The sequence below is a fragment of the Prunus avium genome, chromosome 1 (genome assembly GCF_965620075.1).
Source record: "Prunus avium chromosome 1, drPruAviu1.hap1.1, whole genome shotgun sequence".
Lineage (NCBI taxonomy): Eukaryota > Viridiplantae > Streptophyta > Magnoliopsida > Rosales > Rosaceae > Prunus > Prunus avium.
In genome coordinates this window covers 2454405-2586527 of record NC_142284.1, presented here as the reverse complement: position 1 = coordinate 2586527, position 132123 = coordinate 2454405, and the positions used below count along the sequence as shown (strand labels likewise).

General features: G+C 36.9%; 12 protein-coding genes, 1 non-coding gene and 4 pseudogenes across 20 annotated transcripts in view; 5 read left to right on the top strand and 12 right to left on the bottom strand.

The window, feature by feature from the left end:
- Positions 1–5698: 5698 nt before the first annotated feature.
- Positions 5699–8906, top strand: LOC110751280 (plant/protein (DUF668)). Of its 2 annotated transcripts, none has more exons than XM_021951732.2 (2): positions 5699–8119; positions 8450–8906. In XM_021951732.2, exon 1 carries the CDS (start codon positions 6163–6165, stop codon positions 7960–7962), a length of 1800 nt encoding a protein of 599 aa, XP_021807424.1. In that variant the 5' UTR covers positions 5699–6162; the 3' UTR covers positions 7963–8119; positions 8450–8906. The 2 variants fall into 2 exon arrangements, with proteins under 2 accessions (XP_021807424.1, XP_021807416.1); XM_021951724.2 differs by having other exon boundaries at positions 8438–8906.
- A 2607-nt stretch (positions 8907–11513) lies between these two features.
- LOC110751297 (bet1-like SNARE 1-1) lies at positions 11514–15791 on the top strand. Its single transcript, XM_021951743.2, has 6 exons — positions 11514–11740; positions 13024–13171; positions 14109–14165; positions 14264–14323; positions 14438–14523; positions 15447–15791. Exons 1-6 carry the CDS (start codon positions 11718–11720, stop codon positions 15472–15474), a joined length of 402 nt encoding a protein of 133 aa, XP_021807435.1. The 5' UTR covers positions 11514–11717; the 3' UTR covers positions 15475–15791.
- A 5162-nt stretch (positions 15792–20953) lies between these two features.
- LOC110751325 (AT-hook motif nuclear-localized protein 20 pseudogene) lies at positions 20954–23150 on the top strand (annotated as a pseudogene).
- An 11096-nt stretch (positions 23151–34246) lies between these two features.
- ETR2 (Signal transduction histidine kinase, hybrid-type, ethylene sensor) lies at positions 34247–38791 on the bottom strand. Its single transcript, XM_021951712.2, has 3 exons — positions 38115–38791; positions 35922–37783; positions 34247–35145 (listed from the first exon to the last, which is right to left on the bottom strand). The coding sequence occupies exons 2-3, from the start codon at positions 37668–37670 to the stop codon at positions 34600–34602; spliced, it is 2295 nt and encodes a 764-aa protein (XP_021807404.1). The 5' UTR covers positions 37671–37783; positions 38115–38791; the 3' UTR covers positions 34247–34599.
- An 8631-nt stretch (positions 38792–47422) lies between these two features.
- LOC110751568 (zinc finger protein GIS-like) lies at positions 47423–48287 on the bottom strand. The gene has a single exon (XM_021952059.2). It carries the CDS (start codon positions 48149–48151, stop codon positions 47570–47572), a length of 582 nt encoding a protein of 193 aa, XP_021807751.2. The 5' UTR covers positions 48152–48287; the 3' UTR covers positions 47423–47569.
- Positions 48288–53935: 5648 nt separating this feature from the next.
- On the bottom strand, positions 53936–59320 carry LOC148297141 (uncharacterized). The gene is made up of 2 exons (XM_088247066.1): positions 57842–59320; positions 53936–57760 (listed from the first exon to the last, which is right to left on the bottom strand). Exons 1-2 carry the CDS (start codon positions 59318–59320, stop codon positions 53936–53938), a joined length of 5304 nt encoding a protein of 1767 aa, XP_088103192.1.
- Positions 58716–58822, top strand: LOC148297142 (small nucleolar RNA R71). The gene has a single exon (XR_015833261.1). It is a non-coding gene; the product is annotated as a small nucleolar RNA R71 (small nucleolar RNA).
- Positions 59321–63710: 4390 nt separating the features above from the next.
- SUP (C2H2 and C2HC zinc fingers superfamily protein) lies at positions 63711–64551 on the bottom strand. The gene has a single exon (XM_021952054.2). It carries the CDS (start codon positions 64502–64504, stop codon positions 63794–63796), a length of 711 nt encoding a protein of 236 aa, XP_021807746.2. The 5' UTR covers positions 64505–64551; the 3' UTR covers positions 63711–63793.
- An 8037-nt stretch (positions 64552–72588) lies between these two features.
- LOC110773370 (uncharacterized) lies at positions 72589–74645 on the top strand. Its single transcript, XM_088247060.1, has 4 exons — positions 72589–72621; positions 73337–73414; positions 73935–74399; positions 74472–74645. Exons 1-4 carry the CDS (start codon positions 72589–72591, stop codon positions 74643–74645), a joined length of 750 nt encoding a protein of 249 aa, XP_088103186.1.
- A 2254-nt stretch (positions 74646–76899) lies between these two features.
- On the bottom strand, positions 76900–78926 carry LOC110751496 (serine/threonine-protein kinase BLUS1 pseudogene; annotated as a pseudogene).
- A 1151-nt stretch (positions 78927–80077) lies between these two features.
- Positions 80078–84599, bottom strand: LOC110751481 (quillaic acid 3-O-glycosyltransferase CSL1-like). 3 transcript variants are annotated; one of them, XM_021951957.2, is made up of 8 exons: positions 83918–84599; positions 83557–83652; positions 82858–82992; positions 82397–82609; positions 82138–82237; positions 81747–81919; positions 81302–81655; positions 80078–80748 (listed from the first exon to the last, which is right to left on the bottom strand). In XM_021951957.2, exons 1-8 carry the CDS (start codon positions 84524–84526, stop codon positions 80203–80205), a joined length of 2226 nt encoding a protein of 741 aa, XP_021807649.2. In that variant the 5' UTR covers positions 84527–84599; the 3' UTR covers positions 80078–80202. The 3 variants fall into 3 exon arrangements, with proteins under 3 accessions (XP_021807649.2, XP_021807655.2, XP_088107898.1); XM_021951963.2 differs by lacking the exon at positions 82858–82992; XM_088251772.1 differs by lacking the exons at positions 82397–82609; positions 82858–82992.
- A 14706-nt stretch (positions 84600–99305) lies between these two features.
- Positions 99306–102093, bottom strand: LOC110751224 (serine/threonine-protein kinase BLUS1 pseudogene; annotated as a pseudogene).
- A 755-nt stretch (positions 102094–102848) lies between these two features.
- Positions 102849–110527, bottom strand: LOC148297140 (quillaic acid 3-O-glycosyltransferase CSL1-like). 2 transcript variants are annotated; one of them, XM_088246679.1, is made up of 9 exons: positions 110018–110527; positions 106542–106720; positions 106237–106365; positions 105686–105820; positions 105233–105445; positions 104972–105071; positions 104415–104593; positions 103970–104323; positions 102849–103480 (listed from the first exon to the last, which is right to left on the bottom strand). In XM_088246679.1, exons 1-9 carry the CDS (start codon positions 110445–110447, stop codon positions 102935–102937), a joined length of 2265 nt encoding a protein of 754 aa, XP_088102805.1. In that variant the 5' UTR covers positions 110448–110527; the 3' UTR covers positions 102849–102934. The 2 variants fall into 2 exon arrangements, with proteins under 2 accessions (XP_088102805.1, XP_088102806.1); XM_088246680.1 differs by having other exon boundaries at positions 106237–106332; positions 110018–110524.
- A 2881-nt stretch (positions 110528–113408) lies between these two features.
- LOC110751307 (serine/threonine-protein kinase BLUS1 pseudogene) lies at positions 113409–115539 on the bottom strand (annotated as a pseudogene).
- Positions 115540–116893: 1354 nt separating this feature from the next.
- LOC110751508 (quillaic acid 3-O-glycosyltransferase CSL1-like) lies at positions 116894–121282 on the bottom strand. The gene is made up of 8 exons (XM_021951999.2): positions 120604–121282; positions 120384–120479; positions 119836–119970; positions 119341–119553; positions 119062–119161; positions 118525–118697; positions 118083–118433; positions 116894–117560 (listed from the first exon to the last, which is right to left on the bottom strand). Exons 1-8 carry the CDS (start codon positions 121210–121212, stop codon positions 117015–117017), a joined length of 2223 nt encoding a protein of 740 aa, XP_021807691.2. The 5' UTR covers positions 121213–121282; the 3' UTR covers positions 116894–117014.
- Positions 121283–122605: 1323 nt separating this feature from the next.
- LOC110751528 (FHA domain-containing protein At4g14490) lies at positions 122606–125207 on the bottom strand. Its single transcript, XM_021952006.2, has 2 exons — positions 123851–125207; positions 122606–122952 (listed from the first exon to the last, which is right to left on the bottom strand). Exon 1 carries the CDS (start codon positions 125132–125134, stop codon positions 123890–123892), a length of 1245 nt encoding a protein of 414 aa, XP_021807698.2. The 5' UTR covers positions 125135–125207; the 3' UTR covers positions 122606–122952; positions 123851–123889.
- Positions 125208–125678: 471 nt separating this feature from the next.
- Positions 125679–132123, bottom strand: part of LOC110751537 (uncharacterized) — an 8555-nt gene continuing 2110 nt past the window's right edge. The window contains exons 3-9 of one of the 4 annotated variants that reach the window (XR_002525865.2): positions 130943–131012; positions 130336–130595; positions 129811–129924; positions 129013–129064; positions 127164–127716; positions 126371–126472; positions 125679–126269 (exon numbers count right to left, since the gene is read on the bottom strand). Coding sequence is in view for 2 of the 4 variants with exons in the window: in XM_021952017.2 (XP_021807709.1) it covers positions 127211–127716; positions 129013–129064; positions 129811–129924; positions 130336–130595; positions 130943–131012 (1002 nt within the window). In the remaining 2 variants the exon portion in view is untranslated. The remainder of the gene's footprint in view (positions 126270–126370; positions 126473–127163; positions 127717–129012; positions 129065–129810; positions 129925–130335; positions 130596–130942; positions 131013–132123) is intronic. The other 3 variants (XR_002525866.2, XM_021952017.2, XM_021952025.2) reach the window with 3 other exon arrangements.

The window sequence follows — 132123 nt, the reverse complement described above, 5'->3', positions numbered from 1 at the left end:
CGTATCAAGTCATTCTTCTTCGAATGTTTTACATTCACGAGTTATGTGTTTAGTAACCAAGTTGACCAACAGTTACAATCATCTACATCCCTTCCAATGTAACAAAAAAGGAATCTTGTTTATCGTGAGTTAGGGCACACGAGTGATGTGTTTGGTAACAAAGTTGACCAATCATTATAGTCATATAACAAAAAAGAAGAAGTCTTATTTGTTTTGAATTAGTACTAGATCGTACATGAATTAGTCTCCACTAATTTGAGTTATTTTGCAATACCTTGAACTTGAATCCATTTTGATGTTTTCTTATATTGTTTGGTTCACCACTTTAGACCAAACCAAGTTTTGCATAAAATAATAAGAAAGAAATCATAGCGATAATAAAAATTGTTGCAAATTCAGGAACCGTATCACTTGGGATGCAGTCAATCAGTCTATGCGTGTAATTCTCATACCAAAAGAGAAAAAGAAGAATCTTCAAACAACATTGGACTCATCGCGACTTTATAATTCATCATAAAAACAAAACAAAACAAAACAAAACAAAATAATGCTATTATAGGAATGCAAGAACAATAATTTGGGTCAAATGATTTTTGCCTGATTAACAAAAAGGTTATTCAATTTTTATTTATGTTTTTTCATAATCTTTTATTAATAAAAGCATTCTTTAGCACCAACAGGTCTAGCTCAGTAGAAAATTGCAAATAAGAGGTCTTAAGTTGAAATCCCTATGACATCTTAGTTGTGTACGTGTGTGCGAGAAACTCCCCCCTCCCCTAATTTCTCTGTAATTTAGACTATCGCTTGTACTCAAAAAGGGTTTTCTTCATATTTTAATTATGAAAACCATAAATAGGAACTGAGTGGTCATTTTCAACAGTAAAGAAAAGCCACAAAATTGATTCCAAAGCACCTCACATATGAAGAAGCTATACAAGAGTTTTAAATTGAATAGCAACAGGGGCCTATGTGTGAATTTCAAAAAATACATAGTCAAAAGGCAGAAAATATTCGAAGAGAAGGATTCATTGGACCAGATAATAACAGATAGATGGTCAAATATTCCAAGCTTTTCTTGTCTGATTTTATTTGGATTTGTAATGAATGAATAAGTGGAGCTGAGGTGTGTGACTGTGAGTGATGGTGGCCTTGGTCTTCCATTATTATCTTATCTGTTCATATCAGATGACCAGATCAATTCATAACAACAAGACAACAGTTGGTTCATGTTTTTATAAAATAATTAATATTATTTTCTTTTATTTGTAAATTGCAACTCAGTCTGGATTTAGGCCTACACTCGACCCTTTAGCCCAGTTAAGTCTGGATGAGTTGGGCCTTTATCTCTACAACTCATGATTTTTTTTGTTCGTTTATAAGAAGAACTCATGATGTTACACGAAATCTCTTTTTGGATAGACTGTTTGGCAAATCTAGAAGGAAATCCAGGACAGCACAGTCGCTTGGACCTTAGAAACCATGCAAATACAAGAACCCACAAGTTACATTGTAAACCAGAAAACCCACTTTTCCTTTCCACTATTCACTTTTCCTTTCCATCAGTTCAGAGGATTGACCTTTGCAGTTTATTTATATTGCCGTAACTGCAGTTGAAGACGATTTCCCACTAAAACCAAATTCATTTGATTTCTCCTTAACTCTAGTCTCAGTGATACGATATCCTTCCTTCTCCCACTGCAGTTTCCGTGTCTAACGAGAAAGCAGGATGTGTTATGATATTGTAAATAAATTACACTTCAAGAATGTGCATCTTGTGAATTGTCTTTGAACCCTTCAAGAACGCGCGCTAGGCGGGATGTGTTATGATATTGTAAATAAATTAGGCTTCACGTAGTGAGGAATTGAATGACTCTCATAGCCATCAAATAGAGCAAATAGTCCTATAATCACCCATCTTCCTAATCTCTGCAACAGCATCGTCTTCCATAGGTTGTAGGCGGGCGCTAGGCGGCTAGGCGGTTGCTAGGCGGTCAGGCGGCTAGGCGGCTAGGCGGTCGCTAGGCCGCTAGGCGGGTTGGGTCTTTTTCCGGTGCCGAACCCGGAGGACGAAGCAGTGATTGCGAGTGCAAGCTTCGTGTTCGTCTCGAATATATTTAAAGAGTATAGCCGCGCGGCTATACTCTTTAAATATACAATTTTGTCATATTATACGTTGCATTTACAAATAGCTTTGAATCTTTTGACATCTTATTCTTTCTCTTTCCAGAGTCATGCAGAATATCTACTCCTGATGATATTGTTGAACGTTGAATTTCTCTAGCTGAAATATCTGAAGAAGATTTTGGAGCTTCTCCTAATTCAACTTTGGTTTTTGGGTATATTTCTTGGGCCTGCAGGATCAGGTGACTAGTTGAATGTCGCCTATAATGTTGGGCTGCCCCAAACTAGCATATTTGGCCCATGGCCAACCCAAAATTTCCCATATCACAAGGCTATTGGATGGCCCTTTTATTTTTATTCTAAGTTTTTGAACAAAAAATTTTAAATCCAAAACACCTCTTATGTCAAAATTATGAAACTTAAAGAAAACTTTACCCCAATGGGAATTAACCAAATTTCTTAAATTTGTCATCCGTTCATAAATAAAATTAGCTTCACGATGAATATGCTTGAAATTTACTTACTTTATGAACGCAACAAGAAAATAAATGTCTCTCACTATAGTATAGAGTGTAACCTCCAAAAATTCAACAATCGATTTAAAGTCGCTAACATGCCAAAGAATACTTTAACCCAAAGCCAGGATTCTATCTTTTGCATTTATAATTTTTCACTAACTTTTTATCGCATCGTTTAGGGAGGATGACCAAATTTGAGTTGGATTAAATTTAGAGGCAAGACCATCAAATGAAGTTATGCCACGATCCCCTTCTTTATCTTCTTTTCAATAACTTAGACCTTGAGAAAGAAAAAAGAAAAAACATGAAGAAAAGGAGATGAGACAAGTAAGAGATAGGCTTGTGAAACAAGACAAGCATTAAAATGCTCAAAGATTAGAGCTTGATTGATTATTATTATTATTATTATTATTATTATGATGGAGTTGTTTACAGATCAATGATTTCAATAATCAAACCAATGGAGTCAATTGTCAAAAAGCCTAAAGAACCCCAGAAAAAATTATATATATAAAAAAAGTGTCACTAATTAAACACCACCTCCTCCATGAAAGTGACATTTTATAATGTTTATAATATGTAAAGCTTAGTCGTCTAAAAGATGAATCCAAAAAAGTGAGCTGAAGACGTAATTTGTGGGGGCAAAAGTTGAACAGCCTGCTCCTATAAGGATTCCCATCAACAAAGCCACTCCAAACACAAACTTACATGCAAATGGCGCGAAAGCTTTGATCATCTTTTTTTCTTTCTTTCTTTCTTTTTTTTTGTTTGACGTTTCTTTTCGGCAAACCCCACCTTGATTGATTGCCACAGGCACATGGTAACTCCAAGTGTTTGAAGCTAGCTAAATGTATTGCTCACTTTTGCCGTGTCAAATTGGAAGAGCAAATTTGCAAATTGTGTTTTTGTGTGACTCATTCAAACCAAATTGATCACTCCGCATAGGAGGAGGAAGTATTTGACTAGCTGATTAAAAATAGCATTTCTTTTGTTAATTTGTTTTGGACTGATAAAGGCAAAATACGCATGTCTAAAATGATAGGCAAAGCTGGTAAAGAAAAACACACACACACACAAAAGGAAAGGAGTGCCAAGTTGGTCCTCTGATCCTCTAACTTTATGTCTTTTGTCCCCTTTAATTGATGGGCACTTTCTACTCTCATAACCAAGTACTCATTTCCATTGTATGATCTCTTTGATAAAGAACAAAAATATATTCCATTCTAGAACTACTTTGAGAATTTGCTAACAGTCTAACATCAATGTGGTCTCAATTTGGATAAAAACTCGTATATCACGAGAATCTTTCATTTCCCATCTCTTAAAAAAAATAGGACGGAAGTTCTTCTCCTCAATTTGAAGCCATTGGAGAAGGTCTAGAAGCTTAGAGAAAGTGGAAAAAGGCATGTTCCACTGCGCACTAAAAGAGCTGCAGACAGAGGCCACCACATTAAATCACATTTTAGCCACATGTTTGATATCTAATTCTAATTAAGTATAGTAGGAACATGGAGTTTTCTATGTAGCTAGCTGCTAGCTGTTTAATTCTTCTGACATTCATGTGATCTCCATATGAAGGCATTTGCAAAATGTGATGACCCTCCCACATGATTTTATCGTAAGGGCTTAAACATGATATTGAAAAAAGAGAAAACAAAATAATAAAATGGTGTAAATTCAAGTTAAACGTTGTTTTTAAAAAAAGTATCGAGAAATTATAGAGCAGTACTGAATTAGCGGCGAAACTCAAGAATTTGTGCATAGGGTAAAGATGACTTGTTCATTGTTTATTTTTGTTATTATTTGTGATGCGGTGATAATAGCCCTCAAGTCTTAACCTTTTGTAAGTTGTCTGCATAAAAAAAAAAAACAAGTGACCAACTCCCACTAGCTGTGATTAACTTTTGACAAATGCCCTTCATCAGTTTTGTCAAGTTTCATTTCATCCCTAGACGTCTTTTTCCACGATATTATCACCAAAAAAATCTAAGATTGAAAGGGCAAACAGCTTAAACTATTCAAAGATTTTAACAATTCTTACTCACTTTACTTGCTTTTATATTGGGAAAATAAAAAGGCAAAAAGACAAAATGAAAGGAAATGAAACAAGGATTTAGAAAAGAAAGGGAAAATTGTGAGTTGTTAGATGGAGGAGTTCCAACTCATCCACGGGCCATGGCTGTACTTTGTTGAGAGGCCAAGCTCAAGTCTCAATCTGATCAAAAACAGAATTAGAGGAGCAGGTGACACCTAAATCAATTAATTCTAGCTAGCAGCAAAACTTGCAAGCTAAAAAGCAACAAACTTGCAAGCTAAAAGCAGATATGTTTATAAATTATCACCGAAGTATTGGACCCACAACCACCATCCCTTACTTTTTAACCTATTTTTTCATTATAAAGGAGAAACATTTATCTAAAACAAGGATAACATTGTTTTGTTATTTCTACTCAATCAAGATATGTTACGTGTGATAATTTTTCCATTTGATATAATGTAATTGGTCGAGAAGATGTACGTACAAATTGCAAAGCAGTTTGCCTACCATTTTACTATTTTCAGAAAGATATACAGACACCTAACTGAAAACGTATGTGCTTATTCTTATAGATAGGTCTAGTTGTGACCATATTGTTAGGGCAGCTCCCAGTGCTTGGGTCAAATTCTGTTTCTGTGTGTAGAGTATGAACACTTGGATGTGAAGTCAGAGAGACCCCAGTGGTGATTGTGGTTTAGTTGCTTCTTTTTCTAGTTGACCCAAAAGATATCTTCAAGTCAAAACCACTTACCTATTATTGTATTTGTTGTTCCTTAATCAATCAATATGAAACCCAGAAAAGCAAAGCTCCATGTTTGACTTGGATACATTTTATTGAATAAGATTCTCCATTGAAATTTCACATTTTGTTTCGTTGGTATTCAATGAGAAACCAAAAATCTGATAAATTTCACAAGAAGAAGAGAACCTTATTTATCACTACAGTAATTCGAGTACCTACCAGACCCATCATTCATCAGAAAGGAGAGAGAGAGAGAGAGAATATTGATTAAAAAATTCCACAAAAACAAAAGAAACAAACAAATTCAAAAACAACAGAAAGTCAGAGTCAGAACCACTTTGAAATGTTTTGAAAATTTTCAACTACTTTAAATACCAAGCAATTGCAATTTGCAAGCAGAAAAATGAGAGCGTCTCATAAACGCTGCTTCAGAACACACCACCAGTGATTGATTCCCCACTCACCCGCACACACACAAAGAGAAAGACACCATCTTTTTCCCCTCCAATCAATTACGCATTCTTAATCTCTCCCCACGCTGGGAGTTCTCGAGTACCCAAGTGCCAAAACACTCAAATTCCTCACTGCTTCCCCTGTTTCAACTTTCTTGGGCAAAATCTCAGCTGCCAATCAATACCATAGCCCGCACGCTCAAAAGGGTATCTCATATTTGCACTTGAGGTTGAGTTTGTGCAAGGGTTTTAATCCGACCCAGTTGCCGTGAGCTTCAGATCTTTGCAGCAATGGTTGCAGAGCCTTGGATTTTGAAGATGGGTAACCAGGTAAGCTCCAATCTCAAGCATGCTCTTCTTCTTCAACCTTCAAAGAAATCAAACTCCAAAAACCTACCCACCAGCAACAACGCCAAAACCCAGAAGCAGACCATAGGCATTCTCTCTTTTGAAGTAGCTAATGTTATGTCCAAGACTGTGTACCTCCACAAGTCCCTCACAGACTCCGAGATCTCGAAACTCAAAAACGAGATCTTGAAGTCTGAAGGAGTACTGAACTTGGTCTCGTCCGACGCGGCCTATCTTCTCGAGCTTGCAATGGCCGAGAAGCTCGAAGACCTGAACCGGGTCGCTGCGGTTGTGTCCAGGCTTGGAAAAAGGTGTGTTGAGCCTGCTTTGCAGGGTTTTGAGCATGTCTATGCTGACCTTGTTAATGGGGTTATTGATGTGAAGGAGTTGGGGTTTTTGGTGAAGGACATGGAGGGTATGGTTAGGAGGATGGAAAGGTATGTGAACGCTACTTCGAATTTGTACAGTGAAATGGAGGTTTTGAATGAGTTGGAACAGGCCACCAAGAAGTTTCAGCACAATCAACACGAAGAGAGCAAAAGGGCTTTTGAGCAGAAGCTGATTTGGCAGAAGCAAGACGTGAGACACCTCAAGGATGTTTCTCTTTGGAACCAAACGTATGATAAGGTTGTGGAGTTGCTGGCCAGGACAGTTTGTACCATTTATGCTACTATTCGTGCTGTTTTTGGTGACTCTGTTTTGGGCAAGAACCATGTTGGCCTAATTGGCGGAGCTTCACCACCTCCTATGTCTGGTCCGGTTGACGCGAGAAGGGTTTCTCAGGTGGCTTCTGAGCCACTGAAGAGAGTTCTTAGTAGGAAAAACGGGTTGCATTCGGGTCCAGTTGAGAAAGCTATGGTGGTGAAAAAGGGGTCAGCTTTTAAGCCTCAATTTGATTCAAGGAGAGGTGAATTGGGATTGTATCGAGGAGAGGATTTTAATTTTCCGTGTGGAACTAGCCCGGGGAGGATTTTCATGGACTGCCTTAGAGTAAGCAGTTCTGTTAATGATGATGATGATGATGATTATGTTGGTGCTGGTAATTATGAGGAAAGGAGTAGCCAAATTTCTGGTTGCAGTGTTGCAAATGGTGGTTTGAGGAGAGACTATCCGAACCATTCAGGTTGTTTCAGTCGAACCCAGATGGGTGTTCAATCAAAGAGTGGTGGGATGAATGGTGCCAGGTTTGGTCCCAAGAGTAAGTTAATGGTATATGCTCCTCCTTCTACCGTGGGAGGCTCTGCTCTAGCTTTGCATTATGCTAATGTTATAATTGTTGTCGAGAAGTTGCTTCGCTATCCTTATCTAGTGGGTGAGGAAGCTAGGGACGATTTGTATCATATGTTGCCAACCAGTTTAAGGATGTCCCTGAGGACTAATCTCAAGTCCTGTGCTAAGAATTTCTCAATATATGATGCACCTCTTGCGCATGATTGGAAGGAGACTCTTGATGGGATTTTGAGATGGCTTGCCCCACTGGCACATAACATGATCAGATGGCAGAGTGAGCGTAATTTCGAGCAACAGCAGATTGTTACGCGAACAAATGTTCTTCTGCTACAGACATTGTATTTTGCTGATCGAGAAAAGACGGAGGCAGCTATTTGTCAGGTTCTTGTTGGGTTGAATTATATATGCCGTTATGAGCACCAGCAAAATGCATTATTGGATTGTGCAAGTAGTTTTGATTTTGAAGACTGCATGGATTGGCAATTGCAATGCGGAGCTTCTTTTGTTGATTGACTACATTATTGGATTTGAAATCGTGAAGATGGTGATAGGGAATTCTTCTTGATTCCTATTACTTGGGTGAAAACAAAGATGATAGTTAAACAGAATGTGAATATCTCAACTTTTCACACTGAAGGCTTTGATCTTCATTAATGTATTTTGTTGCAAGGTATGGGAAGCTTTGACTTCTGAAGTACATAATTCTAATTATTTATTAAAAAAAGGTATCCTTCTTTCGTGTAGAATTGTACATGTGTTCTTGTAAAGTTCGAAGTTTTTTCTTAGTGAAGTCTGTTCATCTTTTTGCAATTCATAATGTTATTCTGGCTAATGTTAATCTCTTAATCAGTAATGGTTCACTCTGGTCACGACTGTTAGTTTCTGATTAAGTCATGACCTCTAATCTGATGTTGTTGTCCACAAATACACACATACTAACAAAGATATTCTTAGATATATTTATCCTATTCTCATTTGGTTATGCTAGATCATGTGCTAGGTGCCAAACTACGAAAGAGATGAACTAAAAGTGTTAAATGCTTGAGAACAACTGTGAGCTGAAAGTGGGAGCCGCATTAGGGAGAAAGGAAATTTCCTATCAAATCCGAAACGGTGCTTCTGCAAAGCAGTGTGGCATGTCCTTATGGAAAACCTGCGATTACTGAAGGTGCCTAGTTGCATTCCAAAGAAAGCGTGAAGGTGTCATTGGGTCCTAAGGTTCAAGTATCTTTTGCACACTAGCTAATGGTTTTATTGTTACTATGAGGGTGCAAGCTGTAATAACTCAATAAGCTGCCGGTTAAATTGTTTGAGGGATTGTGTCTATGTTGTCATCTTAGACGTCCTATAAGGAGGAAGTCATTTCATGTTGTCTGATGCACGGCTCACTTGGAATTTAAACTAATCTGGCTCCTCTTACATGTCATCAATATACAATTTTAATCATATTTCACTGATGCATCTCTTTCATGGTGGTCTGGTTTTTTAGTTTTATAGTTTTACAGTTCACATTTACATGGAGTTAATCTGTTTTGGTATCTGTTGTTTTTAACTGAATGTTAGATTTTGAACATTGTCATTGCATTTCTAAAGATTCAACAGGAACAGTATAATAATTTTTACTGTTCCATTGACACACTAAAAACTGACAGTTTATTTACCAGGGCTGAAGACCCTTCTATTTTGATGCCCTGAGATTCCAGATTCCATATAATGCAGAAGTGTTTTTCATGCATTAAAAATCTACCCTGCTTGGTAAATTCTGCAAATAGTTGTTCACCTCTCTCTTTCTGGAATGGTTTCGGGTTAAAATGGGCAGCGTCCAACTGCACTGCTTCTCTCTTCTCGTTTCATAATTGGACTCTGCGATGAGCTTCTCTTTTGCAAATTTGGATAAATCATTATCTATCAATAACCAGAAGAAAAGAAATAGAAATAGTTACAATGGTGAAGGATTGTGTCAGCCTTTAAAACAATCAATGTGTATTTACAGCTCTATCCAGCGAGGAGTTGCTTGCTGGCAATGTAATGTGGCATTATACTGGTGATAGGAGGAGGTGGAGGAGGGCACTGACTGGGGTATTGAAAGAGCCTTTAATATTATTAATGTGGCTTTTGACTTTTGACTTTTGACAATGACATCATTACGTCATACTATGTTTGGTAGTAGCAGTAATGAAAAATTAGAAGGAGAAGTAGTAAATCATAAATGGAGGATGGAGAGGAAGTGTGTTACGATCACAAGGCTAAAGTGCAACTAATAAAAACATCACAGTCTTTCTACATAATTCCTTGAATTTTTTCTTTTCTTTTTAAAACGAAGGATTCTAAATGCTTAGGAAATTTTAGCTTTTATTTTCCTTCAAAGATCAGTGAGTATAAATGCTCTATCGTTGAAGATATAAGCTTTAAAAAGACCCACATTTTTATAGGATGGCTACTGCAAGAAGAACTTGCAATAATTAATGTAGAGACTATCAATGAGAGCAAGGGACTTATAGTTCAAGTTAGTGGCAAATTTATGATTTGAAAGTCGACTGGTCAAAACTTACGTACTAAACTCGACGGTACAAGTGAAGTTCAATAATAAACATAAAAAGATACAAGGGGACGTAATGAGTGTTATCCTCAAATGCATGTTTATACATATATAAAAGCTTAACAAAAATCACAAGTAAATGCAATGCAATACAAAACAACACTATTTAAATATAACATTTTACCATGCGAGCAGCTTTGAAGTCTTAAATTCTTAAATTATTGATATTATTAGTAAATTCTCTTTCATATATGTTAAGTACATATTCGCAAACTCTCTTTCATACATGTTTTAGGTATCCTGGAAAATCAACAACCAAAAAACAAACAGATATTAGCTTTAAAACAAAGAATTTGAATTAAAATTTTCACATATGTTAAGTACAACCCATTAACACACTAAGAGCATCCACAGTTGGGGGGGGGGGGTGTAAATTCGGGGGTGTAAAGCCACTTTTACATCCCCTTTACACCTCCGGGGGGTGTAAATATGTTTTCTGCTCCAGTGGGGGGGTGTAAATTCGGGGGTGTAGCCGTGGGTCCCAGCCTTTTATGTTGACTTTTCTTCATTTTTCTTCTCTTTTCTCGGGTGGATCCCGCCTGCAAGAGATGTAAAAATGAATGTAAATATACATTTTATTTTACATCCCCATGGTGGTGATGTATATTTACATCAATTTACATCTCACCATTGGAGACCATTCCGGTGACTCGGGGTGTATATTTAACATACAAAACTTAAAAACTTATGAAAATAATTGACAACCGAACCCCGTAACACAAGAACTAAATAACCCAACCCATTAACACAACAAACTCATAACCCAACCCATTAATAGGCATCAAACTTAACGATAAAGAGAAAATAAGAGACAAAAGATGAAGGAAAAAAAGAAAAAACCTAGACTCCAAACTTGAGACACAGGTAGAAATAAGATTTCCACCTTGCCTACAATACGATACCACCCACAGAGAGGCGGAGTGAGAGAGAGGAAGAGGCATTCAATTTTTTGGGTTATTTGCTGGCATCGGATAAATTTTTTTGGGTTACTTAGATTACCTTTTTTTAAATCCTTTCAGCTACCCTGCCTCTCTATGGACAAAGTCACAAAGAGTAACTAGGAGAAAAGAATATGTTGATGGCTGGCTGGGCAGCTAGAGATAGGGTTTCCTTTTCTTTTTTGGTTGGGGTAACATATCTACCTTTTTTTTATAGAAAATTTTCTGCCGGGCAGCTGCCTAGCCAAAAACAGGCTAGATCCGTCACTGATTCAAGTGGTTAAGAGCAGTTTACCCATGCCTTCGAGTTCAAATTGCCTCTCCCCAAGTATCATTTGTGTAAAGAAAACAAAACAAATACAAAAAGAAAAAGAAGTAAAAAAAAGGGTGGCCCGTAATTAATTTTGAAGCCTGCACCCGAAGTATTGTTGGGCCTAAAAAGCAAAGACTTGGACCATTGAGCCTATTGGCGGCAAGCCCAGCCAGTGGCACCACGTGGAAAACCATCAACTGCCTTTCGTTTCCGTTCAATTCAATTCCTCCATCACCTCTCCTTCATTTTCCTTTCCCTCATTTTCCTTTCCCACATTTTCTCAGCAACCAAACGGAGCATCAACCATTTGAAAGTTTAACTCTTGCACTCTTCAACTTCATTAGCAGATTCAATTTCCTCCTCCTAATTCAAACTCTTACAAGCGCAAAACGACGCCGAATCTGCCAATATTGAAAGCATGAAACCAATGAGCTACAGAAGGTTCGTTTCTATAAATGCAAATTTATTACATCTCTTCTGCATATAACAAGATCTTGCTTTTAAGAAATTTCAGGAAATTTTTATTTTTATCTAGACGCAATTTGAGTATTGATATCGAGATTGATTAGTTAGATCTTATAATTAGCATTGAGTACGAGCTCCATCTGCGACTATCCGAAGCCTTAATCTTGGTAAATTTTACTAATGTAGGTTATTTTCTTGATGAGAGTAAACAAATTTTGGATATAGTAAGGGAAATTTAGCGTTCATTTTTCTTACAAGTTTAGAATAGAGCAATGCTACTTTATTTTCTCAAGAGAAAGTACCAAGGAAAATGCTTTTCACGGATTTTGTTTAGAATTGCTAATGTAGGTGATGAATGGTCTTGGATTAGTTCAGCTAAATGTTTATATGGCATTGAGTTATAGTCTGGATTAGTTAAAATGAAACCTGTAAGAAAGGGGACAAGGTGTTGATTTGTATGATGGTGCAAAACCGGTTGAATTTTTGAAAGTTTTAAGTTGCGGCCATAATTCAAGAGGCCGATCCCTTAGATTTGTGTTATTTTTGTGAGAATACACAATTAACTGTACTTTGACTGTTCGGTTTGGATTTAGGCATATAAACTGGTGGTACTTGCTTCAAGCATTCATAGTTTAAAAATACTACAAAGTCCATGTTTCTTCTGTTTTGTCGTAGCATAGTACTATTATGTGTATATTCAACTTGTTTTCTAGTTCTTTTTTAACAAGAAGCTTTGTTCCTTGCAAAACCATGCCACAAATCTGAAAGACTTAGAGAAGGATGTGTGATCTCAATTGCATTACCCAATCAGTAAGGGCTGCATGTATTTATACTTCATTCAAGATTACATCAGGGAACTGAAATCCCTATTTACAAGGCTATTTGAAATTCAAACAATACAACAGAAACAACACACTTAGATTTACACGGAATGAAATATTTAAAAGAGTCTTAACCAAAACTAACTCTTGGTGGATAACAAGTTGACTTGATCACAAACTCTTGAAACCGTAGGCAGAGTAGGACTTGGTCTAACAATTGCTACCACAATTTTGAACTTCATTTTCCATGTCACTTTTGAGTTTTAGTTCAAGGCACTGGTGTCAACCCCAATTATGTTGTAGTTTTGAACCAATATGCATTGTAAAATAATTTGACATAGTAAGTACTAATTTATTTAGGAGTAGTAGGTTTCCCAGGTGAGAACAGTATTTACACTAACTTTGTCTCATACTTGAATATGTTCACTCTTTTTGTAGGGAGCACCGTTCCTCCAAATCAGCTCTTTTAGATGGTCTCGAGGAAGGTGGTCTTAGGGCCTCCTCCTCATACTCCCATGACATTAATGAGCATGACAATGACAAAGCCGTGCAAAGTTTACAAGACAGAGTTGTTTTTCTGAAGAGAGTGAGTTCCATATAAGAAGATCTCTTTACTGGCCATTCTATTGTTGATTTCAACCTTCTTTTCATAAATACCTTAACATGCTTTATATGTTATTAATGAATATCACTTTCTACAACATTGTAAATTTGATATGTACCCTGTTCTTTTAGACAGTGGATATATATGCTGTAGCCATTGCATGGCAGATGTTTAGGAATTGATTTGACTGTATCTATTTAGGAGTGGAAGTAGACCATTCATCATTACAGACTTTTCTTCAAATGTTATAACTAGAATCCTACAAACATCGTTGCCTGATGCATAAGCATGAGATGGTTCAGGGGAATCTGGCCTGTATTGCCTTTGCTGTCATGGTCCTCAAGATGAACTCAGGTCAATCTTTAGGCCATCCAGTGTATAAGATTTGTCAGTTATGTTTTGTCAACGCCATTATTAGCTACAATAATGTTTATGAATGCATTCGGGTTATGATATGCTCGATTATTAACATCATTGGATAAATTTCTGTGATGCATAGAGTATCATTGAATAATTGTACAGGAACAGTCCCCAGAAGAGGTGCAGTGTGTTCAATTACATTACGTACAGACACAGCTTGCCTATTTACCATTGATAAGTCTAGATGCACCTGATCACACGTTTTTAAACTCCTGCAAACCTATACATACCTTCAACAATGTCGTCATATACTGTCATTAGTGTTATACAATATGTGTTCTTGCACGCATGGATAGTACACAACTCTGATGCTAGAAAGAAACTGTTCCTCTTGATGTTATTGATTTATATATTAGTGCAGATAGTAAAGAGACGGGCTGGAGTTTGATCAATGTTTAAATCTTACAAAATGAAAATGTTGTACTTGCCTAGACAAAGGATTTAAAATAAATAAGTAAATACAGGAAAGAACGGAAAATGATCTGCGTTTTATTTACAGTTAACAGGTGATATACATGAAGAGGTGGAGAGTCATAATCGTTTGCTTGACCGAATGGTATGCTTGTACAGTTTTTAGACCCTCCTTATTAAATTCATTATTTAAAAAACTATTGTATATATGTTTTAACTTTTTTGAGTATACTGCAAAACCAGGGCAATCACATGGATGCATCAAGGGGTATATTGTTTGGAACAATGGATCGGTTTAAGATGGTACCCAAACTAGATCTCCTATACTAACTTTTTCCATCTTCATCTCTCTCTCTCCTTTTTATATTTTCTCATTTATGGGAGATTAGCTGAGAGATGAAGTTGTTTGCGATGTAGGTATTTGAGAAAAAATCAAGTCGGAGAATGTGTAGACTTGTGGCATATTTTGTGGTTTCCTTCTTAATCATATACGTTCTCTTTAGGTAAAAGTTCAGTATGGTATATGCTCTCTTATTGCAATATTAATGCATCTTATTAAGCAGGCAAGGATATCTTGGTTTTGAACATTATGCGTTGTATTCTGATAGAGAGGCTTATGCTTTTGACTGATGGACAAATTGATCACAGGAAAAGAGAGATCAAAAGTATGTGAGTGGGAAGGTGGGGTTGGTGAGATGGAGATAGTTAAGATGCATATGTGGAAAGTGGGAGTGGATGTCTGTCATTATGAATTAATTAAGATAGATTTGGGAATGATGGTAACAATTCAAAGAGAGGGGGTGGCAACATTCAAAGAGGAAAATAGAAAAAGGAACTAGTGATGGTTGGATCATGTGCAAGGAAGATCTAAGGTCACGCTGAAATGAAAAAAGGAAAACGGAACAGTACATTCAAGCTAATGGGCAAAAAAAGAGTGAATGGAGACTAAAAATAACATTGGCTGAAGTAGGAGTAGGACCCCAGCTGCTAAGAAATAGGATTCATGTAATCCACCCAAAGAAAAAAATGTATGGGATTCAAATTGTGGTATGGATTGTTAAATTATCTCTTTCATTCTGCAACCCATAGTCGTCAATTCCACAAAGTTCCCGATATTAAATTAGAGGCCTACATTGTAAGAATTTTTGGCTTCTACACAAGAATCCTTAAAACTGAACAGCCCCCCTCTCATTCTCCTATTCTTTCTTTTGTTTTTCGGTTGGGCGTGGGTTTTCAACCGTTCACCAGTGTTTCAGACTTTTCTATGTTGATGGGTCTTTTGCCATTTTAGACTTCATTAGCAATTTTCTATGTTGGCCCATTCAGGGTAGTTTGTTATTTTGATCAATAAATGATGGTATACGTTTGCAGTCTTGATTGCTTAATCAAATTGGGTGGCTGATGTTGGTTTGCTTCTTGTTTGCAGGATTCGCAGAATCTTTATGCATAGCTGAACCAGAATTATAGAAAGCTTCTGTCCCAATTTTTTTTATCAAAAGAAAAATGTTGGCCCATATGCAGTAACATCATCGGTGCAAATGCATCTCACTCAAACGGCGTGACAGCATGTGAAAAAGATTTCAGAGCTGATCAGCAGAAGGAAATATTTTTTATTTCTCAATATAGAGATATTATGCCTGAAAGGATTGGGCAGCAGCTGGAGGTGAGCTGCTTGTTGAATTGTACAATAACACATACTGAACATTTGTTTCTTGTTTTACATTTTTAAAAACCTTACACTTTGCTCTTTCTAATGCATGGCTTTCTGTCTCATGGCATCTTTCGATTAAAGCATCATGCAAACTGATCATAAGAAGAAACCATGCCAGCATTCATACATACCAGCCTAGGTACATACATACATACATACGTTCATGCATATGCATACATACTCTTGAATGCAGCTTGCTACATAAGTGGAAGTGTTTATTGTGGGGGCACAAACACAATGGCATGGCCTTACCTGGCTAAAAAGCAGCATTGCCTTGTTACAGGAAAGTATTAGAATCCAGTTTGTTGGTTAGGGTGGGCATTTTATACTCTAGTCAATGTTATCATATAGTACAAACTATTTTAGGCTGATGGTGATGGGTAATTTGCCTCTGTATCAAACTGAGCCAACTCTCAAACTTCATGATATTTTTAGTCAAAGAAACTAATTTTAGATGGGAAAATTTTGAATTCTAGATGGACAAAGTTTTGAAGCAGCTTTGTGATTTTCCTGAGACTGTAGTCTGTTGCAAAACTTATCATATCTTTTGTACAAGCAAAATTTGGGGAGGGGGGGAATCGAGGACCTTGGAGACGAAAGTAAATGCTCTTAACCAATTGAGCTGCAAGAGTTGTCATATTTGAATGGCAGGTGAGCCATATTTGGGTTAGGGTTATTTTATTAGATAATCAGGGAAGTAAATTGTAGGCTTGATGGCAAGTCAACTTGGGTGCCTATGAAGCGTCATCCTTGTAAATTTGGAACTCCAAACAACTACTTTGGACCTTGGTGGCCGGCATGTTATTCTAATCAAAATAAGACTTCTCTCAGCAATGCAATTTGCAGCTCAACTAGAACAAGCAAGTTCCTTGTGGTAACCTTAGACTTTGCCCAATTTGGACCCAAACATTTTCTAATGTCCAAGTGGGGATGACTGGTGTGATGTGAAATTACAAATCAGCTCATTATTTCTTCCAATAAAGGGGATTGGGTATAGGGCCATAGGAGATTACGTATTTGACCCAAATGAAGGAGCTAATAAGGTGGTGATGTCCTTCTTGGCCCCCCAATGATGAGAGTGCATATCCATAAAATAGCTATATATATTTTGTAGGGTATGTGGGACTTAATTAAGTTTGTTTTTGTTTTTGTTTTTGTCAATGGCTTAATCTAGTTTAACAAATGAAACCTGCCGACACTCGACATCAATTTGCTTAAACCGGGAAAATAATCAAAGATCAATGTAAAAATCGCAGCGGGAGATGGAATTTACCCAGATACTATTGGCCTCTTCACACCACAGAATTAACATTTAGGCCACCGAAGTCTTTATTGGCAATGTGAAATGAAGAAGAGGCGTGGTAAATTAAGCCCACAAAGTCACTAATCAAAGAAAGTTGGTAAAAAAGAATTTGCTAAGTAAGTCACTAATATCCAAAAAGAAGGTTGTTAATGAAATTCCGACGAAGCTGCTTTTGAATTTCACAAGATTTTGCATAGCCGATAGCTACGGACTTTTTCAATCCCTTGTCGATGTTGATCAATAATAAAATTTTGTCATACATGTTTAGACAGGTCTTTGTTTTTGTTTTTGAATATAAGCGACAATCTAAACCCTAAGGGGGAGAGGGGTTTTTCACACAGTAGTGTCATGGGAGTGCGAGCTTGAAATCATTTGTCTGCAAATCAAGACTATTTTTCACTGAACTTGATTCCGTTGGCTTGATTTGTTTTTTAAAGTAAGGAAATAGTAGCATAAGACTAATTCTTAATCTCTTGTAACACTGGAGCTACAAGACGCAACTTTGATTTCCAAAGTTGAACCATCATTTACAAATAATTATAATTTATAAAGAGATGACGAAATGTGTTGCGGTGGCTTTGGAAAAATTGTCAATGTACGAAACATCCTTTGGTTTTGTTGAAGATGTAAGCAACATAATGGTCCATCAACCATTCATTTGAGGCATGTGTCTGCTTACTGTTTTAACAAAATTCAATGAACATATATCTATAAATGCATCGTGTAAAACATGCTCTTGGCTATTGCTGCATGTCACACTCATACATATTATGAATTTATTTTAATAAAATTAACCAGAAAATTAAAAAATAATGGTAACCATGAAATATCAACCTCTATATGTTTTAGTGCTCATAGATGATGTTTGAACAATCTCTGAACTGAGCTTTCTAGTATATATCATATATGGGACTTGCAGATTCGGGGCCATCTTGTGGGCAGTATATATATATATATATGCTGCCAAAGCTTTGGGAAAATCCATATGACTCCAATATATGTCATTGTAATGAAAGTTAAAGTGCACCTTGGATGCTCCACCATGTATATTTCATTTCTTTTTGTTGTTGGATATCCTTGTCATCAAACCAAAGTTACTATGTATTGGGTTGTGTTTTATATGCTAGATTGCCTCAAATAATAAGATCTAACAAATTTACTTAAAAAATTAACAATACAATAAATTATTATGATATGTGTGTCTGATTAATGAATACAATTATCGCTTTTTTTTTCTTTCTAAAAAATAATACAATAGATTAACATTTTTCTTCTTCTTCCAAATCTGGATTACACAAAATCTAACTTTGCAGCATGTCAGATTCCACCTTCTTCTTTAATAAATATAAATGGATAATGTCACACACTTTAATTAAAGATCTTTGCAACTATCTGAATTAAACATATTTAAACAAGAAATTATATCAAAATTATAGGGGTAGGCTAAATCCTTAAACAGTTAGCTGATTACAATATTGGATGCAAATTTTCGGCTCTAAATTTCTATCACCAGATCACAATGCTGAATGTGTGTAAACAAAACATGCACTAGAAGACATGCCAATTCCTTACTTTTCTCTTCTGAACACTCTACCTCTCTGTCCCCTTCTTCCCCTCTGCTCCAAAACTTCCTCCTCCAACAGTACTATCAACAATTATTGCTTTTCTAAAGCCACAGCTTAGGATTGTTTCTGAATATAAAACTTCAACTTGCGCTCATCTACATCTAATCTTTCCAAAATTTCAGCCAATAATGCTGTAATCATTGGTCGGTCTTATGATTCATTTTTAAATTTTGTTATTATGTCAAATCTATGATTCTAAATTACCATCAACTCATTAATTAATTACTTGTTTATTTAATTGAACCTCACTGCTTCCAACCTGTTCGCACTTACTTCTAGAACATGACCATCACCGCAACTATTTCTGCCACCATAATTAGAAAGTGCATCACTAGTATTTATTTTGATGGTCCTAAATCGGCATCCGAGGAGATAATATATGGCAAAAGCTAATAGGTTATTTGTTGATAGGGCAAAAATCCTCAGACATTGCATCTCCTTGAAAAAGTAAAGAAATACAACTATGGAAGACCATTGTGATCTCTTCAAATGTGTGATTGCGTACTCCGTCAATCATGTTTTTCTAATCAAACATGAAAATTTTACCATTCTAGTGAGTAGCAATCTTATCTTAATTGTGACAATAACAATGATTTATCTACTTATTATAGTTAGAAATGCATTGTACTATACCATATGATATTATCAAATTCGTTTTCTCATCTCATTGATATGAGATGAGAAAACATAATAAGTACCTGCAAATCTCTTGGATTTGATCCTTGTCAATCCTTTATTGGGCAATTTTGCATTGATATAAAGGTTTGAACGTAGTACGTTTGAGTTTACCTACTTGCTTTACGTCGTCACAATTGACCCAACTGTACGGATGAGTTTTCAATAGAACCTTATAGAATTCCATTTTATTTTTCAAAAAAGAAAACAGTGTCCTTATTATTTTACATTTCCCTCTCTTTAAGAAAAGAAATCATGGGAAGATTCCATTTTAGGCAACAAAAGACTGTAGGTTAAAACCCAAAATGAGAAACTGCAAAACCTATTAAAAGGGGGGCCAAGGCAGGTGGCAGTAGTGAGTGGTAGTAGCCAGAGCAAACACCACTCAATGTTACTGAGGAGAAATCTAATCTTAATTGTGATTATGACAATGATTTATCTACTTATTATAGTTAAAAATTAAAAATGCATTTTACTAAAACATATAATGTTATCGACTCCAAGCAATTATTGAAAAACTCTCTCTAGAGAGAGAAAACGCTAAAGAGATAAAAGTTTCAGCCATAACCCCCTTTCGGGTTCCGTGGCCTCCATCCCTCCTTCCCTCCTTCCTTACCCTCCCAAACCTTCCCCTCCCTTCTCCACCTCTGCTCTCACCCATCCCCTACAACCCCTTCCTCTTGACTGATCATTTTGGTGGCTGCTTGGCTATATTGGTGACGACATATGGTGACAAATTGGCTTTTATTTACTCATTTTGTGTGCAATTAGTTGTAATAAGTGCATCAGCTCTTTTTGAGTTTGTTGTGTGTTTGTACTTGTATTTTCTACTTGTTAGAGTTAAAAAGGTTGGAGTTGTAGTTTGGTACTGAGGTATATGTTTGGTTTTTCCAGCGACTCTTTTGTCAAAATTTCTTAGGCCTTGTGTGGCTATGAGTCTACACCTTGTGCATTTGATGTTGCTGGTGGACTCCTTCGTATTTGGATTAACCCCATGTGATTACCGTGCTTCCATATTTGTATTAACCTTATGTGGTTATATGTATTTATATTGGTATTTGTGACAGACGGCTTGTATGCTTGAATTATGAATGCAATCTATCACATTTCTCTTAAAAAACACATAATATTATCATATTCGTTTTCTGAGGGATTGATATGATATGAGAAAACATAGCAACTTGCAAGTCTCTAGGATTGGATCCTTGCCAAACGTTCATCAGGTAATTTTGTGTTCATAAAGGTTTAAACTAATTAGTACGTTAGAGTTTACCCACTTGCTTTATTTCGTCATAATTGAACCAACTGTACGGATGAGTTTTTAATAGAACCCTTATAGAATTTCATTTTATTTTTTCCAAAAACAAAACAGTGCCCTTATTATTTTACATTTCCCTGTCTTTTAGAAAAGAAATCACGGGTAGATTTCCATTTTAGGCAAAAACAGAATGTAGGTTAAGACCCAAAATAAGAAAAAACTGCAAAACCAGAAAAGGGACCGAGGCAGGTGGCAATAGTAAGTATTAGTAGATAGAGCAAACACCACCCACACAAGGTCCTCTCACTCTCAGTCCTCTCCAGCTTTTGCTGAATTAGCTCTGTTTATTACACACTACTGTGACGCACACGGACACACACTCACAGACAAAACACACACACTTTGTGTATCTATAGGCTCATATATACATATATGTATATATGTTGTGCCCGAGACAACGACGTGATCCCCACCTCCCACGCGCACGCGACCCCACGAAACCCTAACCTTCCCAAGAGCCTCTCTCCCTCCCTTACAAAAAAGCAGACATCACTAATCTTTTTCTGCTTACTATTTTAGACAGACAGATAGACAGAGAAGAGATATCCAAGAGAAATCAAGAGAGAGATCGAGACAAAGGAAAAAAAAGGGTTAAATCCCCAGCTCCCCAAATCACAACAGAGCTTAGCAGCTTATTAGCTTATTAAACACCAAACCCCAGCCACACAAACACTTAATTGTGTCTTTCCCTTCTTCTTTTTTTTATTTTTAATTATTGTATTTTATATAAATATACTGTCTTTAAGTTTCGTTTCAGTCTTTTTCTTTCTGTACTTGTACTGCCTTGCTTAATTTTAATTAATATTCTCTCTTTCTTGTTTGTGCTTAATTGATTCTATCAATCAAGCTTAAGGGTTTTTGCATCTGTTCCATATTCTCTCCACTAACCTCATCACACTTCCCCCATCGCCTGACGATGATCATCTTTGGGCTACATCTTCATCACCTCTGTAACTCCTAGCTACTGCTCTCTCTCTCTCTCTCCCCCAAACTTCTCTCATCAACTTCCGGCCGCTCTCTCTTTTTTCCTGTGTTGTGTGAGTATATGAGTATTATTAGGTTATAGAAGCTTGCTTTGCTTCTTTTCTTTTTCATCTTCTTCTACCCCTTGATGTGTTGTGCGAGTATATTATGAGCTGTATGCATATACATATGCCTTTGACTTCTTGATCTCAAATTCTCAAACCAAAGAGAACAAGGAAAGAAAAAAAATAAGTAGCTTGTCTTTACATACTCTTCTTGTTAATTTCTCTCTTCCTTGTTACAATTCCTTAAATTTGATCGACAATTGCCACTCTGGCTAACCCCTGGTGGAGTGGTAACTTGGGGCTGCCGGGCATGGACTCGGCAGCCACCAATTCGGCCGCACTCAACAAGCAGCGCGAGCTCGAAATATCCATCAACGAAAACAACAGCGGCAGAAGCAGCGGCGGAGATGAAGACAGAGACCAAGATGAGCCCAAAGAAGGAGCAGTCGAGATTGGATCCCGCAGGCCAAGAGGCCGCCCTCCGGGATCCAAAAACAAGCCCAAACCCCCCATCTTCGTCACCCGGGACAGCCCCAACTCCCTCCGCAGCCACGTCATGGAGGTGGCCGGAGGCGCTGACGTGGCGGAGAGCGTGGCCCAGTTTGCGAGGCGGCGGCAGAGAGGGGTGTGTGTCCTCAGCGGGAGTGGCTCAGTGGCGAATGTAACGCTCAGACAACCTGCGGCGCCTGGAGCTGTTGTGGCACTACAAGGAAGGTTTGAGATTTTGTCTCTGAGTGGTGCCTTCCTGCCCGGGCCCGCCCCTCCCGGATCGACAGGGCTGACGGTGTACTTGGCGGCCGGGAACGGGCAGGTGGTTGGGGGCAGTGTGGTGGGGTCACTTGTGGCAGCAGGGCCAGTGATGGTGGTGGCAGCAACATTTGCAAATGCTACATATGAGAGGCTGCCTCTTGAGGAAGATGAAGAAGGAGGAGGAAGTGGAGGAGGAGGGCATAACAATGGGGGTTCAGGGAATTCTCCAACTGGGGGAGGGAGCAGTGGGGCCCAGTTGGGGAGTGGAGGGCATCAGCATCAGCAGCAGCTGCCTGACCCTTCATCTGGAGGGCTGCCTAATATTTACAGTCATCATCTGCCTCCAAATCTGATCCCAAATGGTGGCCATGGACAGCTTGGCCATGAAGCCTATGCTTGGGCAAGACCACCTTACTGAAACTTGGAGGACAAGATCAAAATTGAAGCCTGTGCTTCCATTTTGTTGTATTGAAATATATAAATCTTAGAAAGGAGTTATAGAGAGAGAGAGAGAGCAAGAGAGGGAGAGATGTGAATTAAGAACACTAGAAGAGAGAAAACTTTGGGTGTCTTCTGGATGTTATAGTATAAAAGCTAGCTAGCTCAACTTCTTCTTTTGAGTTAATTTACTGCCTTTTGATGATCAGTTTGCAATGAAAAAGATAATAATTGATGCAACTCTAATTTTCAATTGGGGTTCTGACCTTTTAATTTAGTTCTGTGCTACTAATTGTTCATGATCTGGTGTATTTCCCCTTCTAGTTATTTCTTGTGTAATTTTCTTGGTGGGGAATTTTGGTTTCAATCTAGTTTTATATTATATCTGTCAATGATTTATAGTTTATTACCTGATATGATGGATTGGACTTGGAAGATATAGTAAATAATTATAGAACTGTGTTTTTTTTGTGGTCAGAATAATTGGAGGGCTTTTGACAAGCTTTAATTTCGGTTTCTGCAGCTAATATTTAATCAACATCTTTTCTGTCTTCAATTCTACACCTCAAGTTTCTCTTCAAATCTGCACCCAACATTCAGGAAAGCTTACCAGAAAAACATGTGACCTAACTTTTGATTCTGTTTTTTTAATGCTCCTTTTTTTAAATAGGATTTATGTCAAATGAATGACAACTAGGGTTAGTCCAACGAACTGAACTTGTATACATACCAGCTTTCCAATTAGTTCTGCAGATAAATTGTGAAAAAAGAGGGGTTTCTGTGGCGGCTAAAAAAATAGAAAAAGATTTTACCTTCTCCATCCGATTTGAAATAAAATAACAATCAAGTAATTTCTCTGTTTCGCCAAGAAGAATTCAATGATCATCTAGGTCTATTTTTGACTTTATCATCAGGGGTTTTTTATAGGTATTTTTTATTTTATTCTACACTTTTTTTTCCCCCAATTTAATGTAACGTGTGGGCAGGGTTTTCTCTGATTTAAAAAATCTGTTCAATTGAATATGCATCTCTTTTCTATTCTGGGGTTTAGCTCCATGTGGTTTCTACGGGAAGGTTTTAACGAGGCCATTATTAACATTCTAATTTTTACCATGTAATGTTCTTAAGGGTTTAATAAAATACCATCTTTTCTAAAAAAGATGAATGAAATGAGCAGCCTAGGAAATCAAAATGTGTGCAAAGTTTGTTTTTTTTCAAGTAAGACAACGTTTGAGTTGAATCATGATTCATACTATCTTTCAGTCCAAAAGGAGATGAATGTTCAAATCAGATACCAGACTCTGCATAAGTTTTTGTATGCTCTTGTAGGGATGAACAATAAATACATATTGAAATGAACTGACTTAAAACATAAAAAAGGGAAATTATTCTTTTTTATTTAATATATATATACTATTACTTTGTTAGAATAATTTTTTGTTCAAATGCAATGACAATTATTCCTTGTAAAATTACTCTAATAGGCTTAATGACTTTTATATAAAAATATCAATTTCTTGAAGACGATGAACTTGTTAGATCCACAATCCAGAAATATCATTAAATCCATGCAATCGGTTAACTTCTTTATCTAACTTTTTAGACGCTAACTTATTAGAATGTGAGTCTTCAATCCAAAATCAATTAGCATTGGGTGGAGAGGGATCACAGTGTTGAACTATTAGACAAGACTTTAATTTTAGAGGTGGCATTCACACTCTCAACATGCCCTCACGTGTTCGGTGTGAATGACGTTAGGCGGGAGATTTAAGCTCTTAAGCTACACTTTCATCTTTCGAGGTGGGATACTCTCAACATCTTAATTTTAATATCTTAATTTTGTGCCTTATATGTGGACAATTTTTATTAGGTGATTTGGCAGCATGTGAATTCGTTGAGCCTACCACATGGATAGTCTGATATCATATAAGAATGTCAAGCATACAACCCAAAACCAATTGGAGAGGCTGAAGATCTTTAAGCTCTTTGTGCTAGACCTCCATCTCCGATACTCTCTCAACGGAATACACCTAGTTTGTTAACTCCCTAATTCCTACATTATTTACAACTAGCTAGTTATGTGACAAATTCCCTTCTCCTTATTAGGAACGAGACCTATGAGTTTCCGATTTGATTGGAAAAATCCTCACCTTATTTAATAACATACAGTTTTAAATCCATACAAAATACAATATTTATGTGGATTACTTTTGAAATTATCTCTAGATTGTTTTAGATATTTGTAGAAGAAATCATACTGCACTTTTTTGTTTGAACGAGTTCATTTAGAATAGAAAAATAATCATTTCCCTTATGGATGGCGGTAAATAAAAATGGGAAAACAAAAAAACATGGTTCTGGAGATCAATTATTAATGCATTGATCAGTCTCTAGCTTCCATGGAATTGAAATAGCAATCTATATCATCAGTCAATTTTTCCAAGTGCCAGCAAGTAGTTGTAAAAAGTTAATCAAAACTTTAAACGTGTTTACAGTTAATTAATCAACCTCTTTAGTGGATTTTCTACCCAACACTCAAAGGATCCTAGAGTAATTAACAACATGGAGGACCCCCTTCACATGGATTCACGTGCCCTAGTTTTAAAAACCACAATATAAAATTATGATCAACATTCAAAATGCTAATTAAAGTCGCAATGTCCATCCATGGGACCCCTTTGCTTCAATAATTACTAGCTCTGTTAATTTAATAATCCTCATCAACACACACATTGATAAAACAAAACATATTTTCTCCCTCCTTTTCTTCTTCCAATTGCCTTTCCTCAGTGTAAGCACATGACCACTTGCAACTGTTTATATCTCTGAGGCTGTGAAAAGCCACAAAAAAAAAAGGGGGGAATCCACTAAGCTTAGATTAATGAATTGTAAACCACCCATTAATTAATCCTTTTTTATATTAAAGTCAGTGAAATTATAAATTAATTAAGCTTAAATTATTGGATGGTGGTGCTGCAACTAGACATCACACAAGAGGAGAAATCGAAACACTTGTTGGCTTGATGATCCTGTCATGGAGTACACGCACGCCAGTCCTTTGGATATCCAATCAAAACTCTGGTTTAACCTAATTCAAACTCATCATCAAGTCCTTTCTCCACAGTGAGGAGGCAACTTTTACAACAAATAAATGAGCAGGTAGGTTGAAATTAATTAACAAAGAAAAACCCCAAGTTTTTACGTAATATTAACGTGGTTTCATATAATTGTTAGGTCATCTTAGATAATCATTTCTGAAAAATAATTCAATTGAAAGTGATTGGTCATATGTGATCAATTGATTGAGAACCAAAAAATAAAAATAAAAATGTATTTATCTTATCCAACAGAACATTTCCAACAAGGCCATCGATTGTACTGATTACTTACTTTCGATGGATATTGTATTCAAAAAATATTTGTAATTAACGAGTTTCGAAACAAAAATATTAGTTTGTTACTAATCATGGAGGTAGCAAAGTATATATTGATGTTCCTAATCATGTTTGTGTTTGATAACCAAATACTACTGCCTTCTTAATGTCCGGGATTGACCACGTGGTGAGGGAAGATGGAGAAAATTGTTTAGGATTGGAATAGGTCAAATTGTCGGTCCTTTATATAATATAGTCAAAAATACAATTCATGAAGCCAATAGAGTCTAGTCCAGTAGAAAAGGGCCTTGATTTGCAAACCAGTGGTCTTAATTTCGAACTCCCATGTCACCTTGATAGTGTGTGTATGTGAAAAAAAAAACCCCTTCCCCAATAACGCTTGTATATATAAAATAAAAAAATAAAAAATAAAAAGAAAGATACAATTATCATTCAGCTCGCAAACCCTATAAAACAAAAGAAAGTGTTACAAACTTACAAAAAAACTTGGGGCCAAAATCTTCTCAAAGTTCCAATATAATTAAAACAGGTTTTTGGCAGATTGGATAGTACAAGAAGACAGGCAGAAAACATCTTATGTATACCATACGGTCACTACGGATCATGGAATTTTCTGCCTTTAGGCTTAAAAAAAAGTAATCACATCAGAATCCTAGGATGGGATTTGTACATGAAAAAGATTTATGCTTGTCCTCTACAAATTGCCTCATTTATATTAATTGTATTTTGATATCATCAGTGACATAAAACATAAGAGCAAAAGAATATTAAACTTTTGGGAATGTCCTTCAATGAGGGAAAAGTAATTCCACTTCCCCCCCCTTCCCCCTCATCATATTTCGAGAAACATTATGAAATTCCTTAGGTGAACTCTCATCAATTAAACAAATCCAACAGCTCTACGTTTAATTAATTATGGTCCCTTAAGTTACAATTTTGGTAATTCAAGAACTAAAGTCCCTTTGTTCCCTAGAGATGACAATTTGATAACGTAAACAAATGCTTCAAGCATTTCCTATGCAACTATGAAAGTTTGTGCTTTAAATTATGCACCTTTTCTGTAATTTAAGAGAAATTATATAATAATACTGCAATGGTCACGTAATAATGGTGGAACCTTGACTATAGACCAGTGGAACCTTGGTCAAAAATACTTTTTATTGCAGGTAATTTCAAGATTTTGACATTTAGCCCACCCCAGCCAGCTCCCATATGGGCAAATTCTTCACTTTTATGGCTGGCTAGTTAAGAAAAGTCGTAGTTTTTAAGTTTTATATCATGTTAATTGCATCGTTCAAGTTCAAAAAAATTAAAATTTAGTTGTTCTTGATTTGACTTAATTTTGTTTTATTGTTTAACAAAATATTAGCCCATCCTTTTGAAATTTTTTAGCTCCACTCTTGCACGTAATATAGCTCATATAAGTGTTATAATACGGGTGAACTAAGTTGAAAATTTTCCATTTTAAAAATCATGTGATCATACTACTGTACTACACTATAAGATAGAAAATTATCATTCTTCCACCAAAAAGAATAAAAATAGGGATTTGTTATAACCCAAGGACTTAAAAGAATTTCATTTTACTTTTACTAAAATTCATGAGTTTATAATTGAAACAAACTATAAAGACTTTGAGCAGTGGTGCAAGAACGCAGCCCAAGAGAGGGATAAACGCACGAGAAGATGGAACAAAGGGATCAAAAGTGAGCAGTGGGCAACAAAAGAAAAAACAAATAAAATAGAAAGTGGGAGAAATTGACAAAATAAACAGAAACAAGGTGGTGGGGTCCACATCCACCTTCTCCATCTCTGGTCTCCAATGGGGCGTCAAAATGGATCGCTTTGACCGGTCTATTCGTTGGGATTATTACACGTGGCACATTTCTCAGCTGTGCCGTCCAAATCCGCGTGTTTGTTTCCATCGCGTCAAACGCGGTACACAGTTTACTGTATGGAATACCGCAGCCAAGTGCAGTGGCACACCAGGCACGAGAGGGCGACTTTCAATAATATATTTATATATAGTTCGAAATTATACATTAATGCGGGTCTACTCTAGTGAAAAGGATATTAATTTGTATACCAGTGATCTCAAGTTCGAAATTATACATATGAAATACTTTCGGTATATTTTTATGTGCACTTTAAATATCTAAATAAAATTCCATTTATTTTCTCATAAGAGAAAACTAGAGATCTGTTTGGATATGACATGTTAATTTTTGCTTGGAATGATTGGGCTAATTTTTGTAAAATGATGTGTAGTGCCTAAAAATTAGTATTAAATTTCTTTTTACCCAAACTTTGCACTAGGCTGGAGCCCACCCTAGCCATAGTGTAGTTCCGCCCTTGTTCATGTTGGAATTCCCATTCTCAATAATTAAAAAAAATAAAAAAAATAAACTTCGTCTACTTTTTATGTATGATTGCATGAAAGAAAGAGTGTAGCAAAGCTTTATTTTGAGTGCATATCTCATATCTAATTGCTAAAAACATATTTTTGCAGCAATTTAAGTTTTGTTTGTTTTAATTTTGCTTTGTCTTTCCTTAATTTTATTTAAAAAAATGACAAGGAAAATAATAAAAAGTATTGGGATAAAATACTAGACTAGGATAGGCTATAAATTTAGACCTAATAAGATAAACATATCCCTCAATGATCGTGACTGATGACAGATCTTCTTACAATCAATTAAATTTTAATAGCTGATTAAGGATAAGTTTTGAATCTGTCGACAAGCAAATAAGGACATAGAATTGGCCCAGTTATCGCCGGCAGAGGATGCGATTTATAATATGTGCCTCGGAACTTAGGTTTGGAGACTTGTGCTTAATAAATTATATATTATTGTAATATGTAATTATATTTTATCCAGCTCTTACTTGAAAATTACATTGTTTATTGGGGAGACCACTGTTTGTCCTTTGCAAACGGATTTTAATTAGTTTATTCTTTATATATCTAAAGGCTAAATATAGATAGTCGTAAAATTTTATATTCTTTCAATATATACCTATAAAGGTTGTAGATAGGGTCTAAACCGGTGGAAAAGGAATTTGATTAATATATCAGTGGTCTTATGTTTGAACCTCACGGCACCTTTGTAATGTGCGTGAGAAACTCTTCTTCCTCTCTTCGTAGTTTGGACAATCGCTTATATTTTATATTTTAAATTTTTTTAGCCTTTTTCTCATTTGATAGGACATAAAAAGAGTACTTGAGTTTTAGCTAGAAATAGGCTGTAGGCTGTCTTGTCGTGATTGGCCCAAAAGCATAGAGTCCTAATTATGGCCCATTTCTCCTTTCGACCAAGATGAACAAGTTAAGGAGACAAAAAGTTTCAGCTCATCCGGTCCAACCAGTAGCTGCTTGCATCCGCCCTTATACGAGTTCTAGCTCCTCAACGGCTCCGGCGGTGCTTGGTAGCACCCGACGGTGACAGTCAAATTATAATGCATGATATGAGTCTGATACATGATCTTTGACTCTCTTGTTGATGAATGCACTGGATGTCATGTGATGATCTAGAATTGTCAAATTCAAGAAACTAAGAAAAATACAGTAAACATGATATTTGCACTCTCAAGTTAGTTAGATTGTATGGTCAGAAGAGGCTGCCCAAGTCCACTCGTACCCATTAAAAAAGCAGGGAGGCTAGAATGAGGAGGTCTTTAATAACCGTTCAATTAAGTGCAGAGTTATTATTGGATTGTTGAATTGAACCCGTCATTATAAATCCTCAACATAACCCCTCATTATAGAGCCCAGGCTCATACTTTTCATACTTTTCATGGCACATTGGGTTTCTTGACTTTTAAGTGCACCAAACAAGATGCACAAACCATGGGATTTTGCAACAGGTAGAAGACCCAAAAACATTCAGTTGTCGATATGGGCCTTCATCTGCTAGCCTCTCATTGATGAATGGTTTTGTTATTCTTGTCATGACTATGGCCAATGGGCCATTTTTAAAATCAAATCTAGTCAAGTCGGGCCTTTCGAAGCTCGCGAAATGTACTTCAAACTGAACCCAATCATGCCCGAGGGGCTTCAGATGAATCCAGATTGAACAGATTATCAAATCCCAACTTTCAAAATTTGTTCATAAAAAATACAAAATAGTCAGTCCAAGTGATAACTGGTTTAGAGATCCAAGTTTCTTCCAAGCAAGCAGGGGCAGCAGAAATCCATGTCAGAAAGGAGCAGGAAGCGTTTTCATCCCATTTTAGAAGCATTAGATACTAATATGACCATATGATTATTATTCTAACCAGCTCAGAAACAGGAGCCGGCCGATTGGTATAGTAATAGCAATTTGCCTTCTTTTTTTTCTTTAAATTATTGCCAACTATCACGTAACAGTAGGAGATAATAATAAAAAGTTTGTCACATTTTTAAGTAAATCAAATCAAAATAGTAGTTTACGAATTACGATGGAATAAGCTCAAGCTCATTTAACGTCTTCTATATATTACTATATAAAAGTTAAGTTGGTGAGTGCATCCGTGTTCGAATTCCTTACCTATCATTTAGATTAGATTAAAATAGAAACATGACAATCTTTAGTTTTTGATGTGCAATAATAAAAGCCAATAGATCATGATGTAATGAAAGATATGAAAATGCATAGAATTAAAAGCAAAGACGTCTTGTAAAAACTTATAAGGAGTTGAATCACATACCTCGTTCCTAATTGATCTTATTCTTAATAGGTTTTGTGTTGAATGCTGACATTTTAATGGTTTCTTTGTTTCTGTTTTTTTAAACAACGCAGATATGAAGACTTGAGCTTCTGGTGAAGGTAAATCAAGTTATAAATAATGCGAGGAATATACTAAATATTTTGTAAAGAAGCAAGTTGCCAAGTTGGTATTGTTTAATTCGAAAGAAGCTGTAGATTTGTTTTTGGTTTGATTCGAAACATCTAGATTCAGTTGATGTAATCCAAGGCCGGCATGAAAAGTCCAACACTTTATCCAAACAACAATTTTCAACATTCAGATCCCCTGGCGAAAACACTATTTCACCAACAGGAGTTGGTCCAAGTGGAAGGGGCTTGGATCCTTTAAACAAGAGGTCCTGGGTTCGATCTTAGGCGCTTACGAATAGAGCAGACTTTGTTGGGAGATGTCCCGCTTTGCGCCCCACAGTACCTCGAGGATTAGTCCCCGCAATCGCCCGGGGGATACCTTGATTTTCACCCAAAAAAATAAACACTATTTCAATGGAACGAATACAACGCCATGTACATGTTTTTAGGCAATATAGAATTTGGACCAACTTCAACTTGCATTATATTATAGAATTCAGACGCAATCATTCTTAAAATAGATCATCTATTTTGACTGACCTCTTGCACTCCTAGAGACAACGTCCACTGCCTAATATATAATCTTGTCAGAAACTCAGAAAATATCAGATTGTCTGGAGCTTTCTAAAGAAAGAAAAAAATGTTCTGACCTAAAGCCCTCTATGCACTTCACCATTCATCATTAGGTCATTTGAACTCAAATAGTAGGGATGTTTCTAATTTATTTTTTTGGTTTTTCAAGGTATCCCCAAGTAGGGCCCAGGCTTAATCCTTCGAGGTATTATCGGGAGCATATTTGGGAACCTCTTCCAAAAAACTTTTCTGCATCCAAAAGGGCTTGAATCCGAGACCACTTGCTTAAGCGACCAAAACCCCTTCCACTTCTGACCAACCTTCATTGGTGGATGTGTCTAATTTCAATTACATTCAAGTGCTCCATGAAAATTATTATGAAGAAAGTAATTGAAGTGTATTAGTAAATGTCGGATGGATTAAAGTGCGTTAAGTCAATATTAAAGATAATTGTCCGTTGTTGATTTGTACGAATTTTATTGAGATTTCAGATACATTAATTGAAAGCTGTGTCAAGTGCATGCATGGTAGGTTATATGGGTTGAATACATAATTGAGAGTAAGATGGCTACGCCTATGACAAAGACTCAATTCCACTTTCCAAGAAATGTATATTTGAAGTTGATAGGCCAAAAGCAAAGGATGACAAAACCAAAGAATTTTTGTGAAGGGATATTAACGTCAACTATTTGGAATATAATCATTGACAAGAAGAAATGGTGGTACGTAGAATTGTTAAAAAATATAAGTCCTGTATTGGAAACTTGACTAAATAAAATACAATATATAATAAATGGTTTCATTACTAATATAACTGAGGTCTTTTGTGACAAAATCTCACACCTACTAGGCTTTGTAGGTGGTTAAGTTGGGGACAATATATGTGTTGTTAGTAGTAGGCTATTGGCCCGTCTCTCTGAATTTAACATGCTATTAGAGCGGGTCAGTTGACTAGGCTCAATTAAACCCAAATCAAACAAAAAACCCCCAAATTGAACTAAAAACCTCCAAATGGGGACAATATCGGTGTGAGAATGTGAAGTCTCACATTGGAAAGTTATAAAACCTAGTAAGGGCTTATAAAGAGTTGGGCTACTCCCCCTCATAGCCAATTGGTTTTGGGGTGAAACCTCAACTTCCTTCATTGTATCAGAGTGGGTTAGCACACGTGTAAAAGACCAACAACAACACGTGCCCCACGTCACCTAATATGTGTTGTCCACGTGCTAGGCTTAAAAATTCACCACACGTGCGGGGGCGTGTAAGAATGTGAAGGTAAAGAATCTCATATTGGAAAGTTAAGAAATCTAGCAAGGCATAAGGAGTTGGGCTACTCCCCCTATTGCCAATTGGATTTGGGATGGAACCTCAACTTCCTTCAAGAATACCCAGAGATGTTTAAGACAGTAAAATGGTCACAATGAGATGCATATTTAACTATAAGGATGGAGCTTTCCTCTACGTGATAGAAGGAGTGAACACAAGAAAGGGGGAAGCCGTGAGCGAGGGGGAGAGAGAGGCGTGAGTTTTGGGTGGGTATTTTGCTACGGTGCAAAATAATATGACATCAAGCTTTTTGAAATATTTTTGACATATTTGTTTCAACTTTCAAATTCATGTAGGATTTGACTACTCGGTTAGAGCAACTTTAACTTTTATATTTTGTCATTTCATGTCCATATGACAATTTGATATATCGGTTAGAGATGTTCTCATTGAGATATTTCCCATATCAAATCAAATTAATAGGCCAATTAAATAGAATTTAATTGACACAATGAAGATGACATAGAAAATATTTCATCTTCCACGTGGCGTCACCTGAGTGGTTGTGGAAAATATGTGTTTCCACAAAACCCAATTGCCAAATTTATTCCACACTAAAATAATATCAAACCCAACTTGTTGGGTGGGGTGTATCTGGAGGGAGGAAGATAAGAAAAGGGGGTCCACTTTGATATGATCGATATTTAAACATAAAGAGTCCATGTACGTACCTGGTTCATGCATGGCTAGCTTTTTTCTTGGAAATAAATAGGTATTCAACAGAGAAAGTCTGCAAAGCTCAACTTGACCCATACGTCTTCCATTTACTTTCTGGCCTCAAAATATCCTATTCCATTTCCGCATGAAATAAAAATAATCCCAGCTTTTCACTTTTCAGATCTCAAATAAGTATTTACAGCTTAAAGAAAGGAAACACTGCATCCTCTCTGACTCTGAGCAACTACTTATTTATGCTCAACTGTCCAATTACCTGTGCCTCGCTGGATCAACAAAAGCAACTCTATTTTATATTAAGGCTCTACTACCGCTTTCTTCAACACGATAATAACGTCCAAACGTCCAAACAATCAATCAACACTGGATTAGCGCTGGCGATAATTCTTGGTAGACAATGTCCTTTTTATATTTCTAAGTGATTACACATTCCATCAAGTAGACTACCACATTTTCTTTGGTCCAAAAAATTAATGAGTATTTATATTGGTTATGATTTCCGTTTCAGGACTTGAATTTCAGACATGTATAATAAAACTATTTTCCAGTGTTGCGAATTAAAGAGAAAACAGTTTTCTGACAATAAAAATTATAGTTTATATTAATTGTGATGTCTTTATTCATGCCTTCAACCAACTGCTAAACCTACAAAGAAATAACTGCTAATTTTGATTGCCAAGTAGTAACTCAACTCTACTCAATTTCTGCAGATAGTTCTTATTGCTCTACAGTATATGATTTTCCAACAAACTTTCCTTTGGAATTTTTGTGTTCTTTTAATATAGAAGGATGTCTTGAAGACAGTTTCCATTACCTGTGATCAAATCTGAAACTATCTATGTAACTATAACAAGCTCAACCGCACAAGAGAGAAAAAGGAGCTGCTAATCTTGTAAACCTGTTTGACTAAGAATGTTATGGAGCTTGCTACTTGAAGCAAATTACAGCTTACGTCATCCCGTTGTTTGCCTGCAGCAAGACTCGTCGTAGCTCATGGGCAATCCCTTGCAACAACACTGGTTTTCGGATAACTCCGTTGATGCCACTCTGCAAACATCGATCCCACACATCTTCATCAGCACTAGCGGTTACGCCAATAATCAATGGCCACGTTCGGCTTCGAAATTTTTTAATTCTCAATGCAACTTCAAAACCATCCAACTCGGGCATGTGAAGATCCAGAAAAACAATTTGGATAGAGGTTCCAGCGGGACCAATAGTAGAAAGGCATTCTAATCCAGATGAAACAGAAGTTACAATGCAGCCTAGCTTCTCAAGCAGTCTCCGCGTCACAGCCCTGTTTACATCATCATCATCAGTTAATAAAACTTGCAAGCCCCTGAAAATAGAATTCGAATGTGGGTGCTCTGATGATTCTCCAGGTTCAGGGATGGCTATTGCAACGGATGGTCGAAGTTGAAACCGAAGAACGAGTGCCATGCTTTGAGCAAATCCTTGAGGGTTAGGAACTGCCCATATATTTCCCTGCATCAACTGCCAATAAAAAGTTATTTAGAAATACTTTAGTTAAAAGTGAAAATATCAAACATGCGACTGACAACTAAGGAACACCAACCAATAGCCCTTCCTCCCATGAAATGTAAAACTAGCAGATATATATAAAGGTCTTGAAAATCTGAACGAAACAATCTATCTCAAAATAATTTAATCATGTATTAATGCCAGTCAAGTAGTGACAATTTGAGAGAAACTATCATGTTTATCTTCGTAACATGGAGACTATACTTGTATGCTAAACCACCATGCTTTGAAACTAAAGTTCTTCACAAAAATATGCTTAAAATGAGCTATTAATAAGATACATCAGCAAACTGATCAATGCCAACACCAACTCCTCCAAGCTAGAGACATGCATATAAAAAAAACCACCTGGTATTCAATCAAGCAGGTAAACTAGATGTATTTCAACAACCAGATATGGCAGCGGGAAATTTTTTTTTCCTTCTATCCAACCTTACCTATCAAAGGGTGAGGTCACTATACATTCTACTGTGATAAAAATAAAGTTAACATCTTAGGTTATCAAGAAAAAGAAAACTGTTATATCCTGCGAGAAACTAGTGCAAAAACTTTCCTCATGCAGATTCTAGCTTCACAAACATCTTTCTGTTTTTTAAGTTTCCTAACATAAAAAGGATGCAGAGTCTAACTCTAAAACTTTTAATGTGTATTCCTTCATTAGTCAAAAGAATCTAACATATGTCCACACACACACAAAAACTCACAAAGACAAAGTTCATCACCCTCACCTGCACTAGCTTTTTGCAAATGGTGAAGCTCAAGCCCTCATCTATTCCCTCACTGGCGTATCTCCTACCAACAAGCTGCACCGCTGGAATAGTGCCCTCTGATTGAGAACCACTATTGGTCAAAGCAATCTCAAATCTAATATATACATCACCATCAGAAAAGTTATGTCTCCAGGCTGCCCACCTTTGATCATTCCTTCCCTGACTTCCATTATCTGAAGCAACCCGAAATACGACCAACCCTCCCCCCTTATATCCATTTAACAGGCTTCCCACCATATGCAAAATCACCTGAAACACCCTTCTTTCATCCCCCATGATATGATCAGGTAAGGACTTCTCGACATCAATTGCAAATCCAAAGCCCTTGTACACACATAAGCATTTGGCAAGGCAAGCTGCTTCCTTTATCAATGCATGTAACCGAAAAGATCTCATCTCCAATGGAAATCTTCCACTATCCTTTGCAGAATTATCCATCACATCATTTATCAAGGTTGATAGGACATTGCTCGTCCTCACCATTGCATCAATAATAACTCGTTGATCATTATTCAAATTCTCATCCTGCATCATTGAAAGCAGTCCCAAAATTGAGTGCATTGGCCTCCTCATCCCATCACTCATTACCTTTTGGAATGAGTTTCTTGCATGGCTTGCCATCATAGCATTCATCTTTGCCTGTTGCAGGGCTCGATTTTGCTCGGCCAACTTCTCCCTCATGAGTTGTGACTCTTCAAGGACTGCAGCATGGGATAAAGCGACGGCCACTTGATCAGCAACTACCTTAATTATCTCAAGGTCCTGGCTGCTCCAAGATCTAGGATGTCCACCAGGGAGGACCAAAACCAATATCGCATAACAAGTCTGGATCAACTCTGGAGTTCCTCCTTTGAAATTGGAAACCCGAAGCATTGGCATCCGAATTGCAGCTACTGGTCCCGGCTCACCTGAGTCACCACTGGCATGAACAAGTGCTGAGTCAGGCCTAAGGATGTTCACCCCATCACTCCCCTTGATATGTACAACATCTGAATCATTTATCGGAATAGAAAAGTTGTACATATGAGAATAATTCCTCCCTTTCAACTCATGGGTCAGGATCATCTCTGTTTTATTTTCATTAGGCATCCAAACTGCACAGTACTGCAAACCCAATGTCTCAGATAGCTCAAAAAGTGTAGTTGACAGAATTGTATGCCTATCAAGCGACTTGCGAATCTCTTGGGTAAGCATCCGAACATGCATTCCAGCTTCTTTCTGTCTCATTATAATTCCAACCTCTCTCCCAAGATCCCGAGTCTTCTTCTTCAACATAAACTCCCTCACTTTCACTTTGAGAAGCAAAGGGATGAGAGTGATGAGTGTTATAGCAGTGGCACAAGAGACCAGAGCAGTAAGAATTTTGAAAACTGTGAGAGCCAGCATAAGCTGGAACGGGTGAGGGCCATAAGTCCAGCCATTGAGTAAATGTGTCAATCCACATAGCACAATGAAGGCAATGAACTCAAAGAGGACCCATTTGAAAGGCACATTTGAGCAGCTGACAAAGTAAAGCAGCTCAATGGGGATGGAAAAGTAGGCCACCGCAATTAAGAAATCGCTCACTCGCTGACATTCTAGTATGCTCTCAATGCTCCACAAGCTGTTATCATCGTCACAATTGCACCGCGGAAAACCGTTATCAGACGCGGAAACACAAACGAGGAGCAACAAAATTGACAGCCCAGATGCTAATGCTTTTAACATTGCATCCAAACAACTGCTTCTTCAATCCATGTATCAGTAAAGACAGATCAACGTTTTAAACTAAATTGGCCTTGGACTACAATCATAAAACCACAACCTCTAATTTCCATTTCCTGTAAACACAATAAAAAAGCACAAACAAAAGCCCCCCCATTAACAACTAGAAGGAATTTTATACAAACAAACGTGAGATCTAACACACAAAAAACTAAATCCTGTCTAAATTTTATACTATGAATTGATGAATGGCACAGTGATTAAGAACACATAATTTTCCTCAATTAGAAGACAATAACCCAGATACAAGGAATGTTATGCCAAAACAGAAACCCATGAAAAGGAAAGAAAATAAACTCAGAAGCAAAGAAACCGTTTTTATAAATATAAGCCCACAAAACCAAAAAATAAAAATAAAGATAAATGCGGGCCAAGTAGAAAACGTACCTGTATCGGCAAGCGTTGCCAAAACCCAGATTCCAATTGAACCACCTACAGATCTTAGCCTTATAGCACATGCAGGAGACTCAAAGCACCTCCCCAGCCTTCAGCAACGACGCAATCTCATAAAAAGACAAACACACAGAGACACCAACATCTCCCGCTGCCCATTTATAGTAATAACAAGCAGCTAGCAGCAGCTACAAGCCTCCTCCCCAACGGAGAAAAAAAACCCAGTGACAAATCCCGATAAAAATTGCAAACCCAAGAAGAAGAAAGATTTTATTTTTTGCAAGTGAAAAAGTTTTAAAAAACCATTAAACCCAGTTTTCTGAAACACTAAACCAGCCACCTCGCGCCGTGTAAACCGCTGGTGGGCACTAAAAACTTGAGCTCGAGAGTTGAGAAGGCGGTGTGTGATTCGGTGGAAAGCACAAAACCAAAAACCAGGTTGCCTTTCTCTCTCTCTGTGTCTCTCTCTCTCTTGTTTTCCCAGTCTTCATTCAGCTCCCTTTATAGCAACAAAGAAAAGAAAAATTAAAAACAAAAACCCGTAAATCTCTTCCTCTCTTTTCTTTATATGTTTTCAAATTTGGACCAAAATAAAATTGAAAAGGGAGGATTTTTTTTTAGACACAGAGAGAGAGAGAGAGAGGGAATATTGTTTGCGCTTTGCGCCGTTGTTTCGTAGGAAGAGCAGGAAAAAAATATTAAAGAAAAAGGAAAGAGAAGGAAAGAGGTGGGCCCACCCTTGTTACATGAAGAGAACTTGGACGCTCTTTGGCACAAAACGTCATCGTCACACCCAAAAACATTTGTATTTTTTTTTCATTTCTATCTCTCCAAAACAAAAACAAAAATCAACCCAAAAAAGAAAAAAAAAAGAAAAAAAAGTCCACGTGGCAGTCATGGAGGCCTGCCTGAACTTAACCAGCTTTCGTTACAAGCGCGTTCTATTCAAACGCATTTTGCATTAATTACAGGGAAAATGTCACTTTTGGTTAATGTGATTTATTATTTTTATCATTAAGGTCCATGTGTTGTTTTCAATTTAAGTAATACAAGAACAGTCTCCAATTCCTGTTAAAATAAAGTAACTTCCGTTACTTGTTGAGGGGCATTTCGGTCCAAAAACAAGAAAGACAGAAAAAAACAGAATGGAAAGAGAAGCCCTCAGCGCAGCGACAGCACCACCCCCACTGGCCCACACGCCAACCTACACACTCGGCCGCATCTTCCCAACCCAGTATAACTCCACCACCTCAATGTGGCTAGGACTACAGATTTTCCAAGTCTTGAGTCCGCATGGTATCTGAAGGATTTATCTCAACGAGAGCAGATGGCCATCCAAACCATTTGTTAGATGAGCTGGAACCCTAGCAGAAACCATGGCAGCAACCACCCACTGGAGAAACCAACTGCCCATTGATAAAGTCGAAAAAATGAGAAGGGATTGAAGATCAAGGTGGTGGAGTTACTGGTTGGGGAGATTTTGGGGGGTAATGGTGTGGCTGAGCTGTGGGGTTCTCTATCTCTCCCTTTTTTTTTATTTCTTTTTTTCCTTTTCTTATTTTTTGACTGAAATGCCCCTCAACAAAATAACGGAAGTTACTCTAATTTGATAGAAACTGGAGATTGTCTTTGAATTGCTTAAAATGAAAACTACAAAGTCAAAAATGATCAAATTGAAACCACATATACCTTAATAATAAAAGTAGTAAACCGCAAAGACCAAAAGTGACATTTCGCCTTAATTATATACCAAATGACCATATAATCTAGTCTGAACCTCTACCCTCTCTCTCCTCTTGCAAGTTTTAACAGATTAGGAATTTTCCAAAAGTTATTGCCTCTTTTAGAAAATGAACTGATTTTTTCACTTATCTTCTATCCACTTACCGTCTTTTTTGATTTTTTAACACTTTAGTAATTACCATTAAAAGAGAGTGTGTGTAAGTGGATAGTGCCGAAATCATAAGGGAGTGTAAGTGAATAAAAAGGGAATGAAAAAATCAGCACCCTTCTGGCAAGCCACCAGTTTTATGTACATTAATTCAACATGAGCTATTTACGTGCAAGCCAAGTTCGGTTTCAACTCTTTGTTTTTTTTAAAAAAAAAACTTTCTGAAGTTTGTGTTTGTATTTGTATGAAAAATCTGGCTTTATGAGAATATCCTGTCTACAACTTGCTAGGAGCTCCATTTGAGACTAAGTTATTTCTTTACAAACAAATAATTATTTTGAATAAACAAAGGGGTTTTATATTATAGCTACCTGACTTAACACACAATAAGGTATTTACAAAGTTAGCAACTTCCAAATCCTAATTAAATAATAGGAAAACATAGAGGTCACATTCGTGCAAGGGGGGAAGAACATAATGCAATAGAAACAATCGATGTTATATTTGTTGTGATGTTACCTCGTTTGGATGTTTACCCAAAATACTATTACTTAATTATTTCAAGATGTCCAAATTTAATGAATAAAAAACATTACAAAATACCAGTGTTGGTTGAACAAGTGATATTGAACTTAGGACGTTAGGTGTAGGAGTAAATGTTTTTAACCACTTGAGTTACAAGTCCCTTGCAACTAAAATGTTTATTATAGTTCGATTTTAGAACTCATATATTTGTATGACACCAATATTTATTTTAAAAAGTGAGTATGGAAAAAAAATCAAAATTAACCCCTAAAATTACTTTTTAAATCCCAAATAAGAAATATGATTAGTAAAGCTAAATATATACATATTTAGTAACTCAAGTGGTTAAGAGTATTTACCCCTACATCTATAAATAAATAAATAAATATATGTATACATATTTACAATGAGACTTATTGTACATATGAGATGGTATGTACTTAAATAAGCTATAACAAACATTACATCAAAACACAACACAATAGTTGGAAAACCCGAACAAGACTTGGAACTCATGATAGCTCGAGGATATTACTCATTTTATCACTTTGCTCATGTCATAAAATGATAAAATAAGGTGAGTTTCATAAGCTCTATATAGGTATAAGAAAATTATTCATTATAACCAATATTCCAACAAAACATATATCTAAAACGCAAAAATACATATCATATACATTCAAGTCAAAAAATTCACATTTTTTGGTCCTAGCCTCCTTGTGTTTTTGAGGCTCCGGCTTTTCTTAGTGCTATGTTAGCTGCTGATGTTCGAGGTGTTGCTAGACCTCATCTAGGTTCTGTTTAGTTTCTTTTTGGTTTGGGGTTTTAGCCCCCACTGTACCAAAACAAAATACATTCACATTTTCAAAGAACAAGATTTGAAGCACTGGTATAATACTACTAGTAATTAAAACCACTAAAGAGTACCTAATATATAAAGTGAAGCTATTTTTTATTCGAAGATAAAAGGTTCATCAAATTCATTTTCTTGGTTAGCCCAACATTGTATTTATGAGCTCTAATTATCAATTTCGGCAACCACCTCAAAATATGATAATCGAGTACACCTCACAAAAATGGGCCCTAACCAAGTTTGGGGTCTTTCACCCTAGGAAGACACAATCCCTACTTACTTAATTTTGTGGACCTAACCTATTCAAAACTCGTTTAATCTTATTAGTGGTATTTCAAAAACTATATCTCTAAGCTCTTGCGGCGAAGGAGGTCATGAATTGGAGTATATTTCAAAAGGGGAAAATGTGTTTGTTGTTATTGTTAATCCAAAACACAAACAAAGAAATAACAACACAAGCAAACCAAGCAGGCAGCTGTAAAGTAAGGTGGTTCTCTTGTTTGGGAGGAGCAAGAAGAAAAGAGAAAATCCATAAATTTGGACCAACATTTGAAACGTGAGGCACATGGTGATTGCCGATGATGAAAGACCCGCACACTTGACGCGCCAACTTGGGATTGCAAATTGCAGTCGCGGGAATCGCAAAGCAAATAAGATACACATATGGACACACCCCGCGCCCGGCCGTGAACTCCGTCAGTTTGGATAGGTGAGAAAAGAATGAGGACGCACGAGGAGTGTGATTGCGCCATCTAGATCCTTTTTTTCTATATTTGGATATGAAAAATACATATTATATATATCACTCTTTCTACCCTTTTTGACCCTCCATTTTGCGTTGAATTACGTGCAACTTATTAAGACGTATTTAATTTAACTTAGTGTTTATGCATTTAATTAAGCACCCCAATCTCTCTAGTCTCTACCATTAGGCATTAATTAATTGGTGGGATATCACAATTCACATGCCACGCTTTGGGCGGGTTTCCGAGTTCCCATAGAGCCTTTCTTTTCTTTGGATTGGACCTAGAGCTATTTTGTTTTCTGTTGAATATCTAGTGTAGCTACCCTTTTTGTCTTTAACTAGTTTGCCCACCTACATGTGTTCCATGGTTTTGATTCAAGATTAATGATTTACAAAATCTTTAAGGACGATGCATAATCAAAAGTTGTGAAAACTTTACTACATCTTGTTTTATTAAAAAATATAAAACAACTAAAGCAAGCCGTGGCGGAACTAGAGTCTATATTATTACGGGAGCCAATAGCTAAAAAAGATACGAAAATAAATACAGATTTCAAGTTTTATATAAAAACTTCAATGAAGTTTATGAGAATTGAAGGGAGCCACAGCCACCTCTCGCCTGTAAGTATTTTACAACTAGAGTTATAAGATTTCGAAAACCTTACTAAATTGAATTGTTAGCTTAAGTTGAACACTCAAACAACAAAAGGCAAGTAATCAATCGTGCCTTTTGTTGAGTGGTACATTGCACTGGGATGGGAATAAAAAACTTGGACCATAACATTGAATGGAAGAATTTGACGCCTAGTCTAATCATATAAGGAAAGGGATTTGGCTCTACCAAGAAATTATAAAAGCCCAAACCAAACCACCATTGTATTGTATGAGAATAGTGACTGGTAAATTTATAAGTTTGGAGATTGACAATGATTTGAATGTTGCGTGAACCACACAAAGTAATAATTGGTTGTCCCCATTATATTATATTCCCGGCCTATCTTATAATAACTGATCACATAATTAACATGTAATAGGAAATTTAAAGTAGCGTTACATACTGCGGTACATGAAACTTTGGGAGTTCCAAAGTCCAAAATTTCAATGATTTTTATTGTTGATGCTGGATTGGTATTCACTAATCATGTAATCTAAAGTGATAGCTGGTGCTCACCTGCTCAAACCAAATATTATTACCCCAAAACTGATATGATTGAGAGAGAGAATTAATGGACACATGGTTTCGTTCCATACATCTTTCCATTTTGGAGTATCATTTTCTCACCGGACAGGACTCTCTCTGTAAGTTATCTGTCTCTTTCAATGCACTAGGGACTTCAAATCCACCCTCCCATTGTTTTTGACTTGCCCCATGGATGGATTCGGTTTTCAATTAAACCACGGTTTAAAGCCAACCATCATTATGAACTTTGATGAATCCAATAGGCTTTGTGTTCCCCCCCCCCACCATGTCTGCTTAAGAGAAGTCAGCTGGAAAATGAATGCACAAGATAAATATTAAATACCAGTTTTTCTCTTTGCGTCTTTCGTATGTAATTTGGAGCAAGGGATAGAGAGAAACAAAATATATACACGCATGTTAATAGTCGCACAAGTCACGTCATTCATTCAATCTATTATGCTCTTTGCAGTATTAATCGTGACACATTCACATTCAGATGTTCAAAGTTATTAGAATGACAGTTTGATCACTTGAAATGGATGTTGCCAAACCCTGGACGACAGTGAGTCAATGCCTCATGGCACAATATGGCATTGCATACTTTTTTGTATCCAGTTGGCGAGCTACTTGGTGCCTCAATGGCAAGAGTTCAAAACCTGTTGGAAGTACTTTGTGAGCGAGGATTAATCACACCCTTCAGGTGTGGGGACACCTCGTGGTATTTATCCAAACAAGAAAAGGAAAAAAAGAACTGGATCCTTGTTCATGTATTGAGATGAGAATCAGATAAAGGACAATAAGTTGTGGTATTTGAAAACTTGGGAATATAGAGAAACTTGGGAAAGCATGTATCAAAGTCATGGGGATGGCAAAATGCTTAATATTATGGGGACATAAGGCATAATTGGGTTGGGAAAGTCAAGATGGCACAAGATCACTTTCTTTTTCTTGCATTCCCATGTGCACTTATAGCTAGATGGTACATGTTTAAGGAAGCTGGTGCTTTTTGGTGGAGGGGTCTCTGCGCAATGCACATGATCATGCAACATCCCATGTGTTACAAATAAAGAGCTCCATACATATCTATGGCCAGTTATTGAGTTTTAGCAATGTTCCTTTGGTTTTAGGCTAATTCTGCACTTACTCTAAGCCTTTTTCTAATTATAGATCTTCTAGTACTAGTGTTGGTTTCATCATATTTTGGTCGTCACTTTCATTTGATAACTATCATTGTTCTACTTAATATGTCTAATGTTTTCGGCGATGTCTTGGAGATCTTTTTTGTCAAGAGACTTATCCCATTACAAAATATAATGCGTTGAGCGTCTCCATCTTTTGTGAATTGATTTTCGATTAAATATTCTAAGTTTGTAAGGCTCTATTTGGTGAGTTAGACTGGATTGTATATATCTAATTAAAATGGATATGAGTTTTAGCCATTATTTGGTGGGCTTAAATGTGTCTCAGACTGAATTTGGGCCTTGAATCCAAGTCCCAAATAATTGGGACTCTGGAATCCAAGCCCATATGTATATACGTGGGTTTTGAATCCAAGTCTTCTCCTACAGAGAGCGTGAACACCTCTTTTCTCTTCTCTGGTTTGACGTCTTCTCTCTTCTCTTCTCTCCTTTCTCTCTTCCCCTGTTTCTCTGTCTTTGGATGTTTTGGTAGTTTGGGACTATTAATCTGATGATTGTATAGCTCACATAAAAGAAAAGAAATGCAACTTTATGTTTTATTGACGTATTGTCCTGACCTGTATGTGATATAGAAACTTCAATGTAGGCTCATTGAAAGTTCATCCTTTAATTTACTCAATCTTTTTGTCGCACAAGGCAAGGGGGGCCATTGAAGAAGTCAAGTTGGCTCAAATGAGGACCTGATTACACTGCTGCAGACAGACACATCCTCTCTTCATGTTGAATTATGGAAAGACTCAAGCTGGGACATTCTTCTTCTTGTTTTGTTTGTATAAGGTATAAACCTAAATAAATTGGTTGGGCCAATCCTTAAAACATACATTAGAGTATTTAGTTGGGCCACATTAGGCCAATCCTTAAATCATAAAACTTGGCCATCGTTAGCACTTCATCATATGGTTATGGTATTGATTTTAACCCAACAAAAGTTTTAGTTTCAATTCGGCCTTCTGAGAAGATGCAGCAAATCACTCAGTTCTATAACATTAATTCATAAAGACCATCTTAACAGCAGACTGTCCCCATTACATACCTAATATGTGACCGATTGAGTAGGGTTAGGACTGAAAATGTTGATTTATGCCCGCCGGACGGGGGTGTTCTTCCTCTAAACTATGTGTTAGACTATGATGACGTGATACATATAATTAGACTTGTCGATATGCAACGGGAGCATTTTGGCATATTGTATCTTAATATATATGTTATAGGGGCATACACATACAAATTTATTAGGCTGGCAAATAAAAAGAAACTATATATAATTGTGAGCTCAATTAGGGTTCTTTGAGAATGAAGACAAAGTATTGGTTGTGATTTCTTTAACCTGTGTGTGCCTAATGACGTATTTTTTATATTGGCAATAGGCCCCAAATGATGTATATATTTGGAAAGTGCCCTAACTCTCCACAGTCTGCTTTCATGATTTTACTAATTAATATGGACCAAACACATACACATGTCTCTTCCTCCTAGAGTCGCATACACAGAGTGGGACATTAATAAGATAGATTAGAACATAAAGTGTGATTTCGACACATGAAAGTGAAGCTTAATTATTATGGTTCATCATGCATGCAAATTGTGATTTACCATTCTTTTTTAGTGTAGCTATTATCTGCTACATCCTCATGAGAGTGATAAAATTATAATTAGATACTAACTCTACTAGTGCAAGTAATGATAGCCTCTCTCTCTCTCTCTCTCTCTCTCTCTCTCTCTCTCTCTCTCTCTCTCTCTCTCTCTCTCTCTTTTATATGTCAAAAATAGAAAGTTGGCAATGGAGAAGCAGAGACAAAAAGATGATTAAAAGGTTAACAACAACAAAAATGTTAGAGTAGAGCACTAGCTATAGAATAGCTAGTTACTTAATTTTATATGCTTAGTATAAAATATAATTATGTTATAGTATATACTTTATAGCACACAACCTTTCTACGAAGCAATGACGGAGCTATTCATAGGCGCCTGAAGTGGCCTTGGTCCCCTCCATCTTCTCACCTCCTTTTACTATTAGAGAGTATAGTAATTAATAGTTATAGATTAATTGCAGAAAAAATTTCATAGTTTAAAACTTGTGGCCCCCCAAACATCAAACTCTACCTCCGCCATTGCTTCGAAGGAAGAATATTAATTAAGCTTGTTGAGAGCTAGGATGAAGTGGAGGCACATGCATGCTAGCTAGGTATCGTCCATAAAAGAGTTTACAGAAAATGAATGAGGGAGATATATATGTATACCACAGTGCGGTACAGAAATTAAGTAAAGGTTGATTCTTTGAGATATAGACGTTCCCCTTTTCTGGTGGCTGTGATTAAAGGTCCATAATGAGTTGTTCAATTTTAATTATGAACCTAATTCGTTGATCTTTTGTCATTATATGTAGGCTGCCAATGGAGATTTCTGCAAAAGCTCACATGTAGTAGAACTCAAAGAGTCAAAGAGTCAAAGAAGGCGTTGACCTTTTCCATGTTTATTATGGGACTGTAAGAAAAGTGCAGACCTTCCTTTTAATTATATCAGTAACTGCTAATATAATGCCATGGAAAAATTGCACAAAGACATATATATTTATTGGTAATCTGATGATCTGTGGCTTTATTCTTACAAGAAAAAGGAGATGTGTGTGCGTGCTACAAGATTTCTGTAAATACCAGAATTTTGAAAGATGCATGTCATATCAAAAGAACAGCCAAGTGAAGAACTTTGTAAACTTAATCTGTAAGTGAAGAACAGAAATATATATGCATGCTATATTGTTAATAAGCTATGGATATTGCACTAATACTTCATTAATTAACAAATTAATCCGTACCGAGGAACCCGATATCTATCGTTCTTTTCTTCTCCTCAATTGTTTTGAAATGGAGACCTACATACTTATATATTATAACCAAACCTAGACAAATTAAGGAAAATACATATAAATTTTTACAGTGCACTTCTTAAATACCTTTTGTGCTTAAGAAAATAGTTCTGATGGAGTAATCTCTCTACCATATGTGTTTCCCTGGTAGTCATAAATCCCTAGGTCAATTAAAGTGTACCCTTACAAATTATCCATGCCCAAGTCGAAGCTCCAAATCCACCTCATCATTACTCCTCACTCCCCTTCTGTACTCATCATCTTCCAAATGGTTGGGGCTGAACCGCAAGCTCAAATTTGCACCCCAGAGTTCTTGGTTCACACCCAAAGACTGATGCCTTGACCCAATTGAATCATCATGATCATAAACATATGGGATTCTAGGGCTGGACCCAGATGGCTGAAAATACATCTGGTAATTCCTCTGATCCACAACCGGATAGTACCCTGAACCTGCCTGGCTTGAAATTGGTGCACTACTAAATTGTTGATGATGATATGTACTCAAAGAGGAGTATTGATCCTCATTTGAGTAGTGGTTTGAATTAAGTGATGAAGTACCTGAGACGAGTTGCTTTGCTTTGGCTCTGTCTTTCCTGTGGATATTCATGTGACCTCCCAGGGCTTGAGCGTTGGTGAAACCCCTCTTGCAAAATGTGCATTCGTAGCTTCGTTTTGCCGTAGTAGAACCCGAATCTTGATCATGATCTTTGACTTGATCCTCATCACTTGATAAACTAGTCTCTGGGCTTCTTGGTCTCCAAGATTCCATGTCGAAAACCCTTGTTATCTTACAAACCAAGATTCCTAATTTTCTTCACTTGGAATCACAAAGCAAAAGAATCTCTCACACACAGTTGGGACACGAGATGAACTGAGAGAAAGAGGGTTGGGTTGAGGGTATTATATATGCAGGGAGGAAATTAATGGAAGTGTGATGGATGCAAACTACAAGACACATTGGCATTTGCTATATATATTGTGGCTTTAAATTAAGGGGAACACAATTTTGGCATTTGTGGGAAGACTTTTTCATGTAGCCGGCTATGAAAATGGTTCCATTTTAATTATTATTTATTTAGTTTTTTGTATTCTTACCATCAAGTTATTTCTGCCGCTAATTTTGGTTTTGTTTCCAGTTGTTATTTGTCATCATCTCTACTCTACAATGTCTACATGTGTGAATGGGGTTTTGCTGCAGCATATATACTTCAATACGAGTAAGCTATATATGGCTACTACTATTAATTAACAGCAGCTGCCGTTTAACTTAATTATTTTCCACATGCTAAATTAATTACATCCTATATGTGGATTAAACGTCAGCCCGTTTTCTTACCCTCTTGTGACTCATTGATAATTGGAAAGAGATTATGTGGTTCATTTGTCAGGTTTTGCTTGGTCTCCAAGACTAACTAGAGTGAGCAAATTAACCCCCTTCTATGGTATTCCCCTTTGTAATTGTTGATTGAAGAAAAGGGATCACAAAAGTCGAACTCTGATTATAAGTGTAAGGATACCTTCACGTTAATTTGTACATTTTATCATGTCAAAGGACTCACAGAAAAAACGCAAGATGAAAAACTGAGAGTGTGTATAGCACTTTTCATGTTCGATTATCCCTTCATTGAATTGATCCAAGCTAATTAAGATCCAACTAAACAACTAGTTATAGTACTCAATTAGGTATAAATTATAATTAGGAGATGATGATGAGAAGTGGGAATTGGGGGGAGCAGTTCAAAAGGAATAAATAGATAGTAACCCTAATAATTAAAAAATTTGAAAATCTCCACCACACCATTTGTCTACTTGTGTTGTGTAGTAGCAGTTATTAGCTGGGGCTTTTTGTATCGGAGACGGCCAAATTAAAACACGTCCTGCTGCGGCATCTTATGGCATTTTACCTTTGACCATGTCTCTAAAATGATATCATCAGTGCTTACTGCTAAGACCACAGAGACGGCTACTTTCTTCCTTCTTGTTTTATAATTAACCCTCCCAAGTCCAAAGAATTATTCATCATCATCATCAAATTAAATGTGCAATTATAATAATTATTAATATTAATAATTGATTACATGCAAACAAATCTTGGACAAATGGAAGATTAAGAGGGCGTCAGTGACAGCAACGTGAGTGCTGTATGTTTAGTGCTTGCACTGCCAATTCAATTCTGATTAGCCATTATAAAATAAAATATGTGAAGTGGGTTTTGCAGATACGATCCAAATTATGTCTGTTTCTTCCTGGAATTGGAATTTCCAATCAATGTATGGTAGGTTCAAAAACTTGGCTACAATATGGGCTAGTAAAACTTGGCTCAACCAACGATTTAGGGTTAAATTTCACTTTTGATCCCTATAATATGTTCGAATTTTCACATTAATCCTTGTATATTTAATTTTTGTTATCTTTTTTGCAATTTAAGAACACGTTCATATTTTCGCCCAATCGCTCAACATAAGTGGCACATGCTTATTGTGTGTGCCTCTACTCTGTCTTGCGCTCGAAGACCTACCCGTAGATTAAATGCAAGTTGGTTACTGAGTTTGAGACTTGATGTGATTCAAAACAAAAGGAGACAAATTTGTAAGTGAGATTTGTTGAAAATGATTGGGATGAGGAAAGAAAGAAACGGGAAAATTAGAGAGTTGGGCCAGTCAAAGAAGGGGACCACAATATTTGGGCCTAAGTACGGGGCCTCTATGTAAACAATCCAATGAATTCTTGTAGAAATGTGTACACATTTGGATTTTCCTATTGCAATATTTCTGAACTTTGTTCTTGTTATATAAATTTCTTTTTTTAAAATAAAACCAAAACCACAATTTCTTGTTATATGCATAGTTCATACATGTGATCTGTTGTGAAATTTATTGCAAGCGCACAATCCGCACAAGTAATACAGTGATAAGTGAAATGTCGTTCCCACGAAGAGTGATTTAATTTACTAAGTACCAATTGTGATTAACCCAAGACTTTATTTGAACAATTGAATGATGAGATTTTGATTGATTAATTAACTAAAACAATGAATAAAAGCAAGCTTAGAAAAATAAAATAGTGAGATTCAAGTTATGAGAGCACTAGAGCTTCCGATTTCACCATAACCAATTCTACCCAATTCCCTTAGCATGTTAATCCTAATTATTCTCCATGTTGACAGTTGATTTTCCCTACTTTATTCGATACTCCATCCCTGGTTATACCAAAAGTATTCTTATTACCAACCCACTCTATCCCTAGTGATGGAATTAAGATAATAAGAACCCATTAAACTCCTTGGAAAATCTGTAAAACAACCACATAAGTCATGACAAACATCCCTGTCTAATCATGTAACTCATGGCATCTATTACAAGAAGCAACCCTAAATTGGATATCCCTATCGTCAATTTAGCATCAAAACAATTAAATGTTGGCCAAACATTCAAAGTATTAAGCATGGTAAAAGATACTCAACATGGAAAAATACTTGGAACTAACATTGACTAAAGTAATTGAGTATTCATGGCTAGGCTACATCGTAGCCCTAGCAAGAAGAAATTAGTTCATGACAACTTTAATAAAAACCATGATAAACAGTGTCATAGGAAAGAAAAAACCAATTGAAGATTTGATCTCTGCACAACAGCAACTCTCGCTTCAGGTCGTCTTCTTTGTCTCTCTAAAACTCTCTCTCCTTTGAGTGTTTTGGCTATGAGTCTGAATGTGTAGGAATGTGATGGTAGATGATGGGGGATCGCGGATGGATAATGGGTAATGGATCCCTCGAACAATGACCTAAACTCTCTATTTATAACACTCCTAGAAATCCTACCTAAGGTATAATTACAATTGGTATAAAAATAGGATTCCTTCTAAAATAAGGTCTTCTTTATTTCTCCTTGTTTGACTTGATAAGACTTGAACCCTCTTGAACTAGGAAATTAATACAACATTCCTTGCAACAAAAGGAATGACTTGGCTTCTTTTTTAATTAAACTCCAATCTTCATCTTCTTGCCCTTTTTTGCCCACTTTCTCCTATTTCACAAATCTCACAAAACCAATTAAAACAACCAATTTAATTCAAGGAAATTAACAAATAAATAAGCAAAGGAGGCATAAAATATATATAAAATATAGGCTTATCAAATACCCCCAAACCTATCTTTTGCTAGTCCTCGAGCAAAACTGAAAATCAAAAATAAATTAAAACAAACAAACTAAACTAAACCACTTTCGCAGGTAATCTCGATGGCACTTAGCATGTGCCACAAGCCTTTAAACCTCTAGGTGTCCCTAGTAGGAGGAGTTGTGTCTCCTGAGGGTTTACCAGTCACGACACCCACAAACGCTCCTTTCAAAACAAATTCATTAAAGCAATACTTCCAACAAACTAATAATAACCAATGAATGCCAATCACAATTCAAAAACTAAAGTTATGCCATTACAAATAAAATGCACCATAGTGTAAAGTGTAAAGCCAATACTCCACGCACTCTAACTTAAAGATAACCACACTCGGCGTGTGTACAAATTCGCCTTGACTCTAGGCCTCACTGGATAACTCTCAATTTTCTCACAGAACCTAGGGTTGCACTCTTACCTCGCATATGTGAATGAAGTTAGGTGAAGAAATCAAAATATAAGACACATATGCATCCAAGATGAATAAAAGGCAATTTCTGAAAATAGATCTCATGGAAAGGAAATCAAATACTAAGAACCACAGATGAAGTACATACCTCCACTTTCGAGTAAGAAGTTCCCAAAGATCCGTTTAGGTCTTTACTATGGTTGTAATGTAAGGCTAGGTTATGGGTTATGAAAGAAAGGATAGGAAATACTAGAACTTGAGACATACCAAGGAATTTATCGTATTATACGGCTTGGCTCTTCAAATTTACTTCATAAAGGCATCCAGGATTTTTTATATGCTTTATTTTTTTCTTTTCCTTTTGCAATAGAATATATTTCTCTTCTTTTCTTTTTTTTTTTTTCTTTTTTTTTTTAAGCACATATTTCCTCGGTACATGCCACATCTTTTTGTTGATGTAGAGCTTAACCTTCATCCTTATCTTCATGTGCTATGGTATATCCCAAGTTATAGGGTATGGCTAAAAATAGGGTAAAAACAAGGTAAAGAAATATTGTGGGTGATGAAAGAAAAGGCTAAGTATTTGGCTTCAAAGGGTTGATGGCACACACAATGGGTAGGACATGAGGCTTTATTTGGTGGTTAGAACATGCATAGCCTAACATCATCTCTCAAGGTCCATCCAACTCAAAAGTAAAAGCATAAGATGATTCATACAAAACAGAGATTAGTTTTTAGTATTCAATTCAAAAGCCTAATTGAGATCAATCTAAATAAGAAAGAATGAAAATAGTGAATAAGAATAATCCCCAAATACTCTCTCAATAAATGGCAATTCGGCTCAAATATCTCACAATGGTAGTCTCCACTATTTCTCCACAATCATCCAAGTATAGCTACCTTGTCCATCAAAAGACTTGAAGCATGGCTAAGTGAAGTGCTCTAATTATGATGCATAAACTTTCATAGCAACGCTCTAGTTAAAGAAATATGATCAAACATCACATAAACATCACTATTAGTAAGAGAAAGTAAAAGCTTTAACAAATTTTTATTTTTTCAAAAGTGAAAGGAACTTTGTGAGTTTGCAAAAAAATTATGCATGAATTTATGAGTCCTAATTGCTTAAGAATAGAGAAATTTCATCAAAAGGAAGAGGACACACCTGGAATAGCTCCTAGAAATCTCTGATTGCAAATGGAATGGATTTGGAATGAAATAAAAAAAATTCTGGAAATTTGACTTTTAGCGACGAAAAATCTGATGAACACCGTCGCAGAAAACCTTTAGCAACGCAAAATCTGATGAACACCGTCGCAGAAAAGTCAATTTGTGACGAAAAATCTTCATATTCTGGGCAGATTGCAGCTAGCCTTTTTTTTTGGTTTTAGGCCCTTTTTTAGCTTCAAATCTTCCTAAAACGTCATGTAAACTACTTGAGACCCCCAAACCTGTTTTAAAACATCATAATAATCATTCTAAACATGTTGGTGGCTTCAAATTTACATGAAAAACATCAACAACAAAAATAGGCAAAAATTTTGTTTTTGACCAAAATAAGAACATAATAACCTCTTTTGCTATTTTCTGGGTTTTAAAGTTATCTAATGATCGAAATAACTTCTGTAACACATCTGGAACATGTTTCAATCATCATGTGGCTTGAACTAATCGAGAAATGTTCTTTAAAACACAAAGTTCCTTTCTTTGGAACACAAAATCTGTTTTTTTCTTTTTCTTTTTCTTTTCGACTCAAAACTCAAACGACAACAAACAACAAAATTCCACACCCCCAAACCTAAACTCAGCATTGTCCTCAATGTTTAAAGTAAATGCATGTAACAATTAGTAAAGGCATAGAAGGATGGAAAATAAAGAGAGAAAAATTAAAAACAAGGAACGAAGGTACCTAGTTGGGTTGCCTCCCAACAAGCGCTTGGTTTATAGTCCTCGGCCTGACTTGCGAGGTCATCACTCTGGATCATGCAAAGTAATGGAAGTCCGTTGTTGATCAAAATTGACTTCCAAGTATGGCTTCAATCGTTGGCCGTTTACTTTGAAAATGGTGCCTTTTTCGTCATGCCTAACTTCAATAACTCCGGAAGGAAACACTTGCAATATTGTAAATGGTCCAGACCAACGCGATTTAAGCTTCCCAGGAAAGAGTCGGAGGCGGGAATTAAATAGTAGAACTTTCTGACCAGCAAAGAAATCCTTCCTTAGAATATGCTTATCATGCCATTTCTTCGTACGCTCCTTGTATATCTTGGCAGTCTCATAAGCTTCATTACGAAACTCATCGATCTCATTCAATTGAAGTGCCCGTTTTTCACCCGCAGCAATTATGTCAAAGTTGAGTGTTTGGAGTGCCCAATATGCCCGATGTTCTAGCTCCACCGGTAAGTGACAAGCTTTCCCAAAAACTAGACGATAAGGAGACATGCCAATTGGCGTTTTGAATGCCGTTCGATAAGCCCATAATGCATCATCCAATTTTAGTGACCAATCCTTTCTTGAAGCACTCACCGTCTTTTCCAGAATTCGTTTTAATTCTCTATTGGAGACTTCAACTTGTCCACTAGTTTGTGGATGATAGGGAGTAGCAACCTTGTGGGTAATACCATATTTAGCTAAAAGAGAATTAAATTGACGATTGCAAAAGTGTGTACCTCCATCACTGATGATGCTACGCGGAGTCCCGAATCTGGTGAAAATATTTTTTCGGAGAAATTTGACAACACTCTTGGCGTCATTGGTAGGAAGAGCGACGGCTTCAACCCATTTTGACACATAATCAACAGCCACCAATATGTACTTGTTCTTCCAAGATTCAGGGAAAGGTCCCATGAAATCTATTCCCCAAACATCAAACAATTCAACCTCTAGAATATTATTCAATGGCATTTGATTTCTGCTAGAAATATTTCCAGTGCGTTGGCATCGATCACAAGCAGCTACAAATGCATAGGCATCTTTGAACAAAGTTGGCCAGAAAAATCCGGATTGTAATACCTTGGCAGCGGTTTTGGATGCACCAAAATGCCCCCCACACGCCAATGTGTGGCAATGCCGCAATATGTCTTCCATCTCTTCCTCAGGCACACATCTCCGTATAACTTGGTCAGGGCAATGTTTCCACAAATACGGATCGTCCCAATAATAATTTTTAACCAAGGAGAAAAATTTCTTCTTCTGATGAAACGATAAATCAACTGGAATGATAGTACTAGCTAAATAATTCACAAAGTCAGCATACCAAGGAGCTGTAGATGATCGAATAGCATATAACTGTTCATCAGGGAACGTCTCCATAATGGGTGTTGCATCATCACTCACCTCTGCCTCACTGACCAGCCGCGAAAGATGGTCAGCTACCACGTTTTCAGACCCCTTTTTGTCTCGAATTTCAAGATCAAATTCCTGGAGCAATAGTACCCAGCGAATTAATCTTGGTTTTGCATCCTTCTTCGAAAGTAAATACTTTAAAGCTGAGTGATCGGTATACACTATCACCTTTGCTCCAATCAAGTAGGATCGAAATTTATCCAAGGAAAAGATTACTGCTAACAATTCTTTCTCCGTGGTGGTATAATTCCGCTGGGCGTCATTCAAAGTACGACTGGCATAATAAATTACATGAAGTAATTTATTTCTTCTTTGACCCAAGACTGCCCCTACCGCATAGTCACTAGCATCACACATAATCTCAAAAGGCAAGTCCCAATCTGGTGCGACGATGATAGGTGCAGAAGTAAGCTTCTCCTTCAAGATATTAAATGCCTCCAAACACTTCATATCAAAATCAAATTCGACATCTTTGAGAAGGAGATTGCATAAGGGCTTAGTGATTTTGGAAAAATCTTTGATAAACCGCCGATAAAATCCAGCATGACCCAAAAAGCTTCGAATCCCCTTTACTGTAGTGGGCGGTGGCAATTTCTCTATGGTATCAATTTTTGCCTTGTCAACCTCTATGCCTTTAGCTGAAATTTTATGCCCCAGGACTATCCCTTCTTGCACCATAAAATGGCACTTCTCCCAATTCAAAACCAAATTGGTTTCTTCACATCTTTTCAAAACTAATGCCAAATTATGTAAACAAGAATCAAAGGATGAGCCAAAAACAGAAAAGTCATCCATGAATACCTCAATGAAGCGCTCCACCATGTCTGAAAAGATGCTCATCATGCAACGTTGAAAGGTCGCGGGGGCATTACATAATCCGAAGGGCATGCGCCTGTATGCAAAAGTACCGAATGGGCATGTGAATGTCGTCTTTTCCTGATCTTCAGGTGCAATCGGAATCTGATTATACCCAGAGTATCCATCTAAAAAACAATAATGTGAATGCCCAGCAAGTCTTTCCAACATCTGATCAATAAAAGGCAAGGGAAAGTGATCTTTTCTTGTCGCTGTGTTCAATTTCCTATAATCTATGCAAACACGCCATCCTGTAGTTGTTCTTGTCGGGATCAACTCATTCTTATCATTTTTCACCACTGTAATACCCCCTTTTTTCGGTACGACTTGAACTGGGCTCACCCAACTGCTATCTGAAATCGGGTAAATTATTCCAGCATCTAATAACTTTAATACCTCAGCTCGCACAACTTCTTTCATATTCGGATTTAATCGGCGCTGATGCTCAACTGACGGTTTAAAATTATCTTCCATTAAAATCCGGTGCATACACATGGAAGGGCTAATTCCCTTAATATCTGCAATAGTCCACCCTATTGCCATTTTATGCTCCCTCAAAACTCGTAGTAATTTCTCTTCTTCTAGTTTACTCAGATTTGAAGCAATAATCACAGGAAGAGTTTCAGAATTACCCAAGTATGCATATCTTAAGTGGGATGGTAGGGGCTTCAATGTGAGGGTTGGTGCAGTAATGACACTGGGTTGTGGCTTGGAGGTTGTGACGCCAAGCTCCTCAAATTCGCGCCACCTTCCAGGAGGGCGTGGTTTCATCGCTTCCAAAAAATACACCATCTCAGAAATTTTTGGATCCTCATGCTCAGTAGCAAAGGAATGCACAAGGCAAGCCTCCAATGGATCACCTGGATTTTCTGCTTTAAATTTCTCAGAGACAGCTTTGTCCACTATATCCACTCGGAAACAAGAGTCTGATTCCACTGGGTACTTTGTTGCTTCAGAGACATTGAAGGTCACCTGCTCATCAGCCACTCGCAAAATTAATAAACCTTTGTCCACATCAATTAATGTCCTCCCGGTTTTTAGGAAGGGGCGGCCCAAAATAATAGGGGTTTCGGCGTCTTCCTCCATGTCCAAAATCAGAAAATCTGCTGGAAAAATAAGCTTATCAACTTTGACTAAAACATCCTCAATTATGCCTCTGGGATATGTTATGGACCTATCCGCCATCTGTAAAGAAACAGTGGTTGGGTTAATTACCCCCAACCCAATATGTTTAGCAACAGAAGAAGGCATTAGATTAATACTAGACCCTAAATCACATAAAGCTTTTTCAAAATAAGTGGTTCCAATAGTGCATGGTATAGTAAAACTCCCTGGATCCTTTAGCTTAGGTGGTAGCTTCCTTTGCAAAATAGCACTGCATTCTTCGGATAATTTCACTCTCTCATGTTCACCCAATTTCCTCTTCTTTGATATAATGTCCTTCATGAATTTGGCATAACTCGGCATTTGCTCCAAAGCATCGGCAAAAGGAATATTTATTTGTAATTTCTTGAAGATATCAAGAAATTTGGAGAATTGTGCATCCATTTTGTTTTTCCGAAGACGTTGTGGGAACGGAATTTGCTGTACATATGGCTTCATAGGGGCAGCAAGTTGAGGTAATTTCTCTACAGTAGCAGGTTCAATTTCTGCAGAAATTTCAGCATGTTGTGCAGCGGGTCCAATGGTGGTAGATGACGACGGCGACGCGCTAGCAATTTCTGATTTCTCTGCAATTTGCTGCTGGATATTCTTTTCTTCATCCAAGTCTACTGCTGTTTTTATTGGCCTCCCATTCCGAAGAGTTATCGCTTTCGCATGTTCTTGGTTTTTCGGATTAATCTCAGTTTGGCTTGGCAAAGCCCCATTTACTCTTCCTGTCAATACATTAGCTAGCTGGCCCATCTGAACCTCCAAATTTCGGATAGAGGCAGCTTGGTTTTGAAGGGTCGTCTCGGTTTTGCTCATAAATTGATTTGTATTGACGGAGAGAGTGTTGACATTTCCAGCAAGTTGAGTAATTATATCCTCCAATCCATGCTTCTTTTCTTGAGGTGTGAAACCAGGTGGTCCCTGTACATTTTGGTTGTTACTCCATGAAAAATTCGGATGGTTCTTCCATCCCGGGTTATAAGTGTTGGAGTAAGGGTTATTCCGTTGTCGGTTAAAATCAGAGACTTGGTTCACTTGTTCAGATGGTGATGTGAATGGACCAGCTCCACACTCATTGCCATGATGAGCTCCTGCACAAAATTCACAACTTAAATTAGTAGACTGAATAGCATTAACATTTAAAGTACCAAGTTGTTTAGATAGAGTAGAAATTTGCGCAGTTAACGCAGATATGGCGTCAATCTCATGAATTCCAGCTTTCTTTGGTGTTGATCTCTCACTAGGCCATTGATAGTTATTAGACGCCATCTCTTCCAGCAAGTTATACGCTTCAGTTTCTGTTTTTCCCATCAAAGCTCCTCCGGCTGCAGCATCAATTGTTGTTTTGCTTGTATTGTTCAAACCATTGTAGAATGCTTGAACTTGCATCCAAGTAGGTAGCGCATGATGTGGGCACTTCCTTAGCATATCCTTGTATCTGTCCCATGCTTCATAAAAAGGCTCCATGTCATTCTGAGCAAATGACATGATGTCATTCCTGAGTTTTGCAGTCTTTGCAGGAGGAAAGAATTTAGCTAAAAATTTCTTGGCCAAGTCGTCCCATGTAGTAATTGAATTAGGTGGTTGAGAATTCAACCATGACTTTGCCTTTTCCTTTAACGAGAAAGGAAAAAGCCTTAAGCGAACAGCATCATTGGAAGCTCCATTGCACTTAAAGGTGTCACATATCTCCAAGAAATTAGATATATGGCTATTAGGGTCTTCTTGAGGTAAACCACAAAAGATGGAGGATTGCTGAATCATTGAAATTATGGCTGGTCTGATTTCAAAATTATTGGCATCAATGGTTGGACGACGAATGCTCGATGGTGATGCCACCACAGATGGGACATCATAGTCTCTTACTGGTTTTGGTTCCTCAGCCATAGTTGATGGCTTTTCCAATATTGTGTCCTTCCCCCGGTTGAGTTTGTGAAGTGTCCGCTCGATCTCTGGGTCTAATGGTATGAGCTTAAGACTCTGCGAACGTCTCCCAAAACTCATGCACTAGGTGAAGTACCTGAAAAACAAAACAAAAACAAAATTCAAATTAAAATCCGAATCAATCTATATCGATATTAATAAAATTGAAAACACTCCCCGGCAGCGGCGCCAAAAACTTGTTGTGAAATTTATTGCAAGCGCACAATCCGCACAAGTAATACAGTGATAAGTGAAATGTCGTTCCCACGAAGAGTGATTTAATTTACTAAGTACCAATTGTGATTAACCCAAGACTTTATTTGAACAATTGAATGATGAGATTTTGATTGATTAATTAACTAAAACAATGAATAAAAGCAAGCTTAGAAAAATAAAATAGTGAGATTCAAGTTATGAGAGCACTAGAGCTTCCGATTTCACCATAACCAATTCTACCCAATTCCCTTAGCATGTTAATCCTAATTATTCTCCATGTTGACAGTTGATTTTCCCTACTTTATTCGATACTCCATCCCTGGTTATACCAAAAGTATTCTTATTACCAACCCACTCTATCCCTAGTGATGGAATTAAGATAATAAGAACCCATTAAACTCCTTGGAAAATCTGTAAAACAACCACATAAGTCATGACAAACATCCCTGTCTAATCATGTAACTCATGGCATCTATTACAAGAAGCAACCCTAAATTGGATATCCCTATCGTCAATTTAGCATCAAAACAATTAAATGTTGGCCAAACATTCAAAGTATTAAGCATGGTAAAAGATACTCAACATGGAAAAATACTTGGAACTAACATTGACTAAAGTAATTGAGTATTCATGGCTAGGCTACATCGTAGCCCTAGCAAGAAGAAATTAGTTCATGACAACTTTAATAAAAACCATGATAAACAGTGTCATAGGAAAGAAAAAACCAATTGAAGATTTGATCTCTGCACAACAGCAACTCTCGCTTCAGGTCGTCTTCTTTGTCTCTCTAAAACTCTCTCTCCTTTGAGTGTTTTGGCTATGAGTCTGAATGTGTAGGAATGTGATGGTAGATGATGGGGGATCGCGGATGGATAATGGGTAATGGATCCCTCGAACAATGACCTAAACTCTCTATTTATAACACTCCTAGAAATCCTACCTAAGGTATAATTACAATTGGTATAAAAATAGGATTCCTTCTAAAATAAGGTCTTCTTTATTTCTCCTTGTTTGACTTGATAAGACTTGAACCCTCTTGAACTAGGAAATTAATACAACATTCCTTGCAACAAAAGGAATGACTTGGCTTCTTTTTTAATTAAACTCCAATCTTCATCTTCTTGCCCTTTTTTGCCCACTTTCTCCTATTTCACAAATCTCACAAAACCAATTAAAACAACCAATTTAATTCAAGGAAATTAACAAATAAATAAGCAAAGGAGGCATAAAATATATATAAAATATAGGCTTATCATGATCATATATATAAATTCTCTTATATGAATGTCTGGATTTAGGTATGGACGTTATTACCGTGTATAGTCCGTAAGGAAAATTAAGATGTTGACCTTAATTCCTTTATGCCATTTCTCTCTTCACTTTCATTAAAACAGCCACCTTTGCAGCTTCTTCATAATCCTATTGGTCTCCCTTTCTTTCTCCGTACTTTCACTATGCTATACATGTGGAGGGCCCCTCTGAGTCTAAATTATTTTCCCTTAGTTTCCTCTGTGGTTTTGCTAGTTAATTATAGGGTTAAGCTACTGCCCTACTCTCTCCTTGATCCTAATTTAGTATAACTCGTTACTCTTTTTCTCTTGCATATAATTAATATATATGGAATCTTAGTGATATTAGGTCTTTGTCATGTGACCCCATAAAAAGGACAGAGTGAGTTAATTAACTCTCATAAGAAGAAATTAAATAATAAAAAACAAGTGATTAAGGTCAGTTTGATACGAAAACTGTCCATAGACGCAAACCTCTTAATGTGATAACAAACAAAACGAAGAAAACAACAATATCATGTCAAAAATTTAGCTTCTTTCCTTTCTCAATGTTTGATATTTGTACATACCCTCCCTCCCACTACTCCTCATCCATAACGCCCTCATTATAGCATTTCCGGGAGCTGAAACCCTTGGCATTATAGCATTTCCGGGAGCTGAAACCCTTGTGATGGGCCAAGGCTGTACACTGCAAGGCCTAGAGAATCTGAGTCTGCAAATTTTGTACTTTGGGCCCAACTAATCGGGTCGGGGTTTTCTTGGGCAAGCAAAGTCTGTAACTTTAGAGAGCTTGAGCTTCAATTCATAGAATGATAACAACATGACGTGATGTTCACATACTAGTAGCTGACGGACTTTAAACTGAGCACAGCATGTAATGAAAATATAAATGAGAATGGGCATGGCTGTCTCTCTTCTTCAGTTATCTTCCATTCACTTGGACCTCAGAGTTATTATTAGGTAGGGCACTCAATGTGACCAATATTCCTTTGTCAACCAACCATCCAGGATTGAGCATAAAGAGAGAAGTAAATTTGGTTCCAATACTTCAAAAGCACAAAATATATCTGAAAATAGTCAGGGCTGTTTGAGACGGCTTTATAGAAATTGATTATGTTAATAAGCTTTTATTAGAAGGACATCGAAATTTATGTTGAAACTCATAAGAACTTCCAAATTGTTCTACACAACATAGTAAAAAACGCTTTTGATTGTCAAAACGCTCTTTTAACCATTCTAGACTTTCAAAAACACTCCCAAACGTACCCTTAGTACGTAGAGTTTACTTTAAAACACTATAACTTATACTATTATGTGAGTCATAATAGTAAAAAGTAAAAATTAAACTTAGTATGACCAAGTAGGACCAACATTCCTTCATCAACCTAAGTCGGGCTCAACATATAAGATAATGTGACTATGATACCGTATTAGATTAGGAGCATTCAACTCAAATTGAATTGACAATAAATGGAGAAGTTCAAAATCTTTTCAAGCACTTATACAAGATTTCCATTCTCTAATGTGGGATAAATACTCTCATGTATATCTACTGGTTTCAAACTAATATCTTTTTGGTTACGAGCATGAGCAATTAATATCTTATTTTTATTTGTTGGGGGTTGGGGGATGTCTTTGTAGCTACGTGGTGTCCTTCCTGACTGATGAGTGCTATGTTTGGCTAAGAGTTTGGGGTGTCTCAGTTCGCTACAATAGTTTGAACTGACCACAAAATTTCATTCCATGTAAGGGAAAAGCCATCATACCATTTGACGCCCTGACATTGTCGGGAACATGCAATCCATCAGGTTTTGGGAAAAGCACCAAATGACCCACCACACCACACCACACCACATACATTTCCATTGACATTGCAAGTCTTTTGTATTTATGCAATCCAAGACATCAATTTCAATATATGATAGCGATCGCTACCATGTTTCAATTCCCATCCCACTTTTTCATTTTCATTTTTTTTTCTTGTTTTTGGCTTTCTATACTATTAGCTATCATCACCCATTTTGTTTTTCTCTTAAAGAAAAAGAAAATTACATCGACAACCCAAGATTGAAAACTTCCCAGAAAAATTTATATAATATTACATGAATCATCATGCATGCATATGTAAACTTCCCAACTCATACAACCTTTCGTTGCATGGAATAGATTATTTGGAGACAAATTAGATGACGGGTTCTATTGTGTATTATTATTAATCTCTCTCTCTCTCTCTCTCTCTCTCTCTCTCTCTCTCTGTGAGGTAACTGGTGTGGAATGTTTCAATGGTTAGATAGCTTGTAAGTGACCTAGGCCGGATATGAAAACCACATATGCTTTTTTTATTACATCCTTCAAAGATTACTTAATAAGAAGAACTACGTTGGTTTTCTTTTAATACTTATAATTATTAGAGCATTATGAGTAGAATAATAATCCCAACATAAAGCTTTCTCCTGAGCCATTTACTTTCTCTTATACAATTAAACCAACTGTACTTCGTATTGTTAATTTGTTAAGTTACAGTTAACCTAACAAGTTCCACAAACCAACAACGAATATAACTAGAAAACACCAGAAAAAAAAAATAGGGGAGAAAAGAAAAAGAAGGTGAGATTCCTGGATCAGACTCTCTCTCTCTGCCCCTTCCCTTTCAAAATGGAAAAAAAGGAAGACATCAGTCAAACTTCATAACTCAGTCATGCATCAAACTACAAACTTCTATAATTAATGTGACTGGCCAGCTGATTTTCCCCGAGCTCTAGGAAGCAAGAAATAAAAAGGATATTCAGTTTTGTTAAGTCCTCATGAAATGATCGATGAAATAATACGCTTAGAATAGAGGATTACATGCCAAATATATATGTTGTGGGAATACGCAGTTTAACAACAACCATTTAGACAACTAATTTAACTAATATTCTCTTACATTGAAGCATTTCCAAAATTAACATTTCTTTTGCCTCTTCATAAGTTGATCTAAACCAACTGAACATACCTTCTTAACTAAAAGGATTTTTGAAAATGTTCATCACTAGCTAGCTAGCGAAAGCTAGGAATATCCTAATCGAAGTTCCAAATCCAAGTCCTCCTTATTTGTGTCACCAAACATACCAATCTCCAAGTCCAACCTAAGAATTTGATGAGGATCGGCTGCCTTCTTCAAAGTCTTTATGCACCCATCTTGATGATCTTCTTGTCCAACCCCACACAAAGATTTTGAACCCTTCAATTTAGTACTTAAATCCGAAGCTTTGAGGTTTAAAGGATGATTAAAAATGGTGCCTCCCACAACCCATTTCATATTTTCGCTTGATGGTACCGAAAATATAGGTGGTGGAGGAGGAGGAGGAGGAAGAGGAGTTGATATCAAAGAGGGTAGTGATAATGAGCTACTAAATGGCGATACCAAAGAAGAGGATGATGATGGTGATGATGTTGATAAGAAATTAGGGTTAGGGTTAGGTTTAAGGTTAAGGTTAAAAATGGTACTAGTGTACTGACCATCTATTGGGGGTGAGTTTTTCAGCCTGGCTCGGTCTTTCCTGTGAACATTCATATGGCCCCCCAAAGCCTGAGCAGATCTAAACTCTCTTTTGCAGAAGCTACACGTGTAAGACCTTGGAGGCCATGATAACCCATTGATGTAGTCTTCTTCACAGCTTTGGCTGCAGTGGATTATTCTTTTGTTGTTCGAATCTCTAATGGCTCTAGTGACAATACCGTGGTCTTTCAAGTTGTTGCTCAACCTGTTCTTCTCCATACGTGTATGCTCTGATTTATCAGCCAGGCTTAACACGATCAAGAAGATCAAGACACAGAAGTCTAGTTAGCTGGCACAAATCATATATATCAAGTTAAAGTTTTAATAACTCAAGAAACTGCTGCTGAATTCAAATGAGCTCAGTTATTTGAAAAGTTTTTAATCACTAGAAATGAAAGTGATGGCGGACTTACAGCAGAGGGGAGGAACGAAGAGATTCGGACCAGCCAATATATGTAGATCAATTGTCTAGAGAAGAGTCCAAGATCGTATTGAAAGAAAAAGTCAAGAAAGAAATTTCTGTCTCTCCAAGCTTTGAGATAGAGGAGAAAATAAAATCTCTCAAAAGTTGTGGAATCATGGAAAGAGAAAGAGATTATATAGATTGAAAAAAGAAAAAGAAAAGTAAAATGAATAAATGGGAGGTGACTGACCTGAGAAAAATGGTGATGATGGAGTATTGGGCTTTGAGTCTCTCTGAGAGAGAGAGAGAGAGAGAGAGAGAGAGAGAGAGAGAGAGAGAGAGAGAGAGAGGAGAGAGACTGAAAATCTGATTGGAGGGTACCCCTGAAAGTGTACCATATGTTTGGTTACTACTTACTATACGTCGAACCAAAGTCTGCCAGGGTTATACCTTTTTGCCAAATCTAGCTCTCAGTGTTTGTGGATGCTATTAATTTGTATCTAACTTTATCATATATATTGGCTTCGGCTTCACCACATGTCTCAATTTCATTGGTCAGCAGCTGGGAAACTTCAATGACTCGACTATTGATAGTACATTAACTTATTACCAAGCAAGCTCTAAAAACTTATTACTCTGAAATTAATATTAATTAATCATCATCATGAGCTCAAATCACCTCATTATTATGCTCGGAAGATACACTATTTCCCAGAAAACCAAATGCCTTTTCCTGTCAAGTAATTTTTGTTGAAATGGACGAGGGTAAAAGTCTGATCTCATTAATTTCACAAGCATATGAATGTTCCTGGTTCTTCTCAGTTATTCATCATTAGTCATTTATGGACTCATACTTGGGTTTGATTTCCATAATTTGCATGCATGCATCATGCATGGTGCGTTTACTGCTAATCATCTCGGCAAATTATAACATAAAGAAATGGAGGTTAGTATTCTCTTTTAAGATAATTCAGTACAAGAAATACTGTTTGATGTTTGTAAACTTCTTCACATGTACACACAATCATATTTTCTAAAACCACATTACAGTTGATAACATTACGTGACAGTATCTATTAACAACTCGTCATAGTAATTAATTAAATTACACTGTGATTAACTAACGATGGTTATGAAATGTGATCATCATCCCTTTAGCATCACTAATAGAATGTTAGGAACTTTATTATAGAGAAGATTTTTTTACCTCAAAATCATCTTCTTCTTGAAAAAAATACTTAGGAAAAAAAAACTTTTTGAAATTTTCCTGTCCCCTTGGTTAATTTTCGTTTTACATGCGCATGTTGCACTTGGAGCTAGCTATATGGTTGGCTGATGACAAGTGGTAGGTTGAGTTGCTAAACTGCTTTACATGTTGTTGCCAGATATTTGTTTTCTTTTCAGTTTAAAATACAATCAAATTTAAGAGAATGCATTGGTTTACACACCCTCAATGCCTCAAAAGAAAAGAAATCTGAGTGTACCCAAATTTCTCCTTTGCATTTTGTGGCAAAAAAGGAGTGAAAGTTTTATCAGAGAACCCACATAGCCAAAAGATCTTACCAAAAATCTGAGATTTAGTGAAAGACCCAATGGCCAATTGAGCGAGTCCATGGAATGCTAAATATGGTTTGTGATTGCCATAAGGTTCTAGAGACTGAGTGACAGGGTTTACACCGCAGTGCACTCTGGTGCCGTCTTCTCCACTCATAGTTTTTTTCTTGCAGCTGCTTGATATTTGGACCAGCCAATCACAACTTTGTGTGGCATTAATTAATGTGATTTTTTGTTGTTGATATATTACCATGTTTATGTTTCAGAATTTAGGGCACGGAGAAAATAGACGAAACATGGACTATATATATAGAGGCCCTCTTTGGGCTTGATTTTCTGTCAGTCACCATAATGCTAATTGGTGAGAATCATTAGGGTTTTCCATTGATTGCTGTCTCATCAGACTTGAAATCCTTGAACCCGTCTCTCTTTGTCTCAGTAAAGGGAAAAACAAAGAAAAAAGACAAAGCTCCCATCACACACACACACACACTCTCTCTATCTGTCAAAGGACTCAAAACTTGTATTATATATAGGAACTTAACAAGATAATTAATTAACTAGGGAGATTCTCTAACAAGGATTTAAGTTAATGATTAGTTACATGTTTCTAATCTCGACTATTGTATTGCATTCATTAGATGTTGGAAGATTTAATATGCGACATACATGCAATAATATTGTTGCTCGTTATATTTACTTGAACACCACTCTCCATACTATATTGCTACTGTAACACTACTTTCCATCTAATATTAAACATTTTAAATGAGTCCTCCCCATCACTTACTGTCTCCTATGTTCAAAACTGAAGTTTAATTTGCATGACATTAAGAAAATGTAAGGAAAACCTGTCTGTGTTGTTACATTGGAAGATGTAATCCAATTTTACAGCAGAAAACAACGTTTTTTAGGGGTCTGCAGGACTCAAGCCGTTTCTAGCAAACCATCATAGTGCTTTGTTTATAAAGACCTCTGTAGGAGTGGATTTTCGATGTGGGGTGTTCACAAAAGGCAAGCCTACAGAGAAATCCATATTTATATTTTTAATGTTGGTGTATATATTAAAAGCGTATAGCCGCACGGCTATACCCTTGAATATGTATCTCTCTTTTTGAATCACTTTGATTAGTAGTTAGGCTTTACTTAGTGAATATTAAAGGAAAAAAAGAAAAAAGAAACAAGAAAGATTGAATTACTATTTATTAAGCAACATAATTCATGAAGTTAATTAAAAATTTTAATACTAATTATTCACTAAATAAATAATAATTAAAATATAATTACTAACTTTACTAGTTAGATAAATCAAATATATTATTTAATTACTAACAATAAAATTTTAAAAAAAATTAATTAACCCAAATATCCTAAGTTTAGATTTATTTTTTTTAAAAGGACCTTTTCCGACAAAATTTCGTCGGGGCAAGTCAACAGACCTTTCCCGACGAAATTTCGTCGGCACAGGTTTATTTGTCGCGAAAAACGTTATCCGACAAAAGTTTGCCGGCATAGGTCTATGCCGACGAAATTTCGTCGGGAAAGGTGTTACGTTTATTTTATTTAAATTTTTAATTTTTGAAATATAAAATTAGTTTCTTTACTCTTTTTTTTTCGCTAACCTCTTTAATTTAATATATGTAATTAAGTAATATCTTATTAACCTTAATATCTCCTATATTTCAACAGAATATATATATATATATATATATATATATATATATATATATATATATATTACTTATTTTTATTTGGGTGCCTTAATTAAAGTTCTCCAAAGCCCAAGAGCCCCAAGGCCCAAGTCTTTGATTAATATAATTATTATTAATCAGCGCCAAATCCAAAGCCGAGCCTATAGCCAAGCTAATTTAATGACAAAAGCATCAAAGTAAGATTAACAGGTGAAAACACTTAAAAATAAAAAATATTAAAAAAAATACCCAAGTGTGCCCTCTCTGTGACTTGAACCCTGGACCCTGAAGTTAATAATTAAAACAAAAACCAGCCCATCTAATATTAAACATTTTAATATTGTTGCTCGTTATATTTACTTGAACACCACTCTCCACACTATATTGCTACTGTAACACTACTTTCCATCTAATATTAAACATTTTAAATGAGTCCTCCCCATCACTTACTGTCTCCTATGTTCAAAACTGAAGTTTAGTTTGCATGACATTAAGAAAATGTAAGGAAAACCTGTCTGTGTTGTTACATTGGAAGATGTAATCCAATTTTACAGCAGAAAACAACGTTTTTTAGGGGTCTGCAGGACTCAAGCCGCTTCTAGCAAACCATCATAGTGCTTTGTTTATAAAGACCTCTGTAGGAGTGGATTTTCGATGTGGGGTGTTCACAAAAGGCAAGCCTACAGAGAAATCCATATTTATATTTTTAATGTTGGTGTATATATTAAAAGCGTATAGCCGCGCGGCTATACCCTTTAATATGTATCTCTCTTTTTGAATCACTTTGATTAGTAGTTAGGCTTTACTTAGTGAATATTAAAGGCAAAAAAGAAAAAAGAAACAAGAAAGATTGAATTACTATTTATTAAGCAACATAATTCATGAAGTTAATTAAAAAATTTAATACTAATTATTCACTAAATAAATAATAATTAAAATATAATTACTAACTTTACTAGTTAGATAAATCAAATATATTATTTAATTACTAACAATAAAATTTTAAAAAAAATTAATTAACCCAAATATCCTAAGTTTAGATTTATTTTTTTTAAAAGGACCTTTCCCGACAAACTTTCGTCGGGGCAGGTCAACAGACCTTTCCCGACGAAATTTCGTCGGCACAGCTTTATTTGTCACGAAAAACGTTATCCGACAACAGTTTGCCGGCATAGGTCTATGCCGACGAAATTTCGTCTGGAAAGGTGTTACGTTTATTTTATTTAAATTTTTAATTTTTGAAATATAAAATTAGTTTCTTTACTCTTTTTTTTTCGCTAACCTCTTTAATTTAATATATGTAATTAAGTAATATCTTATTAGCCTTAATATCTCCTATATTTCAACAGAATATATATATATATATATATATATATATATATATATATATATATTACTTATTTTTATTTGGGTGCCTTAATTAAAGTTCTCCAAAGCCCAAGAGCCCCAAGGCCCAAATCTTTGATTAATATAATTATTATTAATCAGCGTCAAATCCAAAGCCGAGCCTATAGCCAAGCTAATTTAATGACAAAAGCATCAAAGTAAGATTAACAGGTGAAAACACTTAAAAATAAAAAATATTAAAAAAAATACCCAAGTGTGCCCTCTCTGTGACTTGAACCCTGGACCCTGAAGTTAATAATTAAAACAAAAACCAGCCCATCTAATATTAAACATTTTAATATTGTTGCTCGTTATATTTACTTGAACACCACTCTCCACACTATATTGCTACTGTAACACTACTTTGCTACTGTAACACTACTTTCCATCTAATATTAATCATTTTAAATGAGTCCTCCCCATCACTTACTGTCTCCTATGTTCAAAACTGAAGTTTAGTTTGCATGACATTAAGAAAATGTAAGGAAAACCTGTCTGTGTTGTTACATTGGAAGATGTAATCCAATTTTACAGCAGAAAACAACGTTTTTTAGGGGTCTGCAGGACTCAAGCCGCTTCTAGCAAACCATCATAGTGCTTTGTTTATAAAGACCTCTGTAGGAGTGGATTTTCGATGTGGGGTGTTCACAAAAGGCAAGCCTACAGAGAAATCCATATTTATATTTTTAATGTTGGTGTATATATTAAAAGCGTATAGCCGCGCGGCTATACCCTTTAATATGTATCTCTCTTTTTGAATCACTTTGATTAGTAGTTAGGCTTTACTTAGTGAATATTAAAGGAAAAAAAGAAAAAAGAAACAAGAAAGATTGAATTACTATTTATTAAGTAACATAATTCATGAAGTTAATTAAATATTTTAATACTAATTATTCACTAAATAAATAATAATTAAAATTCAACAATCGAGATTAAAAATATGTAACCAATCCTTAACATAAAATATTTATTGAAGAATTTTCTTAATTGACCATTGCAAACCATTTGCAACAATGATGCTTATGCAATAATGATGCTTAACATACACAAATCATACATTTATGAATAATGTTACTCTTACCACATTCTCATACTACCTTATGTGTCAGATGAGGTGGACAATCACATCAATTAAAATTAATTTAACATTTTCTTTCCTTTTATAATTTATTGAACCTTTTTAATTGATGTGACTATCCACATCATCTGTCACATGAGGTGACATGAGAATGTAGTAAGAGCAAGGTATTAAATGTCGATATTATCGGCGATATTATCCCGATAATATCGGATTTTTGGGGGGCCGATATTTTCTCAACAAACCATGGTGTTATCGTCAATATATTAATATTTTTATCGATACTATCCTGATAATATCGGAGACGATAATTTTAACATTTTTATGAATGATTTGGGCAATATATCGCGATATTATCGATAATATCGCGATACGAAACCCAAAAATATTTATATACATGGTTTTTGTGAAAACCATTTTACTCCTTCAACCCCTTAACCACCATATCACTTATGTATTTGTGAAAATATGCTAAAATATTTATATATATACATGGTTTTGTTTTGAATTCTTTTTGCAAGAAATAAATTTTCACATGAGATGAGAATGAATCTTTGACCATTCCTTTTCAAGTTTCTACTTTTGAACAACTCACCACGTTTCAACATTGTTTATGGACAACGTCTAATAACTCCAAATGATTTTGCTTATGGACAACGTCAACCAATCTTGGATCCATATGGGTGGCATGTTAACAATTACATGCAAAACTATTTTGGGGATTTATCATTTGATGACTACTCTTCACAATATACTTACTTTACACATAGAGATGATGAAGATGGTGAAAATTTTGAACCTCATAGGAACTCTATGTGGTACTAAGTCACTCATGTATCTTACCATGCAATGTATAAAGTGTAAAATATTGTAGTAATTCATTATATATAAATGATTATGGTGTGTTTAATCTTCTTTCATTAATTACTACATATTTTCTACACTTACAGTGTTTGCCAGCTCGCTATATAATCAACTTAAATCAGTTAAATCCATCATGCAATGCATTTCCTTCCAATTTTTTTGTGATAAACTAATAGATAATTGACTAAATAAACATCCTGCAAAGTTTCAATAAAAATTTCCAAGTTTTTCTTACAATTTCCGTGGTTTTTATTCAATTTTTATCGATACCGATAATATCCCGATATTTCCATCGACATTTCCGTGTTTTTGGACTTCCGATATTTCCGATACCATCGATATTTTAGACCTTGAGTAAGAGTAACATTACTCTACATTTTTATTGGTTGGTTAATTTGAAAATTATTCGGTTAGTGTTTTTGAGGAAGCAAGAGTGCCTCTCTAATCCAACAAAACATTTTATAAAACTATTTTAGCAAAACACAAAAACCAAAAAAGAAAATGAAAAAGTGTTTTTCGTTAGCTTGTGTCACTCTAACCCACACCAAAAGTAACAATTCTGATAATCTTTTTCAAGTAAAGAATGTGATTTGCAGAAAACGATAAATCGACCTAGCAAGTATGTTTCATATGAAAAAATAAATACATATAGTAATTGAAATTGAAAGAAGAGAAAAGAGTTAACCAAGGTGGTTGGTGTGAGTGGTTCGGCACTCTCATTCCTTAAGAGAGGTCAGGGGTTCGATCCCTGCTCTTGTACGGAGTCACCACTTTGGCCAGCACTTTACCCCTTACGGGCCGACCCGGTGTGAGCGGGGATTAGTCTGGGTTGTGGTTAAGGCTTAAAGGTGTCACCCATAGTTGGGGCCCTTCCAGGACCACCTCGTGGTTCAGACCAAAAAAGAAGAGAAAAGAGTTATTTGGTTTTATGTAGGCTGTACTCCAAAACAATCTGGGCTTACAACGGGCGCTGCTATAATGAGGAGTATGGTGGGTGAGGGGGTTAAGTGAGGGATCTAATCCAACTATTTATAAGGAGTGCTGCTATTTCCACCCACCTGTCCTATTTTCCCACCCACCTTATCTTTAAACTTTTAAAGACAAATTTAACCCTATTGTAAAATGACTTAAAAGGACTTAAGGAAAAAGAAAGAGAAAAAAAGAAAAAGACGTAGACTTCTCAAGTACGTAACCCTATCGTTTGACAAAAAGAAAAAAAAACACAAGAATACGACTCCTTGCTCATGAGAAGGTGAAGAAGGCTTTTCAGTGCTCAGAACTCTATTCATTCAATCAAATTGTTTATGAAGAAGAAAACAACAAGAGAATGGATATTGAAGAGAATGATTTTGGCGAAAAGGTAAGGTAATCCTATTTGAACAGAATTTCTAAGATCTTTAGGATTACTTAAAGCATTGGGAGATGAGTATTTCTTGGACTCTGATTTTTTTTTTCTTAAACAAATTAAAAATTTGAAAACCTGGGGATGAATCAACAATTCTACGATTTGGGCTCTTTACCCACCTTATTGTTAGGTCAATACTTAAACAATTTCTTCACCTTCTCATGCCTTAAAAAATCCTTAGCCAAATTGGTTTTGGCAAGAATGTGGATTTAAGAAGGGCGAGCGAGATAAACAGCTCTGGACCCTTTGACGCAGAGAGAGCTGAGAGGTGAAGGAAGGATGAAGAAGCAAAAGGGTATTTTAATTTTCCAAGTGAGTTTTGAACTCGGTGACAAGATTTCTCTTAATTTTCCAAGCTTTACTGTATTCTATCGTTTTTATTGAAGAACCTATGTTAACTTTTTTCCTAGTGATTTTGATACATTCAAGTATTGACCTAACAATAAGGTGGGTAAAGAGGTTGCTGGGTACGTTCAAAAATTGGGGAGCGTGAGCCAAGTTTTGGTTTCAAGGGCTGGTCATCTTTTGACTGCTGACTAGCCATTGTCATTAAATTTCGTGATGTGAAGTTGCTTCTTTTATCATTTTACTGCTGTATTACTTCTACGATTTGGGCCCTGTTCTAGGGAGATGAATATTCTTACTATTGTTTATTGTTTTCTTTTTTCAGGGAGATGAATATTCTGGTTGCTGGGACGTGGACTTTGAACATATAGTGGATTGTACTAGTGAATTTACCACGAATGAGGTTAGTGTAAACACAAGAATTTAAATTTTCGTGTCTACAGTTAGGTTTGATTGAAATGAGTGTTCCTATGAGTGTCTACATTGGAGGCAACTTGACATGACATTTGCACTTAAAAAGAAAAACTTCGGAGTGTTCCTATGATGCAGAGATGGAGTTATTTCATAGGCGTTGAATGAAGTCTGATGCAACTACACAAATAATTCTTAAAAGGAAACTTATGGAATTAGTAGCACCACAAACTACTTCACTTGTGGAACCATTTGTGAATACCAAGACTCGAGGTAGGCCAAGTAAGAAGATGGATAAATCTACTCGTCGTGATCCATCCTTGTTTGAGGTTGTAGATTCACCTAGGTTGGATGGATGTAGTCTTGGTGGTCTTCCTCCTAAAGTGAGCGCAAAACAAAAGAGGAGACCAAAAGAGAGGGTGGGTATAATATATTTATATATTTATTATAGCAAGATGATATAATCTTCACGTCTTTAGTAATTTTATAACTAACTATGTACATGTGTGCAGGTGTATCGCACCCCGCTACATAAGCCAGTTGAGTTTGTTGATGCATTTCCACAAGCATTAAGGTCATACATCCATCATGTAAAAGATGTGGTAGCAGATGGACATTGTGGGTACAGAGCTACTGCAGCATTATTAGGTTATGGTGAGGATGGATGGGTACAAGTAAGAGGAGATTTATTGAATGAGCTTGAGACTTATTCAGTTCACTATTCAGCACTTTATGGGTCTGAAAATAGGATCTATGAGCTAAAGCACTCATTAGCGTACTTTGGACCTGATGCAAATTTTGATCGATGGATGACTATGCCTGACATGGGCCATATTATTGCATCATGTTATGATGTTGTACTTGTGCACCTATCTAATGTACAATGTCTAACGTTCTTACCTCTTAGATCAAGACCAGTGCCACTATCAGACTGTAGAGAGATCGCTATCGGATTCATCAATCGTCATTTTGTGCAGGTATTTTATAATCTGAATATAAGTTGTTTATTTCATACATATGTCCTTATATATATTTACACCTTTGTGCAGGTATTCTTGAAGCCAAGTCATCCAATTCCTCCTATAGCAACAAACTGGGACAGATACCGGGAACCATGGACTACAGAATGGGCCACCCCATATATTACTCGCATACAACAATTCATATATATTACAAGGTCTACTGTTATAACTAGAGAAACAATTGCATCTGATGATGATTGAACTTGGCTTTGTACTCTTTGACATTCCCATGTGTTAAGAATGGGTGTTTTATATTTTTTTTATTGCAAAGTTCAATAGATTTCTGGTCCTTGGATAACTTTGGAGAAAAAGTTTATTTACAACAGTGGAAAGCTAAGAGCATAAATATGATTATATTCACAGAATTCATATTTACAAAAATAAAAATAAAAATTACAGCAAAAAACAGTTTCGGTTTGTATAGTAAACACGAGAGACAGAGAAAGAGATAGAAAATAAGATACAGCAAAAATGAGAGAGAGATGCGTGGGCCGTCAGAGAGAGAGAGAAGAAATGAGTAAAGAGAATAAAGGAGAGAGGAAATGAGGTAATAATTAAAAGGGTATTTTAGGAATATTGGTGGGTGGAAAAATAGGATTGTGTTTTTTAAAATTTATATGGTAGGTGGGAAGATAAAGTGGGTGAGAAAATAGGACAGGTGGGTGGAAATAGCAGCACTCTTTATAAGTTGAAAATGTTAAAGTTTAATAGTTGGATTGAACCCTTCACTTAAATCCCTCATCCATACCCCCTCATTGTAGCCTTTTCGGCACAATGCAAGAGAACGGCCTTGAAGGATCCCAAAGTGAGTGTGGCAACGGGCTTGTTTATGGGCCCAACCCAGTCAATTGATCTTCTCTCTAAAGTCAGTTCCGTTTGAAGGCCCAAAAGGAGAAGGAAGCTTAGTTCCATTAACAAAGAGAAAGAATAGAAGAGGAGAAAACAGAGGATCCTCAAGCCTTGTCTAGGACATGGAATGATCTATACACACTAGGGCCGGCCCTTGGCCAGGGCAACCAGGGCCACCGCCCAGGGCCCACGATTGAGAAGGGCAAAAAAAAAAATTATATTAGCTTATATATATGTATATGATCAGACAAAAAAATATATATGTATATGCAAAACAAAATTATAAGTGCTCATAAAAAAATAAAATAACTAAAAGTAATGGGTATGGCTACATTATATTGCCCCTATGCTCAACTAGTGTACATATTACCTTATTTCCATTTTCAACATTTAAGTAAATGTCTTTGTCCTTTTACTTTCATTTATTTTTATATTACTCAATTTACTTAAGTTTACAATGTAAATAAGGAACCATTTGGATTCAAATAAAAATACTAGAAAATCAAATTCCCACCAAATAAAAATATGAAAAATCGGTTTTAGTGCAAAATACGATTTATGCTAAAAATGATGGCTCATTAAGTCAATATATACTTCATACTAAAATTCCATAAAATCAAGTTTTCTTATTTGATGTGTAAGGAATAAAAGCCGCCAAAAATTATCTTGAGAAAATGATTATTCCGAAAAACCATTTTTCATACTTAGTCAATATTGCACCTCCGCTAAAAAAATTATGGGTCCGCCAATGGTGGCAGGCATAAGAATTCTCTCTCTCTCTCTCTCTCTCTCTCTCTCTCTCTCTCTCTCTCTCTCTCTCTCTCTCTCTCTCACCCAAAGCATGCATCTCCTCCCTAGGTTTCTCTAAACAAGGATTTTCTTATCAGGCTTTTGGTTTTTGTCTCAAATGGTGAGGACGGCTATTTCAATCGATTCTCATACTTGCAAATTGCAATACACTAGTTAATGAGTTTTGTCAAATTGGGTCGGTAATTATTTAGAATAGGTTATGGATAATTTGGTTTGATGGGGATTAGGTGTCTTGAGAGCTAGCTGGGTGTGGGTGGGTGCTATTCGGCTTGTGGTAGATGGTGGTTGCTAGGTGGCTAGTGGTGTTTGGGTGGTGGCTTGTTTGGTGCAGCCTGGGAAGGAAGTGATGAAGTTTTTCATGTTTTTTTAATATTCTAAAATAATTTTTTAAAATTGTTAACATCCATGCTGGATTTACACTTAAGATGAGTTACATAAGTCCTTATAAGTTATTTTACAAAAAGATAAACTTGTCTTTAAAATTTTAAAGATATGGTGGGTGGGAAAATAGGACAAGACGATGGAAATAGCAGCACACAATTAATTATTTGATTAAAAAATAATAATTTATGAATAAAGGGCACACTCTTAGAGTTTTGCCCTGGGCCTTCAATCACCCAGGGCCGGCCCTGATACACACACAAGTCAATTTACATCTTTCAACTAAATTAGGGCCCCTGAAGTTAGCTATCTGCTTTCATTGGAATACCATGGTCTTCAATCTTAACTTCTTTATTAACTGATCCACCTAAAACTAACAACAAGTTGGGATGAAATAGATTCATAATGCAGAAAAAGGAAAGAAAATCTGAGCACAGATATAAACAAATGCTTACAAAATGGCAAACTCCATTTCATATGTAATCAGATACAAATGTAAAGCTTTCTATAGATGAAATGGTCAATCACTCATGAAAAGGGTACAACAAAGGAATCTGTATTCTTCTGTATGAGTACAACTAGACATAAAAGCATGCAAAGAATTCACCATTAATAAAAAGGCAAAAACTCTCTTGTAATTTGCAAATATGCATGCATGCCCTGCCTCAAAATTCAACTGACATTTCTCAATCAATACCAGCCCCAGTGCTGCTATGTACACCAGAAATCTGAATCCTTAGAAACTCCAATTCCATCTCCAACTGGAAATTCCTCTCCCTCTCATTCTCCAACTCCACCCTCAGCCTCTCAATCACTTGCCCCATCTGCTCCTCTCTGCTCACCTCCCAAGCTTCCACCCCTCTCAACACGCTCAACAATGTCATCACATTCTGCCTCTGCTGATCCAAGCTCCCTATGAAAGCCACCAGCCCACCCACTATTGCTTCCCTATCCAAATCACCAACCACATATCCACTCAGGGCACCCACCAGGGCTTCCTCATCAACACCACCACCGCCCAACAATCCCCTTATCTCACCCACATTCTCACTATGCTCACCCACCGCCATTGCTTCCCTCTCAGTTTCCATCACACCCACATTCTCACTCTCAGCCTCCTCATCAACCCGACCTGGTGAACTCGGATTCGACTCACTCCACTCACCTCCCCTGTCCTGGATGATGGTTTCTCCACCAAACCAAACCATTTTCACAGCAGAATCGCCTAGAGGCCTAACTGGGAACACAGGGTCGAGATCAAACTCATCCTCATTGAAATTCCACCCACTAATCCTTCTGTGCTTAGCCCTCTGCCTCGCTGAGCTACCTTCATCATCTTCCTCTTCATCCTCTTCATCCTCAGCATTAATACCCTTCCCCTTCATCAACCCTCCCAAATCCCTGGTTTTCTTGAACCTTTCCTCAACACTAGGCAAACCCAGAAGCACATTCTTCACCAGAAAATCCAAGCCCCTGCAATTCTTGAAAAACGAGTGCCTCAGCAACCTCTCCGCAGTGGGTCTCTTGTTCGGGTCCTGATCAAGACAACAACCCACCAAGTCCTTAAAGGCCTTAGAGAACTTCTTGCTCTTGTAATTCTTGTCGTGAAGATTTTCATAATCCGAAAACCGAAACCTCTTCGTGATCTTCAAAAGCAGAGACTTTGAAGGAGGCAAGTTAGACAGGGGAGGCCCCCCATGAGCCAATTCCAGAGCTGTGATCCCAAAAGACCATACATCCGCCTTGCATCCGTAGCCGTTATGCGAGTGTATCACCTCAGGCGCCATCCAATACGGCGTCCCAGCAACGTCGTTTAACCGAGTCGAAGACTCTCCACTCGAATTGGCCTCATAAACAGAAGCAGAAACCCCGAAGTCTGCAACTTTAACCGACCCATTGAAGTCAATCAAGATATTACCTGCCTTGATGTCTCTGTGGAGGTGCCCTTGGTCATGAAGATACGACATGGCTTTCAATGTCTCCCTGAGGACGATGGCAATGCAGGTTTCCGGTAGGCCGTCGGGGAAAGCAGAGGACATTATGGATTGGAGAGACCCGGCGGACATGAACGGCATGACGACCCAAAGATGACGGTCCACAGTGAAAGAACAATGGGCACTGAGGATATTGGGGTGTGAAAGAAGAGAGAGCGTCTTGGTTTCACGTCGAATGCGGTCGAAATCGGCCCGGGATTGATCGAGATCGATGGACTTGATTGCCACGATTGTGTTGTTCATTGGCAAACAGATGGCTTTGTAAACAACAGCGCTGACGCCGAAGCCAATTTCATCGAGGATTTGGTACGCAGTTGAGTCCAATGGGAATTGGACTTTCTTGGGTTCTGGGTTTTCTTGGTGAGAAGAAGAAGTCGACATTGGAGAAGAAAAAAAGCAGAGATGTTGATGAACTGAATTGGGTTTTTCTGAATTCTGGGAAGTGGGTTTTGTTGGAGGGGATTGATGGGTTATGAGGAGATAAAGAAAAGTAGGGGTTTAAGCAGAAATCTTGTGAAAGGTTGATGAGGCGGTGAGTGTGGCTTTGGGACGATGCATGTGAGTGTTGAACTGCTCTGCTTTCAGCCTTTTAGCATTCAAGAGTTGGGGGCTGAACGTGAAGTTATTGCATGTAAATCTTTGATCTTTTGTGAGGGTTTTTTTGGTAATTGGAATTAGTTAGGTTGGTTGAGATAATACATTTATGTTTTGTGATAGAATTAATCGAGTGTTAGACACTGAGGGGTCCACCAAAATTGTAACCATCATAAAGGTGAACAAAAGTTTGACTAATTTTCTACTTTTTCATTACTCATGGATACTTTTTGTTACAATAATTAATAAACACATGAAGTTTATCATAATTAGTAATACTTTTGTCAGAATTGACGAATATTAATCTGTAAATTCGAGTCCAAATAATGTGTCATTCGTCTATAATTTGGACTTTTTATTTCTTAACTAAAGAGGGATATTCAAACTTGACTTTTTCTTAACATTTAAACAAGGAAAAGTACTAAACGAAAAAAATTATTAGACTAAGAGGTAGTTAGTCTCAACTTGAACTCAATGGTTGAAGCTTTTTCTCTTCTCTTGCCATAAGAGTGATTTTGAAAGGGCACTCAACATGAGAGAGGTCCAGAAGTATCATGGGCATGGTCATGGAGAGGCATTCTATATTGTTAATGTAATGTTGCTGTCCAGCCGAAACATATTGGGCTTAAATTATGTGAGTCTAGGCCAGGCTAGGTTCAACCCAAACTTGTTGGGCTTAGCTCTGGTTATTATCAAACACAATTAATACTGATTTCTTCCATATTATGGCTCCAATCTATAGAATGCCTAATTTGAAAGCAAAAGCAATAGAATTCTTTAGTGAATAAAAGAAAAGGGCATTGACTTGTAGACTAGTGATAGCATGTTCAAATCTCCATGACATCATAGCAGGGTGTGTGAGAAACCCTCTCTCTCCTTTAGTTTAGACTGTCGCTTGTACTCGAAAAAGAAAAGAAAAGGAACTTGACTTGTAGCAGAGCAATGGTTTTAGGTTTGAACCATCTTCACATCTTAGTAGTGTGTGTGCGAGAAAGCCCCTTCCCCCTTATAATTTAGACTATCGCTTGTATTAAAAAATAATAATAAGAACAATAAAAGCATACATACCATATTATTAACTCAGAAAAATGGAAATATCATGGACACCGGCCATGGCCCTTTTGGCCTTTCTACATGAAAATAATAGAACCCAAAGAATAGAAAATCAAGGAAACTACGGCAGAGAGTAATGTGACTGATGGTGGAATGCGACCCCTGTCTTTTCGTATCAGCATCCCTTCAACGATAGGGTAGTTCATCAAAATGACATAAAAGGGTATGAAAACTTGTATGAAAAATTTGTCCAACTCCCCCAAAAAGATGACTCTAGAAATCCCAACAGCAAAGGAAGCCATGTTCAAGATCACCAGAGCAGCCATTGGAGCAAGAAATAATATTGATGTTTGAAAATCAAACACCCCCATATTGTAACGCTTGAGTTGGTCAACATCGTCAACTTTGTTGGTTGGGAAGAAACTGGCTTCTCTCATACCAATTTTCTTCATGAAGGCATCCACACTGCCATATAAGTGAGATGTAATTGACTTCATCATCCATATCCTTTGTTCATTTATCCAATGTCGAAATGTAAATCCCGTGGAGAGAACCTCGTATAAATGTTTTGAAATCGACGATAGAAATACGAACGAAAATACGATGAAGTATGAATTTGAGACCTGCAAATCCAAGAACAAGACCAATATGTATTAGGATATTACATGACACTAAATCAAATTGAAGATTTTATGACGGGATTTTTTTTTTTTTTATGAGGGCGGTAGAATATAGAATGGATGACTATAAGATAAATATTTATATTGTGAGATTGTTAGACTGTGCATGTGCTTCACAAACTCAATCAAGAAAAAACCTACTCACACTAGGAAAAATGACCTCAATATTAACGGATGTTTAGTAGTTATTGCCCTCTAAATGAGCATAGATACATGTCCCTACTTATAATTGTTTGTGTCATTTAGTTAGCATTGGAATGCATATATGTGCCCAATTAGGAGCCAATAACAACTAAACATCCATAACTATTGAGGCTTTTAACTGGTGTCAATAGTTCAAATTCACAGTTTTTGTTATCAGATAGCGTGACAAATTATAGATTTTTTTTTTATTACACGCAAGGATTTCCTTAAAGATGAAGTACTCTTTATCTTGAATCATTTGCGCAAAAGATATTTGATAAGAAGAAATATAAATAGAAAAAACTTTAATTACCTCTGGGTACAAAGGAATGCCATTGAGAAGACAGAGCTGAGGTATGGTAGCAAAGCACCACAATGGCAAGAAGTAGAAAATGGGGAAAAGAGCAAGTTCTGCATAACACATGCTTTGAACGAAAGTGTACGTTTTCAAAGGGCCATATATAAGAGGACAAAACTTGGAGATGGCAACATCAACCAACCCAGAGGTCCATCTAGTCCCTTGGACTAAAAAGTCATCCAAATTGGTGGTGCCACCGCCCAAGAACTGTGGCCTTGGTGGATTACAATACACTGAAATCCAACCTTTGCAATGCAAACGAAACCCTGTGAAGTAATCTTCCACCACAGACCCATACATGAAACCAACCTGCAATAAATGAAAGAAAGACCACAATTATTATTAATGTTATTAAGTTGAATGATTCAATGGGCATGGTTTTATTAGTATCTGTACTTGCCTCTTCCCCCCATTTGGTGCCATTTTCGAAGGCACAAGAGGCAAGGAGTTGGGCTTCATTTAGCAATGCATTCTTTCTGTGGATGAGTATATCAGGCTTGTTGTTTTGGTGGAGGGATTTGATGAACTCATTGGATGGACCAAATGATTGTCTAAGTTTCATGGGATCCCCATCTGGAAATTCAATAGTGAAAATAGTAATTAGCTATAGAAACTTGTGATTAATTATAACTTACAAGAAAGAAATATGTACATGGATTAATACAAATACATGCTTATATAATGTCTAAAAATATATACTATTAATGAATAAGGGGTTCGTAACTCAAGTGGTTAAGACCAACTGCAATTACCAAGTCGATCCAAGTAAAACAATACATACAAAAACACACCTTCATGTATGGAGTTTGAACATAAGGACAACCTCTTGATGTAATAGCCGGTACCAGACACACATGGCCCTCCAACCCCATCAAAACCTTGCCATTGCAGCTTTGAAAGTAGTCGAGACCAACAAGTCATAAAATTGTCAGATATATTATTGCACATAAAATATATATATGATTTTCTTTAATTATTTAGGGGCTAATTTGTAATTAAATATATTAATTCATGTATAACTATAGTGAAGTTTTGTTCTTGAATCCATACCCAAAATATCGACCTTAGCTGACTGTCATAGATATCATTATTACTGATGTTGTGAAATTTTTGAGGGAATTGAACAAGTGCTAGGGAGGGTGATATCTTTGGGTCAAGATGGAAACACATTGCTTGCCGAGCCGAACTTGGATCATGGCAATGCATGTCACAATCTAGCCCTAATATGTAAGGAGAATTGCTTATCACACCAGAGACCCGTAGCTGAAAAACAACATATAAGTACACAACATATTAATTTACACGTAAATAAATAAATAAATACATGGATTTGTAGAAAAATTGTTCACTTATTAGATAGTCGGGCATATATAAGTTTTGTCAAACTGTCACTTTGCGTCGATAATAAAATGAATTATTAGTTTGAGCTTTGGTAATACGTAACATACTATATATATTTGATAAGAGAATATTAATGTAAGATAATTAGCAAAAAATAGAGAGATACATACAAGAACATTGAGCGCTCCAGCCTTAAAATAATGGGGATGAGAAGGCCTTTTCTCACGAGAAACATAAACAAGGAGAGGCATATTTTTGGTTTCATTTTCTTGAATTGCATCATCACTGGATGTTTCTTGTATAACCTGCCAAACGTCCAGTTATCGGTTATGATCATGAATTTATGTTAGCGGTGGGGACATATATTTTCTCCTTTCGTTTTTGTTTTTATTTTTATTTTTTTGTTTTTGTTTTTTGTGTCGGTATGGAATAATGGAATGCTTTCTATCTAGCTAGCTGCGTTTATATATATCCAATAGTAAAGGACAAAATAGGAAAATGCACACTTGTCGGTTGGCAAACCAAAGAAGAACTTGGAAACTTGGCTTACTCTCAACATATTCCCAAAAATTATAAATTATATTTATATATAGCTCTATTTATAAATTATATTTGCTCCTACGTGCTTGATTAGAGTTTGACTCTCGTTTTTTTTTTAATACTAACTTGCTAAAAAAAACAAGTGTCACCACCAAGCCTAAAAACTCATTGATATTTATTTAGAAGAAGGTGTAAAAGTAAAAGATTTCTTTACATTGATGATAATATATATATATATATATAGCTTGCCCCTCATTCTTAATGAAAATATATATATAATATATCAAAACCAAATTAGTCAACAAACAATACCAAATGTTAATATATACCTCAATCACTGCAGGGTGATCTCGACCCAGTCCGCTCCTTGTGTACCCAACCGTTGCTTTTTCTCTTACTCTTTTCTTAAACACCTCATATTTCTCCTGCACCCAAATCTCCCCCGTCAACTCTGGTAGCTAGAAACACCATTAATTTAATATATAATATATTGTCACATATCAACTGTTCATTTTGTATATCATTTCCCTAATGAATCGGTCATATACAGCTAACTCGACTTTAATGAGAAAAATCAGACACTAGATGTTATAGTTTTCTTTTTCATTTAATGCACAAATTAATTATATAGCTTTGTAAGTAATAAAATGTTGTGTTGGTTAGTATGCAAAAATTTCAACTCTCATTCACCTTAATATCTTCTCTGTCTTGAATGAACTCGCTGCCGCCAAAATCAGCATCCTCCTCTTCTGCAGAGAAATAAGCCTCCGGAGCCCTGCACTTGATCCCATACCTCCTACAAAATGGAAGCCACCACTTTGCAAACCTCCAAGCCTCTCTCATACCTTTCAAAGTCACAGCAGCTCCACCATCATCGGACAGATACACATGAAGTTTCTCTGGCGGATAGTCCATTGCCATGGCAGATAACACAGTGTTCATCACCCCCACAGTCGGTTCCTTCTCCGGATCTGCAGTGCAGATGAACACATCAACACCCGGGAGCTTATCATCGCCAGGCAGCCTCTCCGGGAACGCGGTTCGCGAAACAGGACGCCACCGAAAAGACTGGCTGAGGAGCCACTCGAAGGATAGGACGATTTCCGAGACAAACACAAGAAGCCATGCTAAGGTGGTTGCTTTGGTTTTGGTAGTGTCTTGGAAGAAGAAGAAAGAAGCTCTGTAGTAAAGCAAGAAGACTAAAGCTATAGAGTGGAAGAATATATGTGTCCGGTTGATGAAGATTGAAAGCTTGTGGACATGGCAGAGATGAAGAGGGAGCTTAGAAGAACTCTCCATATCTTCTTCTATTGTGGCAAGTTTTGTGCTTGGTATGTGAGTTCTCTCAACACACACAAGTATCAACCACCTACACCCTCCACCTCCTTTTAAAGGACCATAAACGAAAGAGTATTGACTCATAAATTAAGGTAAAACTAAGTTTTATGAGTATTGACTCATAAAAAGAAAAATATGTTGAAAAATATTTTCAGTTTTCTTGATCAGCAAGATACCATGGCCGCGGCTGGCTGTCTTGGTTGACTGTATTTCAATGAAGACGACTAATTACGTTTTCTACTTACATTACAATAATATTAGAGAGAGAGAGAGAGAGAGAGAGTTACCATTGATTATTTAATTTATAGTTACCAATTAGCTACGGATTTAGTGTTATTTCTCCACAGTTCTCAAACAGAACTAGTATTGAATTTCTGTTTCATTAAAACAAACAGAAACTTCAAATGTTTAATTTGCCTTTGTAAAAGACGGGCTTCTGTCATATGACATCTCCACAAGTAATTTGTTTCTAAATTGGAAAAGACCACCATCAACTTATTATATGTTTGGAGATTAATCAAGTTTACGTCTCAAAATTGGCCACACATTTTGTCCAAGTCAATTACGTCTCATGGTTTTCAAACTTCTCTGCGGCTAAGTCAATGAAGCTTTTGGCACAATCAGCAAAAGAAAACAACAAGGTGGTGCGTGGTGGCCAAGCCCCAAACATTATAATTATTTTCTAAGAAAATAACGCAAATTGGAATCTCATTTTGGATAGTTTTAAGTACATTCTCTAAGCATAAGTGGATTATGTCAGCCTCTTAAGGTAGAGTTGAGCCTCTTGAGTTTGAGTTTAATTCCAATAAAGTAAATTAATTTAAAGTAATTTAGATTATCATTTGTATTTAAAAAAGAGTATATTTTTCAAAATAATATTTTCCTTGAAGAACCCAAAATATTATATTAAGAAGCATATGCAGTTGTGAGGGATTTGTAACTCAAGTGGTTATGAGCATTTACCCCTGCACCAAAGATCCTAGGTTCAATTCCCCCCTCTCTCAATATTACTTAAATAAAAAAAGAAAAAGAAAAAAGTATATGCAGTTGCACCAATAAACCATACTTTTTATAAAAAAAATATCACAAATTCAAATCTCCTTTCACATTAAAAAAAATATTTACTTTCTTCTGAAAACTCTAATAATATTTTAAGGCACTATATAGAGATTTCATGCCGCCAGGAGAAGAATATTCCGTTGAGGGGTTGGACCAAATAAGCTCATTTGTTAGACAAGTAAAAACAAATTTTTTGGACCAAGTTTGAAGTCTCTCTAGTCTCCCACCACTAAGAGCAAGTCCACCCGTGAAGGCTAAGAGCAGCACCAGCGCTGCCAGTAACCCGGGCAAAAGGCCCCCTGACCAAGCCCAAGGGAGCTCCAGCGCGCGACAACAAGCCCGGGCAAGCCCAAGGGCAGGTTTCGCTTGGGCTTCAGCTCGAGGGCGGTGACATCAGCGGTGATGTCACGCTGATGTCGCCCCTGACAGACTCCAACGGGCATGTGACACGTGTCGCAACCGGGACTCTCCGATCGGTTTTTTTCCAGAAATCAGACGGTCCTCGTTTTTTTGGCTAAAAAAATTGCAAAAAAATTCGAAACAATTCTAAATTTTTTTTAATAAAAAAAATACCAAAAAATTATTTATTTTTTCCCTATAAATACCTAACCATTTTATTTACTTTCCACACCAAATCTTCATACAATTTCTTCTCCATCCAATATTTTTTACTCTCCACTCACATTATTCACTTTCCACACCAATTCTCCATACAAACTTTTCCAAGACGACGGACCTAGCCATACGGATTGGTTAAATGATGAAAACTATTAGGTTGTATTGAAACACCTTTGTCATATGTTGTATTGTTGTATTGTTGTATTATCCTTTAATTTGTTGTATTGTTTCCTTTTTATTCAATAAAAAAGCATTAAATAATATGACTATTTATTAAAAACATTTGAGCATCAAAACAAAGATTAATTAAAAACAAACTTTAATTTATTGCAAACAACACACAAAACAAACCATACATAAAAGCATAATAATAAAAACAAGCATAATTCCAAAAAACACCACACAAAAAATAAAGCATAATTAAAAACAAAGCATAATTCCAAACAAAGCACTAATCTTGACTTCATCCATTGTGATTGCCTTTCATCTCTCACAAGTGCTCGATCAAGTCAACTTGACATCTCTTGTGAACATATGAAGATTGCATTTCTTGATAACGATCAATCATGGGGTTGTTGAATCGACCATCCCGAAGTAACGGTTCGGGCTCCATTGGTAGTCCATTTGGTCCCATCGGCCTTTCATATATTCTTGTCAACGCCGTGTTCATGGGATTGGGTAGTCATACTCATCCTCCACAATCATGTTGTGGAGGATGATGCAAGTCATCATAATACTCCGCAACACCTCCTCATTTAGCATCCGAGCAGCACCCCTAATAATTGCCCAACGAGCTTGCAAGATACCGAAACACCTCTCCACGTCTTTCCTGTAACCTTCTTGAAAGGAAGCAAAGCTTCTTTCCTTCTCGGATTAGGGATTCGGAATTGTTTTCACGAATGTTTTCCACCTAGGATAAATTCCGTCGGCAAGGTAGTACGCACCCGAGTATACGGTATTGTTGATTTGGTACGTGACCTGGGGGGAACGACCTCGCAATACCTCGTCGGACACCGGGGATTGACCAAGGACATTGAGGTCATTCTGAGATCTGGCAACCTTGAAGAAGGCATGCCAAACCCAACAATCGAATGAAGCTACGGCCTCCAAAATTATACTTTTTTGGCCCTTCCGATTCCCGTACTCTCCTTGCCAAGAAGTAGGACAATTCTTGTACTGCCAATGCATGCAATCGATGCTTCCAATCATTCCTGAGAAACCTCGATCCTCACCTTTTTGTAGGAGCCTTTGCAGGTCCCTCGACGTGGGTTTGCGAAGGTACTCCCTCGTGTACAAATTTTCCACTGTATCACAGAATCTCACCAAGCACTCTAGGATAGTAGATTTTCTCATCCTTGCAATCTCATCCACCTGCTCTGCAGATGCCCCATAAGCAAGCATCCGCAAAGCAGTTGTAAGTTTTTGCTCCGGGATAAGACCCAAAACTCCAACAGCATCCTGCTTTTGAATGAAGTATGTGTCGTAATTACAAATATCATGCATGATTTTTTGGAACAAATGTGGCTGCATTCTATATCTCTCTCGAAACTTATATTCAGGATATAACGAATTTGGGATAAAGTAATCCTCCAAGAGATTCTTACCCCGAGACTCCCTACGTCTGTCCACATTCGGGGCACGACGACGGTGTTGCCTTGATTGATTAAGCATACACACCGCTGCTGCAAGCATTTGTTCCTCTTATTCACCGGCGTCCCGATCTTCTTCAGCACGTCTACGCCGGATTTCTTCCCTTTGTTTCTGTTGCCTCTCCAACACCCTTCTCAAGTTTGACATTGAGAGTAGAAAGTGTTTTGTAAAATCTGAGAAATGAAGGAATAGATAAGAGCTGGTGTGAGAGGTATGAGTTGATGGTGTAGTTTTATAGAGGGATTCAGAAGATAGAGATGACACGTGGCACAAATTTAGAGGGTGAAAATCTTATTTGAAATCTGAGATTATAATTTTTTTTAAAATATATGAAAAACTTATCTGACATGGGACACGTGACACAATTTTAGAGGGTGGAAATCTTATCTGAAATCTGAAATTATAATTTTTTTTTAATGAATATCCGAAAATTTTATCTGGAATAAGACATGTGGCAACCGAGATTCTCATCCGAAAATCTTTTCTTAAAAATAATGGACACGTGACAACCAAAAATCTTATCCAAAAATTTAATTACAAAAGATTATCAAAATTAATGTTTTAAAGTATAAAAAAATAGGAAATAAAGTACAATGAATAGTATTTGCCTTAGACTTGCCCTAGACTTAGCCCTCATGAGTGGAACCACAAATGGCAAGGTTGACACTATTCACATGAATAGTAGCAGCCCTTGCTTGCCCTTGCCCTAGACTTAGCCCTTATGGGTGGAGATGCTCTAAGGTAAGGCTAAGGCAAGGCAAGGGCTGCCACTATTCATGTGAATAGTGGCAGCCTTGCCTTAGTTGGTTCCACCCTTGAAGGCTAGGGCAAGGGCAAATACTATTCATTGTACTTTATTTTCTATTTTTTTATACTTTAAATCATTAATTTTGATAAGCATTTCAGATAATATTTTCGGTTGCCACGTGTCACAATTTATTATAAAATTATCACCTCAAATTTCAGATAACATTTTCGGATAAAATTTTCTAATTAAATTTTCGGATAAGATTTTTGGTTGCCACGTGTCCATATTTATTAAATTAAAATTTTCAAATAGAATTTTGTAGTAGAAAATTTGGTATGGAAAGTGAAAAATATTGAAAGGAGATGAATTTGTATAAAAATTTGGTGTGGAGAGTGAATAATATTGGTAGGTATTTATAGAAAAAATTTCCAGAATTTTTTGATATATTTTTTTAAATTTTTTGATATTTTTTTAAATTTTTTTTAGGCTCTGACGTCAGCAGCCTGAGGGCAAGAGCCCAGTCAATTTCTGCCTGTGGGCTTGCCCGGGCTAGTGGGTCCCATGCCTTGCCGGGGCTGTGTTTTGTGCACTGGAGGTCCAAACCTTGCTTGGGGGGGGCCTGCTGCCAGGGCAAGTCCATAGCACTGGACTTGCTCTAACGTGTCCATCAAATAATTTATATAGAAATTTAGTTATATACCCAATCTTAGACATAGTCTTATAAAGAAACCCTATACCATTTAAAAACTATAAACAAAAAAAAAAAAAAAAAACTCAAAAATTGATAGCTGTCAATTTTTTCAATTTAATAGCTATTTTTTAGTTTATTTGTGTGTGTTAAATACCTATATTGCCCTTGTATTATGGATTTGAGAGAGAAAAATCAAATCTGCCTAGATCTGCCAAAAAACCAGATCTGCCAAAAAACCAAATATGCCAAAAAACCAAATCTGATTTATTTTCTCCTTTCTCGCTGGTGCTTTCTCTGGTGTTGGAGCAAGAGGAGCTTCCATTGAAGCTCAGTCTCAAGTCCAACTATATTCTTCATCTTTAATCTACAATTTTCAATATTTCACCTTCGATTTCTTGTTCTAAAATCGTGCTTCTATTGATTTTTTTTTTTCCAAATTGTTCAAGACCTCGAAAGAACCTAGATCATATGTCCTTAGCTCTACTCCTTATCTTCGAGCTCTACTCCTCTTTCGCCACGTCGTCGTTGTTGTCATCGTCATCGTCGTTTGGTTTGGACTTGAGATTTTTGATCTTTTGCTTCAATTATGTGTTTCTCTTCGGATTTCAGTTGATTTTCAAAATGTATTTTAAGCTTTTATGACCGATTTATCTTTAGTTACTATTTCAGTTATGGATCTCATTTTTGTTTAACGATATACTTCTATGACAAAGTATTAACAATGTACTTCTATAACAGAGTATTAACAATGTACTTCTGTGACATAATAGTATTAACAATCTGGGCTCGGCTTGTCTTGAGTTGGTATGGTTTGTTCTTTCTTCATCTTTTCTTTGGTGGACATGTGTTAGAAATAGCAACATGACAGTAAACTAGCAGTGTTATTACCCTAGACTTGAACATTACAGGGGTAGACATGCATTAGAAATAGGATGTCATAGAAAACTAGCAGTGTTATTACCCTAGACTGGAACATTACAGGGGTAGATATGCATTAGAAATAAGATGTCATAGGAAACTAGCCGTGTTATTACCCTAGACTGGAACATTACAAGGGTCGACATGCATTAGAAATAAGATGTCATAGGAAACTAGTATTGTTATTACCCTAGACTGGAACATTACAGCCATTAACCAACATGACAGTAAACTAGCAATGTTATTACCCTAGACTGGAACATTATAGCCATTAATAAATCTGACAGTAAACTAGCAATGTTATTACCCTAGACTGGAACATTACAGGGGTAAACATGCATTAGAAATAAGATGTCATAGGAAACTAGCAGTGTTATTTCCCTAGACTGGTACATTACAGGGGTAGACATGCATTAGAAATAGGATGTCGTAGGAAACTAGCAGTGTTATTACCCTAGACTGGAACATTACAACCATTAATCAACATGAAAGTAAACTAGCAGTGTTATTACCATAGACTGAAACATTACAATCGTTAATCAACATGACAGTAAATTAGTAGTGTTATTACCATAGACTGGAACATTACAACCATTAATCAACATAACAGTAAAGGTGTGGAACATTATAGTCATTAATAAACATGACACGTAAATGAAGCTGTGGTTTTCAAGACGTTTTGTTTGTAATGAATTGTTTGGTTTTTTTTTTTATTTTATAAAATTGGACTGGGCTTGTTTTGGTGCTATTTAAGTTTTTTGTGTTGGGCTTCTTTTTTAAGTTGATCAATGACAGTCATATAATTTATATGAACTTAAACAACAATTTCTTATGTAGTAAATGAGTTTTAGGTGTATTTCTAAAGTGCATTCCATGTGGGTTTTTTTTATATAATTTCAACCCCTATTTTGAGTATATTAGTAAAGCTCCCTAATTTATAAAACATAACTATTCAAATAAAGCCTAGATCTATCTCTCCACACTTTGAGAGGAATTTGATTGGACTTGGGCATTTGGTATGCATGTTAGCAGGCTACGCATGCATGCACCACAAAGAAAGGAGAAAAAGAAAGACAAAAATGTTGCTGCAGTCTTTAATATCCAATACCATCAATTGAATGTGGGATGGGAATGATTAGTTTGAAACGTTTGCCATGAAAAAACAAAACCAGGAATTTCACTTCAAGAGGGCACCTCGGACATTTTAGTATTCAAACAAAATTTCTTCAAAATCCTACTAGAACTTTAAAATAAATAAATAATAATAATAATAATGCTTATTAAGCTTCATCTCATGGCCATGATTAATCCATTCAATCTCAAAGATTAAAAAAAACACATCCAATGGCTAATATATAAATTTGAGGGTTAAATATTCAATATCAATTGTTGTAGGTGTTTTTAGCACAGCCAACAATGAAGCATCAGCAGGGCTGAAACCTAAGTTATGGTATGGGTTCACTTGTACACAAAGAGCAAAAGATCACCGTGAAGGGCACCGGTGTGGTACCGGCCAAACCCTCTTCGATGCTTAAGTTAGTGAACTGGTGATAGTGAATGTTTATGAGTGATTTATGAATGAGAGCTTACTCATGGGCATGTTTGAGGGGCATATTTATAATGAGCTACTACTGGTATGGGTCCGTTGAGGACCCAAGTTATCCCAGCTGGAGGTGTCTGACGTGCCCTTGGAATACGTGCGGGACATTCCTTGGGCGCACGTGGTGGCTTGCTATAAAGGCGTGTGGTCAATGGCGGACTCAGGAATTTTTATAGGAGTAGGCTAAATTTTTTATTTTATTTTTAGAGGAGATATATTATAAGCCTTTTTCTCTCCTGAACAAAAATGTAAATAAAATTTTACAAATCAAACAAAGCCATATTACGAGCAAATATAACACAAAGAAGTACAAAATGTAAATAAATAACAAACAATCTCGTTTTAGTACAAAACCATCCTTATCAACAAATCTTAAAACAATGGTCATTTGCTCTCTATTAGAGGCATCTTTTGCTTCATCAACAAGAATACAATAAGTTGATTCCCCAAAAATACTAGACACCAAAAACCATATATGCTAATTAATTCAAGTTGTAAAAATAAAACATATATCAACAATCTTCAAAAGTTTTCACCCAGACCCTAAATCATAAAAACTTAACAACAACAATTAAAATTAGAAATTGAATATATATATATATAAAAGAGAAACTTACCAAGATTGAAGAACCCACTCAAGATAGGTTGGTACAATTTTTTAGAGGAGGAGAGTTATTTCCTCTAGGCTCTCAAGGTTCAAATATGGCGTTGTGGGTGGCTAGAAGAAATTTTTTGATGTTTGCTCTATGTGGATGTAGCCCAATATCAGTACGATTAGAATAGCTCAAGTTGGTAGAGCCTTATCGTGAGCTCTACTTCTAATCAAATTTATATAGGTTTGGATTGGATTGACGTTTATTATTTCCTATATGCTTCAGGAGTGGGACTGAGCTATTATTTACTTTACTTAGATTGGGCTATTATTAATTTATTATAAAAAATTTAAAAAAAACAATGCATGTGTGGGCTATATTTATTTGGTGCAATGGGCAAATATTTATTTGAGTAAGAATAAACCTATAATAATAAGACCATATTTAATATTTTATAAATGATCCCCTAGGCTGGAGCCCACTCCAGCCTAGGCTTAGGTCCGCCTTTGCGTGTGTTGGTATGCACGTGGCGGAGGTCGTCTTGGACGGGTAGGATATTTTAGGCTCGATAAACATAGCGAATCAGGTAGGATATTTTAGGTAGACATAGTAAATCGGGCAGGACGTTTTGGTACGGTAGATATAGTAAATTGGGTAGGTCCTTTTTAGTATGATAGATATAGTAAATCGAGTAGGACATTTTGGTATGACGTAGTACATCGGGTCGGCTATGATATATTTCAACAGGAATCCCCCAACTCTCTATTCAAGGGTCACGCCTTAGGTGGGCATCAATCTTCATACCAAGCTAATTCATATATGATTCCGTCATACCATGTTCGTGCCTGGAGTGGTAGGAGTCCCCCAAGTCCCCATCCAAGGTGAGGAACTATTTATCTTTTTTTTATTTTTTATTTTTGAAATGGTATATCATATGATATTGTCACATATTATTGTAATATTGTTAAAATGATAGCCATCCTCACGTCCACTTTGACACAGCACATGTCCCACCTATCATTGTAATATTGTTTAACCAATATAATTTCTAAAAAATATTAATCATATAATTATTGTACACTTTGACCCAGCACATGTCCTACCTTTCAGCATTCTTGGAAAAACAAATGCAGAGCATATAGGGCATGTTGGTAGGCCTCACTGGACTGGACTAGATTAAATAGCAATTAAAACCCATGTTTGGTATGAAAGGGGACTAACTTAAATGAGACTATACAGCCCAACAGTGAAAAAAATGGCTCACTCGCTCTTCTAATATAGTGAACCTGAAATGTGGTTCACAAAATAGCACCATCGCTAAACTAAACAAGCGAGTCCGCCACACTGGTCTGGCTTCTCTTCCCTGACGCCATTCATCACTTTCTCTTCCCGCAACTTCTCGACCTCAACAGAATTGAGGTTGAAAAACTGAAGCTCCAAGAAGTGTATTTTCTTGATTGAAAAAACTGAAGCTCCAAGATCTGATTGGACCCAACAACAAAAGAAAAGAACGTATTTTTAGAATGAATAATGCTATTTAGACACACAACATTGATCACTTTAGCTGACCACCTTATGTGGCAATTGACGTGTCATGCCAAGTCAATTAATGAATGTCGCCACGTCAATTAAAAAAAAATTTAAAAAACCCTAGCGTTCCTAGTAAGTAGCCTCATGACAACATTCATTAATGGACATGACAGGACACATCAGTTGCCACATAAGATGGTCAATGTTGTGTGTCGAAATAGCATTACTCTTTTAGAATTTCTTCCGACCCAACTCTGGAAACCCATCTCCTCCGACCCATCGTCGTCCACTGCACTGCCCCCAACCCAGCAACATCAATGGCTCCCTCTCACTTCTCTGCCCCCCAACCCCAACAACATCTATTGGTTTATTAAAAAAACCCAGATATGAATTTGGTTGTTGAAGAAAGAGAGGGGAAATAGAGAAAAATAGGGAGAGAGAAGGAGGAGGGAGGGGGGCTTGGTTGTCGAATGAAGAGGAGAGGGGTGGGGGGGAGAGAGGACGGAAGGGGTGGGTGGGATTTGGGATATTTGTTTTGGTTTAAAAATATTATCTTTAAGAATATTAATTTGATTTATTTTCTTTTTATTATTGTTTAAATTTTTTGAATTGGGTTTCTTTGTACAACTTATTTATTTTTAAGTCAAAATCCCTAATTAAATTTAAATATTACAATAATTATTTTTTAGTCCGACATAGCACCAAATATATGTCTTCATTATTTTTACAATCCAGCTTCTTAGTCCGACTTATCACCAAACGTAGGTTAGTACTTAATCCAGCTTAGGCCAATCCGAGTTAATCCAAGACAGTCCCGGGATTTAATCCAGTCCATGACAATCCGCCATACTAAACGACCCTCGCCCATTCGAATTTTTTGAAAGGGAATGCTAGCAACTTTCACTCTAACCTTCTCTTTTGGATATTCTTCCTTCTTCTTATGACATGTGTTATTTCCTTTGTGAGAGCTTTTCATCTCTCCTTTGTGAGAGTTTTATTTGTATTGTTATGACTTTGTTTTTTCAAGCTTTATCTATGTTTGATTATTCTGAGTTTGCAATCTTAGTTGGGATGCCTATGCCAGAGTTTATTCGATCCTGCATGATCGTTAGTGGAGGCGCACCAGATTGTCTTAATTTTGATGTTAGACTGCTCCGTTATTGTAATCGCCCTTTGTGGCTAGTTTGTTTTGGCCCCTTGTGGCTAATGGCTTTTTTGGCTGAATTATGAATGCAATCCTAGAATTTCTCAACAAAAAAAAAAAAACAATGACATTAATGCATTGGACAATATATCTTTTGCCAAATTTACCCTTATTAAATGTATTAACTTTATATTTCCTTCAATTTACAACTTAACTTAAATAATTAAATTTTAAAAATAAACACTGAAAGTTCAATTAAATAAATATTTGAAAATAAAAACGAAGTATACTTCCCTAAAAAAATCTTTTTTCGGTTCTAAAAATAAGTTTTACAATAAAATCGTTAAAAAGTATGGAATTTTAAAAAAAATACAGATAAATATTTTTTTTAAATTAATGAACATTCTAATTGATTAAAAAAGTTAAAAGATAAAAAGAAACAGAAAAAAAATAAAATAATTGAAAACCCAAACCCAAACCCATTACAGCATCTCTCTCTCCCTCTGACCCAAAACCCAGTCCCCTACCTAGGCCAAAACAACGGCCCCATCCCTACCCAATCATCACCATTCCTCTCCAATCCAAAACCCCACTGTGCACTATACTTCTCACTCTCTCTCCTCCTTCGTTTCCACCATACCCCAAAACCCATTCTCCCTTCCCTCACCCAAAAAAGAGTAAATAGAATTTTTTTTATATAAAAAAAACTGACGTTAATTTTGTGGAAGATGTTAAAATTCTCCTTTAATTTTTTCAACAATTTTAATGTAAAACCCATGTTCTATTTGATTTCTTATATTTTAGTAATCGTATAAAATGTCAAAATTTGAAACCATTTAAAAGCCCATAGTGAATACTCTTGCGATGAGTCGGTACAATATTATAGATCTCATCTCATGTTAGAGATTCAAAAAGAAACGAAAAAGAAAGACAAAAATGTTGATGTAGTCTTTAATATCCAATACCATCAATTGAATGTGGGATGGGAATGAAAGGATTAGTTTGAAACGTTTGCCATGAAAAAACAAAACCAGGAATTTCACTTCAAGAGGGCACCTCGGACATTTTAGTATTCAAACAAAATTTCTTCAAAATCCTACTAGAACTTTTAAAAAAATAAATAATAATAATAATAATGCTTACTAAGCTTCATCTCATGGCCATGATTAATCCATTCAATCTCAAAGATTAAAAAAAACACATCCAATGGCTAATATATAAATTTGAGGGTTAAATATTTAATATCAATTGTTGTAGGTGTTTTTAGCACAACTGACAATGAAGCATCAGCAGGGCTGAAACCTAAGTTATGGTATGGGATCACCTGTACACAAAGAGCAAAAGATCACCGTTAAGGGCACCGGTGTGGTACCGGCTAAACCCTCTCCAATGCTTAAGTTAGTAAACTGGTGATAGTGAATGTTTATGAGTGATTTATGAATGAGAGCTTACTCATGGGCATGTTTGAGGGGCATATTTATAGTGAGCTACTACTGGTATGGGTCCGTCGAGGACCCATGTTATCCCAGCTGGAGGTGTCTGACGTGCCCTTGGAATACGTGCGGGACATTCCTTGGGCGCACGTGGTGGCTTGCTATTAAGGCGTGTGGTCAATGGCGGACTCAGGAATTTTTATAGGAGTAGGCTAAATTTTTTATTTTATTTTTAGAGGAGATATATTATAAGCCCTTTTCTCTCTTGAACAAAAATGTAAATAAAATTTTACAAATCAAACGAAGCCATATTACGAGCAAATATAACACAAAGATGTGCAAAATATAAATAAATACCAAACAATCTCATTCACGTACAAAACCATCCTTATCAACAAATCTTAAAACAATGGTCATTTGCTCTCTATTAGAGGCATCTTTTGCTTCATCAACAAGAATACAAAAAGTTGATTCCCCAAAAATACTAGACACCAAAAATCATATATGCTAATGAATTCAAGTTGCAAAAATAAAACATATATCAACAATCTTCAAAAGTTTTCACCCAGACCCTAAATCATAAAAACTTAACAACAACAACTAAAATTAGAAATTGAATATATATAAAAGAGAAAAACTTACCAAGATTGAAGAACCCACTCAAGATAGGTTGGTACAATTTTTTAGAGGAGGAGAGCTATTTCCTCTAGGCTCTCAAGATTCAAATATGGCGTTTTGGGTGGCTAGAAGAAATTTTTTGATGTTTGCTCTATGTGGATGTAGCCCAATATCAGTACGATTAGAATAGCTCAAGTTGGTAGAGCCTTAGCGTGAGCTCTACTTCTAATCAAATTTATATATGTTTGGATTGGATTGACGTTTATTATTTCCTATATGCTTCAGGAGTGGGACTGAGCTATTATTTACTTTACTTAGATTGGGCTATTATTAATTTATTATTATAAAAAAAAAACAATGCATGTGTGGGCTATATTTATTTGGTGCAATGGGCAAATATTTATTTGAGTAAGAATAAACCTTTAATAATAAGACCATATTTAATATTTTATAAATGATCCCCTAGGTTGGAGCCCACTCCAGCCTAGGCATAGGTCCGCCTTTGCGTGTGGTGGTATGAACGTGGCGGAGGTCGTCTTGGACGGGTAGGATATTTTAGGCTTGATAGACATAGCGAATCATGTAGTTTTATTTGTATTGTTATGGCTTGATTTTTTCAAGCTTTATCTATGTTTGATTATTCTGAGTTTACAATCTTAGTTGGGATGCCTATGCCAGAGTTTATTCGATCCTGCCTGATCGTTAGTGGAGACGCACCAGATTGTCTTAATTTTGATGTTAGACCGCTCCGTTATTGTAATCGCCCTTTGTGACTAGTTTGTTTTGGCCCCTTGTGGCTAATGGCTTTTTTGGCTGAATTATGAATGCAATCCTAGAATTTCTCCACAAAAAAAAAAAAAAAAAACAATGACATTAATGCATTGGACAATATATCTTTTGCCAAATTTACCCTTATTAAATGTATTAACTTTATATTTCCTTCAATTTACAACTTAACTTAAATAATTAAATTTTAAAAATAAACATTGAAAGTTCAATTAAATAAATATTTGAAAATAAAAACGAAGTATACTTCCCTAAAAAAAACTTTTTTCGGTTCTAAAAATAAGTTTTACAATAAAATCGTTAAAAATTATGGAATTTTAAAAAAAAATACAGATAAATATTTTTTAAAATTAATGAACATTCTAATTGATTAAAAAAGTTAAAAGATAAAAGGAAATAGAAAAAAAAAAAAAATAATTGAAAACCCAAACCCATTACAGCATCTCTCTCTCCCTCTGACCCAAAACCCAGTCCCCTCCCTTGGCCAAAACAACGGCCCCCATCCCTACCCAATCATCACCATTCCTCTCCAATCCAAAACCCCACTGTGCACTATACTTCTCACTCTCTCTCCTCCTTCGTTTCCACCATACCCCAAAACCCATTCTCACTTCCCTCACCCAAAAAAGAGTAAATAGAATTTTTTTTTTATATAAAAAAAACTGACGTTAATTTTGTGGAAGATGTTAAAATTCTCCTTTATTTTTTTCAACAATTTTAATGTAAAACCCATGTTCTATTTGATTTCTTATATGTTAGTAATTGTATAAAATGTCAAAATTTGAAACCATTTAAAAGCCCATAGTGAATACTCCTTCGATGAGTCGGTACAATATTATAGATCTCATCTCATGTTAGAGATTCAAAAAGAAACGAAAAATTGTTTCATTTTGCCACATAAAGTGGTCAGTTAAAGCGGTCAATGTTGTGTGTCTAAATAGCATTACTCTTTACCATTAGATGATGAGAGGCCTAGTAGATTGAAACAGTATAACACAAACTTTTGATTGAGTAGAAAGTAGAGAGTTGGGTCAACGGGGTCTAGTACAGTGGAGAAGGGTCTTGATTTTGTCTTAAGTTTGAACCCTCATAGCAACTTAGTATAATGTGTGTGAGAACTCATTTGTAGATTAAACTATCGCTTGTATTCGAAAAATGAAGTAGAAAAAAATAAACAGAACATAAATAATTAAAAAGATATGACGTATTGTTCCGACAAAAAACAAAAAACAAAAGATGTATTATTTTCAATAGAAGAATACTAGATGCAAGGTCAATGCCAAAAGTTCAACACAGAAGATGTATTATTCCCTAATACTTCTGTTACTCTTCCAGACCAATAACAAAACTAAATCTCCCACTTTCCAGACATCACCAACAAGAACTACCACTTCCGCTATTGTATTGACATCAGGCATTGTACTTTCGTGATAGACAGGAGGAAAGTAAGGCCGCAACATCAATTGCAATTTTCACCCGGAAAGTCAAAATACTCTAAGGAGGATGAAATCTGACCCATTCTCCAGGCAATCTCTATTATCTGGGTGACAATTAAAACAACAACCCCTCAACCCCAACTATCCCTGATAATACTCAGTTCAAAATAGCAAAAACAATATAACTCTATCCCAGGGAAAGCTCTACCTAGCTTCCAAAATAGTATCTCCCTCTCAAATAAACTATCATTCCACTCTAACAGTTCCCCAATCTGCTCTACTTGCCTTCTTAACAAAAAGACATGCCATCCCACCAGCACCTATGGAACACTCAAGACATCACACAGAGGGAGAGGGATGGGGGAGAGAGAGCCCAACAACTGTATGAACATGTATTACAACTCATATACTCATTTGCTTGAAACACATACAACATCAGAATCTTCCTTGTTTAATGAAATTTTTCAACATCAGAATCTTTTCTATGAGAAAGTAAATGCCTAAGCAAAGTACTGTCTCTTTTACAATTTGCTTACTAATGATTCTTCCTCCTCCCTAAACAGACTTCTAATATTTCCTAAAACAAAGTATGACTCTTTTCATATTCTTCTGTAGCATCATGAATGACCTCAATAGATGAAATGGTCTCCATCACTTATGAAAAAAGTACAACAAAGGAATCTATATTCTTCTGTATGAGAATAACTAGACACAAAAGCAATGCAAAGAATTCACCATTAATCAAAAAGCAAAACTCTCTTGCAATTTGCAAATATGCATGCATGCCCTGCCTCAAAATTCAACTAACATATCTCAATCAATACCAGCCCCACTGCTGCTATTTGCACCAGAAATCTGAATCCTTAGAAACTCCAATTCCATCTCCAACTGGAAATTCCTCTCCCTCTCATTCTCCAACTCCACCCTCAGCCTCTCAATCACTTGCCCCATCTGCTCCTCTCTGCTCACCTCCCAAGCTTCCACCCCTCTCAACACGCTCAACAATGTCATCGCATTCTGCCTCTGCTGATCCAAGCTCCCTATGAAAGCCACCACCTTACCCATCATTCCTTCCCTATCCAAACGACCGGGCACATTTCCACTCAGGGCACCCACCAGGGCTTCCTCATCAACACCACCACCACCCAACAATCCCCTTATCTCACCCACATTCTCACTATGCTCGCCCACCGCCATTGCCTCCCTCTCAGCTCCTATCACACCCACATTCTCACTCTTGGCCTCCTCCCCAACCCGACCCGGTGAACTCGGATTCGACTCACTACACTCACCTCCCCTGTCCTGGATGATGGTTTCTCCACCAAACGGAACCATTTTCACAGCAGAATCGCCTTGAGGCTCAACTCGGAACACAGGGTCGAGAGCAAACTCATCCTCATTGAAATTCCACCCACTAATCCTTCTGTGCTTAGCCCTCTGCCTCGCTGAGCTACCTTCATCATCTTCCTCTTCATCCTCATCATCCTCAGAATTAATACCCTTCTCCTTCATCAGCTCACCCAAAGCCCTGGTTTTCTTGAACCTTTCCTCAACGCTAGGCAAACCCAGAAGCACATTCTTCACCAGAAAATCCAAGCCCCTGCAATTCTTGAAAAACGAGTGCCTCAGCAACCTCTCCGCAGTGGGCCTCTTGTTCGGGTCCTGATCAAGACAACAACCCACCAAGTCCTTAAAGGCCTTAGAGAACTTCTTGCTCTTGTAATTCTTGTTGTGATGATTTTCATAATCCGAAAACCGGAACCTCTTCGTGATCTTCAAAAGCAGAGACTTTGAAGGAGGCAAGTTAGACAGGGGAGGCCCCCCATGAGCCAATTCCAGAGCTGTGATACCAAAAGACCACACGTCCGCCTTGCATCCGTAGCCGTTGTTCGAGTGTATCACCTCAGGCGCCATCCAATACGGCGTCCCAGCAACGTCGTTTAACCGAATCGAAGACTCTCCACTCAAATTGGCCTCATAAACAGAAGCAGAAACCCCAAAGTCTGCAACTTTAACCGACCCACTGAAGTCAATCAAGATATTACCAGCCTTGATGTCTCTGTGGAGGTGCCCTTGGTCATGAAGATACGACATGGCGTTCAGTGTCTCCCTGAGGACGAAGGCAATGCAGGGCTCAAGTAGGCCGTCGGGGAAAGCAGAGGAGATTATGGATTGGAGAGACCCGGCGGACATGAACGGCATGACGACCCAAAGATGACGGTCCACAGTGAAAGAACAATGGGCGCTCAGGATATTGGGGTGTGAAAGAAGAGAGAGTGTCTTGGTTTCACTTAGAATGTTGTCGAAATCAGCCCCGGATTGATCGAGATCGATGGACTTGATTGCCACGATTGTGTTGTTCATCGGCAAACAGATGGCTTTGTAAACAACAGCGCTTACGCCGAAGCCAATTTCATCGAGGATTTGGTACGCAGTTGAGTCCAATGGGAATTGGACTTTCTTGGGTTCTGGGTTTTCTTGGTGAGAAGAAGAAGTCGACATTGGAGAAGAAAAAAAGCAGAGATCTTGATGAACTGAAATGGGTTTTTTCTGAATTCTGGGAAGTGGTTATGAGGAGAAAAAGAAAAGTTGGGGGTTTAAGCAGAAATCTTGTGAAAGGTTGACGATGCATGTTGAGTGTTGAACTGCTCTGCTTTTAGCCTTTTAGAATTCAAGAGTTGGGGGATTATTGCATGTAATTGCCATGTCAGCATTTTCTTGGGAATCCTACTTGATCTTTTGTGACGGTTTCTTTGTAATTGGAATTAGTTAGGTTGGTTAAGATAATACAGTTATTTGCCATGTCAGCATTTTCTTGGGAAGGAAGTCTTTTAACAATCTTAATCCTATTATTTATGTTTTGTGATAGAATTAATCAAGTGTTAGACACTGAGGGGTCCACCAAAAGTTTGATGTTATCAAAATTAGTAATACGTTTTTCATAATTAAAAAAAATAAAAAAAATAAATCATACATTTGTCAGAATTGATTACATCTCTAAAATATATATTGTTAATGTAATGTTGCCTAAACATATTGGGCTTAAATTATGTTGAGTTTAGGCTAGGCTAGGTCCAACCCAAACTTGTGGGCTTAGCTCTTGTCATTATCAAACATAATTATTGGTGAAATTTCTTCCATATTATGGCTCCACTCTATAGAACGCCTAATTTAAAAGCAAAAACAGTAAAATTCTTTAGTGAATAAAAGAAAGGGGCATTGACTTGCAGATTTGTGGTAGCAAGTTCAAACCTCTATGAGATCATAATAGTGTGTGTAATAAACTCTCTCATGTAGTTTAGACTATCGCTCGTACTTGAAAAAGAAAAGAAAAGGAACTTAACTTGCAGCAAAGCAATGGTTTTATGTTTGAACCATCTTCACATCTTAGTAGTGTGTGTGCGAGAAAGCCCCTTCCCCCTTATAGGTTAGACTATCGCTTGTATTAAAAAATAATAATAAGAACAATAAAAGCATACAGACCATATTATTAACTCAGAAAAATGGAAATATCATGGACACCAGCCATGGCCCTTTTGGCCTTTCTACATGAAAATAATAGAACCCAAAGAATAGAAAATCAAGGAAACTACGGCAGAGAGTAATGTGACTGATGGTGGAATGCGACCCCTGTCTTTTCGTATCAGCATCCCTTCAACGATAGGGTAGTTCATCAAAATGACATAAAAGGGTATGAAAACTTGTATGAAAAATTTGTCCAACTCCCCCAAAAAGATGACTCTAGAAATCCCAACAGCAAAGGAAGCCATGTTCAAGATCACCAGAGCAGCCATTGGAGCAAGAAATAATATTGATGTTTGGAAATCAAACACCCCCATATTGTAACGCTTGAGTTGGTCAACATCATCAACTTTGTCGGTTGGGAAGAAACTGGCTTCTCTCATACCAATTTTCTTCATGAAGGCATCCACACTGCCATATAAGTGAGATGTAACTGACTTCATCATCCATATCCTTTGCTCATTTATCCAATGTCGAAATGTAAATCCCGTTGAGAGAACCTCGTACAAATGTTTTGAAATCGACGATAGAAATACGAACGAAAATACGATGAAGTATGAATTTGAGACCTGCAAATCCAAGAACAAGACCAATATGTATTAGAATATTGCATGACACTAAATCAAATTGAAGATTTTATGATGAGAATTATTTTTTTTATGAGGGCGGTAGAATAGAATGGATGACTATAAGATAAATATTTATATTGTGAGATTGTTAGACTGTGTATGTGCTTCACACACTCAATCAAGAATAAACCTACTCGCACTAGGAAAAATGACCTCAATATTCACGGATGTTTAGTAGTTATTGCCCTCTAAATGAGCATAGATACATATCCCTACTTATAATTGTTTGTGTCATTTAGTTAGTATAGGAATGCGTATTGGTGTCAATAGTTCATATTCACAGTTTCTGTTGTCAGATAGCATGACAAAAAATAGATTTTTTTTTATTATACGCAAGGATTTCCTTAAAGATAAGTACTCTTTATCTTGAATCATTTGCGCAAAAGATATTTGATAGGAAGAAATATAAATAGAAAAAACTTTAATTACCTCTGGGTACAAAGGAATGCCATTGAGTAGGCAGAGCTGAGGTATGGTAGCAAAGCACCACAATGGCAAGAAATAGAAAATGGGGAAAAGAGCAAGTTCTGCATAACACAAGCTTTGAACGAAAGTGTACGTTTTCAAAGGGCCATATATAAGAGGACAAAACTTGGAGATGGCAACATCAACCAACCCAGAGGTCCATCTAGTCCCTTGGACTAAAAAGTCATCCAAATTGGTGATGCCACTGCCCAAGAACTGTGGCCTTGGTGGATTACAATACACTGAAATCCAACCTTTGCAATGCAAACGAAACCCTGTGAAGACATCTTCCACCACAGACCCATACATGAAACCAACCTGCCATAAATGAAAGAAAGACCACAATTATTATTAATATTATTAAGTTGAATGATTCAATGGGTATGGTTTTAATAGTATCTGTACTTGCCTCTTCTCCCCATTTGGTGCCATTTTCGAAGGTACAAGAGGCTAGGAGTTGGGCTTCATTTAGCAATGCTTTCTTTCTGTGGATGAGCATATCAGGCTTGTTGTTTTGGTGGAGGGATTTGATGAACTCATTGGATGGACCAAAAGATTGTCTAAGTTTCATGGGATCCGGATCCCCATCTGGAAATTCAATAGTGAAACTAGTAATTAGCTATAGCAACTTGTGATTAATTATAACTTACAAGAAAGAAATATGTACATAGATGAATACAAATACATGCTTATATAATGTCTAAGAATATATACTATTAATGAATAAGGCGTTCATAGCTCAAGTGATTAAGAGCGCAGCATTTACTCCTGCACTCGATATCCTAGGATAAACTTGTCCGGATAATAACAATTTAATTTTCTTTTTCAAACCATAGCTTTTTCCTTGAAGCAAAGATTAATACAATCAAACTGAAATGATTGACAAAGACAATGACACATATATACTAGCCAGCTGCAATTACCAAGTCGATCCAAGTAAAACAATGTATACATACAAAAACACACCTTCATGTATGGAGCTTGAACATAAGGACAACCTCTTGATGTAATAGCCGGTACCAGACACACATGGCCCTCCAACCCCATCAAAACCTTGCCATAGCAGCTTTGAAAGTAGTCAAGACCAACAAGTCATAAAATTTGCAGATATATTATTGCACATAAAATATATATATATAATTTTCTTTAATTATTTAGGGGCTAATTTGTAATTAAATATATTAATTCATGTATAACTAAAGTGAAGTTTTGTCCTTGAATCCATACCCAAAATCCCGACCTCAGCTGACTGTCGTAGATATCATTATTACTGATGTTGTGAAATTTTTGAGGGAATTGAACAAATGCTAGGGAGGGTGATATCTTTGGGTCAAGATGGAAACACATTGCTTGCCGAGCCGAACTTGGATCATGGCAATGCATGTCACAATCTAGCCCTAATATGTAAGGAGAATTGCTTATCACACCAGAGACCCGTAGCTGAAAAACAACATATAAGTGCACAACATATTAATTTACACGTAAATAAATACATGGATTTGTAGAAAAATTGTTCACTTGTTAGATAGTCGGGCATATATAAGTTATGTCAAACTGTCACTTTGCGTCGATAATAAAATGAATAATTAGTTTGAGCTTTGGTAATACGTAACATACTATATATATTTGATAAGAGAATATTACTGTAAGATAATTAGCAAAAGATAGAGAGATACATACAAGAACATTGAGCGCTCCAGCCTTAAAATAGTGGGGATGAGAAGGCCTTTTCTCACGAGAAACATAAACAAGGAGAGGCATATTTTTGGTTTCATTTTCTTGAATTGCATCATCACTGGATGTTTCTTGTATAACCTGCCAAAAGTCCAGTTATCGGTTATGATCATGAATTTATGTAGGAAAATGCGTACTTGTCGGTTGGCAAACCAAAGAAGAACTTGGAAACTTGGGTTTGTTGTGATGAGCTCACAAACCAAGGCTTATTCTCAAGATATTCCCAAAAATTATATCTAGGGACGATGGTTTAAATATAGCTCTATTTATAAATTATATTTGCTTCTACATGCTTGATTAGAGTTTGACTCTCCATTTTTTTTATTTTAATACTAACTTACTAAAAAAAACAAGTGTCACCACCAAGCCTAAAAACTCATTGATATTTATTTAGAAGGTGTAAAAGTAAAAGATTTCTTTGCCCCTCATTCTTAATGAAAATATATATATATCAAAACCAAATTAGTCAACAAACAATACCAAATGTTAATATATACCTCAATCACTGCAGGGTGATCTCGACCCAGTCTGCTCCTTGTGTCCCCAACCGTTGCTTTTTCTCTTACTCTTTTCTTAAACACCTCATATTTCTCCTGCGCCCAAATCTCCCCCGTCAACTCTGGTAGCTAGAAACACCATTAATATAATATATAATATATTGTCACATATCAACTGTTCATATAATAGATGTTCAGTTGAGATGTTATAGTTTTCTTTTTCATTTAATGCACAAATTAATTATATAGCGTGTATAATAAAATGTTGTGTTGGTTAGTATGCAAAAATTTCAACTCTCATTCACCTTAATATCTTCTCTGTCTTGAATGAACTCGTTGCCGCCAAAATCAACATCCTCCTCTTCTGCAGAGAAATAAGCCTCCGGAGCCCTGCACTTGATCCCATACCTCCTACAAAATGGAAGCCACCACTTTGCAAATCTCCAAGCCTCTCTCATACCTTTCAAAGTCACAGCAGCACCACCTGTTGTGCGCAGCGGAAGTAGATTGCACTGGGGTGGTGGATATGAAACCGTTGAAACAACAAGAGCAAAATATGAAATACAGAAATCCAAACGACACAAGGATTTATACTGGTTCGGCCCGTGTGTAGCCTACATCCAGTTCGAAGACAGCGAGAAATTCCACTAGTATCCCAAAAGAGATTACAACCAAAGGAGATTAACCCTCTCACCTATCCTAGGAATTACAGAGTTTAACTCTCACAACCCAAATCCCAAATACACCCATGTCACTCTCAAGCTAACCACACACAAGAGCCAAGAACACAGGAATTGTTCTTGCTCACTAGGAAAGAACACACTAAGAACAATACAAAGAAATAAACCTCCCACCAACACAAGGAACAAATGAAGAAGACTCAACCTTGAAATGGCTTGATCTTCCTTCAACATCTCGTGTAGCCAAAGAGGAGTTTATCTCCACCATCATGGAGATGCTCTCTAGTATTTCTCTCTGTGTGGAAGTGTCCCTCACTTCTGTTTTAGCCTCTCTGAGAAATGGTGCTCACGGCACCCAAATGGTGCGGCACACTGCCCACACACTTGCATACTCATTTCCGCACCCTCCATCTCCTTTTATGAACCCATGCAGCAACTCCAAAAGCCAGCCAGCCAATGCCAACCCACGTGAAGAGGAAAAAGAAGCCAAACCATGTGCTGGAAGTCATCATTATTAGTGACATAAAACACCCACTTGGAATAAACAAAGAGAAAGAAACCAATTCTTTCTCAAAGTGGACAGCTCCAACGGACAAATAAAGGAACCCAAAATGTCACCAACCAATTAGACTCCCCCACAAAATAATGTCCAAAACTATACATTATTTATGCACCATGATTTTCTCCACTTTTCCATCTTGCTTTCGGCTGCCTAATTAATAGAAGTGCAAAAGCACTCCACCAAAACTCCATCACGTGAAACTCACAACATTAAGGTAGGTGCCCATAACAAAACACATCACAAGCAAATTTGAGCCAATTTCAACAATCTCCACCTTGGCACAAATTTACCAAGCCACACAGTAGAACTTTCTATCGCCCATCTTCCTCTTACCAAATCAAGCTCAAGCACTCCTTGAACTTGCAACCAAAAATGTGTGCTTCGATCGAACCGGATGACCCCAACAAAAGAACCTCTTCAAGGTCACCCACATAACCAAGCCACACCAGCTGAATGTACGTGCATAAACCGCACAAACCTTAAACGCTTGAACCTCAAGCTTCTTCCGCTACGATACACGCATAGCCCGGGCGACCAAGTAGCAGAACGAACAATTTCAGCTGTCATAGGAGGGAATCATCCTCCCGAAAGATAACCCCTTACAATCAAAACCCTCACTTGAAAATCTAATGATCGAAAGAAAAAAAAAACCCATGTAGCCATAAACAATGCTACCCAAAGTACATAGAGAAAATCAAAGCAACAAACTACACACTACCCACAAGGAACACCCACGAAAACTCTTGAAACTCCACCGTAAAGAAAATTTCATAAGTCACCAAAGACAAGTAAAAAATCACACCCCAAGCACGGCACACCGGAATCATCGATCATAGGAGGAACATAAATTTTATCCTCCCTACGACATCCAAAAAAGCACCTGCAAGAGGAATTATTAGACTCTTTTTCTTTCTTTGACTGATGGGCAATCAAATCTCAAATGCCCGTCCTTGTGGCAAAGTTGCATTTGTCCTCCTGAACATTCACCTTGGAACGCGATTTTCCTCCATTACTGCCTGATCCTTATCATCCTATTTTCATATTCATGACCTACACATTCATGAAAATCTTATTGAACTCAACAAGATAGTTTTGACTAAGTGTACCTTCCGCCATACCACTGAGTGTACAATCGTTGTTTGGCATACAACCGATTGGAAATGATTTGGTCATATATGTATTCTCCACCATTTCAGCCATAGCCCAGCATGTGTAGTCTCATCGGCAACCTCACGAAGAACACCGTCCGCTAACTGCAACCCAATCGCAGTGAGTGCCCAATTCAAGACATCATCCTTCTCCATCGTTGGAACACGTTGCTGGCCATGTTTGGATACCCTTTGACGCCTTTTGAGCAGCCCCTGTTGCACTAACAAGGCTCTCATCTTCAACACCAAAGTCTGGAATTTTTCTCCTGTCAAAATAATTTAATATTTTCTCAACGTCTCCTGGTTCCATCATCACGAACACAAAACTCCACCAGATCGAAAAAACTGGAGCTCTGATACCACTTGTTGTGCGCAGCGGAAGTAGATTGCACTGGGGTGGTGGATATGAAACCGTTGAAACAACAAGAGCAAAATATGAAATACAGAAATCCAAACGACACAAGGATTTATACTGGTTCGGCCCGTGTGTAGCCTACATCCAGTTCGAAGACAGCGAGAAATTCCACTAGTATCCCAAAAGAGATTACAACCAAAGGAGATTAACCCTCTCACCTATCCTAGGAATTACAGAGTTTAACTCTCACAACCCAAATCCCAAATACACCCATGTCACTCTCAAGCTAACCACACACAAGAGCCAAGAACACAGGAATTGTTCTTGCTCACTAGGAAAGAACACACTAAGAACAATACAAAGAAATAAACCTCCCACCAACACAAGGAACAAATGAAGAAGACTCAACCTTGAAATGGCTTGATCTTCCTTCAACATCTCGTGTAGCCAAAGAGGAGTTTATCTCCACCATCATGGAGATGCTCTCTAGTATTTCTCTCTGTGTGGAAGTGTCCCTCACTTCTGTTTTAGCCTCTCTGAGAAATGGTGCTCACGGCACCCAAATGGTGCGGCACACTGCCCACACACTTGCATACTCATTTCCGCACCCTCCATCTCCTTTTATGAACCCATGCAGCAACTCCAAAAGCCAGCCAGCCAATGCCAACCCACGTGAAGAGGAAAAAGAAGCCAAACCATGTGCTGGAAGTCATCATTATTAGTGACATAAAACACCCACTTGGAATAAACAAAGAGAAAGAAACCAATTCTTTCTCAAAGTGGACAGCTCCAACGGACAAATAAAGGAACCCAAAATGTCACCAACCAATTAGACTCCCCCACAAAATAATGTCCAAAACTATACATTATTTATGCACCATGATTTTCTCCACTTTTCCATCTTGCTTTCGGCTGCCTAATTAATAGAAGTGCAAAAGCACTCCACCAAAACTCCATCACGTGAAACTCACAACATTAAGGTAGGTGCCCATAACAAAACACATCACAAGCAAATTTGAGCCAATTTCAACACCACCATCATCGGACAGATACACATGTAGTTTCTCTGGCGGATAGTCCATTGCCATGGCAGATAACACAGTGTTCATCACCCCCACAGTGGGTTCCTTCTTCGGATCCGCAGTGCAGATGAACACATCAACACCCGGGAGCTTATCATCGCCAGGCAGCCTCTCCGGGAACGCGGTTCGCGAAACGGTACGCCACCGAAAAGACTGGCTGAGGAGCCACTCGAAGGATAGGACGATTTCCGAGACAAACACAAGAAGCCATGCTAAGGTGGTTGCTTTGGTTTTGGTAGTGTCTTGGAAGAAGAAGAAAGAAGCTCTGTAGTAAAGCAAGAAGACTAAAGCTGTAGAGTGGATGAATATATGTGTCCGGTTGATGAAGATTGAAAGCTTGTGGACATGGCAGAGATGAAGAGGGAGCTTAGAAGAACTCTCCATATCTTCTTCTATTGTGGCAAGTTTTGTGCTTGGTATGTGCGTTCTCTCAACACCCACAACTATCAACTACCTACACCCTCCACCTCCTTTTAAAGGACCATAAACGAAAGAGTATTGACTCATAAATTAAGGTAAAACTAAGTTTTATGAGTATTGACTCATAAAAAGAAAAATATGTTGAAAAATATTTTCAGTTTTCTTGATCAGCAAGATACCATGGCCGCGGGCGGCTGTCTTGGTTGACTGTATTTCAATGAGGACGACTAATTACGTTTTCTACTTACATTACAATAATATTAGAGAGAGAGAGAGAGAGAGTTACCATTGATTATTTAATTTATAGTTACCAATTAGCTACGGATTTAGTGATATTTCTCCACAGTTCTCAAACAGAACTAGTATTGAATTTCTGTTTTCATTAAAACAAACAGAAACTTCAAATGTTTAATTTGCCTTTGTAAAAGACGGGCTTCTGTCATATGACATCTCCATCAACTTGTTATATGTTTGGATATTAATCAAGTTTACGTCTCAAAATTGGCCACACATTTTGTCCAAGTCAATTACGTCTCATGGTTTCGAAACTTCTCTGCGGATAAGTCAATGAAGCTTTTGGCACAATCAGCAAAAGAAAACAACAAGGTGATGCGTGGTGGCCAAGCCCCAAACATTATAATTATTTTCTAAGAAAATAACGCAAATTGGAATCTCATTTTAGATTGTTTTAAGTACATTCTCTAAGCATAAGTGGATTATGTCAGCCTCTTAAGGTAGAGTTGAGCCTCTTGAGTTTGAGTTTAATTCCAATAAAGTAAATTAATTTAAAGTAATTTAGATAATCATTTGTATTTAAAAAAAGAGTATATTTTTTAAAATAATATTTTCATTGAAGAACCCGAAATATAATATTAAGAAGCATATGCAGTTGTGAGGGATTTGTAAATCAAGTGGTTATAAGCATTTACCCTTTCATTAGAGATCCTAGGTTCAATTCCCCCTCCCTCAATATTGCTTGTATAAAATATAAAAAAAGTATATGCAGTTGCACCAATAAACCATACTTTTCTTTAAAAAATATCACAAATTCAAATCTCCTTTCACATTAAAAAAAAAAATATTTACTTTATTCTGAAAACTCTAATATATATTTTTAGGTACTCTGTAGAGATTTCATGCAGCCAGGGCCCAGGAGAAGAATATTCTGTTGGAGGGGTTCGACCAAATAAAGCTCATTTGTTAGACCAAGTTAAAACACATTTTTTGGACCATCAAATAATCTGTCTCTCCACACTTGAGAGGAATTTGATAGGACTTGGGAATTTGTTAGCATGCTACGCATACATGCACCACAAAGAAAGGAGAAAAAGAAAGACAAAAATGTTGATGTAGTCTTTAATATCCAATACCATCAATTGAATGTGGGATGGGAATGAAAGGATTAGTTTGAAACGTTTGCCATGAAAAAACAAAACCAGGAATTTCACTTCAAGAGGGCACCTCGGACATTTTAGTTTTCAAAAACAAAATTTTTTCAAAATCCTTAAATAATAATAATAATAATAATAATAATGCTGATTAAGCTTCATCTCATGGCCATGATTAATCCATTCAATCTCAACGATTAAAAAAAACACATCCAATGGCTATTATATAAATTTGAGGGTTAAATATTTAATATCAATTGTTGTAGGTGTTTTTAGCACAGCCAACAATGAAGCACAGCAAAAACACTGACGTTAATTTTGTGGAAGATGTTAAAATTCTCCTTTAATTTTTTCAACAATTTTAATGTAAAACCCATGTTCTATTTGATTTCTTATATGTTAGTAATCGTATAAAATGTCAAAAATCGAAAAAATTTAAAAGCTTATAGTGAATATTCCTGCGATGAGTTGGTACAATATTATAGATCTCATCTCATGTTAGAGATTCAAAAAGAAACAAAAAATTGTTTCATTTTAGTATTTACTATTAGATGATGGGAGGCCTAGTAGATTGAAACAATATAACACAAACTTTTGATTGAGCAGAAAGTAGAAAGTTGGGTTAACTGGATCTAGTCCAGTGGAGAAGGGCCATGACTTTGTCTCAAGTTCGAACCCTCATGGCAACTTAGTATAATATGTGTGAGAACCCCATTGTAATTTAGACTATCGCTTGTATTCAAAAAATGAAGTAGAAAAAAATAAACAGAGCATAAATAATTAAAAAGATATGACTTATTATTCCAACAAAAAACCAAAAACAAAATATGTATTATATTCAAGATGCAAGGTTAATGCCAAAAGTTCAACACAGAAGATGTATTATTCCCTAATACTTCTGTTACTCTTCCAGACCAATAACAAAACTAAATCTCCCACTTTCCAGACATCACCAACAAGAACTACCACTTCCGCTATTGTATTGACATCAGGCATTGTACTTTCGTGATAGACAGGAGGAAAGTAAGGCCGCAACATCAATTGCAATTTTCACCCGGAAAGTCAAAATACTCTAAGGAGGATGAAATCTGACCCATTCTCCAGGCAATCTCTATTATCTGGGTGACAATTAAAACAACAACCCCTCAACCCCAACTATCCCTGATAATACTCAGTTCAAAATAGCAAAAACAATATAACTCTATCCCAGGGAAAGCTCTACCTAGCTTCCAAAATAGTATCTCCCTCTCAAATAAACTATCATTCCACTCTAACAGTTCCCCAATCTGCTCTACTTGCCTTCTTAACAAAAAGACATGCCATCCCACCAGCACCTATGGAACACTCAAGACATCACACAGAGGGAGAGGGATGGGGGAGAGAGAGCCCAACAACTGTATGAACATGTATTACAACTCATATACTCATTTGCTTGAAACACATACAACATCAGAATCTTCCTTGTTTAATGAAAATTTTTCAACATCAGAATCTTTTCTATGAGAAAGTAAATGCCTAAGCAAAGTACTGTCTCTTTTACAATTTGCTTACTAATGATTCTTCCTCCTCCCTAAACAGACTTCTAATATTTCCTAAAACAAAGTATGACTCTTTTCATATTCTTCTGTAGCATCATGAATGACCTCAATAGATGAAATGGTCTCCATCACTTATGAAAAAAGTACAACAAAGGAATCTATATTCTTCTGTATGAGAATAACTAGACACAAAAGCAATGCAAAGAATTCACCATTAATCAAAAAGCAAAACTCTCTTGCAATTTGCAAATATGCATGCATGCCCTGCCTCAAAATTCAACTAACATATCTCAATCAATACCAGCCCCACTGCTGCTATTTGCACCAGAAATCTGAATCCTTAGAAACTCCAATTCCATCTCCAACTGGAAATTCCTCTCCCTCTCATTCTCCAACTCCACCCTCAGCCTCTCAATCACTTGCCCCATCTGCTCCTCTCTGCTCACCTCCCAAGCTTCCACCCCTCTCAACACGCTCAACAATGTCATCGCATTCTGCCTCTGCTGATCCAAGCTCCCTATGAAAGCCACCACCTTACCCATCATTCCTTCCCTATCCAAACGACCGGGCACATTTCCACTCAGGGCACCCACCAGGGCTTCCTCATCAACACCACCACCACCCAACAATCCCCTTATCTCACCCACATTCTCACTATGCTCGCCCACCGCCATTGCCTCCCTCTCAGCTCCTATCACACCCACATTCTCACTCTTGGCCTCCTCCCCAACCCGACCCGGTGAACTCGGATTCGACTCACTACACTCACCTCCCCTGTCCTGGATGATGGTTTCTCCACCAAACGGAACCATTTTCACAGCAGAATCGCCTTGAGGCTCAACTCGGAACACAGGGTCGAGAGCAAACTCATCCTCATTGAAATTCCACCCACTAATCCTTCTGTGCTTAGCCCTCTGCCTCGCTGAGCTACCTTCATCATCTTCCTCTTCATCCTCATCATCCTCAGAATTAATACCCTTCTCCTTCATCAGCCCACCCAAAGCCCTGGTTTTCTTGAACCTTTCCTCAACGCTAGGCAAACCCAGAAGCACATTCTTCACCAGAAAATCCAAGCCCCTGCAATTCTTGAAAAACGAGTGCCTCAGCAACCTCTCCGCATTGGGCCTCTTGTTCGGGTCCTGATCAAGACAACAACCCACCAAGTCCTTAAAGGCCTTAGAGAACTTCTTGCTCTTGTAATTCTTGTTGTGACGATTTTCATAATCCGAAAACCGGAACCTCTTCGTGATCTTCAAAAGCAGAGACTTTGAAGGAGGCAAGTTAGACAGGGGAGGCCCCCCATGAGCCAATTCCAGAGCTGTTATACCAAAAGACCACACATCCGCCTTGCATCCGTACCCGTTGTTCGAGTGTATCACCTCAGGCGCCATCCAATACGGCGTCCCAGCAACGTCGTTTAACCGAATCGAAGACTCTCCACTCAAATTGGCCTCATAAACAGAAGCAGAAACCCCAAAGTCTGCAACTTTAACCGACCCATTGAAGTCAATCAAGATATTACCAGCCTTGATGTCTCTGTGGAGGTGCCCCTGGTCATGAAGATACGACATGGCGTTCAGTGTCTCCCTGAGGACGAAGGCAATGCAGGGCTCAAGTAGGCCGTCGGGGAAAGCAGAGGAGATTATGGATTGGAGAGACCCGGCGGACATGAACGGCATGACGACCCAAAGATGACGGTCCACAGTGAAAGAACAATGGGCGCTCAGGATATTGGGGTGTGAAAGAAGAGAGAGTGTCCTGGTTTCATTTAGAATGTTGTCGAAATCAGCCCCGGATTGATCGAGATCGATGGACTTGATTGCCACGATTGTGTTGTTCATCGGCAAACAGATGGCTTTGTAAACAACAGCGCTTACGCCGAAGCCAATTTCATCGAGGATTTGGTACGCAGTTGAGTCCAATGGGAATTGGACTTTCTTGGGTTCTGGGTTTTCTTGGTGAGAAGAAGAAGTCGACATTGGAGAAGAAAAAAAGCAGAGATCTTGATGAACTGAAATGGGTTTTTTCTGAATTCTGGGAAGTGGTTATGAGGAGAAAAAGAAAAGTTGGGGTTTAAGCAGAAATCTTGTGAAAGGTTGACGATGCATGTTGAGTGTTGAACTGCTCTGCTTTTAGCCTTTTAGCATTCAAGAGTTGGGGGATTAAAACGAAGTTACTGCATGTAATTGCCATGTCAGCATTTTCTTGGGAATCCTTGATCTTTTGTGACGGTTTCTTTGTAATTGGAATTAGTTAGGTTGGTTAAGATAATACAGTTATTTGCCATGTCAGCATTTTCTTGGGAAGGAAGTCTTTTAACAATCTTAATCCTATTATTTATGTTTTGTGATAGAATTAATCAAGTGATAGAATTAAGATAATTAGTGTTGGCACCAAAACTGAACAGATAGAGATGAGTGCAATTTACAAGTGGTGAGGACGATCTAGCCGATCGATTGAGTGATAGATGCAGATCCTGAATAGAAGAGAGTTGAGGCTCGTGAGGTTTATGGAACCGGTGTGGGACCAGCCTAAGACCCTCCGATGCTAAAGTTAGTTTGTTTTCTAAGAGCCCTCGCTGTTGACAATATATTAGTATAAAGGTCAAGCTGGAAAGTCTTACCCCTGTATTGTAGTGAAGGGGCCTATTTATAGAGGGCATCTTGTATGCTCTTAGTACTTAATTTCGATATGGGACTCGTGGGAGGGCCCTATGAGGTCGACACGAGTCTTTAGATATTTCGGGCGGGTGCTTCGAGGTTGATTCTGCAGAATCGGTAGGAGATACCGATTGTAGTCTATGTTGGGCCTGTAGCGACCTTTTGCTAACTTGAGACAATATCATCGGTAGCCGATGCTGATTGTTCGGAGCCATGGGCACTTGGGTAAGCTTCTAAGATCCACGTGTCGTTGTATGAGCGGAAGGTCAGATATGGTACAAACAATTAGTAATACGTTTGATGTTATCATAATTAGTAATACGTTTGTCATAATTAAAATATAAAAAAAAAAAAAACAAATCATACATTTGTCAGAATTGACGAATATTACATCTCTTAAAAATGTATTATGGTCATGGAGAGGCATCCTATATAATGTAATGTTGCTGTCCAGCCGAAATATATTGGGCTTAAATTATGTTGAGTTTACGCTAGGCAAGGTCCAACCCAAACTTGTTGGGCTTAGCTCTGGTCATTATCAAACATAATTATTGGTGAAATTTCTTCCATATTATGGCTCCACTTTATAAAATGCCTAATTTAAAGGCAAAAACAGTAAAATTCTTTAGTGAATGAAAGAAAGGGGTATTGACTTGCAGACTAGTGGTAGTAGGTTCAAATCTTTATGACATCATAATAGTGTGTGTAATAAACCCTCTCCTGCAGTTTAGACTATCGCTCGTACTTGAAAAAGAAAAGAAAATAACTTTGACTTGCAGAGCAATGGTTTTAGGTTTGAACCATCTTGACACCTTAGTAGTGTGTGTGTAAGAAACCCCCTTATATTAAAAAATAATAATAAGAACAATAAAAGCATACAAACTATATTATTAACTCAGAAAAATGGAAATATCATGGACACCGGCCATGTCCCTATTGGCCTTGCTACATGAAAATAATAGAACCGAAAAAATAGAAAATCAAGGAAATTACAGCAGAGAGTAATGTGACTGATGGTGGAATGCGACCCCTGTCTTTCCTTATCAGCATCCCTTCAACGATAGGGTAGTTCATCAAAATGACATAAAAGGGTATGAAAACTTGTATGAAAAATTTGTCCAACTCCCCCAAAAAGATGACTCTAGAAATCCCAACTGCAAAGGAAGCCATGTTCAAGATCACCAGAGCAGTCATTGGAGCAAGAAATAATATTGATGTTTGGAAATCAAACACCCCCATATTGTAACGCTTGAGTTGGTCAACATCGTCAACTTTGTTGGTTAGGCAGAAATTGGCTTCTCTCATACCAATTTTCTTCATGAAGCCATCCACACTGCCATATAAATCAGATATAACTGACTTCATCATCCATATCCTTTGCTCATTTATCCAATGTCGAAATGTAAATCCCGTTGAGAGAACCTCGTATAAATGTTTTGAAATCAACGATAGGAATACGAACGAAAATACGATGAAGTATGAATTTGAGACCTGCAAATCCAAGAACAAGACCAATATGTATTAGGATATTGCATGACACTAAATCAAATTGAAGATTTTATGACGAGAATTATTTTTTTATGAGGGCGGTAGAATAGAATGGATGACTATATTATGAGATTGTCAGACTGTGTATGTGATCCACACACTCAATCAAGAATAAACCTACATGAAAAATGATCTCAATATTCACGGATGTAGTGGTTATTGCCCTCTAAATGAGCATAGATACATGTCCCTACTTATAATTGTTCGTGTCAGTTAGTATAGGAATGTGTATATGTGCCTAATTAGGGGCTAATAACAACTAAACATTCATAACTATTGAGGCTTTTGCATGGTGTCAATAGTTCACATTCGCGGTCTTTATTGTTAGATAGCATGACAAAATATAGATTTTTTTTTAAATTATACTCAAGAATTTTCTTAAAGATAAGTACTCTTTATATTGAATCATTTGCGCTAAAGATATTTGACAGGAAGAAGTATATATTTTAAAAAAACTTTAATTACCTCTGGGTACAAAGGAATGCCATTGAGTAGGCAGAGCTGAGGTATGGTGGCAAGGCACCACAATGGCAAATGGAAAATGGGGATAAGAGCCATTTCTGCATAACACATGCTCTGAACGAAAGTGTAAGTTTTCAAAGGGCCATATATAAGAGGACAAAACTTGGAGAAAAGAACATCAACCATCCCAGAGGTCCATCTAGAACAGTGGACTAAAACGTCATCCAAATTGGTGTAGCTTCTGCCCAAGAACTGTGGCCTTGGTGGATTACAATACACTGAAATCCAACCTTTGCAATGCAAACGAAACCCTGTGACGTAATCTTCCGCCACAGACCCATACATGAAACCAACCTGCCATAAATGAAAGAAAGACTACAATTATTATTAATATTATTAAGTTGAATGATTCAATGGGCATGGTTTTAATAGTATCTGTACTTGCCTCTTCCCCCCATTTGGTGCCATTTTCGAAGGTACAAGAGGCTAGGAGTTGGGCTTCATTTAGCAATGCATTCTTTCTGTGGATGAGCATATCAGGCTTGTTGTTTTGGTGGAGGGATTTGATGAATTCATTGGATGGACCAAAAGATTGTCTAAGTTTCATGGGATCCCCATCTGGAAATTCAATAGTGAAACTAGTAATTAGCTATAGAAACTTGTGATTAATTATAACTTACAAGAAAGAAATATGTACATAGATTAACACAAATATAATGTCTAAAAATATATACTATTAATGAATAAGGCGTTCATGGCTCAAGTGATTAAGAGCAGAGCATTTATCCATGCACTTGATATCCTAGGATAAACTTTTTAGGATAATAACAATTTAATTTTCTTTTTCAAACCACAGCTTTTTCCTCGAAGCAAAGATTAATACAATCAAACTGAAATGATTGACAAAGACAATGACACATATATGCTAGCCAGCTGCAATTACCAAGTCGATCCAAGTAAAACAATACATACAAAAACACACCTTCATGTATGGAGCTTGAACATAAGGCCAACCTCTTCATGTAATAGCCAGTACCATTCACACCTGGCCCTCCAACCCCATCAAAACCTTGCCATTGCAGCTTTGAAAGTAGTCAAGACCAACAAGTCATAAAATTGTCAGATATATTATTGCACATAAAATATATATATATATATATATATATATATGATTTTCTTTAATTATATTTAGGGGCTAATTTGTAATTAAATATATTAATTCATGTATAACTAGAGTGAAGTTTTGTCCTTGAATCCATACCCAAAATATCGACCTATGCTGACTGCCATAGATATCATTATTACTGATGTTGTGAAATTTTTGAGGGAATTGAACAAATGCTAGGGAGGGTGATATCTTTGGGTCAAGATGGAAACACATTGCTTGCCGAGCCGAACTTGGATCATGACAATGCATGTCACAATCTAGGCCTAATATGTAAGGAGAATTGCTTATCACACCAGAGACCCGTATCTGAAAAACAATAGTGCACAATATATTAATTTACACATAAATGAATAAATAAATACATGGATATGAGGAAAAATGGTTCACTTGTCAAATAGTCGGGCTTGTATAAATTATGTCATGCTGTCACTTTGGGTCGATGATAAAATAAAATATTAGTTTGAATGTGTGATGCTGGATTGATAGCTTTGGCAATACATAACATACTAGATATTTGATAAAAGAATATTATCGTAGATGCATAAATAGGGGAAGATTAATGAAAGATCGAAAGAGAGAGATACATACAAGAACATTGAGCGCTCCAGCCTTAAAATTATGAGGATGAGAAGGCCTTTTCTCACGAGAAACATAAACAAGGAGAGGCATATTTTTGGTTTCATTTTCTTGAATTGCATCATCACTGGATGTTTCTTGTATAACCTGCCAAATTTCCAGATATGGGTTATGATCATGAATTTGTGTTAGCGATGGGGACATATATTTTCTCCTTTCGTTTTTGTTTTTATTTTTATTTTTTGTTTTTGTTTTTTGTGTCGGTATGGAATGCTTTCTATCTAGCTAGCTGCGTTTATATATATCCATTAGTAAAGGACAAAATAGGAAAATACACACTTGTCGGTTGCCAAACCAAAGAAGAACTTGGAAACTTGGCTTATTGAGTTTGACTCTCGTTTTTCTTTTGAAGCGCTAAAACCTAATGCTTTAATGGTAGGGGTTTGAAAACAATACTCATTGATATTTATTTAGAAGATGTAAAAGTAAAAGATTTCTTTTACAATGATGATGATGATGATGATGATATATATATATATATATCAAATGTTAAAATATACCTCAATCACTGCAGGGTGATCTCGACTCAGTCTGCTCCCTGTGTCCCCAACCGTTGCTTTTTCTCTTACTCTTTTCTTGAACGCCTCATATTTCTCCTGCACCCAAATATATTGTCACATATGAGAACTGTTTTCTTGTGTCCTATCAACTATTGATTTTGTATATCATCTCTCTAATAAATCGGTCACAGTTAATTCGAAAATTTCAACTCTCATTCACCTTAATATCTTCTCTGTCTTGAATGAACTCGCTGCCGCCAAAATCAGCATCCTCATCTTCTGCGGAGAAATAAGCCTCCGGAGCCCTGCACTTGATCCCATACCTCCTACAAAATGGAAGCCACCACTTTGCAAATCTCCAAGCCTCTCTCATACCTTTCAAAGTCACAGCAGCACCACCATCATCGGACAGATACACATGAAGTTTCTCTGGCGGATAGTCCATTGCCATGGCAGATAACACAGTATTCATCACCCCCACAGTCGGTTCCTTCTCCGGATCCGCAGTGCAGATGAACACATCAACACCCGGGAGCTTATCATCGCCCGGCAGCCTCTCCGGGAACGTGGTTCGCGAAACGGGACGCCACCGAAAAGACTGGCTGAGTAGCCACTCGAAGGATAGGACGATTTCCGAGACAAACACAAGAAGCCATGCTAAGGTGGTTGCTTTGGTTTTGGTAGTGTCTTGGATGAAGAAGAAAGAAGCTCTGTAGTAAAGCAAGAAGACTAAAGCTATAGAGTGGAAGAACATATGTGTCCGGTTGATGAAGATTGAAAGCTTGTGGACATGGCAGAGATGAAGGGGGAGCTTAGAAGAACTCTCCATATCTTCTTCTATTGTGCTTGGTATGTGCGTTCTCTCAACGCACACAAGTGTCAACTACCTACACCCTCCACCTCCTTTTAAAGGACCATAACACTGTTTAATTAAATAATTTAAAAAAAATGTAGAGGAATTGAGTGGTGATTAATATATGCCTGAATTATATTCAAGAGAGAAGCTATGGTTCTGGGGTTACAAAAAGTTTAATGGTCCTGGCGGCTGTTGGGTTAACTGTTATTATTATTATTACTATTTAACACAAGGGATAGTCTAAATTAGTTTCTCGCATACATTATCGAGGTGTTATAAGAGTTCAAACATTATATCACTAGTTTTTAAGTCAAAGTCTTTTTCTACTAGTTAGATCCCGTTGACATGGCAAACAATTATTTTAGGAACAAAATGACAAAATATTGACTCATAAATTAAGGTAAAACTAAGTTTTATGAAAATTTAAAAATAAAAATATGTTGAAAAATGTTTTCAGTTTTCTTGATCAGCAGGATATCATGGTCCCCACCGGCCGACTTGTGTGATTATGTATTTCAATGAGGATGACTAATTGTAGTGGTTTGAAGCAAAGTGATGCCCTCTAGAAAAGGTCTTTGGTTTGAGTTCTAGTATTTGTGTAGTGTATGTGAATTTAGTATGTTATCATCCCTCTCAATAGCAAAGGAGAAATATTTTTACTCACCACTTTAATTCAAAATGTACACTTACCCTTTTTTCTCAACACTTGACACGTGTCCATGAACTTAATTAGAGTGAACTTTTTGCTTATATTTATGGAACAATGATTATGCTCATGAATACATGTCAAATATTGAAAAATGTGATGATTATACACCTTAAGTTAAAGTGGTAAGAAAATTGTTATCTATTAATCAAGTTTACGTTTCAAAATTGGCCACACATTTTGTCCAAGCCAATTACGTGGAACAAGGTGGTGCGTGGCGGCCAAGCTCCGAACATTATAATTATTTTTAAATGGCAATCAATCTTGAGGCGCAAGAATAAAAAATATCAGTCCGTGCGTGGTGGCCAAACCATGAGGTGTCAATCTGTCCTAGTCAATAATATCCAATACCATCAATTGAATGTGGGATGGGAAAGTGCTGATAAGAATTAGCCTCATTTTTAGGCCAATTATCCCCTTAAAAAAATGTTGGCCTATATTATTATTATTATTATTATTATTTTTTATGGGTCATAATTTTACTGTGCTCGAATATATATTTTTTTATCTCAACAAGGAGTATGGCAATTGATTTGATTGTATAAAAGGTTTAATCCAATTGACCTATCTGTAAATGTCTCACAAACAATGCAATCCAAGCAGGTTATATTAGAACAGGAATATTTCCATAAGATCCAACTTTGTTAAGTAGATTTTAAATTTCAATCCACTTAACCCAACTGACCTGTCCAATAAAATTATGTCTGCAATCAAGACTTGTAACTAACCTGGATGCAAGAGTTAACAAATTCATGACAAGATATATATACAAACTACAGAAGATGTCACCAGCATATAGATAGATATGAACTAGAGAAGATGTCACCATTATCTCCTTTGCACTCCCAAACTCAGCAAGGAAATCACCTATATGAAGTTGACGTGCCAAGCCAGTTAAGGGAGCTAATACCCGAATGCTTGAGCTTTCAAGCATTTCTTGAATTTGTTTTCATTTAGTCATCTGGTCCAGATGGTTCGAGTGGATTTGCATACACCACACCGATATCCTGGAGAAATCACCGAATGAACAAACAAAAGAACACAACGGTAAGGGTCAACTTTTGCCCAGTGAAAAGTTCAATCAATTCTAAACTTAATCACTTTGTTACAAAATAGTCATTCATAGATTGCAGACATGCCACCGGCAAATTCAACTTAAGACAGGCCAAAAAAAAAACACAACATAACAGTTACTGAATTGACAGTGTTACAGATGATGATAACTTCTGGTCATCAATGTTAAAATATCACAAATTCAAAATTTTCATTTCACTGATATGCAGCAGTAGTTGACAGTGTTAAGTAGCAGCCCAAGACAATTTGTTTTGAAAACCATTTACACAAGAAGAATAATAAGTTCTAAAGGCCTTCATAGAGAGAATGCTTTCTGGCGATAAAGAATTCAATTATTTTTTCCACAACACAATGAACAAAACACGCACAAGCAATTGGCTAGAGAATGCAGCATATCATTTATGCTCCCTCTTTATTGGACAAGTTATCAAAAACCATTGCTTTGACAGTGTACATATGTGACCTCCTTTTTATCAGTAATAAAATTTTAACACACAATCAACCTACCCAAAACAGGAAAATTCTTTATTTTGCTATCAGTCAGATTTCTTAGTTAGAACACTTGATTGCAAATGCTAAACCAGCCCCCTCAATATAAATCATGCTCACTACTGCACTTAAATTAGTTTCATCTCACCCCTTATTAGACATTCAATAGATTCCACTTCGTATTCATATCCAAGACTTCAAATTAAAGACCGACTAACTTCAGCACAGTTAAGCAATGGCATATGCATATATTAAGGTCTATCATAATAAAACCAACACAATACAAATTTCGTTAACAAAGTAATTCATATAAAAACAGAGAAATTTAGAGCTGCAAATTACCACAAAAAACAAGGTTCTGATCCCTCCCAGCTCCTCCCTTTAGCCCACAAGCACATGACCCTTCTCCTTCTGTTGTGCCATGTACTCCTGAAGTCGCTTAGCTTTCTCTACCATTTCCCCAATGATCCCCTCCGTCTCATCAATGATCTGCTTCGGCAGATGAACCTCCAAAAAATCAAACCACTGGCCAAGTGTCATCTTCTCCAAGTCACAACTCTCATTAACACCTGAACCACTACCACTTCCATTGTCGCCCTTAACACCACTACTACTTCCATTGTCATCCTTGCCACCCCTCCCACTTCCATTCTCACCCTTATCACCACTCGTACTTCCATTGTCCTTATCACCACTCCCACTTCCATTGTCAACCTTATCACCACTCGCACTTCCATTCTCACCCTTATCACCGCTCTCTCCTCTAACATTAAACTCTTTACCAGTCTCTTCATGTTTCTCTTCCTCAAAATTCAGCCCTTTTGAAGCCTCATCGTCCTTCACATCAATTATTACACAGTCTCTCTTCTCAGGAACATCAGGTTTATCACACACCGGTAGCTCCTCTGGTACATTCTTCCTCCTCCTCGCACCGCCACGTGTCCTTTTCGGCTCATTCTTCATCTCTCCACCATCTACACCAGAATTATCTGGAATCTTCCCCAATTCCTCATTCTTTGAGCTCCGAGTTCGCCTCGTACTCATTTCCGGAACCAAATTTTCCTCCACCGGCTTCTCATCTTCAACCTCACTCTTCAAAACCCTGGCTTTGGGCGGTCGGCCCCGCCTTCGATTCCCTACGGCCTCAATCGCCTCAACATTTTCTTTCTCCAACTCGCGCTTTGCTTCGCTCCCCTTCGCAGCCCTACCTCTCTGGCCCCGACCTTGTGCAACCGACCCCACCGTAGTCTCCGCAACGACTGCGACTGCGGCACGCCTAGGGTTCCGTCTGAGGCGGCTCTCCTCGTAGCCGTCGATCTTCACGGTGATCGAGGTGTACTCGCCGATTTTGATTTCGTCGCCGTCGCTGAGGTCCAAGGGCGTGTTTGGGGTGACCTTGGTGTCGTTCAACAGGGTACCGTTTGAAGATTCGAGGTCTCGGAGCACCCATTTGCCTGATTCGGATTCGATTGAGAGGTGCTTGGAGGAAATGCCAGAGTCTTTGATCGGGAGGTTGTTTCCCCGGACGACGCGACCGATTCGGACCTTGGATCCGGGTCCGAAGTCTAGGGTTTCGCCCTCCCGCGGGCCTTGGACCATTATCAGCTTGAGAGCTAAAGGCTCCATTTTTTCGGAGAAGGAAGGAGGGAAAGTTTTTGAGTTTGAAATGCTTTTCAGAGTGAATAAACCGGTGAAGTTTGAGTTAGATTCCCCTATATTTTCTTTTTTTTTATTTCGTCCTTTTCTTTTTTAATTTACAATCTAGATCTATATTTTCAGACCAGAAAAAATATAAAACCAATATTTCATCAAAACAAAAAATCCAGAATGAAATAATAGACTGACCCGATTCAGCCCATTAAAATTGGGCTCATTCGTGTTTGTGCCAGCCCATTTAGTATGTGTTGTACTTGCGTAGGCCTAAATAATTCTATCCAAGTCCTGCCGCCCTCAAAGGAAGATGCTATAGAACTCAACCTCTGTTCTCAAAGTATATTGAACCAAGAAAGTATGAATCGGCGGAAATATCAAGGATTAGGGAAATACAAATAAGTATGGAAACGACTGCTTCCCTAATCAATCTTATTTCTGATTTTTTTTTTAATATTGGATTACAAATTTTAATGTAAAACTCATGTACTATTTGATTTCTTATGTGTTAATAATCATATAAAATGTCAAAAATCAAAATAATTTCAAAGCCCATAGTGAATACTCGTGCCATGAGTCGATACAATATTATAGATCTCATCTCATGTTAGAGATTCAAAAAGAAACGAAAAATTGTTTCATTTTAGTATTTACTATTAGACGATGGGAGGCCTAGTAGATTGATTGAAACAGTATAACACAAACTTTTGATTGAGCAGAAAGTAAAGTTGGGTCAACGGGGTCTAATCTAGTAGAGAAGGGCATTGACTTGCAGACCAATGGTTTCAACTTAGAACCCCCATGACACCTTGGTATAATGTGTGTGAGAACCCCTTTGTAGTTTAGACCATCGCTTGTATTCAAAAAATGAAGTAGAAAGTTGAGCCTCTCCTCTTCAACTGCACATGGAGACTGATTTACAGGATTAAGTAAGCATCTCAACACGTGGTATATATGGAGACCACTGGAAGAAGCTAGAGCCAGGTAAAGGAAAGAGCCTTCAGAATGTCTGACTTCTGCAATCAAAATTTGATCAATAATTTCTGATAGCTCTCCTGCTTCAGGGGTCTAGATCTCGAACAGGACGACAAAATCAATCTCCAACAAAAGACTGAATAAATAGAAGGGGAAAAAAAACATACTTAGGTTAAGGTATAATCATGCTAAATTTTATAACAATGCAGTGGAACAATATGGTTAAATGCAGCTTACTCATGAATATCCATAATCCACAAGTGTGCTAAAAAAAGTTGCTAGATTGAGCAGAGATGAATTCTCCTGGCTATGTTATTGGTCCAATTTGCTCCTGCCTTCCTTGGCAACAGACCCAATATGAAAGCAGTTAAAAATTGTCATTATTGCTTCATCACAACCAGATGACAAAAGGAGTGCAATTCATATCATAACAAAGCACACCGTGAGCATTTTTTTATTTATCAAGTACGTGATTATCTTTGAGAAAGCATATTTTCAGGACCAGCAAATGTTTCACAAGCCCTGGTTGCCTTTGTTTAGCAAAACCAGGGCAAACTGAAGCACAAATTTGAACTGGCGGCTAGTAAACTTTACCTACACTCATTTTCCACGCATCAACACAATTGAAACAGTACTTCATAATATGTCAATCACAAACTAATCTACTTCGCCAAAAGAGTTGCCAATCTCAATCTGTTTCTGCCACTCCCAGAGTTAGAATTTGAAATTCACAAAGTCATACTTGTAAAAGACGGTATATTCACAGGACATAGACCTTAAGTGTCTACTCGAGGAAAATTATACATAGAGTGTGGGTACAAGAGAAGTGTTCGTTTGTCAAGAAAGTTGTGTATAAAATTCATCCTTCCTTTCAATACGTGCTTCACAGCACACTCGGTTTTTCAACAAATAACAACTAAACCCCAAGGAAGAAAACGGCAAAAACAGATGAGTATGAGTTGGTAACAATCTAAATGCCATTCAGAATTTTTCATGTTATAGCTGTGTGCTGTGTACAAGGTAAACTTACTGTGAGTGCAAAATGCTCAGTCATTTTGGTGTGGACGAGGGATGATGTCACAAAAACTTCCAGGTGGGGCGCATGGCCCTTGTCAAAGGCATTCCAATCTCCAAGACACCCTTCATCCATTTAACCCGGTTTACAAGTTCCTCCAAGTCTAAAATCGCAGCTTCTAATGTATCAGAGCTCATTGAATTTAAAACTATGCTTTGATCTGTTTTCAACTTCTTTAAGGACCCATTGTTGTCAACTCTGTCTTTCCCAGTTGTAGATCTCCCCATCCCCTTTGATGCATTTTTAATATGCGAACTTGAAACACTATCTGAGCAACTCGTCTTCCCAATCCCACTATCTGCCATATCAGAATCAACATTTGTTTCTGGTGTGGGTGTCAACTTTGCTGTTATAGCACCTAAAGGTTGCTTTGCCATTTCCTCTAATCCATCAAGAGGTTGCAATGAGCTAGCAGATACTTGAGAAGAAGGATGTGATGCTCCAGCAATAGCTTGGACACCCCTTCTTCCATCACCTACAGAATGGGCTGTCAAGCTTGAAATGCCCCCTGCAACAACAATATAATCCTCTCTCAATCAGATCAATTGTGCTATTAATTGCAGTTCCTGTTTTAAAAAAATATATTTAAAGGCAAGATTCAAGAGCAAGAAGCAAGTTGTTATGGTTACATTTGATTGCATTATGCACACTACAATAGAAGTGATATGAAACCTGGTGCCAGACAACTATACACTCACCAAAAATTCCACCACAATATTCTTATAGTGCTTGATGTTCGGTTTTTCTTCTCCTACTATTACTTTTTTTAAGCTCAACATAGACTTTTTCATTATTCATTTCAAACTCTTGAAAATTTTATCTGGTTTCACTTCTCCCATGTCAATCTTAACCAAGGAGGAGTTGAAACCAATATCTATATGACGTGTGTTAACTGGATAATTATACAAGAACTCATAATTTGCCTTTAACATCACACAAGCCTATACAGAGACTATAAGGTGTAACTACAGTAGCCACATGCTTAAAACTGCTGAACTTTCACCAGGCCTGGACAAGTAGTATGAGAAAAGCATCGCCAAAATGTGGGAAGACTAGTTTGGCTTAAAGCTTTAACTAGCCTCTGTACAGGATCCACCTATTTTAGTCTTGTATGTGTATGTAACTGTTTCCTTTCCATATGGTCCACCCAAAAAAATATATATATTAAAAAAAGCCTCTACTTGAGCAATATGAAAGATAAAATCAATAAACTATGGATACTATTCAAAGTTTATATTAACTAATTACCAGATCTTACTATATTCAAAGGCAAAGTATTAAACTCCTTATAAAATGGTTAAAATCTCAATATTGTTGAGTGGCATTTGAAACTCCCTCAAGCAGCATTGACAATCCCCAAAGCCCACAAGGCTGGGGAAGATGCATAAGTGTTGCAAATGCTTAAGTTTCCAGAAGGCACCACATCCCATTGAATTATAAAATTGGTTCCAGTTCTGCTATCTGATTTGATCTTTCTTTATCTTTGGTTGTTTAATAATTGACCAGGTTAGCAACTGGCCAACTCCAACAAAGATCAAATCACCACTCAGTCTTATGGACATTGTCATTTTAGAATAGTCGATGTTCCAATGCCTTGTCAGAACTCACATAGATATTAAGTTTAAAAAAAGGGTTTAAAACACAATGTACAAGTAATCACCTCTAATGGCTTCAATTTAATTTTATATCAGCCAGTTGTTGCAAGCCCTAGATTTTGGAGTCAGAAGGATAAAAACAACATAATACCATGCATAAGCTTGCATATATGTTGTTGAGCAGTGAGAAGTAAAATGTGCATCCGTACCTTGATTACCAGGCTTCATTACTCGAGCACAAGGACGCCCATTTTCACTCTCCTGCAACCAAAAAAGCATTCCAAATAATTTAGAAATAGAAGGATAAAATAATTGTTTTCCTTTTCTTAATTGAACATAAAGCATCAAAACCTACACGGCAGAGGAACCACCAAAACTGACAAGGCAGAAGTAGCTTTAATACTTCAATACCAAATTGAAGAAAGAATGTTAACATGGGTGACAAAATGCATTATTGGTTAGCCAAGGATTGTGGCATTTATCATCAATCAGGAGCCCATGATGGCAAGAAGTAAGAATTGCAGAAAAAAATAAACAGAACATAAATAATTAAAAGATATGACGTATTGTTCCGACAAAAAACAAAAAAAGAAAGATGTGTTATTTTCAATAGAAGAATACTAGATGCAAGGTCAATGCCAAAAGTTCAACACCAAAGTGACAACGTGAGAGAGAAAGAGAGCTCTCAGTAAAAACAAAAAACAACAATATATATATATATATATATATATATATATATATATATTGTAACTTCACAAATGATTTCATGCATGGCACTCATTAGTTAAGTGCCTTTTTTCCGGAAGTGCCGCATCATCATCATCATGTGATGGGCATGTGGACAACTGACAATTCAAGCTGATGGACAGGACAGGATTATTCAAAATAAACGAACATCTCATTTTCGAGGTAATATCTGATATTTCCGCTCAAACAAAGTTTTACATAACAAAACATAAACAAAAAACAGGAGAAAAGATACAGATAAATGAATGGGCTGTAGGTACCGTTGTGGGTACTGTCCAACCATTTTCTGGAGACCAATCCAAGGATGGGCGCAAGTCCTTGCAAGAAACTTCATAGGAACATCCTTCACCAACAGGAGGAGGCGGCAACTCAATCTGGGAAAAAATAGAGAACACCAATTATTAAATAGAAGCAAAGCATCTCCTTGACATCAAAGTAACTATAGTTGAACGAACAAGTGCAGCTAGTACTCTATTGCACTAGATAAAAATAGCGCATTCCCCGACCCAGTAATGACATATGTGAATTTAGCGAAGAGCTCAAGAAAAATCATGTATAGCATGGTTTTGTAAGGACTCAATGACTTCGGCTATGTTTAAACAATCTACAGTGAATCAGAGGTCAAACAATTGGTTTGTAAAAATTGGAGTGATAACAGTGTAGAATCTGAAGGGGAAAAAAATTATACTTAACACCTCAACAAATGCGCCAATACACTAAATGATAACAAGTATACTAAAGTCAGCACTTAAAATAAGACAATATGAGAGGTATATAAGAATCACCTTAACTTTCTCATTCCCTAATACTTCTGTTACTCTTCCAGACCAATAACAACCATCCTTCCACCAATCAACTAAATCTCCCACTTTCCAGACATCACCAACAAGAACTACCACTTCCGCTATTGTATTGACATCAGGCATTGTACTTTCGTGATAGACGGGAGGAAAGTAAGGCCGCAACATCAATTGCAATTTTCTTGACTTTGTTGAATTTTTACTATAAGCACGGCTTGCTTGATAGATTTTCGTCCAAGTTATTTCTGCAGATAAGGACAATTACAGAAGACAAAAAGGAAAAAAGAGAGCCATCACTCTCACAAAAATATTTATTTCACTTGATAACCAGAAACAAAGCCTTCATAGATATAAATAAAAACTAGGCAACTATTACTATTTTCGTCTCACAGACCATATTGTATATGCAATTCTTACATAATAAATTACTTTATGATCCTCAAAATCAAAGTACAATTAATCATGTACATTAACATATACAATAAATATAGAACAAACTCCTCAAACAAGCGTTTACCCCCAACCCTCCCCCTCCCTCTCTCCCCAAAAAAAAAATCCTCATTGAGGAAATATACCAACGGTTATCACTTACTTTCACCCGGAAAGTCAAAATACTCCAAGGAGGATGAAATCCGACCCATTCTCCAGGCAATCTCTATTATCTGGGTGACAATTAAAACATTTAGAGAGCATGATATCATTATCTTTAAGAGTTTCTATATCAAATAATAAACAATGGAGAAACCATCTTCAATCAAATATATGGAAAAATCTCAAGCTGAAAAGTCTCATAAAATTACAAGTATGGACTATATGCACAAGCAGACACCTTAAACCATAAATCATTGGAAGTTATATCAGATGCCCAATTTTTTATAGAGAAAAATAGGAGAACTGGTGGTAGTATTTGTAAAGCTTAAGCATGTGTATGTTGAATAATTCAGGTTGGAAAAAGTAAATTATGCACACATATGGTTCTAAAGGCTTAGTCATAAATCAAAAAATCCCAACTAATATGGCAGGAAAATCTGTTCTTTATTAGTGGAATAAGTAAAGATTTTATGAAATATAACCAAGGAACAAAAAGAAAATACAAAAGCTACAAAAAAATCTTAAGGGAACAGGAGAATGCAACCACAAGAAATGTATTTTACTTCCAGAATTTATTTGATAAGAAACAGCAGTTTTGTTAAAAGAAATTTAAAGAGCAAGATGGACCAGAAGTCCATCAAGAACACATCAGCTAGAAAACAATAACCCCCCAACCCCAACTATCCCTGATAATACTCAGTTCAAAATAGCAAAAACAACATAACTCTATCCCAGGGAAAACTCTACCTCCTCCCTAAAATCTTCTACCTAGCTTCCAAAATAGTATCTGCCTCAAATAAACTATCATTCCACTCTAACAGTTACCCAATCTGCTCTACTTGCCTTCTTAATAAAAAGACATGCCATCCCACCAGCACCTATGGAACACTCAAGAGATCACACAGAGGGAGAGGGATGGGGGAGAGAGAGCCCAACAACTGTATGAACATGCATTACAACTCATATACTCATTTGCTTGAAACACATACAACATCAGAATTTTCCTTGTTTAATGAAATTTTTCAACATCAGAATCTTTGCTATGAGAAAGTAAATGCCTAAGCAAAGAATGAGGCCTTTGATTAGCTAAATGGTCAACAACTTCTTGGTGTATGATGTAAATAGAAAATAGCATAGTCCCTCCCACACAGTAGGTAGATGACCAATTTTATTACTTGTTTT

What these genes read in the sequence shown, in the direction of transcription:
- LOC110751481 (XM_021951957.2), bottom strand. Translation starts at nt 84,526, where the DNA reads ATGGAGAGTTCTTCTAAGCTCCCTCTTCATCTCTGCCATGTCCACAAG. An exon ending in AAGACAGAGAAGATATTAAG is followed by an intron (nt 83,653 to 83,917) that starts GTGAATGAGAGT and finishes ATTTGGGTGCAG; the next exon opens with GAGAAATATGAGGTGTTTAA. An exon ending in CTGGAGCGCTCAATGTTCTT is followed by an intron (nt 82,610 to 82,857) that starts GTATGTATCTCT and finishes GTTGTTTTTCAG; the next exon opens with CTACGGGTCTCTGGTGTGAT.
- LOC148297140 (XM_088246679.1), bottom strand. Translation starts at nt 110,447, where the DNA reads ATGGAGAGTTCTTCTAAGCTCCCTCTTCATCTCTGCCATGTCCACAAG. An exon ending in AAGACAGAGAAGATATTAAG is followed by an intron (nt 106,366 to 106,541) that starts GTGAATGAGAGT and finishes TGGTGTTTCTAG; the next exon opens with CTACCAGAGTTGACGGGGGA. An exon ending in CTGGAGCGCTCAATGTTCTT is followed by an intron (nt 105,446 to 105,685) that starts GTATGTATCTCT and finishes GTTGTTTTTCAG; the next exon opens with CTACGGGTCTCTGGTGTGAT.
- LOC110751508 (XM_021951999.2), bottom strand. Translation starts at nt 121,212, where the DNA reads ATGGAGAGTTCTTCTAAGCTCCCCCTTCATCTCTGCCATGTCCACAAG. An exon ending in AAGACAGAGAAGATATTAAG is followed by an intron (nt 120,480 to 120,603) that starts GTGAATGAGAGT and finishes ATTTGGGTGCAG; the next exon opens with GAGAAATATGAGGCGTTCAA. An exon ending in TTCAAGCTCCATACATGAAG is followed by an intron (nt 118,698 to 119,061) that starts GTGTGTTTTTGT and finishes TTGAATTTCCAG; the next exon opens with ATGGGGATCCCATGAAACTT.
- LOC148297141 (XM_088247066.1), bottom strand. Translation starts at nt 59,320, where the DNA reads ATGAGTTTTGGGAGACGTTCGCAGAGTCTTAAGCTCATACCATTAGAC. An exon ending in CATCTACCACCATTGGACCC is followed by an intron (nt 57,761 to 57,841) that starts GCTGCACAACAT and finishes GCCCCTATGAAG; the next exon opens with CCATATGTACAGCAAATTCC.
- LOC110751568 (XM_021952059.2), bottom strand. Translation starts at nt 48,151, where the DNA reads ATGGAATCTTGGAGACCAAGAAGCCCAGAGACTAGTTTATCAAGTGAT.
- LOC110773370 (XM_088247060.1), top strand. Translation starts at nt 72,589, where the DNA reads ATGGATATTGAAGAGAATGATTTTGGCGAAAAG. An exon ending in AGAATGATTTTGGCGAAAAG is followed by an intron (nt 72,622 to 73,336) that starts GTAAGGTAATCC and finishes TTCTTTTTTCAG; the next exon opens with GGAGATGAATATTCTGGTTG. An exon ending in GTGAATTTACCACGAATGAG is followed by an intron (nt 73,415 to 73,934) that starts GTTAGTGTAAAC and finishes ACATGTGTGCAG; the next exon opens with GTGTATCGCACCCCGCTACA.
- ETR2 (XM_021951712.2), bottom strand. Translation starts at nt 37,670, where the DNA reads ATGTTAAAAGCATTAGCATCTGGGCTGTCAATTTTGTTGCTCCTCGTT. An exon ending in TTTGCAAAAAGCTAGTGCAG is followed by an intron (nt 35,146 to 35,921) that starts GTGAGGGTGATG and finishes TTTTATTGGCAG; the next exon opens with TTGATGCAGGGAAATATATG.
- LOC110751297 (XM_021951743.2), top strand. Translation starts at nt 11,718, where the DNA reads ATGAAACCAATGAGCTACAGAAG. An exon ending in AAACCAATGAGCTACAGAAG is followed by an intron (nt 11,741 to 13,023) that starts GTTCGTTTCTAT and finishes CTCTTTTTGTAG; the next exon opens with GGAGCACCGTTCCTCCAAAT. An exon ending in CAATGGATCGGTTTAAGATG is followed by an intron (nt 14,324 to 14,437) that starts GTACCCAAACTA and finishes TTTGCGATGTAG; the next exon opens with GTATTTGAGAAAAAATCAAG.
- SUP (XM_021952054.2), bottom strand. Translation starts at nt 64,504, where the DNA reads ATGGAGAAGAACAGGTTGAGCAACAACTTGAAAGACCACGGTATTGTC.
- LOC110751528 (XM_021952006.2), bottom strand. Translation starts at nt 125,134, where the DNA reads ATGGAGCCTTTAGCTCTCAAGCTGATAATGGTCCAAGGCCCGCGGGAG.
- LOC110751280 (XM_021951732.2), top strand. Translation starts at nt 6,163, where the DNA reads ATGGTTGCAGAGCCTTGGATTTTGAAGATGGGTAACCAGGTAAGCTCC.